Genomic DNA, 121,896 nt, shown 5'->3' with positions numbered 1-121,896 from the left:
ACACTCCAGCCAGAGCCTGCACCCCCTCCCACACCTGGGGGAGCGCCAGCGAGAGAGGGGCTGGAGTGAGTGGGGGCGGGGCCTTGGAGAAGGGGCGGGGCAGGACCAGAGCTTTGGGTTGGCTCAATTAGACCGTTGCCCGCTCGACGGGGTGGGCACGTGGAAGTCCTGTCCAGGCACCTGCAGCACCAGCTCGCTGGGCACCCGCCAACACTGGCACAGTGCCCCCCCAAAGTCAGCAGCTCCGGCTTGTGGGCAGAACGGGCAAAGGGCCCACAAGGGCCCGGGATTGCTGCCAGCCGGCCTCCCCCCCCCCGATGCTGACAGCCTTGCGTGCAGCCCTGGGACAGCAAAGCAAGGTGGCTCTGTGTGTGAATGGGACCCCCCCATGCACATCCCCAGAGATGGGCAGTGGCTGTCCTGCTCCCTGGCCCGTAAGGCTCTCCACGCTGACCCCGCTCCCACCCAGCACTGGCTTACCCACGGCCGGGCCGTTCCAAGAGGAGAAGCGGAGGCCGGGAGAGCTTACGGTGCCTGGTGGTGTGAGACGCCTCCATTTCGGTGCCACCTTCACCAGCCCCAATCTCCAGGAAGTGCCAAGGTCCCAGGCGGTGGGAATGGAGCCCAGGTCAGTCGTGTGTCTCTGGGCAGGGCCCCCCAGATCCCTTCTGAAAAGCTCTGGCCCCATGCCAGAGGCTGGGACGGGGGTGGCACGATGGGGAGAACCCGTCTCCGGCACTAGGGAACTCTCTCTTTCCCCTCTCTGCCCTCAGAGGCGCTGGCCCCATTCGCGTGGCGGAGGCAGGCCAGCTCCCAGCCAGGAAGGTTCGTGATTGAGCCGGGCGACCCTCGGAACCTTCTGCCGCTTTGCAGGAATCAAGTGGCTGAGCCAATGGGGGTGGGAGTGGGGGGGGGGGGGGGGGCTCTCCAGACATCAGCGGCACGGCCCTGCAGCTCCATCCACTGCAAGCCGGCTGCAGTCACCACCCTGCTCCACAGACCGAGCTGCCGTCGCATGCGCCGCGCCAGCAAAATGCTTAATGAGGGAACGGGCAGGGGCTGACAAATGATGGTGCCAGGGCAGGTCTCGGGGAGGCAGCGGGCTGAGGGAATTCAGCTACAACGGCACTAGGCACAGGTACTGGGTTGGGGAGACAACCCCAAATGCCAAGTATTTTTTTTGGGGGGGGGATGATTTTAGGCATTAATAGGCAACAGGTTTAAGACAAATCAAAGGCAGTGTTTCTTCATGTAGCGCACTGTTAACCCGTGGAACTCCTTGCCAGGGGATGTTGTGAAGACCAGGACTTTAGTGGGCTTCTAAAAAGAGCGAGATAAGTTCATGGATGAGAGGTCCATCGATGGCTATTAGCCGGGATGGGCAGAGAGGGTGTCCCCAGCCTCTGTTTGTCAGAAGCTGGGGAATGGGTGACAGGGAAGGGATCACTGGATGGTTCCCTGTTCTGTTCACTCCCTCTGGGGCACCTGGTATTGGCCACTGTCAGCAGAGATGACACTGAGCTCGGACCCAGCCTGGCCATTCTGATGACGTACCATTGGCTTCGGGGAAGGCTCAGCAGCTTAGGCCGGGCGCAGTAACTAGCCTTGGGGACCCGCCGGGCATTCAGCACCACGGACAGTGACAGCAGGGCCTGGCCGGGCTCACAGGCTCAGCCGGGGACTCAGCCGCAGGGTGGATGCCACAGACCCGTTACCGCATGATGGCCTGGGCTGGGAGCATGGCAGCCACGTCGGGGCCAGGGCTAAAGCCGCCCGCCCCGCTCGCTTTCCCCGCCGGAGAACCCCACAGCAGGCAGAACCAGTGGCCCTTGCTTTCCAAGGGGCAGGTCTGGCAGAGCAGGGGTGTGTGGGTCTGGGTCTGTCTGTGCTGCACTGCAGGGGGATCTGTTCTCATGCTTCTTTCAGCTGGCGCAGGCCTGCCAAGCCGGCAGCGTTGGGCCTGCTGGTTTCTGAAGCGCTGTCCACCCCAAGGCCTGGGGGAACCCCCGCCCCTCCTCAGGAACAAGCCCCCATCCCTCGCGGAGATCCACCAGGCGGCCCCGCTGGGCCATTCACAGGCACCTTCCTCCCCAGCCACAGGGCTTCCAAGCCCACCCCAGCCCGGCTGCTCCACCCTGCCTAAGGAGTCCCCCCTCAGCTTACCCGTCACAAAGTATCAGCTGCCAGCCAGCCGCTTGGCGTTTCAAGACCCCGGCACTGGGGAGGCTGGGACCGGCCTCGCCAGCCAGAGCTCACCCGTGGCTCGCACGCCCCACTGGAGGCAGACGGCCACACGCAGCCCGAGCGGTTAAACCGGTGCAGGGCCTAGCAAGTGGGCTGCAGGAGCGGCCGGCTGTGAGACTGTCCCCAGCGAGACGGGCTCCCGGGACGGGGGAGTTTTGCTCACGCCGCTTGTGTCCCTAGAACGCGTGGGGGGTGCTGCTGGCCCCGTCGCAGCGCTGGGACTGGCTGCAGAGGGGGCGCCTGGCTCGCACAGTCACTTGTGTGCAATCGGCACACGTCTCCCTTCCCGGGCCCTGGCTTTCCCGGGGAAAATAAACGACCTGGACAGAACCAGCAGAATCTGGCAGCCCCGCCTGTGGGCCACAGGAAACAAACTGGCTGCCGGCCTGGCACAGAACCCCGATGGGCCGCACGTGGGCCCCGGGCCGCAGGCTGCCCACCCCGGCATTCAAGCACATACAGCCCGCGTCCCCTTGGAGAAAGGCGCGTCGCAGGTGGGCGCAGCCTGGGAACATCCAGTTCCAGCCCCCACTGCCTGCAGAGGGGAGCCTGCGCCGTGTCCGCACCGTCCTCCTCGCCATGTATGTACGGAAACCTCCCCTAGAAGCCTGGAGAAGGGAGTTGGGGGCAGCGCCCCGCCTGGCTCCCTCGTTCCCAACGGCTCCCACCGTGGGATCGCGCCCGCCTCTTTCCTGCAGCGGGCTCACGTGCACGGCCCTCGTGAGCTCCCATGCGCACGAGGACAAAAGGGCTCGCTCGAGGGGCTGTGCCTAGCAGTGCAGCCGTTTCTCCCAGGGCGGGACCGAGTCCTGCGCTGAGCGGTGTCTGCGTGGGAACGCCCAGCGCCGTGCCCTGCCCATCCACAGCCACCCACCGCAGAGTCTGGAGACGGCAGAAACCCCCGGACATTCTCCACCCAGGCGGTTGCGTGGGGGACCCGTTGGCTCCTGACCCTTACGAGCTGGGGGTGGCTCCGAGGAGGGCTCAGTCCCTTCCCAAACTCTTGGTTAGTTTTGCCCTCTCAGTAGTTACGGTCTCAAGTCGTTTTATCCCTCTCAATGCCCGGTCATCTTTGAACCCCGCAACGCTCCTGTGGCTACGGTATCACCAAGCTGGATCCCCCAGGCTCACGCGGCCTTGTATTTCCTTTGCACACCGAGCCATCCAGGCAGACCCATGAGCCGCGAAAGGGCCAGCTGGAAGGCCCAGCTCGGCTCCCAACTCGGCTCCACGCACCATGTGCCGACAGAGGGCGGCTAACACAACCGAACACGGCAGGGCCATGGGATCGCAAACAGCCCCCCTGCAGCACCCCTTCCTTTGGAGTTAGGAAACTTTAGTCCATTAGTAAATGGCTCCTTCTGTTCGGCACAGACTCCCTCCCCGTCTTATTTATAAACTCAACTTCAGCCAAGAAAACCCACCACGTCAGGACCAATCAGTCTCCGGGAGCTGTGAATGGTCCTTTACTGACCCAGAACTAATCATAACAGAGGAGAACATTTCCATTACGCTCTAAGTGCTCGTTTATTAAACATATTTATGCACTTTGACTAGTTTAGGGGCGAGAGAGAGAGAGGGAGGGAGGAAGAGGAGAGAGAGAGAGAGAGAGAGAGAGAGAGAGAGAGGAAAAGAGGTGCTGCTGCTTTTTCCTTTGCTAAGTTTCCTTCTCCCTTAGGGGGGGATTCTAAGCACGGCTTGGGGAGAGAGGCTGTCCCGTGGCGCTGAGCCACAAAATCCGCCCCCACGGCCTGCCAGGCCTTCTCCAGTTCTCATGGCCAGCTGCCCAGCGGGCTCTCAGGCCAAGATGTTGGAGTCGTTCATAAGAACGGCCGGACTGGGTCAGACCAAAGGTCCATCTAGCCCAGTATCCTGTCTGCCCACAGTGGCCAGCACCAGGTGCCCCAGAGAGGGTGGACCAAAGACAACGATCAAGCAATTTGTCTCCTGCCTCCTTTTCCAGCCTCTGACAAACAGAGGCCGGGGACACCATTTTATCCCCTGGCTAATAGCCTTTTATGGACCTAACCTCCAGGAAATTATCTAGCTTCTCTTTAAACTCTGCTATAGTCCTAGCCTTCACAGCCCCCTCTAGCAAGGAGTTCCACAGGTTGATTACATGCTGTGTGAAGAAGAACTTTTTTATTAGTTTTAAACCTGCTACCCATTCATTTCATTTAGTGTCCTCTAGTTCTTCTATTATGGGAACTAATAAATAACTTTTCTTTATCGGCCCTCTCCACACCACTCATGCTTTTAGAGACCTCTATCATATCCCCCCTCAGTCTCTTTTCTAAACTGAAGAGTCCCAGTTGCTTTAACCTCTCCTCATATGGGACCCGTTCGCAACACTGGGGGTCGATTGGAGACCCCTGAAAGAGACCTGGCCCCTAACAATAGCTGCGCCCTCAGCCTATGGCAGGGGTGGGCAAAAGGGCCTCTGTGGTCCGGATGCGGCCCGCCAAGTGGATGGATCCAGCCTGCAGAGGCCCTGCTGCTCCCCTGCCCCCAATCCAATCAGGGCCTGGGGGTGACGGAGCTGCGTGAAGTTTCCTTCGTCCTGCCCCAGCCCTGGGAGGAGCCCGTGGTACTTCAAAGTGCCACATGCTCCTTGCAGGGTGGGAGGCGGCTTCTCGCGCTCCCCCGCCCCCAAGCCCTGATTGGCCGGGGGGTGGGGGAGTGTTCCAAGCCTCTTCCAGGGCATGGGTGCCTAGTGGGAAGGGGGGGCATGATCTGGGGGTGGGGTAGCCCCGCCCCTTCTGGGGGGGCCCAGGGCTACTTCAAACATTTTTGAAGTGGCCCTCGGGCAAAAATTACTGCTCACCCATGGCCTACGGCATCTCCAGACACAGCCCAAAAATGAGGGCAAGGTGGAAGAGTCTTCTTGCCACCTGGGTAGCATCCCCACTGCGCCTGGCAGGTGGCCTCTGTCCCTGGCGGAGGGCACCACACACAGCTCCGGAAATGCCCGCCAGGTGGCAGCCCAACACGGTCAGCGTGTCCACTGCAAGCGGAGAATTGGTTTCCCTCATTCCGGTGTGGGCCAGAGGGATGAAAGGGTGGGGGCGGGGGGCCGAGAGGGAACCGTGTGTGTGTGGGGGGGGGGGAAGGCTTACACTTCTCAAAGAGGACTCGTCACTTCTCCACTCCTCCCTCCACCCACCCACCGTGCCTCACCCGTGGGGCCGTCCTTAGCCAGACGCAGAATGCTCGGCTGCGTGGGGCACCTGAAAATTTGGGGCACCGCTGGGTCTTAACGTCCCCCCTCCCGCCTCTTTCTCTCCCTGCTCTGTGGCTCCGCTTCCTCCGGAGAGCATCTCGCTACCTTACCAGTGGCAAAGCCGGCCGGAGCGCTTAGCCGAACACCCACCCTGGGAAAGAGCCATTGGGGGGGGGGGGGGGGGGCAGAGAAGCCATTCCACAGGCTGTTTCTGAATTGACTGTGATGTCGACAGGACCGGCGTTTAAAAGTTGCTTTATAAATCGCTCACCTCGCTACAAGTTCGGCAGCCCTCCCCTTCTCCCTGGGCTGCCTTCTGCAGGGGGCTGGGACACATTTGGGGAGCAGGGGTGCGGAGAAGCATTGATCCAAACTGTGAATTCTGGATAGCATGGAAACACTTCCAGCCAGCACCCCCCGCGCCCCTAATTCCAGCCTATATGGCCGTCGGGCACAGGGCGCCAGCTGAATAGTGCTGCCTCGGGCCCCATCAATCCCACGGACAGCCCTTAGCCTCACAGCCACAGCGGTGCCAGCTAGGACGCCGATCGCCGGCGACGCTTCTGCCTGAGCAGCGAGCTTTGAAAGACGCTTCCCTGCCCTGCCGGGCTCTCCGGTCCTGCTAGGGCCGACATGGAAACCAGGGGAAGGTGGGTTTGTTTTTACGGAAAGACGGAGCCCAGATCACTTGGCACCTCTGGCGGGTTCCGCCTGCTGGGCCGGTTGCACCAGGGAATACATAATTCATGGCAACCTGCTACCAGCACAAGCCACATGCGATAGATGGGGAGGGGCAGCATGCGGGGAGGTGGTAGGGGCTGCAGTTAGAAGCAGCCGCCTGTGGAGCTGGTGGACCCCATGACAATCTATAGCACCGATTCCCCACTCAACACACCTCTCGTCTATTCATAGAGTCATAGAACACTAGAGCTGGAAGGGATCTCGAGAGGGCGTCAAGTCCAGCCCCCTGCCCTCATGGCAGGACCAAGCACCATCAGGTGTGTCCAACCTGCTCTGAAATACCTCCAGGGATGGAGATTCCACAACCTCCCTGGGCAACTTATTCCAGGTGTTTCACCACCCGGACAGGTAGGAAGTTTGATAAACCCAACCTCAGCAGAAAGTGGGACCCTTCCCTCCACTTTCTGGCCTGCATATTTAGATCTGCCTCTGGAAATTTCCACTACATGCATCTGACGAAGTGGGTCTTTGCCCACGAAAGCTTAGGCTCCAATACATCTGTTAGTCTATAAGGTGCCACAGGATTCTGCTCATCCAGAAATATAACGTATGCCATCATGTGCCAACAATGTCCGTCTGCTAAGTATATCGGACAAACGTCTCAGACACTTCGCCAAAGAAGCAATGCACACAAAACAGACATCAGACAGTTTCACAAAGAAAAAACAGTTTCTTGCCATTTCACCAGACTGGGCATTGTCTCAACGACTGGATTACCTGCATCTTGCTTCAAAGAGATTTTAACACAAGACTTTAAAGAGAAGCCTCTGAACTGTCAATCATGCTTAAATTTGACACTTTATGAATGAGCTTTAACAAAGATGCTAATTATCTACCCATTACAAAGATAGCTTCCCCAATTATCACCTCTAATATCGTCTCAGACATTAACCTCCCCCCTCATCCCCCCTCTGTTCTAAAATCTGATTTGTCTATTTTATGTGTGTTCATTTTTTTGATTGTATCTCTTTGGTATATATGGTTGTGCCAATTTTCTTCCACTGTTTGATCTGAGGAAGTGGGTCTGGCCCACGAAAGCTCATCACCTAATAAACCAAGATGGTTTAGTCTTTAAAGTGCTACATAGACCTGTCTTTTGTTTCAACAGGACTCCTTGTTGCTTTTGCAGATCCAGACTAACAAGGCTACCCCTCTGATACTTGTCAAACGCTCTCAACACTCCCATTCTGTCTAGCCTCGACCCAGAGGGCCAAGCCCCCCATCTTGTATTAATGGTGCCCCCAGGAGGGAAGGTCGTGCTAGGAGCCTGTTCCAGGACCCCACAGAGAGCAAAGCCCCACCAGGCTGGCTCAGTCACAGAACAACTTCACAGCCCTGGCTGGCACTTGCCTGCCCTGCTCTCCTCTGGCAGGTCTCAGCTGGCAAGGCCCCTTTCAACCACTCCATGGTCTAAACTCCCTCAGTGTACACACCCCAGCCAACGGCATGGCCCCAGCCTGGCTCTACGTAACCACCGCCGGGCGGAACGGAACCTGGAACCTCCGGAGCTTAGTGCAGGAGCTGCTACGGCTTGAGCTATAAAGCCAGCTGGCTTGGGGCTTAGGCTGTAGAGCTCCCTCATTTGTATCTCACGCTGTACGTGGGCTACGTGCTGCTGCATGGGACAGTGACCCACGCCCAGTAGGCATGTGGGTTACATCTGCCCCCCACTCATCTCTCTGCCCCTCCATCACACCGTCGCCCCCTGGTGGCCAGGGCACCATCTCCCCCACCGTTCCTGCCCTCCAGGACAGCCCCATTGCAAAGCTTCGCTGACACCACCCCTTCCTTCCCTCAATTTCTGCCCCTTCGGCTGTGTATTTCCATGTGCCGCGGGAGGGTCTCAGGTCTCCCCCTGTGGGGGACACGGGCTGCTCCGAAACGACCGGCGATTGCCTGGGAGGGGAGGGAAGAAGCAGAGGCCTAGGTCCCAGCATGCCATGGCGCACACTGGCCCCAGCGGGCGGCTGCAAATAAGCCGGCACCTGCAGCTGAAGTGGCTCGTTTGCGGGGAGATTAATTGCCGTGTCATCAGCTATGCCAGGTGCCCGGGAGAAGGATCTGATGTATAAGGCGGAAATAACCAGCCGGCCCCTTCCCATTAGCACAGCCTTGGCCCCGGGAGCCTTCGCCCTGCCTGGGAAGGGGGGGGGGGGAGCCGGGGAGAGATCAGTGTTGAGTGACGGGCCAGTGTTAACCAGGTGTCAATGCAGCAGCTGCGGCCAGGACGGGCCAGAGTTCCCACTGGTGTCAATTTGCTCTCCTCAGAGGGTGGTGTCGGCCGAGCTGTGCCCTTGCCCCTGGCAGGGACTGCAGCCCATCCCGACACCGCGCTTATTAAAAAACCGAGCCCTCTTCCTCCGACTTCCCTGACTCCGGGAGTCGGAGTGTGAAGTCCTCCAGCACAACAGTATTTTGACCTTGCGTTGAAATAACTGCCTGCTGTGTAGACAAAGCCTGACAGATCTATAAAATCATCACAGGCGTGGGCAAAGCGAGTAAGGAAAAGTTATTTACTTGTTCCCATCACGTAAGTACTAGGGGTCACCCGATGAAATGAATAGGTAGCAGGTTTCAAATAAACCAAAGGAGGTTTTTCTTCACGCCGTGCACTGTCAACCTGTGGAACTCCTTGCCAGAGGATGTGGTGAAGGCCAGGACTTTAACAGGGTTCAAAAAAGCACTACATAAATTCATGGAGTGGTCCATCAATACTTATTAGCCAGGAAGGGTAGGAATGGTGTCCCTAGTCTGTTAGAAGCTGGTAATGGGTAACGTGATGATTCTGTTTTTATTTACTCCCTCTGGGGCACCTGGCACTGGCCACTGTCAGCAGACAGGAAACGGGGCTAGAGGGGCCTTTGGTCTGACTTTTCTGATGCTCTTACTCTGCTCTGTCAATTTCCTACTGTTCACTCTCATAGGCCACCTTCATGCCACAAGTGCCAGGAGGCCACGGCAAAGACGCTTCCTACCATGTGGGAAGGGGGTTCCCATCCAGCAGCCCTCCTCCCCCCCAGGATGATGACCAGTGGAGAGAGGCCTTCATCCATCGACCCAGCAGGCTCCACGCCCGGGCTGGGAGGGAGTGGCAGAGCTACCACGCTCACGTGGCGGAATTATCACACCCCCACGAAATGCAGCTATGCCAGCTTCACTCCTAGGTGCAGGCCCGCCCCACGATTTATGGGGCAGCCAAACGGGAGAGGCAGAAGGGCCTGTGGGGACATCACAGCAGAGGGACAAGGTCCTAGACAGCAGACTGGAGGGAAGGGCCCAGAGCGGATTGGGCAGAGCTCTGTGCCTAGCCTTCAACTGTCCACCACTCCCAGCCACGCTCCCGCTGGGTGCTTAGGAAACGCTCCGTACCTCCAGCAGCAATTAGAGACAGGGACCATACGAACCGGGCAGCACCTTTGTACCCAGACAGGGGGGTGCGGCCCTGTCCCCTATGCAAATCTCAGCTCTTACGTGTCAGCCCATTGGGTACCTTTGTGAGACAGCAACTACATACAGTGTGGGGTGCAACAGCAGGACCTGGTGGGAGGGTATCGATTTACGATGGGAGCCACTTGGGTTCCACGCCTTACTCTGCCACTTCCTGGTGGCCTTGGGCATGTCACTTAGCCTCTGCTCCCATGATGAGGTGCCCAGACACGACAGCGATGGGAGCTGACTACTGACACCTCTGCGGGGCAGCAGTTGTAGCATGAGGCAGACCTCAGAAGGCAGATCCTGTGCCCCACCCAAGCCCTGCTCCAGGTACTGAGAGGGGCAGTCCCAAGAGTCTTGGCCCAGGCCTGAACAAGGCAGCAGAGGCTGGCACCTCGCATTGGTGGCTGGGGCGCTGCAGCCAGCCAGGCTGGAACTGGCCTTGTAGCAGGCTGACCCCCCCTCCCCCTCAATCTCCTGCGGCTCTGAAGTAAAATCCCTCCGCGTTATTTAAAAGCAGCAGGCCTACAAAAGCGGCGGCAGCTCGGCCCCGGCTCCGGGCGGCTCACCCCTTTCTAGCCCCGCACCCTCTGAAATATTCAACAATGCGAGTGTGTCTCAAGGCGCAAAACGCACTTACCGTTCTGTAGCCAGGCGGCCGGGCCGGGCCCCCCCGGAGCCACCCTGTCCATTACGGCTGAGATGGAGCCGCGCGCGCCGCCGCCGTTTGAGAGGGGTCAGTGCATTCCCTGGGCAGTGACCTCCCGCTGCCTTTCCAGGCCCAGCCCTCGCACCCATCCCGGCAGGGCCCTGGGGCGAGTGGAGAAGGGGGCCAGAGATGGGAAGTTAAGTGCTGAGAGGAAAAGGAAGGGGGGGGGGGCGGGGAGCTTGCTTATGAGGAGAGGCTGAGGAACTTGGCCGTATTTAGTCTGCAGAAGAGAAGGATGAGGGGGGATTTGGGGGCAGCCTTCAGCTCCCTGAAGGGGGGTGCTAAGGAGGATGGAGAGCAGGGGCAGTGGGTAAAGGCAGGGCTGGGGGTGAAGTCCCCAGGCCCACTCCACAGGAGCCAAGCTGCCCCCCCCCCCCCCCCCCGCACCACAGGGAGAGAGGAAGGAGCAGACCCAGCCTCCCTGGCCCTGGAGCACGGCCCTCGGGGGGAAGCAACCGTCAGCCTTCTGGGATAGGAGAATGAGGGGGGGGGCTGGCGGTGGGGGAAGGCAATGCCTCCCCTTGTCTAGGATACCTGCAGCCCCTGAGGGAGAGAGGCTGTTCTCAGTGGGGGCAGGTGGCAGAACCAGGAGCAATGGTCTCACGTTGCAGTGGGGGAGGTCGAGGTTGGATATTAGGAAAAACTCTTTCCCTAGGAGGGTGGGGAAGCCCTGGGATGGTTCCCTGGGGACGGGGTGGAATCTCCATCCCTAGCGGTTTTAAGTCCTGGCTTGACAAAGCCCTGGCTGGGATGATTGAGTTGGGGTTGGTCCTGGTTTGGGCAGGGGGCTGGACTCGGTGGCTCCTGAGGTCTCTTCCCACCCTAGGATTCCGTGGCGCCTTGGGGAGGGGCTGGACACATTCAAGGCCGCCGGAACCGGGTCCGGCAGGGCATCAGGTCAGGACTTCGCCTCAGGCAGCAGCCCCACATAGTATTTGAGGCCTGTACTTAAGGGACCCCTCCCCCAGGACAGCCAGTTCTCAGGTTTCGCTGCTTGCTTGCCTACCTCGCTGAGGGGTAGCAAAGCATTTTGTCTCTGCGTGATCTGGTTGCCCTCACTCGGGACACCACAGCGCTCGGCAACATGGAGCCAGAGTGCGAGCCTGGCTGCACTTTCTGCAGGCTGCCATCTGGGAGGTCCATCGGGGGGCTGTCAGTATCCAGGAGGCCCTGCGGGAGAGCTTCCACCCTGAGGAGCACTAAGAGCCTCCCTGGTCCTCCCCACTGGGGGCTTGTGCCTCATTCCTCCCTCACGTCCTTCCACTTACCCCTCCCTAATGTTAAATATAATACATGTATTTTCATGAACACAACCTCTCTTTATTTAACAAAACTGGGGAGGGAATGAAACTCTGGTGAGACTGGGGAAAGGAGGCGGGAGAGGGGAGAAGAGAGGGTGGGAGAGGGGAGGGGGAAACCTGGAAGGAGGCAAGGGGAAGAAGGGGGAGGGGAAGCTCAAGGTCTTGCCGGACCAACTTAATTTTCATGAAAACCTGCTCCTGGGTTTGCATGTGGCCTTTGGTGGCCAGGCTGGCAGCCATCCTGCCATAGACAGCCGTGTTCCTCCGTCTAGTGTGCAGATCGTAGACGTTGGGGGCATCCCCCCCAAACCTGAATACACTTCATGATCTCCATCCTGAACCAGGAAGGCACCCGCCTTCTCCGGGCCCTGGCAGGCTCCTGGGGACTGGCAGACTGGTCCTGGGGAGCGGTGGAGGGCTGGCTGCCTGTGGCTTCCTGGCTCATGTTTTGGGGCCACTGGGTCAGGGGCAGCGACTGTTGGCTCTGGGCTGGCAGGCTTGGAGCTGGCACAGGCACTGTGGCCAAAGTCAGCCCCTTTCAGGGCTCCGGGGAAGGGGGGAGGGGGAGGAGTGTTCCTGGTTGAGGCTGGAGTGGCCACCAGGGCACCCTGGGAAGGCTGGAGGCCCCCTATTTCGATATAAGTGTCTACACAGCACGTATTTCGATTTCGCTATTTCGAATTTGGCGTTATTCCTCGTGGATCGAGGTTTACCGAATTCGAAATAAGCGCGCCGCTATTTCAAAATTTCAAATGATTTCGAATTTACTGGCCGTGTAGATGCTAGGAAAGTTATTTCGAAATAACTTCCCAGTCGCTAGCATGATGCCCTCGGCCAAGCCCCCGTGTTGCCATAGTCATCGGCGCGGCCTTGGCTCTTCGCCCCGCCTGGGTGACTCGCCTCAGGCAGCCACGTGCTAAAAAAAGGCCTTTGGGTCAGCACTTTCCAGCCCTAAGCAACCGGAGGGTTATTGCTTGGTCGGCATGGGGGCTGCAGCCACCCCATCCTGGGCCTCTCTCTCCAGCTCACGCCCCTGCCCCTGCTCCTGCCTGGGGGGTGGGGACCCCCACGGGGCAGCTGTTGAGCTGGGGGACCAACGAGCCGAGCAGCAGCGCAGCGGCAGGGCAGCGGGAAGGCCCGACATGTAGCCGAGCTGAGATTTTGCCGGCAATTGGCCAGCTGGGGCCGACCCAAGGCCTGGGCGGTTATGGGTCTAGCACCAGAGCGGAGCCCTGAGCTCACAGAGGACCCCCCCATCTGCCCCGGCACGGAGACCCCTTTGGGGACATAATCCCTCTTGCTCCGCCACCGAGGCCCAACCCCCGTCCTGCTGCCCCACCTGTACAGCAGCCCTGGGGGGGAGGGGAAGATTGTCCCCCCCAGCGTGCTCCATGTGACTCCCCCAAAGCGACTAAGGGCTGTTCTGCAAAGGATGCTGGGAGGAGAAGGGAAGCCGCTGGAGTCCCCGAGGGGCGGGAGGGGGCGCTCTGGAATAGGTGCTCACTAGGGTGGGGGTAGGTATCACCCCTCCCCCCATCTACGTCCAGGCCTGTGCAGAGCCACCCACGCCCCCTTCTCAAAGGGAGAGCGTTAGCAACTCTCCCGCCAGGGCATTGACTGTTTGGGGGTGCAGGCGGCTGGGGATCCGGGCCCCAAGATCTGGCACGCAGCACCATCCCTGCAATGTTCCCGCTAAACTTTGCCGTCCATGTGCGGAATACATTTTCTGGGCACCGAGGCACATGCAAGTGTGCACCGCTAGTAGCAACACACACCTAGCTGCGAGCACTCTGCACAAGCGCCCACCTTCTAGGAACAGAGCATCTCTGCCCCCCCCCCCCGACTGCCCTGGGGCTGTGTGGGTAGCACATGGCCCTTGGAAAGAGCTGGGGACCCTGGCCAGAGACAAGCTGGGAGCCCATGGCATTAGCCAACACCCAGCTGACACTGCCTGGCAGCCAGGGGGCCTCCCCATCGCACTAGGCAAGTAACTTCATGCACCAGCCCGTGCCTGCAGGGGTCACCCATATAACGTGCACGGTGGACCTCTCTCACGGAGGATAAAAGTCCTACTACTGCTAACAGCGGAGAGGAGCCTCCTTTAGCTGGAGTGACGAGGATGCAAGACTCCTGGGTTCTAGCCCGTTTTGCTGCGGCCTCACCTTGCAGTTTGGCTGCCCACTCCCCCCCACACAAAAAAAAAAACCTCGCACTGTGCCTCAGTTTCCCCATCTGCAAAATGGGAACCTTAAGGCTTGGTTTGCCCTGGAGGCACCAGACACATGGAGTTGGTGGTGAGCACTTGTGATTCATCAGCATTCGGAGGGCTCTGCTCCTGGCCCCGTGTGCCGGGAGGAGTGGAAGGAGGTAAAGGGCCTGGATTTCAGCCCTCCCGCCCCTTAAAAATGGCCCTGCACCACTGCTGCCAGTTGTCGGCCATCAGTAATGACTTCATGGGGCCAGCCAGCATGTACCAGACCGTGGCCTCTGCCCCAACCCGATCCGTAGGCATCTTAACTAGATGACGCTGGTGTGTGCAGCTGCCTTAACCCTCGCGCCCCCATGGCCGTCTGCTTCGCAGGCCAGCGAGCGGAGGCACCGTTGTGCTAGGATCAAGGGTGAGGTTTGGGAAGGGGGAAAGGTTGCTAATTAAGGAGAGGCAGCTGCATGGAGATCCTTGGCTATAAAGCACTAGAGACAGGGCAGGCGGGGGAGGGGTTTGATGGCAAGAAGGGCCCAGCCCCTGAGCCAGCGCCCCACTTGTGTCCCCGCCCCCCATCCAGCCCCTTGCAGACGTTGCCTCTCGCTCCCGCCCACCGGAAGGCAAGAGGGGGAACCACAAATGGCGCATCCCGAACGCTCCATTCCCCGCGAGACCGGCAAGGGGGGGGGCAGCGCAGCTGCGCTCTTCTAGCACTTCCCAGCTGGAACGAGCTTCCCTGCTCCGTGCCCAGCACACACACACGCCGCCCGCCCCCGAGCCGGGAAGCCCGGCGCGCTTTTGGCAGAGGGGGAAACTGAGGCAGGGGCACAGACGACGGCGACTGGCAGGACCCACCGGGGAGCCCAGACGGGTGGGCACAGAGCCTTGCTAGCCCTCCCATGCTTCGGCAGGCCTGGTCTTCGACACCGGTGCGGGATCACTTTGACTCCAGCCATTCTGAGCAAACAGGGGACTGGGGGGGACGGACGGGTCCATGCAGGTATTGGGATGAGTAGCAGCCCAAAGGGGCGTTCCCATGGGGGAAGGGGATACATGCTCACTGGCCGCCGAAGGAGGCAGCCCTGGTTTCAGGGAGGAAGGGGGGCTATGGTAGGGGCACACTGACTCTGCAGCATGGGGAGCTTTGGGGGCACATCTATGAAGGCCACAGGGGCTCCACATCCCACAGGCCCCCTGAAGAGGGAGCAACGGGGGAAGGGCAATTCACCACACCAGCTTCATTTCCAGCCATTCTCTGACTCACCTGCCACTTCCATGGGGAGCAAGCAGGCGCCATCCTCATCCCCTCTCACCTGCGGCTCATTTCAGAGACAACTGGCAGGGGGAGGAGTAATCTCTGCCCTTTTATAGCCACTGCTGCCTGTGGGGGTGGGGCTTGGAGCAGCCCATCCAATAGAAAATGAAAACTGGCAGATTCCTAGACCCTATTGGCTGGAAGGGGCAGGGAGGCCAGCCCGCCACATTTAAAAGATGTCGGTGAGGCGTCAGCGGGGGGCTGACCAGCTGTGATGGGGGGGAAGCTGCTGGGAGCCCAAGGTGGCTGGGAAAGTTGGGCCCAGGTTTCCAGCTGGGCAGAGCTGCCTTGAAGCCATCAGGTCTGATTGGCAGCAGCGCCCCTAAGATCAGACTTGGGGCCAGTCATGGGGCCTGGGTGGGGGGTGGCCTGGAGAACTAACTCAGCCCCTGGAAAGCACAGTCGTTCCGGTGCCACCCCCAGGAGCCTTCCCGGCCCAATTTCCATCTGACCCCACGGCCACACCAACGCTGCCCTGAACCGGTCCCGCTGCAAAGCCTGCTGGGTACCTCGCTCAGCCTTCCACACGCAGCGGCTGCAAGCAGGAGCAATTTGGCAAGGCTGCAAGGCATTCTGGGACAGCAGTGGAACCACTGCAGTGCATTCTGGGACATTTGGCACCGCTGCCGCTGCACCGCTGCCGACCTGTTGAAGGACAGTGCCTTCTGGGAGACGTGGCACAGCCGCCAACAATGTTCCCTCTATTTTTTCCATCTGGGTGCAGAATAAATTTTTTTCTGTGCACCCAGGGATGTGCACCGCCAGGAGAAACACAAGCTGCTGATGGTGGGCATGCTGCTTACAGGGAACACTGGCGACCACTGCATTACGGGCCGGACTAATTGAAGGGTTCCAGTGCATTCGGGGAGATGTGGTGAGGTTTGCTGTCACGCTGGGGCAGTGGCAGGACGAGTTGAGTCGGGGCGGCCCATCCCCGGGCGCGCTGGCAGAGCTGGCGGAATGGGACCATCTGAACCCAGGGAGGGGCCATCGTGTGTGGACACAAACGCTCCCTTTCCACTGAGACGGCCCCAAAAGCCTCTGCCCTGCCCCCGGGGGAGGCGTCCCATTGAGAGAGCCCTTCCCTCCCCAGAGCCAGCCGCCTCCGGGAAAACCCACTTGTGGTGTCACAGGCCCGCACCTCCCCCCCAGCGTGTTCCCATCCAACCCCTTTCTCTCATCGGCCCCCCCAGGCCCAACCGGCCGAGTGGGGGCAGCCTCGCAGGTTGAGCTCTGGGCCCCGCTTCCGGCAGACTCCTCGCCGGGCGGGCACCGGGCAGCCCTTGTGGGCACCTCGCTGGGCTCCAGAGGGCAAGGCAGCAGCATGATCTCAGTGGGATAAGAGGCACAGTGTGTGTGTGGGGGGGTGTCGCACCTCCAGGATCTGGGTCCAGACGCTCCTGCTGCCTGAGCCCGTGCCCACCAGGTTGTGTGGTGCGTTGCCCCTGCTCCTGCTCCCCACCAACGGCCAGCGGAGGGGGCTGGCTGGAGCAATCCCCCAGGGACCCACGAGCAATGCAAACCTCCAGGGTCTTCGTGCAACTAGCTCCCGGGCCGCAGGGAAGCATGAAAAGGAGCCAGGAGTTCCGTCCAGGGCTTATGGGGCTTGGCGGGCGCATGGTGTGACGCCGCGGGGGGCTGTCTGCTCTGTGACCCAGTGCCCTCCCGCGCTGTGAGGTGCGATTCCCACGGGCTCACCCACACGTGTATTAGCCCCACACCTCGGCCCAGCCTGGGCACATAACAAGGCTCTTTCCCCAGGGGAGAGACACAGGGAGGGGGGCGGAGGCGAACTCCTGGTTTGGGGGCAGGGTCTGGGAGCGAGGAGTCCTGGGCTGGAACCCTGAAGGAAACAGACTAAGGAGGGGCTGGAATCGAGGGGCCCAGGGACCCATCTCAAGGGGGCTGAGGCAGCCTGGCCCAGACTCCTGTAGACACGTCACGTCTGTGCTGGGCTGTGTCCTGGAGGAGCAATAAACCCCCCTGCTCTACTGCCGGGCGGAGTCTGTTCTTGCTGCTACGGGGGTGCAGGGTCGGGGGAACCCGACTCGCCGCCACACACGGCCTGTGTTCTGCCACCAGGGATGGTGCCGGAGGCGCGGGGCAGAGCGAACAACCGCCCAGCTTGGGGCCTGGCCTCACTGCAAGCCCCCAACCCGGCCAAGACCTAGGATCCCCCTGGCCACGGCCCTCGCCTGGCTCTCAAACGGCGTGGTCCTCTGTGGGCACCCCTCCCGAGCCCCGCCACTGCAGGGCCGAACCCCTCGGCCTGAGCCCCACATCCCTCGGCCTGGCTGAGCCCATCCGCTTCCAGTTCACACCATCCCACCGGGCCCGTGGCCCCAGGCCCGTGCGTGTGCTCCCTGGGGTGGCGGTGCCCCAAGGCCATGGCAGCAGGGGTGGCAGGGCAGCGTGTCGCCCGGCCTGGCCCACAGAGGCACTTCACAGCAGGGCTCAGAAACCCCACAAGGGCTGCCTGGGGGCTTGGGCTGCCTGCCCTGCACCGTACACACCAGTGGCTCCCTGGCACCCACTCTGGCTGCTGCACCCTGCCCAGAAACCAGCAAGGGGACAGGCGGGGGGTGTGGAGGGCACACAGACCCCTAGTGACAGAGGGGAGGAGGGAGCACGGCAGGAAAGGGGCAGCCCCCCCCCCCCCCGGCCTCGCCCAACACCAGCGCGGCCGGGCGTTTGCGACGTTCCTCGCACGCTCACCCGACATTTCCACCCACCCGCCTTTGGGCATCTCCTCGCACTGCACCCCCACCCAGCGCTAGCAGCAGCGGGCGGGAGCCGACGGGGAGGGGCCACCCCCCCACGATGCACCCCCAGCTGGACCCCAGGCCGGGAGCCCGAGCAGGCCTCCCTTGCAGCAGGAGCTGGCCGGCAGGGGCTCTGCTTGCCCCCTGCCCTGCCTGGCACAGCCGGCTCATGCCCTCCACCCCCCAGCGCAGCCCACGCCACCCCTCCCCCGCAAAGGAGGCCCGCGCCCTCGGCGGCAGCGATCCACAGCGTGAACTTTTATTTTCAACAAAGACAGCGCCTGCCCCGCGGGATCGGAAGGGGGGAGGGGGAGGGGAGGGCCCCCTCCCGCCGGGGGGAGAGGAGGCGTGGAGGTCTGGAGGAAGAACGGTGGCAGGAGAGGCGTGTGGCGCGGCGGGGCGGCTTCGCTGGGCTGGGCCGTGGCTCCCAGGTGCACACGGTGCCCTGCGTGACGCGATGCCCGGGTACAAAAGAGTTCAGAGCCGGCTCCCCGGCGTCCCCGCAGGCCGCGCCGCCCGGCCAGTGTGCGTGCGCGGGTCCCTGTGCGCGTGTGAGCGGGTCTCCGGGGGGCGCGCGGCCCGGCAGGGACCTCGGCGGGAGGGAGGAGAAGAAACGAAAGCCCACAACGAAAGGCGAAAGGCGGCCGGGGACGCCCGGGCCCACCGGGCGGGAGGAGCAGACTCCAGTGGCCGGACGCGAGAAACCAACCCCCCCCCCCAAAGGAAAACAAAATGCGATTGTCCAGTTTGTGTGTCCGTCCCGCCGGGCGGGGCGCCCCCGGCTCACACCTCCGTCTGGAAATCCCCTTCGGACACCTCCAGGCTCCCGCGGGGGCGCTCCCAGCTGGCGCAGTGCAGCTCCAGCTTCTCCCGCCGCTTGGGGGGCAGCGAGTTCAGCGTCATGGCCTTGAAGGTGCTCCAGCTCCTCTGCTGCGGCTCCTCCGGGCGGGGGGCCTCCTGCGAGGGGCAGAGGAGGAGACGAGGCTGGGGGGTGACCGGGCCAAAGCGCCGGGAGAGCTCCGTGCGCCCCCTCTCAGCCTGCTCTCCGGAGGCCGCTCGTGGGGGGCTGGGGCTGCTGGCTCCCTGGCGCTCCGGTGACACGGCCAGTACTAGCCAGGGTCTGGCTACTCAGCCTGGTAGCACAGAGCCAGGGAGGGGCAGCCCCTAGCCAGCCTGGCAGTGTCACGGGGCTTCAGACTGGGTAGGAGCCCACAGGGTGTCCGGGGCAGGCCACGGCCGGCGTAAGGGCCCTGCCACCAGAGTGCCCCGCATGCCTGCCAGAGGGGCCCGTGGCCTGAGCAGAACGTGGCACCCGCTTTGCACTGCTGTGACGGGCCCCGGGAGCAGAGGGCAGCGGGGAGTCAGGGCCGGGCAAGAAGGGGCTGGAAAGGCCCCCGCTTCCCACAGCACTCCTGTTCCCTGTGTAGGGACGGCCAGCAGGCTCTGGACCAGAGCAGATGGCTGGGGCAGAAGGGGCATGCCCAAGGGCGGGCAGGACGGGACATGTGCCGGAGGGTGGACAGGCAGGACAGGGTGCATGCCCAAGGGCGGGCAGGACAAGGCACATGCCCAAGGGAGGGTGGACAGGGTGCATGCCCATGGGTGGGCTGGCAGGACGGGGCACGTGTCTGAGGGTGGGCGGGTAGGACAGGGTGGGTGCCCGAGGGCGGGCGGGCAGGAGGGGCGCAAAGCGTGGGATGACACGCATGAGATGGCGGGAGCCGGGGCAGGGCACCCGGAGAGCCGCAGGCGGCAGGACAGCATGCAGAGATGGGGCACACGACACTTACGAGGGGGTGGAGACGGGGTGGGGGGGTGATGAGGATGGACAGACAAGCTGGGAGGCTTTGCATGAGCTACGGGGTCACGACCGGCATGGCGGGAGGCCTTCCTCCTGCAAGGGACAGAGCGAGGATGAGGATGGGGACTGCAGAGGGAACCGGGCGGGGGGCGGCCTGGCACTTACGCTGGGCATGCTCTTCTCTCCGCAGCCCGAAGAAACGCTCCACCGCTTCTCTCTCTGGGGGGGAAGCACAGCTGGGGTCAGGTCCCTAAATCACAGACCCCCCTCCCTGCGGCTCGGCCCCCGGCACCGGCTACAGGACGCCACCCCCCCAGGCTGTGAAACACGACACCCTGCTCTCGACTCGACCATCTGCCGAAGCCCAGTGCGCCGGGTCCCTCCAGCTGGGGAGACCACGGGAAGGTGGCCCAGCGGCCCCAAAGCAGAATGGCCTGACAGTGCTGGGGCGGGGTGGCGCCAGCAGGGGGCGCTGCTCTACGCACACTGGGTGCCCAGAGGGCTTGCAGATGGACCAGCCCAGTGGCTCTCAAAGCCTCCCCTCCCCCAGGGCTGAAGCCTTTGGGCTTCCACTTTGGCCCCCTCAGCCTGGGGCTTGGGTGGGCTGAGGCGTCAGTGCCCTCTTGGGGTGTGGCAGGAGTTTCTGTTGTCAGAAGGGGGTCGCGGGGCAACGAAGTTTGAGACTCCCAGAACTAGCCTCAACAAGCAACGCTGGGGGCGGGAGGTGGGATGTTTTAAATGCACTGGCTGCAATGCCAGCCCCCGCCTCCCCAGCAGGGGGCGCTGCAGAGAGAGAGAGATGGAAGCACGGGCCGTGGGGAGTCCCCAGCGGTGCCGGTCCCAGCCTCCCCCAGCAGGAGGCGCTGCAGAGAGAGAGAGATGGAAGCACAGGCCGTGGGGAGTCCCCAGCGGTGCCGGTCCCAGCCTCCCCCAGCAGGAGGTGCTGCAGAGCGAGATGGAAGCACAGGCGGTGGGGAGTCCCCAGTGGTGCCGGTCCCAGCCTCCCCCAGCAGGAGGCGCTGCAGAGCGAGATGGAAGCACCGGCCGTGGGGAGTCCCCAGCGGTGCCGGTCCCAGCCTCCCCCAGCAGGAGGCGCTGCAGAGCGAGATGGAAGCACGGGCCGTGGGGAGTCCCCAGAGGTGCCGGTCCCAGCCTCCCCCAGCAGGAGGCGCTGCAGAGCGAGATGGAAGCACCGGCCGTGGGGAGTCCCCAGCGGTGCCGGTCCCAGCCTCCCCCAGCAGGAGGTGCTGCAGAGCGAGATGGAAGCACAGGCGGTGGGGAGTCCCCAGTGGTGCCGGTCCCAGCCTCCCCCAGCAGGAGGCGCTGCAGAGCGAGATGGAAGCACGGGCCGTGGGGAGTCCCCAGTGGTGCCGGTCCCAGCCTCCCCCAGCAGGAGGCGCTGCAGAGCGAGATGGAAGCACCGGCCGTGGGGAGTCCCCAGCGGTGCCGGTCCCAGCCTCCCCCAGCAGGAGGTGCTGCAGAGCGAGATGGAAGCACGGGCCGTGGGGAGTCCCCAGTGGTGCCGGTCCCAGCCTCCCCCAGCAGGAGGCGCTGCAGAGCGAGATGGAAGCACCGGCCGTGGGGAGTCCCCAGCGGTGCCGGTCCCAGCCTCCCCCAGCAGGAGGTGCTGCAGAGCGAGATGGAAGCACAGGCGGTGGGGAGTCCCCAGTGGTGCCGGTCCCAGCCTCCCCCAGCAGGAGGCGCTGCAGAGCGAGATGGAAGCACCGGCCGTGGGGAGTCCCCAGCGGTGCCGGTCCCAGCCTCCCCCAGCAGGAGGCGCTGCAGAGCGAGATGGAAGCACGGGCCGTGGGGAGTCCCCAGTGGTGCCGGTCCCAGCCTCCCCCAGCAGGAGGCGCTGCAGAGCGAGATGGAAGCACGGGCCGTGGGGAGTCCCCAGTGGTGCCGGTCCCAGCCTCCCCCAGCAGGAGGCGCTGCAGAGCGAGATGGAAGCACAGGCGGTGGGGAGTCCCCAGCGGTGCCGGTCCCAGCCTCCCCCAGCAGGAGGCGCTGCAGAGCGAGATGGAAGCACGGGCCGTGGGGAGTCCCCAGCGGTGCCGGTCCCAGCCTCCCCCAGCAGGAGGCGCTGCAGAGCGAGATGGAAGCACAGGCGGTGGGGAGTCCCCAGCGGTGCCGGTCCCAGCCTCCCCCAGCAGGAGGCGCTGTACCACCCGGCTCTCTGGGCGATGGAGGGGCGGACGGTTCCAGGAGGAGCACGGTGCGGTCTGTACGAGACAGTAGACCCCAACCGGGGGTGACAGCCAAGGACTCCCCCCACGGACAGTGACCGGCCGCTGCCCAGGACTGCAGCGCAGCCCTGTGCCCTCCCCGCCCGCTGCTGTGGGCGGCCGTAGGACCAGAGCAGGCCGGCCCGGCAGCCTTACCTTGGAAGCATTGGTGGCCGGCGCCCGGTACCGATCCATCGTGTGGAATTTCTGGTGCAGCTCGTGATAGAGCTCCGAGTGGCGCTTCCGCGTGTGCATGACTTTCTGCAAAGGCAGCGGGGGGCGGGGGGACAGTCCAGTGAGCCCCGTGTCACGGCGCCGCCTCTCCCCCCGGCCCGCTCCTCTGCTATGGGAATACTGGCTGTTACTTTGCTCGCCACAGCAGGGGCAGCTCGCACACTGGATTTCTGTAGGACCCCCAAGAACCAGGAGCGGGCACCGGTTTGTGTCTGACATTTCTTGGCAACAGAGTGGCGGGAGGGACTCTGCCCCTCCCCCCAGGACTCCCTACCCCCCCACCTCTACATTTCCAAGTCCAAATGTAGGGGTTCCTCGGCAGCTCCCCCTTCCCACCAGACATTTCCCAAGAGGAGGCGTTAGCTCCCCTCACGAACCTGGCTGAACTGTTCCCAGCCCCCCCCCCCCCCCCACGTGGCTTTTTAATCAACCGTGAGTGCTCATTATGGCCTGCTATAAAACTCCTCCGAGCTCAGCTTCTCCCTCATCAGCGTCTGCTTAAATTGGGTGCAGGAGGGAAATAAATAAAAGGAGATTTTACTTCCCAGCCCCAGACGTGCTCCTAGCGGGGCCCCCGTCTCTCCGCCGAGCCCGAGCGCCGTCCGCTCTCGGGCCCTCTGCTTGGGGCAGGATGGCGCTCGCCGGGCCGGAGGCCCCGAAGCCCAGAAGGGAGCTCCGGCCTTGCGCTGGGGCCCAGGCACCGGCAAACGCCGCCCTGATGGGGGAAGCGGGGCAGGTGTCGGCGGCGCTTACCTCGAAATCCAGATCTGAGTATCGTAACCTCTTCCTCTGGGGGGGGTGAAATATACGCGCCGGCCAAACCGAACCGAGAAGGGGGAGGGGGGAAAAAGAAAGATCTTTACTGGTCTAGCCGGCAAAGAGGGGGATGAGCACGTGCTGGGGCGCGGCGGCCGGGAGAAGGACGCTAGTTTAGACCGGACTGAAGTGGGCGCCATTCTTATGGATTCCTGGCCGGGAAGATCTCGGTCCCAGGAGCAGAGGGCTGCAAAGTTCCCCCTTGCGGCTGGATTTCCCCTAGCGGCTCCCTCTGCAGGGATGGCCCCACCCCACTGTGCTTTCCAGGCTACTCCTTGCCCTCATCTGCATATAGTCATTAACCACAGACTCCTGACAAGCCAGCTGACAGGCCAGCAGTGCCCAAAGTCTTAAAGGGCTGGGTACCACTGCCATGGCAACTGTTACTATAGCACCCAACCATCTTTCAAGGCAGGTCGCCCTGACGTGGGTAGGTGGGGAGCGGCCCGACCCCCGTTATAGGGCTGGGCACTCAGTGACTCGCCCCCCGTCATGCCCCCAGGCTGGCAGAGCTGGGAGTTAAAGCCAGATCCCGCACAATCCGGGCCCTGGGCTTTGCGGTTCCTCGGGACTAGCTGGGACTGGGAGGGACACTTGGTACCTGGGCAGGCCCCCAGTTGGATCTGCTTTCAAAGAGCATCCAGCAGGGGGATCGTCCTCTGGCTTTGCGGCCCCCGTCTCTCGTGGCCACGTCCCTCTGTCACCAAGAAGCCGAAAGTGACACGCACACGTGGCTCGCCCAGCGCCTTGCACTGGAGGAGTGCCACACCCCAGCCATGCTACGAATTAAACCTCCCCAGCCAGGCCAGAAGCATGACCCCCATTTTGCAGCTGGGTAAACTGAGGCACGGCACAGTGCCGTGAACGGCAGAGAGCCAGGAGTCTTGATTCCCACGCCCCACACCCCCAACGGCAAACCCCAGCCCCCCTTCCTACATGTCACACAGAAAAGGGATGTGCAAGCGCCCCCGGGTGCTTTGCAGCCAGCAGGTAATTAACACGCACTATTCCCAGAGCAGCTGCTGTTCAAGGGGTGACACCAGCCGGGGGGGTGGGGCTCAGCCAGGGGAAAGCACTGGGGGGCACTATTGCAGGGACAAAGGGATCCCAGCCGGAGCCAGAACAACACCCCCCTGTGACTCACAGACTATCAGCCCCAAGACGCAGCTTCCCACACCTTGCAGGAGACAGCCCTGTGCACACTCCGGCTCTCGCACGCACCTTTGCATGTGTCCTCTCACACACTCGTGCAAGCGGTTGGTCACGTGCTCGTGCAAACATCCACTGTCTTTCTCATATACTCACTGCTGTCTTGCATGCTGGTGCACTCTCACACACCCATGTCTGCACACGTGCATTCTCTTGCACGTACACACATACCTGCACACACACACTTTCTCGAACACACACACTTGTGCGGTCCCTTGCATACACACAGACACCCTCCTTCCGCCGCACGTTCACCAGTCCCACCCCCGCCCGCGCCCCCTCTTGTCCGGGGCGGGGGGCGAGCTCACCTCGAGCGACCCCACTTTCATGGCGGAGCCCGGCACCGTGCGCGGCATGGTGCGGCTGCGCTCCGTGAGCTCGGAGGCCAGGATCTGCCGGACCGTGGGGTGCTGCTTGAACTGAAGGCCGTACGGGTGCTTCACCGTCCCGTAGGGCTGGTTCAAGTTCACATTGATGTGGTCCACCGAGACAAAGCCAGGGTAGGCCTCCGCCTCAGCCGCCCGGCGCCCCTGGCCCATGTGCGGCGCCTCCTGCACCTGGATGTTGAGCTTCCCCTCCTCCCGGCCAAAGGGCTTGAGGCTGACCGTCCGGCGGGGCAGCACCATGTAGTCGCTCTCCAGCGCCGGCTCGGGCGCCCGCATCCAGCCGTACTCCGCCGGCCGCAGGTTGCTGTCCGTGCACAGGTAGAGGGGCCCCCGGCTGTCCAGGTTCACGTCCTTCTTGGGTGGGTCGTTCAGCTCGTTCAGCCCCTTGTGCGCCAGCGTGGGCACCTGCACCAGGATGCCGGCGGGAGAGATGTTCCCCGGGAGGCTGGAGAAGCCCAGGCCGCCCTCGGAGCCGGGGTGGAGCTTGGGGTCCTCGTCACCGTCCAGGGAGATGCGGGACAAGGTGCCCGTGATGGTGGCCGGGTTGCACGTGGACACCTCCTTGAAGAGGACTGGCAGGGGGGAAGAGGGAGGGCAGGTCAGACGGGGACAGGCAAGGAGCGGGGTGTCTCCCAGCTGTCAGGGATTTCGGAGGGGGGGGGGGCTGGGAAGGGGCCTGGGTCTGCCCTAAGTGGCATTGATACCCGGCTGCTACCGCACAGCACCCGGCTGGCGTTGCCCCACTTAGCCCCTCCCCCTTGCTGGTAAGCCCCTCCCCTTTTATTTTAAAGGGAGGCAGGATCTGTGGTGATTCGCGCCAGCTGGGGGAGGGCGCGCTGCACTGCCCTCCTGGCCTGCCCTCCCAAAGCAGGACCGGGCCTCACCTGTCTGACACGCCAGGTCGACGTCCTTTTCGAAGTCTGTCTATAAGAGCAGAGAAGAGGGAGAGAGGCAGGGGGAGACCGGGAGGGATGAATGTATCGCCGGCAGCGCGGGGCCGTCTGTGCTGCAGCTGGGAGGGGCGACTCCCAGGGTGCCCGCTTGCTCGGCCCGGGCTGGCCACCGAGTCCAAGCCCAACTGGCCCACAGGTGTGAGCGCTGGGGGGCCAGTCTGAGCTCCCGCCAGGTCCACCATGCTCATGCTGAGCCAGCCCGGTCTCTGTGCATGGGCCCTGTGCTGCCCGACCATCCCTCCCGCCAGGCTCCGGGCTGCCAGCTCGCCCCATGCTGCTCGGCTGCCCTTAGCATGATCCTGTGCTGCCCCGTGCCCTCTGCTCCCCCCGTGCTGCCTGGCACACCAGCCCAGGCCCCGTGCCGCCTGCCCCCTCACCATGATCTGCACCTGTCCGTTCTTGCAGGAGTCGGGCGAGTTCTCGTTCTCACTGCTCTTGCACACCCCCATCTGGCACTTGACCACGTCCTGCACCTTGGGAGGAGGGGGGGGCAGAGGCTGTGGTTACCACCCTGGGGGCTGGCAGCGAGAGGGGGCCCTGCTGCCGCGCCCCTCGCCCCAACAAGCACCAGGGTCCAGAAGCCAGCCAGATCCAGCCAGCCAGACCCGCCCTGCCCCCCATCCAACCCCTGCCTGGATCTGCCCATCTGATCCCCAGCACCTCCCCCCGCAGCTGTGACCGAGGCGAGGGGAGGCCGGGCTCCATGGGGCCGTGGACCCTGGGCTGGGCCTGACAGCTCCAAGCCAGCTGGAGATCAAGGGGCACATGGCCCTCCTGGCACCTGGGCAGTGACAGCATGTGGGCCCCGCCCTACGGGGGATCCGCCACCAGCCACAACCTCTCCCTCCTGAGCGCCGGGCCCATCCGCAGACGCTCTGGCCAGCTCCCGCGGCCGGCTGAGCTGTTCCCGTGATATTTACAGACTGGCCCCGTCTCTCCAGAGACTTCTCCATCCTGACTCTATCAATCCCCTGTCCCTGGGCTGCGCTCCGGCCCCTCCAAGGGGAGGCGATCGCAGGGATCGCAGTCCACGCTCCCTGCTCTGCGACGGGATGGGCTAGGAGCTTGGAAGGAGAGAGCTGGGTTCACCGCGCGCCGTGCTGGGATGAATGGGCACCCAAGGGAGCTCGGGAACGCAGAGGGACGGGCTCGGAAGGAGGCGGGACTCTCCAGACGGAGGGATGATGGGCAGACGGACAGCCCCTCCCTCTCTCCGGAGCGGGGCGACTCCGTTAAGGGGCAGGGTTCCATTTGGAGCACAAAGCCCGGGGGCGGCGGGGGCGCTAGGCAAGGGGAGGCGTTGCCTTCCCCCACCGCCAGCCTGGCTCCGCCCAGACTCCGCCCCCAGAGCGCCTGCTGTCGGCGTACTGGGGGCGGAGCGTTGCGGCCCCCGAGTCCCCGCCCTCTCTGTGCTCCGGGGCTGGAGAGGCTGAGAGCTGTGCACCCCCCTCCCAGCCCTCCCCCTGCTCCAGGATCAGGGAGGCGTGGCCTGGGCAGAAGGGGCGGGGCTGGGAGTTACCTTCATCAGCCGCCCATGGCAAAGCCGTGATCTGGCCTGGTCTGTTATAGCCGCCTGCAGCCTGGTCTGGCTTGGCGCACACGATGCATTTGCTTTGCCGGTGGCCTCCCTCAGAGCCTGCCGTGCGCACACACCAAGGGCGGCCTTTCCCTGGGGGGCCCATCCCACCCCAGAGCCCCCCTCCCCCTGCTGTTTTGCACAGGCCCTGGCAGCGGCGCACACGAAGCGCACTGGACCGGGGGGGTGGGGGCAGATCCACGGCGGCCCCTTTGGCTGCACCAGGGGCAGCAGCCTCCCCCCTGCATGCACCAGGCCAGGGGCGTGCACGTGCGAATCTGCGTGTGCAAATCCAGAGGCAGGCTCAGCCCCCGCTGGAGGAAGGCGCCCGGCCCGTGGCGCAGCCCCTGCCCGCCGGGCCCCACCTCGCGGCGCAGGAAGCAGTGCACGGTGATGATGACGAAGCCCTGCACCGAGTTGAAGACGGCGAAGAGGACCTGGAAGAGGATGGAGCGCCGGTCGGTCATGGCGAGCACGGCCGACATCCAGGTGAGCGCCAGCAGGGGCAGGACCACGCAGGAGCTCCACAGCGACGCCCTGGGCGGGGAGAGGGCGGGACCAGGGTGAGACGGGCAAACGCCGGAGCCAGTCACAGCGGAGGCTGCTGTGTGCAAGGAACCGCGGCCGTTCCCACGGGAGCTCCGGGGCGCTGAGCCAGAGCCCAAGGGGTCAGGGAGGCGACGGAGCCTTTCCGCCTGGCCTCAGAGAGCTGAGAGATGCCACCCGCGGGTTACAGCCCGGGCACCCTCCAACCCATCCCCTGCTGGCCCCCGGGCCTGTGCCACAGGAACACCCTGTGGGCCAGCGTCTCTGGCGGACGAGACACCCCGCGATGGAGGCCAACGCCACCGCTCCCAGACTGGCCTGGTTTCGACCCGGGCGCTGGCCCCCTCCCTCCCCTGAGCTGTTCAGGGTTAGCTGCCTTCCAAACGGCAGTAAGGCCCAGAGCGCTCATGGAACGTGGGCCTAAATCCTACGGACCGTCAAGGGGCCTCCTGCTCCTAAGGAGGGGGGGGGAAATCCAGTTTACGCTGTTAACCAGCTACCGTTACGTTTCACTGGTCAACCGCCTGCACGGGGTGGGTGAGCCCGGCCGGGCTGGAGAAGCACAGGGTCATGGGTTCTAGTCCCAGGGGTGGGTGAGCCCGGCCGGGCTGGAGAAGCACGGGGTCATGGGTTCTAGTCCCAGGGGCGGGTGAGCCCGGCCGGGCTGGAGAAGCACGGGGTCATGGGTTCTAGTCCCAGGGGCGGGTGAGCCCGGCCGGGCTGGAGAAGCACGGGGTCATGGGTTCTAGTCCCAAGGGCGGGTGAGCCCGGCCGGGCTGGAGAAGCACGGGGTATGTATTCTAGTCCCAGGGGTGGGTGAGCCCGGCCGGGCTGGATGCCTTCTGCCTGTGGGGCCACAACCTGCCCCAGCATCCGGTGGGCACCTGGCCCTCGGCGACCAGGAACCCTGCAAGCAATTGGCTGGGCAGCGGGAGGGGCCAGACTGCCCCCGTGTGGTGGCTCCTGCCGGGCCGCAGGTGCCTAAATCCCTTCCGAAAAGGAACCTGAGGCGCCTAAAGCAGTGAGCTCTTGCGGTGCCGAGCGCGGCCATGCTGAAATGCCTCGCAACAGCGGGGCCGATGAGCCTCTCCAATGCCGCCCCGCTTGGGCGACGGCTGACGGCTGGAAAGTCCTTTCTCCCCCACCTGAGGGGGACGCGGAGGGAGCAGGAGGCTGGAAGCTGAGGGGCAGGTTTGATCTCCCCTGCGCTGGGCCGCACTCCCGAATTGCCCCGCGCCTTGAGCCAGACGTGCGGTGAAGGCTTCGGTGAGCTCATGGTTTGTACCAGCGCCAAAGGGGCGCACGCGTGCCTTTTGCACTAGTGCAATCGTCTGTGCGAGGTGCGGGGGGGGGGGGGGGGGAGGACCCGCTGCGTTTACACTGGCGCGGCTACTGGGGGGAGTGTCATCGCTCCTGATCTGCGCCGGCACGAGAGAGAATCGGCTCCCCCGGGGATACCCAAAGGAGGGCTCCCTCCCCATTTCTGGGGCCCTATTCGCCTTTCTCCCGCTGAGCCCTGGACGCCCGAGACAGCCTGCCAGGCGGGAAGCTGACGCCAGAGGCTGTGAGCAAAGAGATGCGCCCCCCCCCCCACACACACACTTCTCTCTCCCTCCCGCCATGAACAGCAGCAGCGCAACGAGAACCGGTTCTGCGGGGGATGCGGGGGAACGAGACGACACAGCGCAGACGGAGAGCCCGGAGAGCAGCGTCCAGCTTGGAGAGGCGCCCAGCAGCTCCCCTGCCCGCGGACCCCTAGTGCACCCCGGGGGTTGGCTCCAGGCCTCTCCATGGGGCCACAGGAAGGTTCCTAGCTCTGTGGGAGCCCAGCGTGGGAGGGCGACACGTGGGCTGAGAGGCGTGTGTGTGGGGGGAGCGAGGCCTGGAGCAGTGGGGGGCGGGGGTGGTGGTGCATGGCGGGGTATGGGGGGTCTATGGGTGGGTGCAGTGTAGCCTGACTCCCCCCTCCTTGCAGCCTCTGAACAAGCACAAGGCTTGAGGGCTGTAAAAAGGATTTTTAAAATTGCGGTTCGGGAAGGGGGGGCGATTTCCCAACAACGTGAGGCGCGTTCGGCAGGGCTCGCCCTCCCTCCCACCCTGGGGCACGGCCACCGGCGTCCCGGTCTGAGGGGTGGCCAGAGCCGGCCCGGGAGACGGGACCCCGCTGCCCTGGTTCGCCCCACGCTGCCCTCCCGCAGAGGGATGTGCCCTCCGCCACCTCTCTTGCCAAGGAAGGGGTTGTACCACCTCTGCAGAAGGAACCGCTCCGCCCCAGGCACGGCCCCCCCAGCCCCCTAGGCCCATGCCCCACAGAAGGGAGCATCTCTTGCTGGGGAACGGCCAACAGACCCCGTTCCCCCCACCCCGCAGATGCCCTGCAAGGCCCCAATCTAGAAAACAGCCTTAGGAGCTGGCTGCTAACGACTCTGAGCCGGTCCCCCCACCCCCGGGGACCTGCGCCAGGTGAGGGATGACTGGATGAGCGGGGGCGACATGCAGGCGAGACAGCCCCCCCCCCACCGGGCCGAGGCAGCGAGCGCAGCAGACGGGCAGCTCCGAGCAGGCCGCGTTCTCCAGCCCCGGGGACGGAGTGAAGCCCCCGGGCGCCCGTCAGGCCAGGCCCCCCCTCCCCGTGCCCGGCGGGGGGAGGCGGCGTGCTCGGGGTGCCCCAGGCGACGGCGCGAGAGCAGAGATGGAGACTAACATGGCGCTGCTGGCAGCGGCGGAGGCCGGGGCCGCGCTGGACACCACGCCGCACTGGGTGCATTTCAGGAGCAGGCGGCCGCAGGCGGGCGGCTTCCAACTGGGCGCCCCACCCCCCGCGGGGAAGCCACGCGCCGGCCGGGGGCGGGAGGGGGCGGGAAGCGAGGCAGGCGGGAGGCAGGAGGGGACGGAGACACACACAAAGCAAATGAGAAACAGAGAGAGAGAGAGAGAGAGGGTTAGTGGCAGGCCGGCACCGGGGGTTAGCGACGGGCACGGGGCTGGCAGCTCTCGCCGGGAGTTGGCCGGGGCTCTGCAGTCGGATCCCCCTTTCCCCGGCATCACAGGCAGCTCCCCCAGCCCTTCCCCCCAACCCCCGTCCGGGTGCAGCTCTGAGGCCAGGGCTGTCCCGCGAGGGCTGCGGGCCTGGGGCCACATCCCCGCAGTGCCCCAGGTGTGGGCCTGGGGCAACCCCAACCCGCTGCCAGGCGCCCCTGCTCCACCCCTTAGCCCTGCCCCTGAGCAACGTGGCCGAGCGGATAACGGGGGGCAGCAGCAGGGGGCGCCCTCCCACCCTCACCATGCGGGTGGCGGGAGCAGCCCAGGCCTGCTCCCGGCTGCCCCGCCATCCCCCTGGCTCCGTGGCGGCGGCGGGACCCGGAGCGCCCTGGGGCGGAGCACGCTGCTTCCTGCAGCTGGCCGGGAGAGGGCAGAGGGGCTCCTGCCACCCTGGTGAGTGCGGGGGGGGGGGGGGCATCCTGCTGCCACCCTGCCTGGCACCCTCCTAATCCTCCAGGTCCCCCCCGCCCATAGGCGGCCGCCCCAAACCGTCCTGTGGCTCTGTCTGAGGCAATGGTAACCCCAGGGGAGAGGCTCCGCAGCTGGCTGCCCCCGTGGGCACTTCTGAGTAACAGCCAGTGGGCCCCCCCCCGTGTGCCGTCCGCTCAGCGCCAGCCCAGCCTCCAGCTAAGCCTGCGGGGCGCCGACAGGTGGCTGAGGCGGGGGGGCTCGTCTGCAGGGAGCGTGGCCCGTCACTGGAGCCCGGGGCGAGGGGCACCTCCTGGAAAGCGGCTCTCTGCCCCCTGCCTTGCCATGCGCACAGGGAGCCTGCTGAGGCCTGGGCAGACCTCACTTCACTTGTGAGGGGCTGGAACCGAGCCCACGGGCCGCCTGCAGAGGCAGGGACACGGCCACGGCTCCTCACCCCGTGGCCCTGGGGCTCCTTCGAGCACGTGGGACACGGCCCGCCTGGCACTGCCCCATCGGGGCTAGGGAGCAGCCCCTGCCCGCTCGCGCCCCCCCGCCGCCCAGGGGCACTCACCCGGCGCGCTGCTTTTTGGACTTATCGGAAATGCCGTCCCGGGCCATGAGCTTGTTGAAGACGATGATGCCGATGAGCATGTTGACCTGCGCCGGGAGGAGGAGACAGAGCCGTGGGGTGAAGGGCGGGGCACTGACCCTCGGGACACCCAGCCCGGGGCCACACCCTCCCCTGGGCTCTGCCCCCGCCCCAGGGCAGGGAGGGGCCGGCGTGGTGGGGAGCAGAGGAAGCTCAGCAGCGGGGGCGGGGCTCGGAGCGGGGAAACTGGCTAGTGGGGTCCGAGGGGAGGGGCTCCCTGGGCTCGGGGGGCACCAAGGCCCAAGGGGGAGACGGCGGGAGACGGGACTCGGCTCCGGAAGGATACCTACCAGCACGATGACGGCGGCGGGGCCCACGAAGGCGTAGAGCAGCCCGCCTTCCAGGGAGAGCCAGCAGCTGCGGGGGACACGGCGCCATTAGGGGGGACGGGCAGACGGACTCGCCCCAACCCCGCCCCGCCCCCCACACTGAGTGCCACCTTGTTGGATCTCAGTAGGAACAGGTAGAGCAGAGTGGCGCCCGCCGGGTGGGTTTGCCCCAAATTCTGGGCATTGGGCCAAGAGGGGTGCCTCGTGAAAGCTGATGCTGTCTAGTAAAGTAATGTAAAGTAACGCACATTGGAAAAAATAATCCCAGCTATACCTACAATATCACGGGGACTCATTTATCTACAACTACTGGAGAGAGAGAGCTTGGAGTCATTGTGAAGAGTTCTCCGAAAACATCCACTCCGAGTGCAGCGGCAGTGAAAAAAGCAAAGAGGATGTTAGGGACCATTAAAAAAGGATTGAGAATAAGACAGAGACCATCTTACTGCCTCTATACAAAACCATGGTGTGCCCACATCTGGAATCCTGCATACAGATGTGGGCACCTCATCTCAAAAAAGATCTCTTGGCATTGGAAAAGGTGCAGAAAAGGGAAACAAAAAGGCTGAGGGGTTTGGAACGGGTCCCATATGAAGAGGGATTCAAAAGATTTGGACTTTTCAGCTCAGAAAAGAGAAGACAAAGGGGGGATAGGATAGAGGTCTATACAATCATGACTGGTGTGGGAAAAGTGAATATGGAAAAGTGATTTACTTATTCCCACAACATAAGAACTAGGGGGTCACCAAATGAAATGAACAGGCAGCAGGTTTAAAACAAACTAAAGGAAGGTTTTCTTCACTCAGTGCACAGTCAACCTGTGGAACTCCTCGCCAGAGGATGTGGTGAAGGCTAGAACTTCAACAGGGATCGATTCATGGAGGTTCGGTCCATCAGTGGCTATTAGCCAGGATGGGTAGGAACGGTGTCCCAAGCCTCTGTTTGTCTGGAGGTGGGTGACGGGAGGAATCACGTGAGGATTCCCTGTTGAACTTGTTCCCTCCCGCTGGGGCACCTGGCATTGGCCACTGTCAGCAGACAGGACACTGGGTTGGGTGGACTGTTGGTCTGACCCCGTCTGGCCGCTCTTATGTTCTTATGTCTGTGCTGCTCGTGCGCCGGGGGTTTGTGTGTGTGAAGTTGTGCATGTGGGCTCTGCGCTCGTGTTGTAAGTGTCCGAGTGCGGGGAATGGCAGCAGGGTGGCCCAGCCCGGGGAGGGGCAGTGACTACCTAGATCATACATGGGCCCCCCAGGGTTCCTCTATTTGCCTTCAATCCCGCTCTTGCTTCAGAATCAGCTTTGCTCTGAAGAGAGGGCCGGGAAGGATCGGCTGACCCATCTGGTCGTGCTCCAGACACTTTTAAGCCGGCAATTTGTTCCATCTCTGCTAAGAGCCTGCCACAGGAACTTAGTGATGGGAGTAGGTCATGTGATTCCTTTAACAAGTCTATCAACTTTTTTTTTTTTCCTTTTTATTAACCCTTTGGCTGCGTCTAGACTGGCATGATTTTCCGGAAATGCTTTTAACAGAAAAGTTTTCCGTTAAAAGCATTTTCAGAAAAAAGCATCTAGATTGGCACGGACGCTTTTCCGCAAAAGCACTTTTTGTGGAAAAGCGTCCATGGCCAATCTAGACGCGCTTTTCCACAAAAAAGCCCCAATCGCCATTTTCGCCATCGGGGCTTTTTTGTGGAAAACAAATCTGAGCTGTCTACACTGGCCCATTTGCACAAAAGGGACTTTTGCCCGAACGGGAGCAGCATAGTATTTCCGCAAGAAGCACTGATTTCTTACAGTAGGAAGTCAGTGCTTTTGTGGAAATGCAAGTGGCCAGTGTAGGCAGCTGGCAAGTTTTTCCGGATAAGTGGCTGATTTTCTGGAAAAACTGGCCAGTCTAGACACAGCCTTTGAGTTCCGATTCGAAGGGACTGGCCCAGCGTGCTCTTTTGGGTACGATCAAAGGTACAAATTGTCGTGGGCAGGTGGCCGGTCTTTTGGGACCAGGAGAACCTGTTGGAGCTGGTGAGGCTGGGTGGCAGAACCCCGCACCTGTGCAAGGAGCAGAGCTGGAGTGTCCCAGGGGTTGTTTGGGAGGCTTCTTGCCGGCTAAGGTGGCAGCTGAAGTGCTCTTTGTGGCTGGTTTGCTGCCTGGCAGAGGAGAACCTCCAGGCTTGGGCTGTAAGCAGCCCTGGTTCTGAGCCATTCTGATCTCTCAGCGGTGCCCCCAGATTACACTGCTCCTAGGCCCGCAGCTGCCTCCGGGTCACAGCGTGGAGAGGGGGAGCCCCTGGGTCCCAACCCCCCCGATACCCCCTCCCAGATCCATTAGCTCACTCACTAGCTCGCTGTTCCGTAGCCTTTGGTCCGAGTAAAGCCGACAGAGACTGCGACCACCAGGGCCGGCAAACCTGCGGGGGAGAGGAGATAGTGGCCAGGATCTGCAGAGGGATTCAGTGCCCCCCTTTCTCCATGGCAGCCCCCCTCCACGGCCTCCCCATGGACACTGGTGCTGCATCCCGCCCCCGTAGCGAACAAGAGCATCCCCACCTGCCCCGACCGGTGTGGCTGGGAGCCGAACTGGGGGAAGAGTTGCCCCCAGGTGTCCGCAGGGACCAGGCAGATCCGGGCCAGCAGCGTGGAGCGGGTCCGTCTCTGCTGCATCCGCCGGGGACCCCCAAGCACCCCGCAGCAAGGGGGCCAGGGCATCTAGCACCCCCACTAGACGTGCAACAGCGCAGCAACCCTGCGGCTGCGCTGCCCGAGGACAGCGGGGACAGCTCGGGGCAGGGATCAGAGCGGGCAGCGAGAGAGAGTTCGTGGGCAGGGGGCTGGTGGGGTGGCTGGGTCCAGCCAGCAGGGGGCAACGCTGCAGGGCAGGGCTGGGCTGCAGCTGGGGGGGCCGATGCTGCGCACCCCCTTGCCAAGGGAGCTCCTGGAGTCAGATCTGTATCACGCCCCAGCCTAGAACTGGGCACCAGTGTGGAGTCAGGTCTGGGACTAAGCTCTGCTCTGCAGCACACGGGTCAAACCCCCGCCCCCAACACACACATACACTAGGGAACGCTGCCTGGACACAGCTTGTTCTTTAGCCCCAGAGCCGCTCTCAGACGGAGGGATGGCCGGGGACACCTGGCTTCTATTCCTAGCTCTGGGAGGCATATAGGGTGATGCCTGCTGACTGCTCACCCCAGCTCTGCCACTGATGAGCTGTATGGCCATGGGCATGTCACTTCCCAGCCCAGGGCCTCAGTTTCCCCCGCTGTGACGTGGGGAGGGGGAGACGCTCTCGCTCACACAGAGGGGGAGTCTGAGTGTGACCACCATTAACTCAGGCTTGCCCGGTGCTTCCGCCTGTGCTGGCCACGAGACCCCGCCCCTGCCTGGCGTGGGGGAAAGCGGGCGAGGCCTCTTACCCCATCCCAGGCACAGGAAGCGTTTCCTGACCAGGCGCGTCCGGATCCTGCCGATCACGGCCAGGTAGGACTGCCAGGCCTCGGTCAGCACCCAGCAGAAGGACGAGAGGAAGAAGAAATGCAGAAACGCGGCCGTCATGGTGCACACGCCCTGCAAGGAGAGAGAGAGGGCAGTCACTGCGCAGAGCCGGGGGGTGGTCGTTAATAATGGGCCGGATTCTCCCCCGCTTACGGGGCGTAAATCAGGAACAAGGCCACTCCGCCCAACAGGTGGGGGCGGTGTAAGGCAGAGGGGAGCCCAGCGCGGTGCTCGCCTGGCATTCAAACCGCTGCTAACAGGTGTGACGCTGGCCAGCCAGATGCCAGGTCCGGGCAGGGCTCCTGCACTAAACACTGACAACTACCCAGCCGGGCTCACTCTGCTCACCTGTGTGTAAACACGGTCCCCGGGGACTGGGCGGCAAGGACGCCCGCGACTCATTGCCTGAATTAATCCCCCCATCGTAATTGCTCAGTGCTGGTTTTATGAGCCTCCGAGCTTGGGGAATTCAGCAGACAGGAGAGAGACGGCAATGAGTCGAGCCCTGCAAATCCGTGGAGACCCGCTTTACAGCCACGGATGTGGATGGCTGCCGATCGCTTTTGCGGAGGTAGATGCGGATACGAATGGGCTATCTAGGGGTGTAACAGGGTAGTCGATGAACCGGTAAGGAAAAGCGCCTTGGTTAATGCTTTAGACCACTGTGATGTGGGGGGGGCTGTCTGCTCTGAAACCCAGGTTCCCCTGCGCTGTGATGTGTGGTTCCCACGTGTGGATTGGCCCAGACACCTAGGCCTAGCCTGGGCAGTTAGCAAGGCTCTTCCCAGGAGGAGAGACAAAGGGAGGGAGGCGGAGACGGCCACCTGGCTGGGGGGCAGGGCCTGGGAGCTGGGAAGTTGCTGGCTGGGAAAGATGAAGGGAACAGACTAAGCCGAGTGCTGAGGGTTGAGGGGGCGATGGACCCCCTAACCCAAGGGGTCTGAGGCAGCCTGGCCCTGACTCCTGGAACCACATCCCGTCTGTGCTGGGCTGTGTCCTGGAGGAGCAATAAACCCCCCTCTGTTCTACTGGCTGGCGGAGTCTATTCTTGCCGCTACAGGGGTGCAGGATCGGGGGGGGGGTCCCTGACATGCCACCACAATTACACACATTCCCCCCCCCCCCAATAAATTTTTAGCAGACTGGCCAGCAGCCCAGTCCAGTCCTGGCTTGCAGTGTGTCTGGGACCTACCCCCGCTGCGGCTCTGCATTTAAAGAGTATTAGGAGCCAGGTGTGGCAGGCAGCCTGGTTCAGTTCCGGCTCACACCGGGTCCAGGAACTCAGACTCCCCCCCCAGGCAGGGGCTGCTACCACCCCACGCTGCTGCCTCTGTATTAGAGGCAGCAGCGTGAGGTGACAGGCAGCCGGTCCGTGAGGGGAGCTGGTTTTGAAATTGGCTCTCGTCGCGGACCAGCTCCCGCCTGGCGCCCCGCGCTGATTCAGAGGTAGCAGTGCAGAATGGCAGGGGCTCCTCGCGAGTGGGGCTGGGGCGCACTGGCTGCTGGCCCCACCCCCGGGGACTATAGACTAGTCAAGTAACCAATAAGAATTCATGATGCGCCTCGACTAGTCAATTAACTGAGATTTAACATCCCTCGTTCTATCTAGAACCCGCCAATTCCGCGCACACCTGCAGCTCATTTTTGCAGACACAGATACAAAGTTTGCTTCCCCGCAGGGCTCTAGGAATTCGTGTGACATTAATCAGGCTGATCTCCCTGGAAGGAAAGACCCATCGGTACCAGCCGGGGGACAGTGCACCTGGAATTTCCCCACCCACCCTCCACAGGAGGACAAGAGATGCCTGTAGCCCTGCCCTCCTCCTGCCGGAGACACGAGGGAATTCCTCCCAGCTGCTGAGTTTGCAGCTGGGGCCATGTGAGAGGAGAGGGATGAAAACCCCAGACCACAGGACCATGGGGTGTCTCTGTGCTGCTTGGCCTCTGGGGGACCCAAATGTTTCTAGGCACAAGCGCGGGATCCCCAGCTGCTTAGCTTGGTTCAGCCTATAGAAGCGGTTGTTGCCTTTTGAAATGTAAGACTGTAACTCACCTGTGTGCCTGTTTGACCTTGTAAATGCCTCCCTGGTTTCCTTCCCGTAGCTCATAAATCTTTCTCTAGTTTGTGATGGGACTGGCTACAGGCACTGTCTTTGGGGTGACGGGGTGGTGCTGAAGCTAGATTCCGGTGCCGGAAGAGCATTGCTTGTAGCAGGGAAGCGGGGGGGGGGGGGGGGGAGGAACCTCTCCTGTGATACATGCTGTAAACACACAGCAGAGCATCTGGCCACAAGGGAGTGCTGTGCTCCATCACAGCTCTGAGCTAGGAGTGGCTCTCTGGCCCCCACCGCAGCCCTGTCTGAGCCTGATGGATTTATCCTCACATCCTTTGTGCAGGGAAGGATCGGTCCCCCTGGGGAAACTGAGGCACAAAGGTTCGGCCAAGGTCTCGCAGCAAACCAATGGCTGAGCTGGGGACAAAAGCCAGTTCCGTGGCGTCCCAAATCATACTCACGCCCCACAAACCCATCCCGTCCTGAGAGCCACAAACTCAGCAGTCGAGGGGTTAATCCCCTAGCACCTGGGCAGGGTTTGCCTGGTGTGAAATCCACCAGACTCAATCGCAGGCTGACTTCATCCAGGTCCCATCTGCCTCTCCAGCCAGTGAGCCGTATGGGAAGAGGCCAAGCCACGCCACAGGGAAAGTATCTTGCCGTGCCCACCGGCACACAAATGCTCCAGCACACAGTCCTACCCTACCACGCAACACACACACACACTGCTTGGATGCAGGCAGCACCCCCTGCCATGCAACACACACACACACACACACACACACACACACACTGCTTGGATGCAGGCAGCACCCCCTGCCATGCAACACACACACACACACACACACACACACACACACACACACACTGCTTGGATGCAGGCAGCACCCCCTGCCATGCAACACACACACACACACACACACACACACACACACACACACACACACACACACACTGCTTGGATGCAGGCAGCACCCCCTGCCATGCAACACACACACACACACACACACACACACACACACACACTGCTTGGATGCAGGCAGCACCCCCTGCCATGCAACACACACACACACACACACACACACACACACACACACACACTGCTTGGATGCAGGCAGCACCCCCTGCTATGCAACACACACACACACACACACACAGTGCTTGGATGCAGGCAGCACCCCGTCATGCAACACACACACACACACACACACACACACACACACACACACACACAGTGCTTGGATGCAGGCAGCACCCCCTGCTATGCAACACACACACACACACACACACACACACACTGCTTGGATGCAGGCAGCACCCCCTGCTATGCAACACACACACACACACACACACACACAGTGCTTGGATGCAGGCAGCACCCCCTGTCATGCAACACACACACACACACACACACACACACAGTGCTTGGATGCAGGCAGCACCCCCTACAACCAAAGCCTCACCAGGCAGCCACCAAGCCGACCAGCGCTGGGCGCTCTGCCTCCTGCCTTTGCTGTCTTGGCTTCCGCCAAGAAGGGCTGCCCGCTGCAGACGCCTCTCGGGCAGAGGGAACCGCAGCTGGCGACTGTGTCAGTGGCAGCAGCGGGCGCTCTCTGCTCCGGGACAAGACGGGGACGGGACCTTTCTCCCCCTTCTCTGCTGCACGGTCTCCCTCCATCCCTCTCTCTGTCCACCAGCAGCTGCTGCAGACGGTGCCTCCGGGGGCGAGTCAATAGCGCCCCCCGCCCACACAAACACGCACCCGGGATGACTCATCCCCCCCCCCACGGCCGCATGCTGCATCATTCTCAGCAGCTTGTCTCCGAGGCCCCAGAACGGCCCTGCCCACCAAAGGTCGCAACACCTGGCGGCCCCCGCACCCAGTCCTGCCCATCTGGCACAGCCCGCCGAGCCGGCTCACCCCTGCTGCAGGGATTCAGGGTGGGGGGCAGCCCGTTGAGGGCTTCTCTGCCCTTCTCTCGACATTTATACAGCAGGAATTCACTGCTGCTAATTCAGCTGGGGTGACCAAGCAAGCTACTGCGTCCTCTGGTCCCACCGCAACAGAGTGAGCTGCATCAAGAGCCCAGGGGATCACAGAGGACTTCACTAGCTCTACTGGTACTGGAGAGTTGCCAGTTGGGCCTGAGATGCAGCCACCTCTGGGGCAGAGCACAGCAGTGGTGCTAACAGCGCACAGCAACATTGCAAAGCAAATTAGAACAGGGGACGATTCTGCCGCAGCAGCAGGACGCAGCGACTTCAAGGCCACATCCTGCCATTCCTATCTGCTCTGCCCACAGCTCTCTGGCTGTAATGCCGCAGGGACACGTCCATCCTGTGCCTGTCTCTCTCCTACTTGGCTTGTCCTCACTAGGTGCCCAGCCAGGCAGCGCCCCGTGGCAGCTGGCCAGGGCCCAGGAAGCCCCAGGCTGGCCTCTCACCTTACTGAGCATATGGGACTGGCCCACCAGGATCAGCACGTTGGAGGCCAGGATGGAGACGCAGAAATTCAGCAGGATGATGGAGCGCTCCGACTTGATGAACCTGCAGGGAGGGCAGAGGGAGGCAGTTTGAAAAGGTCCGGGGGCTGGGCCCTTGGCAGCAGGGCCGGACTAAGGGGTGGGTGAGCTGGGCAGGTGCCTGGGGCGCCAACCAATGGGGGGCGCCTGATGGCAGCTGGAAGGGGCGCGCGGCATCCCTTACAGCTGCCATCAGGCCCCGCGCACCCGGCTCCCGTAGCGCCGGCCCCCCACATCCCTGCGGTGCTGACCAGCAGCGCCCTTCCCTGCACGGCCGCGGGGCCCTGCACGGCCAGGCGTGGCCCGCCCTGGGCTGTGCGCCAGCAGCGGTGGCCAGGTCGGACTGGGCAGGGCATGCGCCATGTGCCCCAAGGGCGGGCCTGGACATGTGCCATGCGCCCAGGGGCGGTGCCACATGCCTGGGCCCAGGGTGCCAAAATGGCTCGGGACAGCCCTGCCTGGCAGACCTCCTGGCCTGGTTCCTCTCCAGACCAAAGGTGCACAAAGCAGGAGCCATCGTGACACGATAGTCTAGTGGCCCAGTCACGGCGGTAGCCCACCTCCAGCAGTGGCACTGGGGATACGGGCGAGGGAGCACAGTGCAGAATGTGTTAGCGGGCAGGCGTTCGTTCCAGCTCTTTGACTCAATAGGATCCAGCTGCAGTGAGTCCCACAGGTGAACGATCCCTCGCGAGGGGAAGCAGCAAGCTCCTTTGTCATCCCATTTCAGAGGAGTTGAGGCCTGGTTTTCCCATTCCAGGGCAGAGCAACGAGCCCCACAGATCTCTGCGCTGGGCACTGTTTGCTGATAAACCTCGACCCAAACCATCTCTCCCTCTCCTCCTCCGCAGACCGAGGTGCTCTTGCTGCAGACACTGCCGCACGCCCTTCCGGAGGAACCCCGGGGGCCCCATTGCATGCCCTGGGGGGGGAGGGAGGAGGCGTGCGGGGGAGGCACTATGGGATCCAGAGCTGCCTTGCCCTCGGTGACAAAGGGATTCTGACTCCCGGTTCCTGTTGCAGTGACCGGCCGCTGCATGGAAAGCCTCACGCCTGGGCAGCTCCTCGCACAATGGGGCCCCGAGCCCTGCCCTTGTCCAGTAACGGCCCTGACTCGCTCCTCGGCTGGGCCCTCCCCCGCTTCCCTGATGCCTCTAGCCAGCAGATCTGAGACCGTTTCCCACCTTGGCATGGAGGGGAGGCCTGATTCGGCCGTCCCTCTTGCAGGTGGAGGGCTAACCTGATGCACGACAGACAGGCTCAGGCCTCGCAGAGCCCCGCCCTCTCCCCCCTCCCCCTGCCACGTGTGTGCGGCAACCCCAGAATAGCTGCCCCAGCAGGGCACGGCCCCGCCCACCATTGTCTTGAATGCGCGAAGAGCTTTGTTCTTTTCCCGGAACAATACGCTCAATCAGGCGGCAAAGCTTGTTTCCTTCCTCCCACCCCTTCCCTTCCTCCCTCCGCTGTCAGCACTGCCCAGGCCTCTCCTCTCCCCCTCCGGCTGCGCACGCTCTCCCGCCAACGGGCCTTTCTCCTGATACAGAGGCAGCAGCCTGGAGGGTGACGAGGGCAGGCTGGGGCTAACACGTGCGGGGAGCCGGCTTTCCACTAGACTCCCGGCGCCTGCTGGCTCCGCGGACCTGCCTGCCACCTTCCCCACGCTGCTTCCGACAGGCAGTGGGGTGGGGAGAGCAGGCAGGAGCTGGTGCTGGGGGGGGGTCGGCTTAAAAGCTGGTTCTCCCCTGCACCAGCGCTGCGGCGAGCCCCAACTCCGCGAGGACAGAGGCTGCTCCATCGCCTGCCCTGCTACGTCTGTTAAACTGTTAAACCGGCTCCTCCTGCCACCCCATGCTGCTGCCTCTGATAGGAGTGGGGCTGGGAGCGCACTGGCTGCCGGCCCCGCCCCCGGGGACTATCGACTAGTCGACTAACCGCTAAGATTTCACACGCTTCCTCGACTGTTCAGTCACCCGGCGTCGAACACCCCTGGCCCTGATTCACAGGGCGCTGGTACAGTCTCGCTCCCATCGCCCATCCCCTCCCGCCCCCGCCCTGCCCCCAGCCGATCTGACCTTCCCGGGACAGGCGCCTCCCCCAGGATACCCGCAGAGATGCCCGTCCACGCCCTAGCTCAGCCACTAGAAAACCTGACACAAGTGACCTTGCTCCCTCAAACACCCAGCTGTCAGCTGTGCCCCCCGGCCGCTGCCCCCCGCCCCAGCCCCCGAAGACCGGGGAAGGCGGCAGGTGCGGGGCCAGGGCTGACCTACCTCCAGAAGGTGGCGTAGATCACCAGCAGGGTCAGCAGGGCCATGCAGGAGACGGCACAGCCGATCAGGAGCGGGACGGAGGGCGTGCGGGAGGGGTCCATGGCCTGCCGGGGGGAGAGAGGGGCTGAAAACGGGGAGGGGCGGCCCGCGGGAGCTGCGGGGGGTGGAAGGAGGGAGCTCCCCCGAGCGACGGTGGAGGGGGGGACCTGGGCAGTGGGGGTGGGTGGATCTGCCCATGTGCTGCCCCAGGGCGCTGTCACACCCAGCAGCTCTGCAGCCCCGGAGGCTGCCCCCCCCCCCACCAGTCCTTGGACAGCCCTGTGTGCCCCATCACGGGTCCCTAAAGCTCCCCCCTCCATGCCCAGGCCTCCCTTCCTCTAACCCCCCCCCCCCCACAGGCCCCCTGGCCTGCCGTGCACTGGGGCTTTGGGGCGGGGGCTTGGCTGCAGCCAGGCGCCTTCCTGGGGGCGCCTCTCCGCTCCCACAATTGCACTGGCCTGGCGCTCGGCTCCGGGGGGAGGGAGAAGCCCCGTCTGTGAGCGCTGGCGGGGGGGAAGGGGGGGGCAAGGCTCTCCCGGCTCAAGATGGCTGCTTTCGCTGCCCCTGGCAGGCCTGCTCATGAGCCATGGGAAGCCCCCCCGGCAGACGGCCGGCCTGCCAGAGCTGCAGCAGGGATCTCCCCACACCCTGCAGTGGGGCGGCTCCAAGGGGAGACGAGAGGCGCGGGGGCTGGGAAGAGTGGGGCATTTCCCCTCTCGCTGCACAGCCCCTCGCCGGCCGGGGGGGGGGTCTATTCATGTGGGGAGGGGCTGGGCATTGTCCGGAGGGAAATCTCCAGGCAACCGGGCGTGGGGCCCCCTTTGCTGTAGCTGGCTTGTCTCTCGCTAGGCCCCTCAGGGCCGCCAGCCCCTCGGCCTCTCCATAGCCACAGGGCAAGGCCTCTGGTTTGCTGCCCACTGCCCCAGTGGCCTGTCTGGCCCCCGAGGGAAAGGAGAGAGGCCAGTGTTGGGGGCCTCGGCTCTAGGGCTGGCTAACCCCTCGGGGCAGGAGCACAACCCTAGGTGGGTCAAGCCAGGCCCCCACTACCACAGACCCTGGACCCCTAAAACCCAGGCCCCGGGGAGGACAGGGCCAAAAGGCCCTAGCACCGCATTCCCCCATTCCTCTGGGAGAAGACAGGGCCAGAGTGCACCTCCCTGGCTCCGGTACCCATATCCCTGGGGGGAGGCTGTGTAGCCGCAGACTTTATTGGTACCCCCCCCGGTGGGTTCCTGGGTGCCCCACAGCTTGGCCCATCGCGCTCAGCGCGGGATAAAGCGCCATGGGCGGGGGACAGGCGGCAGCCTACGGAGAGCCCTGAGCCCCTGCCGGGCTCCACGCCAGCACCTGGCCAGCGGAGCCCCCGCAGAGAGCGGGCAGGGGGAGGAGAGACACGGGGAGAGCGGGGGGCATCGTGGGGCCCAGCCCACCCAGCTGCTGCCCCCTTCCCAAGCTCTCCCCTCAGGCCTGCCGTGAGGAACGGGGGACCCCCCATCTCACCCCATCTCCACCCCCACGCCCTGCCAGACCCCGCTCCTCCCACCGGGGGGGGGGGAATGCCTGGCGGAGTCTGTGCCCGTCCCAGCTGCGCTCTCTAAACAGGGGGGTGGGGCAGTTACAGCAGCCCAGAGATGAGCGCCGGGTGGCGGGACCGTGCTTCGGATCAGTCCCCCCACCGTGCACACCCCCAGCAGCGCTCCCCGCCCGGCCAGTGCCTCCTACCAGGTCCTTGGGCAGCTGGGCGAGCACGGCGTAGGTGGAGAGAGGGCGACACAGGCATTTGGTGTGAGCCGGGAGGGTCTCCAGCGTTTGGCAGCTCTCCGTGTCCCAGTTTCCCGAGCCAGAATCCCTGGGGAATGGAACGGGAGAGCAGGAGAGAGAGGGATTTCCAACAAGCCCCCAGCCGCCGGGGCCGGCTTAACCCTTTGCCTGCCCCACAGCTGCCCTGGGGCCATGGAGCTGAGCTGCATTAGCTCCTGACCCAGATGCTGGGGCAAAGTCCTGCCCTTCCCCCCTCCTTGCCCCGGGCTGTGCTGACGAAAGGCAGCTCAGCTCCATCCCGCCCCCCCCCCCCACACACACACTGCTCCCCACCCTCCGGGATGCTGCACACAGGCCTGATTTCATCGGAAGGCTCTGGGGTCGGGAGTCCAGCTCCAGCGAGGGAGGAAGCGGAGCCAGGCCCCAGGGAGGGTGGAGGGAGGCCAGTGGGGGGTCAGAGCCAGCTCTCACCCCTCTGGGCTTTGGGCTCTTTTCTGTTCAGCTCTCATGGACTGAACGCTAACGAGAACAGAGGGGAATTCAACCCACCAGCCCAGCGCCAGGCCGATACAGCCCAGGAGGGGAGCACCCATACAACCAGGCATTACAGTGTGTGTGGGGGGGGAGAGCGGGGCTCACACAACAGCACACCTGTGGGGCTGTGCACACCTGCGGGGCACAATTCCCAGCACACACGGCCTCGCGGCCACGTCGCCGACCACGTGCAAGGCCCGAGGCGTTCGCACAAGAGTGTGCAAAGCCACAGGCAGGCAGGCAACCGTGCAAGGCCAGAAACAGGTGAGAATGGAGCCTGATGGCCCACGGGCCTAGGGCTCTGATGCCAGGGGCACGTGGCCCTGGGTTGCTGCAGCAGGCTGCAGGGGAGGCCCTGCCCCGCCGACAGCGCCGCTGCTTGTGCTAGCGCAGTGGGTGCGGGGAACCTCCGCCACACCGGAAAACTCACCTCCACGGGGCGGGGGAGGGGGGAAAGACACAGGCCCCCCGGCAAAACGTGGCTTCCCGTCCGGCCAGGACCATGGCAGGGGCTGCTGCTGCCCCTCCCCCGCCAAACCAAGGGGTGGCAACTGCCTGCCCCGGGCATTAGAGAGCTCTTCCTGGGGGCTGATTAGCCCAGGTCCCGGCCAGGTCAGAGGCGCCGGCAGCAGCTGTTTGCAGCTCCCTGGCCCCGGCACTGGCTGAGCCTTGCCACGTGCGCCGCACAGAGCATGCTGCCCCCAAGCTGCCCGGCTCCAGATGCTGGCCCAGTCCAGCCTCAGGCCCATCTTGAGACCCCCCCCCCCCAGCAGGGTTGCACTGGAACCAGTAGCCCAGGCGGGGGAGGGCTGCGTCCCCTGTCCCCAAGACGCTCGGTGCCTGGCAGTGGCCGGGGGAGGGAGGGTCCCTTTGCGGGGGGAGCGGGAGCGTGGCAGCCGACACGGCCTGTCCACGGGAGGCGGCTGGACTGGGACTGTCCATCGGGGGGGGGGGGGGGAAGCCGGCTGCCAGTCACAGCGAGGTTGCTGCGGCAACCTGAAGGGAGGATGCACTTGGCCAGATGGAGAGTGTGAGGCTCTCCCCCCTCCCGGATCGTCCTGCCCCACGGGCCACCAGCTCCCCACAGCCACTGCCACGAACACACCCCTCTGGGCACGGCCGTCAGGGTGCCCAGCCACAGCCGCCGGAGGTCACTGGCGCCCCGCCCCTGCGCCGTGGCGCTCTGCCCTCGTGGAATCCCTCTCCCTCCCGTGCGCCGCACGGCCCCGGCGCTCTGCCCTCGTGGAATCCCTCTCCCTCCCGTGCGCCGCACGGCCCCGGCGCTCTGCCCTCGTGGAATCCCTCTCCCTCCCGTGCGCCGCACGGCCCCGGCGCTCTGCCCTCGTGGAATCCCTCTCCCTCCCGTGCGCCGCACGGCCCCGGCGCTCTGCCCTCGTGGAATCCCTCTCCTTCCCGTGCGCCGCACGGCCCCGGCGCTCTGCCCTCGTGGAATCCCTCTCCCTCCCGTGCGCCGCACGGCCCCGGCACTCTGCTCCAGCCTCTCGCTAATGCGCCGCATCTGGCGAGCTGCAGGCACCCCTCCCCCGCCCCGCGCGGGCGCTAATCGATACCGTATTAGTGCCATTAACCCATATTAGTGCCATTCCGTCCACTCCCCTCATCCTCACCGGGATGGGCGGGGAGCCTGTTAGATCCCTCCCGGCTGTGGAATAAGCCCTGTGCCAAGGCTCACGCGCGGGGGGCTCTCCCTGGGGTACTGGGAGCTTTGGGATTAGGGGTGCGGGCAGCGCCACACAGAGCCCCCATCTGGCTCGCTGGCGCCTTCCAGCCAACGTACCCCATTACCCACCCAAGAACGGGGGCAAGGGGTCCCCTTCTCATCCCCTTCTCCCCCTGCGAAGAAACCACGACCCCCCAGCCCAGCCCCGGTCCCTCCCAGTCACCCCGCTTCTCCGCTTGGGGCGCGGCAGCCAGGCTGGGTGGGCGGTGCTGGGGGGAGGCTGGGGGGCTCAGGCAGGGCGGGGAGGGGGCGTTGAGGAGGGTTGGTAGCCGCAGGGAGCCTGCCCTCTCCGTGTGCCCAGCCGTGTGCTGTCAACAGCGCCTTGCGAGGACGGGGGGCCGGCTGGCTCCCCCCAGCCTGGCCCTGCGTCCATCTCCCACGGCAGGAGGGCAGCGCGGAGCTAACGCCCTGCAGGGACCCAGCATCCAGCACAGAGCTGGCAGCTCCCTAGACAGGGCCCGGTGACGGGACAGCTGGGTGCTAGCTCCAGACCCCACAGCGGACCAGGCCCTGGTGTAAGTGCCTGCGGGGGGCGAGTGAGCAGAGGCTGCGCCATCCATGGGGCAGGCGGGGTTAGGGAGGGTGTCCCACAGGCCCCACATCTGGCTCCAGCGCACAGAGCCAGCCCCCCCACCCATGGGGCCCCAGCACCAAGCCCCCCGAGTGGCAGGCCGGGCCCAGGGCGGCACTCACGCTTTGGAGGGGTCCCAGGTGACGCACTGTGGGTGCAAGGTGCCCTGCGGAGAGACGGAGCCGGGTTAGCAGAGACGGGGGCGTCTTCTCCCCCCGCCCCCCTGCGTCTCCAGCCATGGCGGGGGGCGGGGGCTCCGCTGCCCCCACTAGCCTCGTGCCCCTCAGCCCGCCGCAGCACGGGCCCCCAGAGGGAAGGCACCCGCAGAGGCCGGGGTGCCTGGTACCACCGTAGCATCCACGCCGGGCAGGCTGGTAACAGGTGGCCATGGAAACCTCCCCCCGCCTCCCGCTCAGGGAGCTGCCCCCGCTGCGCCCCACAGAGCGAGCCCCATGCGGCCCCGGGGCCCCGTCCCAAGGGTGATACGTGGCAGAGGAGTCGGGCAGCCCCCAAACAGAGCGGAAGGGGGAGGGGCAGCAGGGCACCCACGTGCCTGCAGGAGGACGTGGGCTCAGCAGTGGGGCGGGCTCAGTCCAGCCCAAGGACCGTGAGAGGGGGCTGAGGGGCAGCGGGGCTGGGACGGCAGGGCCGGGACGGCTGTGGGGAAGGGCGGGCCCGGGGCTGAAACAAGGCTGTGGGGAGAGCCGGGCCCACCATTCGTGTGTGGGTGACGAGCAGACGACGGGGTTTGGGGGACCCCCCCCGCCCGAGGCCCCCAGCACTTACATTGAGCACGTGGGACAGTTCCACGGAGATGAGGGGCTCCGTGGGCTTGGTCAGCGGGCGCACGCTCACCGTGAGCACTCTGGAGGTGATGGCCAGGGGGCTCCTGTGGGCACGAGGGAACGGGCTGGAGTCAGGACGCACGGCGGGGGCGGGGCGTGCAAGCCGGTGTGCACGCAGCGTTACACGCCTGTCTTTGCACGTGCACCTGATCGCGCTGTGCCCCTCCTTACTCGTGGCACAGGGAGAGGAGGGAGCGCTGGGAGCCAACCTCTGGCGCAGGCCAGGCCGTGGGCCGTTCCTCCCTGCTTGGTGTCGAACATCCCTGTTAGACGCCACCCGCCCTGTCGAGTCCTCCCGGCTAGATTTCCACCTCCCCGTGGGGGTTTGTCTGGCTTCAACTTCCAGCCACGGGGCCTAGTTAGAGTTTAGTTTCCAGGGCCCGTTATTACCTGTGGGTCCCTCCTGCGCTAACCTGTGCTCCTGGAATCTAGCGGCGTAAAGCAGGCCTGCCGACCCTCCCGCCGCGTCTCAGCACGGACACAGCTGGGTTTGACGTGGCGTGTGCGTCCGCAGTTGTGTGGGAACGGTGGCTCCTTACCTTTGTGCGCGCACGTGTGTGTGTGGCTACACACACATACACCCCCCTGCTCGTGCGTGGATGGAGAGTGGGCCTGGGCGCAGTCGTGTTTGTGCCCGGGTGCAGTGTGCGTGTGGATACACACACGCGTGGGCCCATCCGTGCCTACGGGCCGCTCGGCTGTCTCACGCTCCAGCCCTGCATTTTCCCCTCCCACACAAACCTGCTGCTTCTCTCTCGCGCTCGGTCCAGGCTACAGCTCTTGGCGGCTGATGTAGGTGGGTGAGCGGCCCTGATGTATGTGGGGCCGAGAGCCGCCAACCCGACCCTGCATCCCACCCCCTTCGCCTGCCCGTGCTTGTCAAGGGGCAGGATTGGACCCGGGCCGCTGGGAGGCGCTGCTCGTAATCCCGGCCACCCCCTCGCTCCTCCAGTGCCGCCCCCCAAAGCCCACGCCAGGAACCAGAGCCTCTGCCCGCCTCCAGTGCCATCTGTGAGGCCTGGGGCCTGGAGGGCGCCCCCCCCCTTACCCACGCTCAGACCCAGGAACCAGGGCTGCTCCTCGCTCGATTCTTCCCCGTCCCCCCGTCCCCACCCGCAGCGGTAACGTCAGTGGGGTCACAGATCAGGGCCAGTCTGGGCCAAACCCCTGCAGGGCCCAGCCTTGTTCAACCTCCGCCCCCGCCCGGCTGCGTGTCAGAGTGATGAGCGACAAGGGACATTATCAGCCACCCCTGGGCTCCCCGCCCTGCTCCGTCCGGAAGCCCAGGTTCCTGTCCCGGTGCCCCAGCTGCCACCCACCTGGGAGGAGGTAAGATGAGGCCCAGCGTGCGATACAGGATGGCCCCGATCACGAAGTACGTCGACTCGTCCGTTTCTGCAGCGAGGGGAAGGGGACAGAACAGCAGTGAATGGAGATGGCAGTCATCCCGGGGACCTGGCTCCCCCCACGTGCACACACGCTCCATGTGAGCTTGCACACGCGTACACACAAATGCACACACCCCTCCATCGCCAGTGAACAAGCGGGCACGTGCACACGAGGGCAGGTAGACACGTGCATGTGCTCACCTGAGAACTTGGTGAACGTGCCTTCCCAGAGTCACACACGAGGTGGCACACCCACATTCATCACACGTCCACGGGGATGCAGACACACGGGCATTTGCACACCTGCACACCAACACACACCTCACGCACGGGCATACACACGCCTCGTCACACGTGAGTATGCACGCACGCATTGGCCCGCGTATGTGCAAACACCTTGCACAAGTGCACACACAAACACTTGTGAACAAGCACGCGCCCGCACACACAGCTGTTCCCCCGGCAGCCTGCAGGTCCCGCGCCCCATGGCCAGGCCCCACCGTACCAGAGGAGGAGAGGCTGAGCACCAACTTGGGGATGAAGAGCTTGTCCTCCGAGTGGCGGGCCCAGTCCTTCATGCCCCGGCGCCCCTTCATGGGGAAGTTGATGTCGCTGGAGACGGCCGAGACGGGCTCTCTCTGGATGCTGATCACTGCCGGGCGGGGAAGGGAGACAGGGTCACTTCCAGCTTGGCCACGGGCCGCCTGACACCCCCCCCTCGGCCAGGCTCCCAGCCTCGCCGCCACCCATCTCTGCGCTGCCCCTGCCCAGGACAAACCAGCTCGCGCCCGGCCCGGCCACTCACCCAGGTTGTCGGTGACCACGAGGGAGCTCTGGAAGGCCTTCAGCGCATCCCCCACCAGGTGGATGAAATCCTCCACCACCCTCATGAGGTGCACGGTGCCGGGGGACACCTGCGGGCACAGCAAGGGGGAGAGCCCATCATGGGGCCCAGGTACAGCAGGGGGGGCACGGGGGCTACCACAGGGGCCCAGGTACCATGGGGGAGGGGATGAGGGCTACCAGGGGGATCCAGGTATGGTGGGGAAGGGGATAGGGATGCCACAGGGACCCAGGTACAGTGGGGGGAGGGGATGGGATGGGGCTACCCTGGGAACCTAAGTAGGGTGTGTAGGGGGGATAACAGGGGGACCCAGGTATGGAGGGGAAGGGGACAGGGATGCCACAGGGACCCAGGTACAGCGGGGGGAAGGAATGGGAGCTACCAGGGAGGCCAGGCAGGGCGGGGGGAGGGGATGGGAGCTACCGGGGGGCCCAGACATGGCAGGGGGAGGGGATAGGAGCTACCGGGGGGCCCAGGCATGGCGGGGGGAGAGGATGGGAGCTACCGGGGGGCCCAGACATGGCGGGGGAGGGGATAGGAGCTACCGGGGGGCCCAGGCATGGCGGGGGGAGGGGATGGGAGCTACCGGGGGGCCCAGACATGGCAGGGGGAGGGGATAGGAGCTACCGGGGGGCCCAGGCATGGCGGGGGGAGGGGATGGGAGCTACCGGGGGGCCCAGACATGGCGGGGGAGGGGATGGGAGCTACCGGGGGGCCCAGGCATGGCGGGGGGAAGGGGATGGGAGCTACCGGGAGGCCCAGGCATGGCGGGGGAGGGGATGGGAGCTACCAGGGGGCCCAGGCATGGCGGGGGGAGGGGATGGGAGCTACCGGGGGGCCCAGACATGGCAGGGGGAGGAGATAGGAGCTACCGGGGGGCCCAGGCATGGCGGGGGAGGGGATAGGAGCTACCGGGGGGCCCAGGCATGGCGGGGGGAGGGGATGGGAGCTACCGGGGGGCCCAGGCATGGCGGGGGAGGGGATGGGAGCTACCGGGGGGCCCAGGCATGGCGGGGGAGGGGATGGGAGCTACCGGGGGGCCCAGGCATGGCGGGGGAGGGGATGGGAGCTACCGGGTGGCCCAGGCATGGCGGGGGGAGGGGATGGGAGCTACCGGGAGGCCCAGGCATGGCGGGGGAGGGGATGGGAGCTACCGGGGGGCCCAGGCATGGCGGGGGAGGGGATGGGAGCTACCGGGGGGCCCAGGCATGGCGGGGGAGGGGATGGGAGCTACCGGGTGGCCCAGGCATGGCGGGGGGAGGGGATGGGAGCTACCGGGGGGCCCAGGCATGGCGGGGGGAGGGGATGGGAGCTACCGGGAGGCCCAGGCATGGCGGGGGAGGGGATGGGAGCTACCGGGGGGGCCCAGGCATGGCGGGGGGAAGGGGATGGGAGCTACCGGGAGGCCCAGGCATGGCGGGGGAGGGGATGGGAGCTACCGGGGGGGCCCAGGCATGGCGGGGGAGGGGATGGGAGCTACCGGGGGGGCCCAGGCATGGCGGGGGGAGGGGATGGGAGCTACCGGGGGGCCCAGGCATGGCGGGGGGAAGGGGATGGGAGCTACCGGGGGGCCCAGGCATGGCGGGGGGAGGGGATGGGAGCTACCGGGGGGCCCAGGCATGGCGGGGGGAGGGGATGGGAGCTACCGGGGGGCCCAGACATGGCGGGGGAGGGGATGGGAGCTACCGGGGGGCCCAGGCATGGCGGGGGAGGGGATGGGAGCTACCGGGGGGCCCAGGCATAGCGGGGGGAGGGGATGGGAGCTACCGGGGGGCCCAGGCATGGCGGGGGAGGGGATGGGAGCTACCGGGGGGCCCAGGCATGGCGGGGGAGGGGATGGGAGCTACCGGGGGGCCCAGGCATGGTGGGGGGAGGGGATGGGAGCTACCGGGGGGCCCAGGCATGGTGGGGGGAGGGGATGGGAGCTACCGGGGGGCCCAGGCATGGCGGGGGGAGGGGATGGGAGCTACCGGGGGGCCCAGGCATGGCGGGGGGAGGGGATGGGAGCTACCGGGGGGCCCAGGCATGGCGGGGGGAGGGGATGGGAGCTACCGGGAGGCCCAGGCATGGCGGGGGGAGGGGATGGGAGCTACCGGGGGGCCCAGGCATGGCGGGGGGAAGGGGATGGGAGCTACCGGGGGGCCCAGGCATAGCGGGGGGAGGGGATGGGAGCTACCGGGGGGCCCAGGCATGGCGGGGGGAGGGCAGCGCTTTGCCACATGCCCCCACTCATAGGGAAGGGGGCAGGAAGGACCTGGGTGGCTCCAAAGGTCTCTGTGGGGCGGAGTCGGGGGGGGACAGGAGCTAGTGCTGATCCAGGCCATGCTGAGCCCTAGGGGAGGGGTCTCCCTTGCCCAAACCTCAGCTCTCTCCCACGCAGCCGCGCCAGACCTGCCCCCCCGGTTCCCGGCTCGCCCCAGGCTCGCTGACCGTCCAGCCGCCCGCAGGCAGGGAGCTGGGCTCCCCCAATTCCATGGGGCCGCAGAGCCCCCTCCCCAATTCCTCTCCCCCCATGCAGCTAGCCAGAGACTCTGCCCCGCCGGCTCCCCCTCTCCGCTGGCTCCCCTGCCCGACTGGCCAGGCTCCTGCCGGCCACACAGCTCCCCCACAGCCTGCCCCACCTCCCCAGAGCCACCCAATCAGAGACCCCTCCCCACAGGCCCCCCCCAGCCTGGTATGTCTCGCAGCACCCACTGAGGGACAGGAAAAGCTCCCAGACCGGGGGCCCTCTAGACAAGGCTAGAGCCAAGGGGGCATCTGACGGGGGCCCCACTGGAAGGGCCGGCCCCATTCGCCCTGCCCCCTTCCGCTGTCACAGCCGCGCTAAGCGCCCGCCCCCCTGGCGGCTGCTGCCCGTCCCCGAGCGGCCGGCTCACCTGCTGGGCATCCTCCCACTTGTCCCGGTTCTCCGAGTCCACCATGTAGCTCACCACCTGGAAGAAACGCTGCCGGGAGAGGGGGAGAGGGGCGTGAGGGGGCAGCTCCGGGAGGCCCAGGGGCGAGGGCCAGGCGAGGCTTGATCCCGGAGCCTCGAAATTCCACTGCCCCCCAGAGGGCCCGTGCGTGCACACCCTGGCACAGCACGCCCCCCGGCTGGGGTTCTTCCTGGCCCGCGGCTCACCGGCCCCCCCCCCCCACGCTCCCGCCGGCAGCCTGGCATCCGCGCCAGCTCCCCCCGCCCCACCCGCTCGGACCCAGGCCAGGTGCGGCCGCTGGGCTGGGGGCAGCGGGACCCCGATGCACAAGGGGCCGGAGGCGGCAGGGACACGACCCCGCCAGACCCAGCCGGGCTCCCGCCAAAGCGCGAGGGGTGAGCCCCCAAAGCAACGCCCGAGGGAAGGCAGGCAGGCAGCGAAGGGAGTGTCCTGGCCCCCCCCCGAGAACCATGCAAGGCCCCCCCTTTGAGGGGCTGGCCGGGCCGAACCTGCACGTCCTCGGGGGAGGGGATGTAGGTGGCCCGCTTGAAGGTGTCGGTGACGTTGCGCAGGATCTCCACAGAGAAGAGCAGGTCCCCGCTGTAATACGTCCGGCGGGACATCAGCTCCAGCAGGCTGCGCACCACCTGCGACATGCCCTCGCCCGCCAGCATGCGCTGCCCCTTGGCCAGGTGCTCCCGCAGCTTTGGGCGGAGGGAGAGAGGGGGGAGGGGAAGGCAGAGATTATCCTGCAGCAGGGAGTTCCCCAGGTCCCTTTCCCCAGCAGCCAGACAGGTTTCTGGCTGGCAATTGCACAGACAACCATGGGAGAACCTGGGGCCATTCTTCATTCCTCCCCTCCCCAGTGTGGGCCCCCTCCAATGGCCCTTTCCCATGCCTCAGTCCCCCTGCATGGCCCCTGTGATGCCCCGAAGGGGCAGCTCTTCATGCCCCACCCCATGGGGGGCAGCTAACCCTCCACAACACACCCACACAGGAGATGGCATCCGGCCACGTTGCCAGGCTGTGAGTGTCCCAATGGGCTACGGAGCTCCAGACAGAGGCTGGTTCTTACCCCCGCCCCTTCTCGCCCCTTGTCACTCCTGCCCCCAGCCCCTTCCACACGGCAGGGCACTTGGGTGGCCACCCAGGAGAGATTCAGGGGCTACCCTGCTGATTAGGAGAGCGCCCACAGCCGGCAGCATGTGGAGCTACCGGTGGTGCACATCCATGCATGCCTCTGTGCACATACTAAAATTTATTCCACACACGGATGGAAAGAATTAGAGTGCTGGTCACAGGGACCTCTTAACCCAGCAAGGGCACCGTGGGGGAGGAGGCTGGCTTGTGGGGCTGGCCAAGGGGTAGGGCTGGCCCTAGGGAGGAGGCGTGAGGCACCTTTCCCTGCAGCAATCCCTGCCCCACGACCCCCACCCCCCACTTTCTGGAGAACGTTGGGTCAAAGCCCCGCACCCGGCACTTGAAACCATGACCCAGACCCCCCACCCGCTATGGGATGAGCCGCTCTGCAAACCCGGGGAGCCTCTGGCGGGGACCATGAGCCCCCCAGGAAATGGCCCCTGCCCAGAGCACGCAGGGCAAGTGGGGGGGGTGTGGCCCACCCCCTCCCGCACGGGGCCCAGAGCTGGCAGGGGGGTCTGGCCCCGCCCAGCGCCGGGGGGCTCAAGGCAGCGCGGGCGCCGGGGGCGGGTGGCCTGCCCGCCGGGTGTGCACCTACTGAGAGATGTAAGTAGCGGTACTCGTGGGAGATGCACCGGGCGAAGCTGGGCAGGCCCCAGTAGGCCACCCCCTGGGCATCCAGCAGGCACCGGCGGCTGGCGGAGCCTGCACCAGAGGGGAAAAGGAGAAGGGAGCATATGGCCTGCCCGGCCCCACGGCCTGCCCGCTCCACCCCCCACCCCGGGCAAACAGCCCTGCCCCCTACCCACAGCCCCACGGCCTGCCCGCTCCACCCCCCGCCCCGGGCAAACAGCCCTGCCCCCTACCCACGGCCCCACGGCCTGCCCGCTCCACCCCCCACCCCGGGCAACCAGCCCAGCCCCCTACCCACGGCCCCACGGCCTGCCTGCTCCACCCCCCGCCCTGGGCAACCAGCCCTGCCCCCTACCCACGGCCCCACGGCCTGCCCGCTCCACCCCCCGCCCCGGGCAACCAGCCCAGCCCCCTACCCACGGCCCCACGGCCTGCCTGCTCCACCCCCCGCCCCGGGCAACCAGCCCTGCCCCCTACCCACGGCCCCACGGCCTGCCTGCTCCACCCCCCGCCCCGGGCAACCAGCCCAGCCCCCTACCCACGGCCCCACGGCCTGCCTGCTCCACCCCCCGCCCTGGGCAACCAGCCCTGCCCCCTACCCACAGCCCCACGGCCTGCCCGCTCCACCCCCCGCCCCGGGCAACCAGCCCAGCCCCCTACCCACGGCCCCACGGCCTGCCCGCTCCACCCCCCGCCCTGGGCAAACAGCCCTGCCCCTACCCACAGCCCCACGGCCTGCCCGCTGCACCCCCCGCCCCGGGCAAACAGCCCTGCCCCCTACCCACGGCCCCACGGCCTGCCCGCTCCACCCCCCGCCCTGGGCAAACAGCCCTGCCCCTACCCACAGCCCCACGGCCTGCCCGCTCCACCCCCCGCCCCGGGCAACCAGCCCAGCCCCCTACCCACGGCCCCACGGCCTGCCTGCTCCACCCCCCGCCCTGGGCAAACAGCCCTGCCCCTACCCACAGCCCCACGGCCTGCCCGCTGCACCCCCCGCCCCGGGCAAACAGCCCTGCCCCTACCCACAGCCCCACGGCCTGCCTGCTCCACCCCCCGCCCCGGGCAAACAGCCCTGCCCCCTACCCACAGCCCCACGGCCTGCCCGCTCCATCCCCCGCCCCGGGCAAACAGCCCTGCCCCCTACCCACGGCCCCACGGCCTGCCCGCTGCACCCCCCGCCCCGGGCAAACAGCCCTGCCCCTACCCACAGCCCCACGGCCTGCCCGCTGCACCCCCCGCCCCGGGCAAACAGCCCTGCCCCCTACCCACGGCCCCACGGCCTGCCTGCTCCACCCCCCGCCCCAGGCAAACAGCCCTGCCCCTACCCACAGCCCCACGGCCTGCCCGCTGCACCCCCCGCCCCGGGCAAACAGCCCTGCCCCTACCCACAGCCCCACGGCCTGCCTGCTCCACCCCCCGCCCCGGGCAAACAGCCCTGCCCCCTACCCACAGCCCCACGGCCTGCCCGCTCCATCCCCCGCCCCGGGCAAACAGCCCTGCCCCCTACCCACGGCCCCACGGCCTGCCCGCTGCACCCCCCGCCCCGGGCAAACAGCCCTGCCCCTACCCACAGCCCCACGGCCTGCCCGCTGCACCCCCCGCCCCAGGCAAACAGCCCTGCCCCCTACCCACAGCCCCACGGCCTGCCTGCTCCACCCCCCGCCCCGGGCAAACAGCCCTGCCCCCTACCCACAGCCCCACGGCCTGCCCGCTGCACCCCCCGCCCCGGGCAAACAGCCCTGCCCCTACCCACAGCCCCACGGCCTGCCCGCTGCACCCCCCGCCCCAGGCAAACAGCCCTGCCCCCTACCCACAGCCCCACGGCCTGCCTGCTCCACCCCCCGCCCCGGGCAAACAGCCCTGCCCCCTACCCACAGCCCCACGGCCTGCCCGCTCCACCCCCTGCCCCGGGCAAACAGCCCTGCCCCTACCCCTACCCACAGCTGCTTGCAGCCAGTCCCCCCCTCCCAGAGGTGCCCTGGGGCTGTGGGGCCCGAGGGGAAGCAGGGCTCCTGGAAGGCAGCAGGAATACGGGGGGGCCGAGCAGCTCCAGCGCGGCTCGTCCCCAGGGCCAGGCTGCTGGGGGACAGGCTGGGACATGGCAGGAAACGACTGTCGTAGCCCCCCCACCGCTCTCCGCCGGGGGGTGTGGGGGGACGGCCCCTTGGCCGCTCACCGGTGGCGTTGGACGGGCATTTGTTGTAGATGGTCTCGCCAGCGGCCGTCTTCTTCCAGGTCATCAGCATGACGGACTCGTCCTTGCACATCTCGTGGTAGGCTGCCGAGGGAAGGTGGGGGGAGACGGGACCCGGGGCTGTGAGGAGACGCCTGCCCAGCGCAGCCGGGCCCCTTGGCCTGGGGGCAGGCAGTGGGGTCGGGGGGAACATGCGTCAGGCGGGTTGGAGGGGGGCGGGATGGACAGACGGTGGGTGCAAGGACAGATGGACAAGCCAACAACAGTGGGTGAGAGAACAGATGGACGGACAGACAGACGGAGACACAGGGAGTGGGTGGGAGGACAGACGGACAAATGGAGGCACACCAGATGGATGGAAGGACAGACAGAATGTGGGCGGAAGGAGGGCAGGTGGGTGGAAGGATAGATGGACAGACAGATGGAGACACACCAGATGGATGGAAGGACGGACAGAATGTGGGAGGGAGGAAGGACAGACAGACAGATGAAGACACAGCAGGTGGGTGGGAGGAGGGATGGACAGACGGAGACACAGCGGTGGGTGGAAGGACAGACAGAAGGCGAGCAGAAGGAGGGACGGCTAGAGGAGGGCAGATGGGTGGAAGGAAGGAAGGACAGACAGACGGAGACACGGGCGGAAGGACAGACAGACAGAGACACGGGGCGGGCGGAAGGACAGACAGACGGAGACACGGGCAGAATGACAGACGGAGACACGGGCGGAAGGACAGACAGACGGAGACACGGGGCAGGCGGAAGGACAGACAGACAGAGACATGGGTGGAAGGACAGACAGACGGAGACACGGGCGGAGGGATAGACAGACGGAGACACAGGGAGGGCGGAAGGACAGACAGACGGAGACACGGGCGGAAGGACAAACGGAGACACGGGGCGGGCGGAAGGACAGACAGACGGAGACACGGGGCGGGCGGAGGAACAGACAGACGGAGACACGGGCGGAAGGACAAACGGAGACACGGGGCGGGCGGAAGGACAGACAGACGGAGACACGGGGCGGGCGGAGGAACAGACAGACGGAGACACGGGCGGAAGGACAAACGGAGACACGGGGCGGGCGGAAGGACAGACAGACGGAGACACGGGGCAGGCGGAAGGACAGACAGACAGAGACATGGGTGGAAGGACAGACAGACGGAGACACGGGCAGAGGGATAGACAGACGGAGACACAGGGAGGGCGGAAGGACAGACAGACGGAGACACGGGCGGAAGGACAAACGGAGACACGGGGCGGGCGGAAGGACAGACAGACGGAGACACGGGGCGGGCGGAGGAACAGACAGACGGAGACACGGGCGGAAGGACAAACGGAGACACGGGGCGGGCGGAAGGCCAGACAGACGGAGACACGGGGCGGGTGGAAGGCCAGACAGACGGAGACACGGGCGGAAGGCCAGACAGACGGAGACACGGGGCGGGCGGAAGGACAGACAGACGGAGACACGGGGCGGGTGGAAGGCCAGACAGACGGAGACACGGGCGGAAGGCCAGACAGACGGAGACACGGGCGGAAGGACAGACAGACGGAGACACGGGGCGGGCGGAAGGACAGACAGACGGAGACACGGGCGGAGGGACAGACAGACGGAGACACGGGGCGGGCGGAAGGACAGACAGACGGCGAGCGGGAGGAGGGCCGGCTAGAGGAGGGCAGGTGGCAGCCGGAGGAACGGCCGGCCGGCTGGGGCCAGTGGCTGGACAGCAGGAGGAGCTGCCGGCCGGCGGGGCAGACAGGCAGAGCCCTGGGTTGCCCCGAGGGGACGGGCCGAGGCAGGGTGAGCCGCGCTGGGCTGGAGGCCGACTCTCCGCCAAGTACCTGGGCACTTCTTCTCGTTGCACGTCTTGACCTCCTCGCCGGAGCCCTCGCACGGGTAGCCTTGCACGCCCGTGCCCTGGCACATCCTGAACCGCCTCTGCCAGCCCGTGTCGCACGTCTTGGAGCACAAGCTCCAGTGATTCCACGGGCCCCACTTGCCGTCGACTGCCAGGGGAGCAAGAGACGCGTGTGAGGGCCCCGCTGCGGGCGGCACAGGGACCCCCAGGGAGGGCCAGAGGCCGGCGGGCCCAGCTCTGGCGAGGGCGCGGCTGCACCAGCCCGTAACTGCTTTAATCAAACCTTCCGCGGTTTATTAAACCCATTCACCAGTCGCCTCCGCCTCGTTTCAACCAAACGAGACAAACGGCCCCTCGTGGCCAGGGTGTCCTCGGCTAATTGGCACCACCGCTCTCCCGGCCGTACCAACCCGCCAGCCAGCCCCACCCCCTCCCAGGAGCCACGCTCCTGCCCGCTACCGGCCAGTCCACGGGGCACCCAGACAGGGCCTGCCGGCCCCCTCCAGCCACTGCCCGGCCCCTGCACACAGGGCTCAGCCACCAACGCGGCTCCCTCCCCTCCCCCCCCCGCATTCCCCCCGATTCTCCCTTGTTCAGTCTTTTATACCCCTGCAGGGCTTGGGCAAGGGTCAGAGTCCGGCGCCACCCCAGGGAGACGCCACCGCGGTTCGAGACATCGGCCTCCCGGCACTGCACAGCGATGGGTCGGTATCCCTGCCCATCGTGTACAGATGGGGAAACTGAGGCACGGAGCAGGGACGCGACTCCCCCTGGGGCTCTCAGCAGGGTGGGGGATGGAAGCCGCGCACACCCAGAGCCAGGAGGCAGAGCCAGGGCCCAGACACAGGCAGGCTGGCCGCACTGCACGTGGGCTGTGGCCGCACAGCGGAGCTCAGACCCTCGGACGCACCGTGTGACCTGCCGGGAGCCGGCGCCCCCGACGTGGCAGCATCTGCCGTCGCGTCGCACTGGGCCTGGCGCTGGGTGCGCAGGGTCTGTCTGGACCCGCCCGAGGAGCCGGGACTGACGGGAGAAGGGGCCAAGCCAGGGGCGCCCTCAGGAGACCGTCCCGTCCCGTCCTGCTGCCCCCGCCACGGGATCAGCCTCTGCCAGCCGCATTCCAATCAGGCTAACCCTGCATTGGCCGGCCGGCAGGAAAGAACCACCCTCGGCACGGAAGGGCCGCCACGGTTTGGCAAAGGTCTTTGGCACCGCTGGGTGTGCCTGTGAGTCTCTGAGCCAGCTCCTCTCTCCGCGAGTGCACGCTTGTGCACACTCTCGTGCACTCACCCAGGCTGCATTTGCACGTATAGACTGCCCTGAAGCACACACACATGGCCCACGAGCATGGCAGCAGGAGAGACCCCGGGTCTTTGGCCCCGAAAGCACAGGCCCTGGCCTGCTGAACGAGCTGGAAAGCTCTGCTAGCTAGCGGCACGGCTACCTCTGGGTCCGCGCCCAGCAAGCAGCATGACGGCTCACGCTTCGCCAGCACAGTGTCTTCCTGGCCACGTGCTTGGTCTTGGCAGCAACTGACCAGCCTGCAGCCACTCGCCAGTGTAACCGCCCCTGCATGCACACACTAGTGGCTCTGGGCACTTGTGAAGGTTCATGTGTACGTGCGCAGCCCCCCAACACTACTGGGAGTACTCGTGCACGGACGCATTCCCAGATCTGCGCGCAGAGTGTGCACATGGGATTGCTAGTTCCCAGTGAATGCTCACACAGATGCTTGTGCGCCCCGTGTTTGTGGGAGCCACAAGCAGGGCACGACTGCGGTGCCAGGGGGCTAGCACTCCAGCGTAGCAGGGAGCCGCAACCGTCACCAAGTGAGCAGGCGACAACAGCAGCTTCGCAGAGCTCCTAGCCCAGGGACCTGCAGCATCCCAGCCTCCCTGCCGTCCTGGTGCACGGATCACGGACGTGCAGGTGCAGGGGGAGCGCATGTGAGCGTGCAACACCAGGGCAGCACGTGTGAGTGGAAATCGTCCGAGCAGGCAGCCCTAGGGCCCAGCTCTGGACGTACCCTGCCCCTCTGCTCCTCTACTGACAGATGGGGGGGAGCAGTTAGACCCACGTGTCACCGCTGCTGCCGGTTACTCGGGAGTCGCGTTCCCAGGGAGCGCAGCTGGTGCCCCAGACGGGATCACGGGCCTGTCTGCAGCTCGTTTAAAGTGTTGACACCAAGGGCCTGCCATGCAGCGGAGACGCCAGCTGGCTAGAAGGGACGGCCACAGCCCCGGGCGCCGAGATCCGGAGAGCGCAGCGGAGACCCAGGGCGAGCACCGCCACCCGGGCCGGGGAGCAGGAAGGGGCCCGCTCCACAGCGGACACCAAGCCAGTCTGGGTCCGGGAGGCAGGGCCCACGGCGTGGGAGGGTCAGGCAGCTGGGGCAGCGCCAGCTCAGCAGAGCACGAAGCCCTGCTCGCTGGGGAAGCCGTGCCAAGAGCCAGAGCACGGGAGTCCCCCACGCCGGCAGAGCACAGCGGCTCACACTCACCGCAATGCACGGGGACCCCCCACGCCGGCAGCACCACGGCTCACACTCACAGCAATGCACGGGGACCCCCCACGCCGGCAGAGCACCACGGCTCACACTCACAGGGACGCACGGGGACCCCCCACTCCGGCAGAACACCACGGCTCACACTCACAGGGACGCACGGGGACCCCCCACGCCGGCAGAGCACAGCGGCTCACACTCACAGGGACGTACGGGGACCCCCCACGCCAGCAGCACCACGGCTCACACTCACAGGGACGTACGGAGACCCCCCACTCCGGCAGAGCACCACGGCTCACACTCACAGGGACGCACGGGGACCCCCCACGCCGGCAGCACCACGGCTCACACTCACAGGGACGTACGGAGACCCCCCACTCCGGCAGAGCACCACGGCTCACACTCACAGGGACGTACGGAGACCCCCCACACCGGCAGAGCACAGCGGCTCACACTCACAGGGACGCACGGGGACCCCCCATGCCGGCAGAGCACCACGGCTCACACTCACAGGGACGCACGGGGACCCCCCACGCCGGCAGAGCACAGCGGCTCACATTCACCGCAATGCATGGGGACCCCCCACTCCGGCAGAGCACAGAGGCTCACACTCACAGAGACACATAGGGACCCCCCACACCGGCAGCACCACGGCTCACACTCACAGGGACGCACGGGGACCCCCCACGCCGGCAGAACACCACGGATCACGCTCACAGTAATGCACAGGGACCCCCCATGCCGGTAAAGCACCAAGGCTCACACTCACAGATACGCACGGGGACCCCCCCACTCTGGCAGAGCACCACAGCTCACACTCACAGCAACGCACAGGGACTCCCCATGCCGGCAGAGCACAGCGGCTCACGCTCACAGAGACGCACGGGGACCCCCCACACCGGCAGAGCACCAAGGCTCACACTCACAGAGACCCCCCCACTCCGGCAAAGAACCATGGCTCACACTCACAGCAATCCACAGGGATCTCCCACACCAGCAGAGCACCATGGCTCACGCTCACAGGGACGCACAGGGACCCCCCACGCCAACAGAACACCACGGCTCACACTCACAGCAATGCACGGGGATCTCCCATGCCAGCAGAGCACCACAGCTCATACTCACAGCAATGCACGGAGACCCTCCACTTTGGCAGAACACCACGGCTCACACTCACAGCAACGCATGGGAATCCCCCACGCCGGCAGAGCACCGCAGCTCACACCCACGGCAACACACCGGCTCACACCCACGGTAACACACAGGGATCCCCCCATGCTGGCACAGCATCTCCACTCACAATGACTGTGAAGCACGGGGATCCCCCACCCCAGCACGGCATCACCCTTCACACCCACACTGTCGCACGAGGATCCCGAATTGGCACCCCAGCTCACACCCATGGTGATGCAGGGGGCACCCACAGCACAGCACGGCCACTCAGACCGGAGCGGCGCACGGGGACGCTCCCCTTGACGTGGCCCCGCTGCTCACACCTAGTGTCTGGGAGTGGCATCCAGCCCTGCATGGAGCTGTTTCCCCCCCGCCCCGCCCCCCGAGTCCCGCCGCCACAGCAGGGCCCAGCGTGCCGGCCCGTGCCACGTGTGGCCTAGTCTGCCCAAAAGCAGCGCCCAGCACCCGAGGGGCTCTGCGAGCTCACGCTCCCCCTCGGCCCGGCCCCGCCTGAGCCCCCCGCCCCCATCCCCGAGCATGCGCCTTACCTGGGCATTCGGGGTTGGTGCACTCCCGGGCGTCGGCGTGCGCTCCTTTGCACTCCGCCCAGCCGTGGCCCGCCACGCTGCACTTGCGCGTGCGCTGCTGGGTCCCGTTGGAACACGACACCGAGCACCGGCTCCACGCACCCCACTCCAGCCACTGGCCTTCCACTGCCGGGGGGAGCACAAGGGAGAGGGGGGTTAGTGCAAACAGGAGCTCCGGGGGGCTCCAGAGCCAGGCACAAACCTCATGCTCCCCAATCCCCAGGGAGGGGCTTCGGCAACTCATCAGGCCTCATGCCCTCCTCCTGGCCGGCTTGGAAAGTAACAGCCTACTACTGCTGCCAGCTAGGCACTGCCCTTACAGCTGACACGCCGGCTGCCTGCACTCTGGGGCTCCAGGCCCTGAGTTCACATCCGGCCTCCCTGCCGGTACCAATGGCAGGGCCCCCCTGAAGTTGTCTCCAGCACGCGGCCTTCTCGAAAGGCCCGGGGGGGGGGGGGTGACTCCCGTTTCCCAGTTCCACTGGTGCTACAGCTCTGCAAAGCGCTGCCGGGGGGCCGGCGCTTACCGCGAGGGGGCCCCCGGAGCCGAGTGCCAGCTGCCCACGGGGAGGCATTGCCGGGGACAGGGGGATCTGCCTTGGCCAGGGGCGGTGCTGCTGCAGCGGCTCCGTGATGAGCCGGCCAGTCGCCAATGGCAGCCTGCTCCCGCCAGCCCCTTTCCAGGGGCACAGGCTGAACTGGAGGAGGGCTGCGGAGGGTCCCGGGGCTGAGCTCCGCCAACCTGAGAGTGGAAGGACCTTGCCTGACCAGACTCTTCCACAGGGACAACGGCTCCTCCCACGGGCCCTGAGCAGGGACCTGGCTGGGGGGCAGCACGGCCGCGCCTCTGCCCCTCCACAGGCCCCTGCGCCGGCCTCCGACCAGCACGGCTCCTGCAGGCCCCCGCCCCCCTCCTGGCTGATGTGAGCACCGAACCCCAAGCCCCGGCCCGCCCAGGGCCCTGAAACCGTCGCCGTGGAAACGCAGCGGGGTCCCAGGCAGGAACTAGCCACGTGGGGCGGAGGGATGGCCCGGTGGGCCGGGCAGGCCACTGGGGGTGGACGTGGGAGGCTGGCTCCCTTCCTGGGGCACGGCCAGCTCCCCGGCAGGCCAGGCCCTGTTGGGGTGACACAGCTTCTCACCCCTTCCCTCCCCAGGGCTGCCAGCGCCCGCCTGGCCCCTCCATCCCCCACAGGGCAGGAAATCAACAGCAGAGCGAGGCAGAGCCTTGGGCCGCGGCTGCTCCCCCCCCCCATCGCTGCCGGAGCCGCGCCCATTTGCCCAGCTGGGCAGTGACTCTGCCTCCCCCCACTCCTGTTTTCTGGCAGGCGCTGGGAGGGGCTTTTGGGCGGTTCTCACTCTGGCACCTCCTCCCCCGCCCTGGCACCTCCCCCTCCCCCGCCATTACCCCACCCTGGCTCATCCTCCCCCATCCCAGCACGCCACCTCTCCTCCCCCAGGCCATCCCCCGCCTTGGCTGGTCATTCCTCCCCCCACACCCCGGAGCATGCCCCCCCCTCAGCCCTGGGCCACGGCCCCGAACTGCTCTGCAGGAAATTGCTCATTAGCCCTGGACACAAAGTGACTTGCAAACGAGCAGCTCACAGCTACTCCTCAGCCCCCCCCCCCCCACAGAGGGGGCGACACCCACCCAGGTCTCCCTCCCCCGGAGCTTTCGCACCCCGATCTCTCAGGAGGGGGCGCCCCAAGGGTGGAGGTGGGGGGTTCCAACAGAGCTCCATGCCGCCCCAGCTTGAAAACAGCAGCTAGGGAGGGGGCAGCCACCAGCCCCCCCCCCCCCAGCGACCTCCCTCTGCAGCTCTGGCAGCAACTCCCCCCCCCCCCGGATGGGACAGTCCCAGCGCCTCCCCGCACCCAGCACTGCCCCCGGAGGGGTCTCCTTTCAACCGCCGCTGCCCCACGGCACACTCCCTTGGGGCCCTTTCTCTGGTACCCCGCCCCCCAGAGCGCCAGCCCCATGGCCTCTGCCAGACACTGCCCGCCAGCCTACCCCACAGCCGCTTTCTTCCCCACCTGACTTCAGGCCTCGCTGCGGCCCCGTCACCACACCCCTTTTCCCCGCCTACGCCCCAGGGACAGCCGCGAGGATCCTGGCGCCCAGGGCCGGGCGAGCTCGGGGCGCATCCCAGAGTCCTGTCTCGGGAAGGCCCTTCCCCACCCCAGGTTCCCTGCTCCCCGCCCCGGGGAGCGGCCACATCTGGGGAGACAGCAGCTTCTGCTCCTAGCCTCCGGCTCCCCGGCCCAGCCACCCGTCAGGAGCTGGACACAGGCCGTCCAGCCCTAGAGCGGAGGGACCTGGGGTTTAGGGCCTGTCTAAGCTGGAGCCACGTGCCCCCCATCACCCCAGCACCCCCCTTTGCTCTCACACCTCACTCCCTCCGGTCACACCCTGCCGGCCTCGCTCCATCGCCCTTCCGAGCCTCCTTCCACGGGGCGCTCGGGGTGGGAACGGATGGCACGCCGCCTCTGCTGCCTACATCGGCCCCTCCAGCATGGGCAGGGACTGCTGGAACATCTGTATGCCCTGCCGCCGCCTCCCGACACCCCCAGCCACGCCGCTCCCTGCACGCGGCCTCCCGACACCCCCAGCCACGCCGCTCCCTGCACGCGGCCTCCCGATGCCCCCAGCCACGCCGCTCCCTGCACGCGGCCTCCCGATGCCCCCAGCCACGCCGCTCCCTGCACGCGGCCTCCCGATGCCCCCAGCCACGCCGCTCCCTGCACGCGGGCCTCCCGATGCCCCCAGCCACGCCGCTCCCTGCACGCGGCCTCCCGATGCCCCCAGCCACGCCGCTCCCTGCACGCAGGCCTCCCGACGCCCCCAGCCACGCCGCTCCCTGCACGCGGCCTCCCGATGCCCCCCAGCCACGCCGCTCCCTGCACGTGGGCCTCCCGACGCCCCCAGCCACGCCGCTCCCTGCACGCGGCCTCCCAATGCCCCCCAGCCACGCCGCTCCCTGCACGCGGCCTCCCGACGCCCCCCAGCCAAGCCGCTCCCTGCATGCGGCCTCCCGACGCCCCCAGCCACGGCGCTCCCTGCACGTGGGCCTCCCGACGCCCCCAGCCACGCCGCTCCCTGCACGTGGGCCTCCCGATGCCCCCCAGCCACGCCGCTCCCTGCACGCAGCCTCCCGATGCCCCCCAGCCACGCCGCTCCCTGCACGCGACCTCCCGATGCCCCCAGCCACGCCGCTCCCTGCACGCGGCCTCCCGATGCCCCCAGCCACGCCGCTCCCTGCATGCGGCCTCCCGATGCCCCCCAGCCACGCCGCTCCCTGCACGTGGGCCTCCCGACGCCCCCAGCCACGCCGCTCCCTGCACGCGGCCTCCCGACGCCCCCCAGCCAAGCCGCTCCCTGCATGCGGCCTCCCGATGCCCCCAGCCACGGCGCTCCCTGCACGTGGGCCTCCCGACGCCCCCAGCCACGCCGCTCCCTGCACGTGGGCCTCCCGATGCCCCCCAGCCACGCCGCTCCCTGCACGCAGCCTCCCGATGCCCCCCAGCCACGCCGCTCCCTGCACGCAACCTCCCGACGCCCCCAGCCACGCCGCTCCCTGCACGCGGCTTCCCGACACCCCCCTGCCACGCCGCTCCCTGCACGTGGCCTCCCGATGCCCCCAGCCACGCCGCTCCCTGCACGTGGACCTCCCGACGCCCCCAGCCACGCCGCTCCCTGCACGCGGCTTCCCAACGCCCCCTGCCACGCCGCTCCCTGCACGTGGCCTCCCGACGCCCCCAGCCACGCCGCTCCCTGCACATCCGCCCAGCACAGCCATTTTCAAACTTTTTTTCTCGGGACCCAGCTGAAAAAGATCGTTGATGCGTCACCCGGTGGGTGGGCTGCGGGGGAGAGCTTTGGGGCGGCAGGCTGGGGGCAGGAGGGGCTGACCTGGAGCGGCTCCTGGGCAGCGGGGCAGCGGGGGGGCTAAGGCAGCTTCCTGCCTCTCCTGGCCCCGCAGACCACGCTGCCCCCAGAAGCAGCAGCAGCAGGTTCCCAGCCCATGGGAGTGCGGAGCTAGTGCTCGGAGCAGGGGCCGTGGACAAGCCCATGACGCTCCCCGCCCTGCAGGAGCTGGATCTGCTGCCGGCCGCTTCCGGGGCACAGCGCAGTCTGCGATGCCAGGCCAGGCAGGGAGCTGCCTTAGCGCCCCCGCCAGCCCCCGCTGCTCACCTGATCCCCCTGCAGCCATGAGCCCCGGCACCCGACCTTCCACCCCCCAGTGCTGGGGCACAACCCTATGTCTGAAACCGGGGCACCAGATGACCTCTGCAGTGGTTTCTAGGCTATTCCTAGATCCCCTGGAACCTCCGAGGGTTGATGTCAGTGATATTTAGGAGCCTAAATCCCTTTGAGAATCGGGCCCTACGTGTGCTAAGGGGAGAGGCCGTTCCTGAGCAGGGCGTGGGCGAGGCGACCCAAGGGCCGGACAAGGCAGGCAGGCAAGCGGGAGAGCGAGGCGGAGCAGGAGCGCCAAGGCGCGAGTTACTAACCAGGGCAGATTGCGATATTGCAGGGCTTAGTCTGCACCTCGGGGCCCTCGCAGGCCTTCCCGCCGTGCTGCGGAGCTACGCACAGCCGCGTTCTCGTCCGGGCCCCTCGCCCGCAGGTCACGGAGCACAGACTCCACGGGGACCACTCCTCCCACAGGCCGTGCACTGCAATACAGCACACAGCAATCATGCCTACGGCCTGGCCCACGCGGTGCGCAGCCTATGGCATGGCAGGGAGAGAGGTGGGGGTGCGGGCCTGCACCCAAGGCAGCTCCCCCATGGCGGAGGGAAGGGCTGAGCGTCTGCACAGAAGACCCCCAAGCACTTATGAGGCAAGGCTCATAGCCTGCCGCGGCCACGGTCCTGCGGAACCCTTGTTCTCCGGGAGGGGAAACTGAGGCACGGAGCAGCGCTGGGACTCCTCCAAGGCGACACGCTGGAAAGTGAACCCAGGAGTCCTGACTCCCACTCTGCTGCTCTGAGCACTGGAGCCCTCCACCCCCACAAGGCAGGTTTGGGGGCTTGGTGCCTAAATGCCCACGTCCCATCCCCCACCCACTCGGCAGGCCGATCAGAAGCCGCCGCCTACCATCAGGTCCCTTTTCCGACGGCCCAGCAGACGCGGGAGGGGGGTTATTCAGCTCTGCCCCTCCCAGCCGAGCGGCCTCGCTTCAGATCTGTGGGGTGGGGCCGAGGGGAGGCGGGAAGTCTCGAAGCCCACAAGAAATGCGAAGGAGGCAGGTGGGCGCAGGCGCGGCGGGGCAAGGGTCTGTCTCCCAGCCGCCCGGTCAGACTCGCCCAGCCCTCCCCTGCCGCAGCAGCCCCCCGTCTCACCCCCTGGCACCACCTCCTGGCTGGGCCCGGGGACTGACAGGCAGCCTTGGCCTCGGGGCTCCCGGCAGAGGGTACTGAGCTGGGGCCAACAGCGATGAAAAGATTTGCCCGACCAGGTGGGTTTTCCCCCCCAGGAGCCAACGGGAGATCAGCAGAACCCATCGCCCAGGGGGCGGCGGCCGCCCCACCGCCGGCTGAACCGGGCACCTGCTGAGCTAGCCACATGTGCTGCCACAGCTGGACTCAGGCTGCCAGGGTTCTATTCCCAGGCCTGGGAGAAGTCCCCTCACCTCTCCGTGGGCCTCAGTTTCTCTCGCGGGGGCTATAATAGACCTGCGTTCTCTGTGGATGCTGCATGGGGAGGTGCTGCGAAGTACCCAGCACTGAAGGATAAGGCGCAGCCAACGCCCGTCGGACGAGGGATGTTAAATATCGGTTAACTGAACAGTCAATTAACCTTGTGAATTCTTAGTGGTTACTCGACTATTCTAGAGTCCCCGGGGGTGAGGCCGGCAGCCAGTGCGCTCCGGCTCCACTCCTGAGGAGCCCCCTGCTACCCCACGCTGCTGCCTCTGATACAGAGGCAGCCACCCAGGGTGCCAGGAGAGAGCTGGTCCGCGACGGAAGCCATTTAAAAACCAGCTCCCCTCACGAACCGGCTGCCTTCGCCTAGTGCTGCTGCCTCGGATACAGAGGCAGCATCATGGGGTGGCAGCAGCCCCTGTCCAGGGTAGGGGGGCTGAGCTCCTGGAGCCGGAACTGAGCCAGGTTGCCTGCCCACTTGGCTCCTAATACACTTTAAATGCCGAGCCGCAGCGGGGGTAGGTCCCGGACCTGGTGTGAGCCAGGACTGAGCCGGGCTGCTGGCCAGCCTGGAGGGGACTGCGTGTGGTCTATAGCATTAACTGATAAGCTTTTGCTAATCGGTTAATTGACTACACTATTGCATCCCTACTTCAGACCTATCCACACAAGAAACTTCCCTGGTTTCACCTAAGGAGTGAACTGAAACTGATTTAGGGGAAGCCCCTGTGTAGACGCCCTTAGTTCAGTTTCACTTCGGATGGTGAGGATCAAGGTTTAGTTCCACCAAACTATCCTGAAATCAGCCCCTCTCCATGCAGTTTTGCGTCTGTTGAAACGAAACTGGCTGCAAAACCTATTTCGATGACGTCTCAGAGGGGGCGCCCGCCGCGTTCGTCTGGAACTAAAACAACGAATCGTCCTGCAGCACCTTGGAGACCAACACAAACACGGAGCTAGTCTCATGAGCGCTTGTGGGCCCGACCCACTTCTTCAGATGAATGGAGCAAAGGGCACAGCGGTACAAATATATAGCAGAAAAAGAGGGGAGGGGAAAAATCCCATCCATTAAGGTGTCCATGCTAAAAGAGATGAATACAATAATAAAAGAGGAATAGTTTAAGGCTAGAGGGGATCTCTGTGATCCTGTAGCCGGGCGTAGCAGCAACCAGAGGCCTTCCCTGACAGGAATCAAGCACCTCTCCCTGCAGAAAAGCTTTGTAATCTCCTGTCGGCTGTTCTGTCTTTAAAGAATAAAACTAGATCCCTCCACGTGCTGTGTGTGGCCAGACCCAAGGGACCCTGCTGGATACCCCCGAAGCCTGCCAAGCGGTGAGGGTCCCAGGACCAGACCCTAAGGGTACGTCCAGACTACACGCCTCGGGCGACAGAGGCATGTAGATTAGGCTGACCGGCAAAGGGAGATGAAGCCGCGATTTAAATAATCGCGGCTTCATTTCAATTGAAATGGCTGCCGCGCTCTGCCGACCAGCTGATGATCAGCTGTTTGTTGGCAGATCGGGGCAGTCTAGACGCCTTTGTTGACCGGCGCAGGTAAACCTGGTTTCATGGCCCCTTTGGGATCTTGAAAAACTGGCCCCTTTTCAAAATTCCAATTTCTGCCTTGTACAAATCAATTCCGATTTGCTCCTCATCAAATCTTCGATAAAGGGAATATTGCGGAGGGAGCAAGGCCCTGCCCCTTGGCTGACACCGAGCGGGGACTTGCCAGCCACCGTGAAACTGAAGCACCAGGGAAGGGAGAAACCATGGAACTGACGATCTGCAAAAGGCCAAATTTCCACCCATTCAGCCCCTGCGGGGGGGAAGCAGATTCTCAAAAGCCCTCAGCCCCATTGATCCTCTCCCCCCCATGTTACCTGCTCCCCAGTATGCCGGGGGGGGGGGGTAAAGGCAAGGATGGGGGGCACATGCCCCTCCCAGCAGGAGTCTGATGTTCAGACATGGGTGAAGGGGGAATTCCTCCCCCTCTGGAGCCAGGAGGGATTCCGGGGGCTGGTCCCTTTGGAACCCCTGACCGAAAGGGCACAGGTTACACACCTGGGCTAAAGAGCGAGCCGTGTCCCCGCCCAGCCAGTTCCGGCACTCTTGGGATCTGCAGGCTCGCACGGCCAGGCAGAACTGGGATTTTTCCCGGCAGACGCCGACCCTTCACCAAGCCCCCAGTGCGAACAGACACTCTCCGCGTCTTCCCCCTCCCCGCTCGGAGGAACCGAAAGGCCCAAGGGGGGCGGTGGGGAAACAGAGTCGCAGCGAAGCAGCACAACTTGCCCAAGGCTGTGGCGGGAGCCAGGGCCAGGGCTGCGCAAAGAACCCCCAAGTCCGGAGCAGGGTTCCCTGGGTGGCCGCCCAGCAGAGAGTCAGGTGCTGCCCAGCTGAGTGGCAGAGTGCCCCCTGCTGCTCAGAGCGGACAGCAGGCATTGTAATGGTGGTGCACATTGTCCATGCCTCAGTGCACTTAACAAAATTTATTCCACCGTGGGATGGAAACATTTAGCAGGAATAATGGCCCTGACGCCTGCTCCCAGCAGAGGGGGGAAGTGAGTGTAGCTCTCTCGCCTTGCCCCCCCTTCCCACTCTCCCTCCCCCCCTCCTCAAGCTCCAACTGCCAGGCAATGCTCTCCTATTTACGCGTGAGCCAAGACACGTGGTGTCATGCCGGGGGCGGAGGGACCGTGGCTTTACATTTCCATGGCTCTGCCTGCAATTTCAACATCGCCCCCACCCCCAAAGCCTTTGCGAACCGTCTCTAGTCCTCTGGGAAGCCCTGAGCTTTCGGAGACGCCGCGGGCGGCTCGGAGGGATGACCTGAAAGCTCTGGGAAGACGATGAAAAGACGGAGGCTCCCGAGCCATCGCGCAGAGAAAAGCCTTCAGCCTGGAGACAAACAAAATCTGCTCCTGTCTGGAGGGAGGGGACCCAGCCAGCCTCAGCCCGTGGCCGGAGAGGCGTGGGGGCAAAGGGGGGTTATGACACCTCGAGCAGTCTCTGCCCACGCTGTCAGTTAGCAACAGATGATCAGCTCCCAAAGGGGACCGGGGAGACCATCAGATTAGACACAGAGAGAGAGAATCTAGCTGTGTGGAAGGGATAGGCCCGGATGCTGTAATGACCTACATAAGCACCCCCCCGGGACAGACCAAAGGTCCTTCTAGCCAGTGTCCTGGCGGCCGACAGTGGCCAGTGCCAGGTGCCACAGAGGGACAGGAAATAAGCAAGTGATCCCTTCCCTGTTGCCTATACCCAGCCTCTGACAGAGGCTAGTGACACCATCCCTTCCCATCCTGGCTAATCGCCATTGATGGACCTAACCTCCATGAATTTATCTAGCTCTTTTTGGAATCCCGTTAAAGTCCTGGCCTTCACGACATCCTCTGGCGAGGAGTTCCACAGGTTGACTGAGTACTGCATGAAGAAAAACGTCCTTTTATTTGTTGTAAACCTGAGATCTATTACTTTCCTATGGTGGCCCCTAGTTCTTATGTTATGGGAATAAGTAAATAACTTTTCCTTATTCACTTTCTCCAGACCAGTCATGTTTTTATAGCCCTCTCTCCTACCCCCCCCAGTCTCCTCTTTTCTAAGCTGAACCGCCCCCCCATCTTTTGAATCTCTCTTCATACAGCACCTGTTCCAAACCCCTCATCATTTCTGTTGCCCTTTTCTGCACCTTTTCCAATGCCAAGAGATCTTCATTGAGATGAGGCGCCCACAGCTGTATGCAGGATTCCAGATGTGGGCGCACCAGGGCATTATACAGAGGCAATAAGATATTCTCAGTCTCGTGGTTAATGATCCCTCACCTTGCTGTTTGATTTTGACTGCCCCCGCCCCCGGAGTGGATGTTTTCAGAGATCTCTCCACAATGACGCCAAGATCTCTTCTCTCGAGCGGTTTTAGCTAAATTAGCCCGGAGTCTTCCTGGGACCGAAGCCTTGGCCATAGGAAGAGGCCCAGGGTTTTATCTCACTGGCCCAGAAAACCCTGCAGTGACATTCAGCCAGGAGACACTCCCTGTCTGGATGAGGATTCAAGGTGAGGGCTTAGCAAACACAGGCAGGGGCAGACATGCTCAATAACATCTAGCTCTAGCTCTCCAAGGGTCCACATCAGCAGCCCCATTGCATTGAGGGGGAAACTGAGGCACAAAGCCTCATGGCACAAAGCCATGACATGTTCACCCAGGAGCAGAGCTAGGAACAGAACTAAGGTCTCTGACAGCTCAGCTGAGGGCACTAACCACTAGGCCATACACACCTGACTGACTGAGTTGAACACCGCAGCTCCCCTGCCCCCGCCCCCAGGCAGTCACTGGACCAGTTTGGCACAAAGGCAGGGCCCCTTGTGTACAGCTAATACCGGCTAAGGCCCCCCCCCCACACACACACACGCTGGCCTGGACAAGGCCACTGGGCAGGCAGCTGGACAAGGAAAAGCAAACGCACCACATCGGCTACGGAGCTGCAGCGGGGGCCGGGGGCAGCTGGGTCTCACGCTGACCCTTCTGCTCGGCCCCGCCTCGGGGCCCCGACCAGCGACACGCCGGGCCCCGTCCTACTGGGCGCTGCGCATCCCCTGCTCTTGGCTGACGTCCACTCAGGGCCGCCCCTGGCGCTTTCAGGGGCTGCCCACGCGGCTGGCCAGAGCCCCAGCTAAGATGGAACAGGGACGGGGGGCTGGACCCCTCCTGAGAGTGCCCTGCCCCCCCACCTACCTAAGATAGGGGGGCACCAACCCCCCCCCCCCCCCGGCCTCTCCATTCCCCACACACACGCTCCGGGTGCGACCAATCCGCAGCTCCCCGGGATCACACCTCCCCACTCGTCCCCAGCCACCCGGGCAGGCCGCTTTAGCCTAGGGACCCGTGCCTGCCTGTCCCCCAGGGTAGCTCGGAGGGGCTCTCTCCTGCGGGGGGGGGGGGAGATGACGCGACTTTGCCCCCAGTTGGGCACGGGAGGAGCACAGACCTGCCTGCGGGTCGCCCTGTGCCCACGGGGCAGATGGGGGGAGAAGTTGCCTGTTTCTCTCTGAGCTGCAAAAGGGAACCAAACCTCAGGCAGCAGCTGGGCAAGTCCAGGATGCAGTGGGGGGGTCACGGGGGCCGCCACAGAGACAGCACTGGGTTTCGCACCCTGGTTTGAGCAGGGATCCCCCCTCCCGGCTGCCACATGGACGTGCCCTGAATGCAACAGAAGCCACAGCACCCAGATAACCACCCCCAGGCGGATTGGAACCGGGGACCCCTGGAGCTTAGTATAGGAGCCGCTGACTCTCTGCTCAGACCGTAGAGCGCCCGTGTTCTTATCTCGCGGTGCCACTGCATGGGGCAGCAACCCACGCCAGGTGGGGGGGTTACACCGGCAAAGAAGGAACGTCTCCCAATGGGCCGACCAAACGCATCCACGCTGCATGCGTTGGCTACCAGCTCCCTAAGGCTGCCGCCCTTCCATCCCACCGCAGGCACCACCTCTGCAGGATCCAGGCACGGGCTGTCCTCCCCCACCCTCTCTGACCTGCCTTGCACCCAGGCAAACTCTCACCCCTCCCGTCAAATGCCTGCCTCCCTGCGGGGCCTGTCTGGAGCATTTCACGGGGCGCTGAGACACAACCTGGCAGGGGACTGCTGAGCGCTGGGAACATCCAGTCGCCAAAGGGGGCCCCGTCGCCAGCCCTGGGAGGTGCCGTCCGTGCCCAGGTTCAGCAAGGGAGGCTCAGGGCCGGCTTGCCCCCTGCCCCGCTCGGGGGCTTGGGTCTGCCCTTCGGCCCTGCGTGGGCCAAGCGTCGCGAATGTTCTTGTGGGTGCCTGGTTCCCCCGGCGCTGGGCTGAGAACTGCCCCGCTCTGTGCTGCCCCAGGACAGAATCCCTGGGGGTCTGGTCTCACGCACGCCAGGCCAAGCAGCTGCGTTAGAGCCAGGGACTTTTCACTCCCCTCCCCCCCCAGCTGGGAGCCGGATCCAGTGGGTAGAGCCCAGAGAGGAAACCGGGCACAGAAAGGGCAGGAGTTTCCCACTTGGCCCTTAGGACGCCCTGCCCTTGCTCCCCCCGGCAGGACGGGAACATTCGTGGGACGACTGGGGACCCCCCAGGAGGGTGGGGGGGGGGGTTGGGAGGAGGGCAGAGAAGCCTGTGGCCACCCCATCCCTGTCGCCAAATGATCACCAGCCTCCTGAGCCCCACAGCTCACCCGCCCCACAAGCGAAGCAGCTGGGGAGCCCTGGGGTCCCCCTGCAGCCTGGGACGGGCGGCTGTGCCCCTCCTAGCCATGCAGCTTCTCTGCATGTCCACAGGGCCGGCGTGGGCCCGCGGGACAGACGGGCGTGGGTGAGGGCAGGGGACGGAACAAAGCACCCACCCACACACACACGGCCTGCCCCCCGTACCTGGGCAGGTGGCGGTGTTATTGCATATCCGCGTCTCCCGCAGCAACCCGCTGCACAGCGTCCCGTAGGGAGAGGAGACGCAGGAGCGTGTCCGCACCTGGGAGCCCTGCCCGCAGGTGAGGGAGCAGACGCTCCACTGGGACCATTCCTCCGCGGCGGGGTCTCCTGAGGGGAGAGAGGGAGAGACACAGGTTGGCCAAGCGGCCTCCTTCCAAACGCAGCACGCTCCCTGCCAGACACGCGCAGAATGCACCGTTGGCCTGCGGAACTCACTGCCACATGATGCCACTGAGCTGAGCAGGGGCCAAACATTGATCTGGATAGTGAGGGGAGACAGATGTATGTTGGCAAGGCTTGGGGAAGGGATCAAAGCCCTCCTGCCCCAGGCCTTGACCTCACTTCCACTGGTTCCTGGGGGTCAGGAGGGAATTTCCCAGGGGGGCAGGTGACCCCACAGTTGCAGGTTTTATTGCACCTTCCTCTGACGCAGCGGCTGGGCCTTTCGGAAGCAGGACACCAGGTGCCGATTGGATCCGCTCCGGTTCGTTCACAGGAGAGCTCCGTGGCGGGCAAGGGCGCCGTTTCGGGAGCAGGGAGGGGGGGCAGCCGCGAGTAGCGGGATGCGTCTGGCTCCTATGCCCGTTCCCAACTCTCAGGGAGTGAGGGCAAAGTGCGGGCATTCCGCGCCAGCCTCTCACTCCTGGCTGGGGAAGGGAGGGGGCAGAGGAGTGACTCACAGAATCCAAGCACTTTCCCCTCGCTCCCTGATAGCCCGGGGAGCAGGATGAAAAGCAAGCCGCATCCTGGGATGCACGGCTGCCACCCGCCCCCGGCGCCCCCCCGCCCCCCGGTGCGCTCCCCTCCCCCCCCCGGCGCCCTTGCTGGCAGGCCCCGCGGCCGCTTGGCTGTGCGGACCCAGAGCTCCCTCTCTCTTCCTCCCGGGAGCAGATGCGAGCGGGACGCTTACAGCCGCCCGGCTCTTCTGAAGCCAGGGCTGGTCGGAGCTCTCGGGCAGGCCAGCTGCCGGGAGATCGGTTTCAATGAAGAGGGCGGGTCCGCCAGGGGCAGTTATTCCCGGGAGACGGAGCGCGGCGATCGGCTGCACCGGGGCTCCCAGCGAGGCGCCCGCGCACTCGGCTGGGCTCGAGAGGGCGAGGCCGAGTCCGGGTTCTGCTCTTGGCGAGGCCGCTGTGAATCCGGAGCAGCGTCGCTGCCGCCAGCAGCCTCAGCGAGTGTAAACCAGCCTGGCAGCGGAGCGGTGCTGATTTACCCCCCGTGGGGATCTGGCCCAGCTGGTTTCAGTGGCGCTCAGCCCACGTACGCCAGCGGGGGGATCTGGGCCGCAGGATATAGGGCAGCCTGGCGCCCGGCCCGCAAGCAGGGTACGGACGCTGGGGGCTCAGCAGGGGGGCTTCATCAACGCAGGGCAGAGGGGAGCAATGGGTCTGTGCCTCCACCCCCTGGCAGAGACACAGCCGTTTTCACCCTGGCCTCCCAGGGCACTAGAGCCATCGGTCGGTTGTTATTGTAGGGTAGCGCCTCCGCACCCGTCTGCTGTGATGAAACACCTGGGCCTGAGAGCTGGGGCCACCCACATGGCCCCGGGAGCCGGAGGCAGCTTTGTTATCGTAGGGTGGCCAGGGCAGCACACACTGGTTCCAGTCCCAAGCCGGGAGTTTCACTTACCCCTCATCTGGTGCATGTTCACTCAGCACCAGGCTCGGCTCAGGTCTCCCAGCCAACGAGCCGCCCGGACGGTATAATAAGGGCCCGATCCTGCTCCCCAGAAACTCAGTGCAAGTTTGGCTGCTGCCTTCCATGGGGACAGGATCGAAAGGGGCAGGGAGGGGTCCGCAGCAGGGCTCTGCGGGGGGCCCTTGGCAGGCATTGGTCTCAGGAGTGGAGGAGGTGTGCGGGAAGGGGCCTGGAAGCAAGGCAGTTCAGCAGGAGCTGGGACAGAGGAAGTCCTGAGCCTGCCTCTCACCAACGCCACCCCGGGCAGAGCAGTAGCTGAGATCGGCAGCGCACTCCTGCCGGTCCAGGCTCCAGGCAGGGAGCAAGAGGTGCGCTCGTTACCCAGCTGAATTCGCCAAACAATAGACTTTTTTTATAGCCCTCTCCGGAGGGGGCCGAGAAAACACAGACCCGGAGCAAAGCAAGCGTGCCCACCGGCTGGGAACAAAGGAACTCGTCCATCTCCCTCGCCGGGGCTGCCACGAGGCCACGCTGGGCACTTGCAAACGGGAACCAGACAGTTGAAATTAAACGGTCAGGGGGGTTTCTTCTTAATTAAAATGCACAAAGCCGGGTGATTTATGGGAGAAGTGGCTTCCCGTCACACGTAGCCTGCTGCTAAGCGGGTACATTTGGCCTCTGCTCCGCCCCAGAGGTGGCTGCCTTGTAGCGCTTAGCATTCAGAGAGCACTTTGATGTTCACAGAGCTGTGCAGACATGAGCTAATTATACCTCACTGCATCCCTGAGAGGGCAGGGAACAGTATTACTCCTGGGCGATGGGGAGCTGAGGCAAATTGGCGGCAGCCCAGATCCTCAAACACACCGAGGGACATAACTGCCAGAGTGAAGTGACAAGGCCATAGAGTGGGTCAGTGGCAGAGGGGGATTAGAACTCAGGGCTTGCTGCTTTTACAGCACCGCTGTTGGGCTCCAATCAGCAACAAGGCCCCAGTGCTGTGCGGATTTCTGGGAGACGCACGTGCCTGTAAGTGCCAAGACATAGAACCCTAGAACTGGAAGGGACCTCGCGAGATCGTCAAGTCCAGTCCCTGGCCCTCACAGCGGGACCAAGCACCGTCTAGATCAGCCCTGATAGACTATCCAACCTGCTCTTAACTATCTCCAGGGATGGAGATTCCACAACCCCCCTAGGCAATTTCAAAACGGGGCTTTTTGCAAAAACCGGCAGTTTACAGAATCTTTTGAAACGGGGCCGTTCTGTCGAAAATGCCCCGTCTACATTGCCGGGTTTTTTGAAAAGCCCCATTTCGAAAAAAGCAGCGGCCGCCATTATGCAAATGAAGCATGGCATATTTAAATCCCGGCTTCATTTGCACTTTTGATACGTCGAATTTACATCCCTCTGCCGACAGGGGTGCAGTTTAGACGTAGCCTAAACCTCCCTGGCTGCAGTTTCAGCCCATTGCTTCTTGTCCCGTCCTCAGAGGCCAAGGAGAGCAATGTTTCTCCCTCCCTGGAACACCCTTTTAGGTACTGAAAGCTGCTCTCACGTCCCCTCTCGGTCTCCTCTTTTCCAGACTAAACAAGCCCGATTCTTTTGGGTTTCTAGACCTTGAATCGTCTTCGTTGCTCTTCTCTGGGCCCTCTCCAATTTCTCCACCTCTTTCCTGAAACGTGGTGCCCAGGACTGGACACAAGACTCGCGCGGAGGCCGAGTCAGCGCGGAGCAGAGCGGGAGAACGACGTCTCGTGTCTTGCTCACCGCACTCCTGATCATGCAGCCCAGAACGACGTTTGCTTTCTGGGTTTTTTGAAGACACGAAGCCCCAGGGGGTTGGCTACCAAGGGCTCTGCAGCCAGCATCGTGGGGCACGGCCCCAGGGGGCTCCCACCTGGCTCCAGGCTCTCGCTGAGACCCAACTCCAGGTTGAAACACCACCTCAGCCCCCGGGGCCCGCCAGCACCATTACCTGTCTGGGCCATATAAACCCCAGGCTCGTCCGCAGACCTCGGCCACTGAGTTTTCACCTTCTGATTCTCTTCTGCCTCATCGCCTGGAAGGAGAGGGAGACACGGGTGAGAAGGGACGTGGGGGCTGGGCCTGGCCAACGGGGCTCTGGGGCTGCGAGGGCCCCTCAAATTCCCTCCACCCCCCACGCCCACCATCATGAGTCCTGTATGCCTTGGGCCTGGGGACCAGAGCTGTATTGCTATCCCCATTTTTACAGGCGGGGGGAGATTTCCATCATTTGGCCACGGTCACGTAGTGAACTGCTGGGAGGAGCCCCCAGGAGCCCCGACTGCCGGCCTGTGCGCTCGCTACCGGACCAAAGTCCTACGTGGGTCTCTTCACTGCCCGCGCCCTCTGCCCCTCCCTTCTCGCTTCCTTTCCCTCACGCCCCCCCGGCTCCTCCCTCGCTCAGAACAGACCGCGCTGCATTTCCACCAATGAGCGCGTCTCTCTAGTGACAGAGCGCGCGGGCTGGGCCCGCAGAGGGGCAGGCTAAGCCCCCTCCAGGCAGCTCCTGAACTAGTCCTGTCCCCAGCCACACGGCTCTCTGCATTTACCATGGCAGTGGGGTGTAAGGCTCCAATTTACAGCATTACACCGCCCCCTGCTGCAGCGTCCCTGCACTCAGCTTCCAACCGCACTGCCCCCTGCTGCAGCGTCCCTGCGCTCAGCTTCCAACCGCACTGCCCCCTGCTGCAGTGTCCCTGCGCTCAGCTTCCAACCGCACTGCCCCCTGCTGCGGCGTCACTGCGCTCAGCTTCCAACCGCACTGCCCCCTGCTGCAGTGTCCCTGCGCTCAGCTTCCAACCGCACCGCCCCCTGCCGCGGCGTCCCTGCGCTCAGCTTCCAACCGCACTGCCCCCTGCTGCAGCGTCCCTGCGCTCAGCTTCCAACCGCACTGCCCCCTGCTGCAGCGTCCCTGCGCTCAGCTTCCAACCGCACCGCCCCCTGCTGCAGCGTCCCTGCGCTCAGCTTCCAACCGCACTGCCCCCTGCTGCAGCGTCCCTGCGCTCAGCTTCCAACCGCACTGCCCCCTGCTGCAGCGTCCCTGCGCTCAGCTTCCAACCGCACCGCCCCCTGCTGCAGTGTCCCTGCGCTCAGCTTCCAACCGCACTGCCCCCTGCTGCAGTGTCCCTGCGCTTAGCTTCCAACCGCACCGCCCCCTGCTGCAGTGTCCCTGCGCTCAGCTTCCAACTGCACTGCCCCCTGCTGCAGCGTCCCTGCGCTTAGCTTCCAACCGCACTGCCCCCTGCTGCAGCGTCCCTGCGCTCAGCTTCCAACCGCACTGCCCCCTGCTGCAGCGTCCCTGCGCTCAGCTTCCAAACGCACTGCCCCCTGCTGCGGCGTCCCTGCGCTCAGCTTCCAAACGCACTGCCCCCTGCTGCGGCGTCACTGCGCTCAGCTTCCAACCGCACTGCCCCCTGCTGCAGCGTCCCTGCGCTTAGCTTCCAACCGCACCGCCCCCTGCTGCAGTGTCCCTGCGCTCAGCTTCCAACTGCACTGCCCCCTGCTGCAGCGTCCCTGCGCTTAGCTTCCAAACGCACTGCCCCCTGCTGCGGCGTCACTGCGCTCAGCTTCCAACCGCACCGCCCCCTGCTGCAGCGTCCCTGCGCTCAGCTTCCAACCGCACCGCCCCCTGCTGCAGCGTCCCTGCGCTCAGCTTCCAACCGCACTGCCCCCTGCTGCAGTGTCCCTGCGCTCAGCTTCCAACTGCACTGCCCCCTGCCGCGGCGTCACTGCGCTCAGCTTCCAACTGCACTGCCCCACTGCAGGGCACTGCCCCCTGCTGTGGCATCACTTCCAACTGCACTGCCCCACTGCAGGGTACTGCCCCCTGCTGCAGCATCACTTCCAACTGCACTGCCCCACTGTAGATAACTGCCTCCTGCTGCGGCATCACTGCATTCAGCTTCCAACCGCACTGCCCCACTGCAGGGCACTGCCCCTGCTGCGGCATCACTGCACTCAGCTTTCAACAGCACTGCCCCACTGCAGGGCACTGCCCCCTGCTGCGGCATCACTGCACTCAGCTTCCACCTGCACTGCCCCACTGCAGGGCACTGCCCCACTGCAAGGAAATACCCCTCTGCTGCAGTGTCACTGCACTCAGCTTCCACCTGCACTGCCCCACTGCAGGGCACTGCCCCACTGCAAGGAAATACCCCTCTGCTGCAGTGTCACTGCACTCAGCTTCCAGCCACAGTGCCTGAGTGCAGGGCATCGCCCCCCACTGCAGTGTCATTGCATTCCACCTCAGACTACACTGCCCCACTGCAGGGCACTGCCCCCTGCTGCAGCATCACTGCACTCAGCTTCCAACCGCACTGCCCCACTAGCTCTTGCAGCTGCTGAGCAGCATCCACTGCCTCCCATTCCCTCACTCACTGCGGGGTTCTGCTGTGCACTGCCCGTGGCACCATCTCATTCCGCACAGCTCAGACCTGGCGCCCCGCGGTGGCTGGGCAGGAGTAGCCCGGTGCACAGGGGAGCCGTGGACCGGCAGGGAGGTGGCAGAGAATCGGCAGCAGAGCTGGGAGCGGGAGGGAGGACACAGCTTGGAACAGGAGGGGAAGCTGAGGGGTCAAGGTGATGCACTGGCAGAGCTGGGGGGGCCGCTGCCATAGGGCAGGTCGGAGATGCACTGACACAGCCACATGGGGGGGGGCACTTGCCCGGCCCCTGCACCCACTGAGCCAACAGCGTTGGTCCCCGACACCTGGCGGCCCCCCCTCCATCCACCCGCCAAGAGAAGGCCGCTCCTGCCCGCACCGAACGGGCCCCCGTCCCCCTCGGGGCGTTTCAACCCTTCGCGCCGGCTAGTTCTTTGCAAAATCCCGCTGCAGATCGATTCGACTTGCCCTGGCTCGCACGCTTCCCTGCGGAGGGCAGGCCTTTGTGGGCCAGGCAGCGCCACCGCGATCCACAGCCCCCTGCTCCGGGTGGGAGGCGCTTCCCGATGCACATCTGCTCCGGAGAGCCCGTGCACCAGCCCCGACACGGCCAGCCTGCTACCCGCGTGCCCAGACCCTGCTCCTGCGCTACCCTTCCACCCAGCCCCCCACGCCTGCACCCCACCATTCTCCCAGCCCCACCAAACCCAACCCACTCCTGCACCCTCCCTCCCTCCCGCACACACCCCAAGCCCACTTCGCAGCAGCTCCCTCGTTTTTGGCCCCACCCTAGAGCCCCGGGGGCCCACAAAAATCTGCTAGCCCAGCCCCCCTCCAGGTTCTGGGGTATGATGGGAATATGGGGGGGTCTTCCTGCTTCTCCATAAGGGGCAACATTGGCGAGGTGGGGCTCTTCCCCTTGCTTCTTGATTTTGAATGGCCCCCAACCCAAAAATGTTTCCCCACCCCCGGACTAACGGACGCGGAGATGGGGCGGGGCCCGACAGATCTGGCAGGGACGGGGGAAAGCTGGGGTCCCCAGGGCTGGCACCTCTAGCAGGGAGGAGGTGGTAGCAGCCAGGGAGCCGGAGACAGCAGGAAAAGCCTTGGCCAGACCCCCATGTTCTGCTTCCTCACATCCCGGTGCCTGGCTCCTCCCCGCACCAGCCCCCTGCGAGCGAGCGACGGGCTCCCAGCCTTGCAAGTGTCGTCCACCCCCTGTGCAGCCCGACCCCCGGGTCCTCCCCTGCCACCCCGGCTGCACCGCCCGCAGAGTCACAGAGCAGAACACTAGAGCTGGAAGAGACCTCATAGAATCCTAGAGCTGGAAGAGACCTCAGAAGGTCAAGTCCAGCCCCCTGCTCTAGGCAGGACCAAGTCCAACTAAATCAACCCAGCCAGGGCTTTGTCAAGCCGAGACTTAAACACCTCTAGGGATGGAGACTCCACTACTTCCCTAGGGAACCCCTCCCAGTGCTTCCCCACCCTCCTAGAGGTCATTGAGTCCAGTCCCCTGCCCTCCCGGCAGGACCCAGCCCCATCTCGATCAGGGGTTCCCAACCTGGGGTACGCAGACCCCCAGGGGGTACGAGACGCTTCTCAAGGGGGCACGGGGAATATTTGGTAAATAACTAGATTCTCCTAATTGAAATATTCCCAAAGAAGTCGTGTGAGTGAAAAAAGTTGTGGATTCTAGAGTCTAGAATTTCTTTCCTTTCCTGTTGACTAGGGGGTCCGGGAAGGTTTACTAAAATCCAAGGGGGTCCGGGGACCGGAAAAGGTTGGGAACCCCTGAGCTAGACCATCCCTGCACTGACACAGCCACATGGGGGGGACACTTGCCCGGCCCCTGCACCCACTGAGCCTGACTCTGGGTACCAGCATTGGTCCCCGACACCTGGCGAGCCCCTGCTCCATCCACCCGCCAGGAGAAGGCTGCTCCTGCCCGCGCCCGACTGGGCCCCGTCCCCCTTGGGGCGTTTCAACCCTTCGCGCCGGCTAGTTCTTTGCCGGTAGCTGCCGGCGAGTGGATGGGGGGTTCTCCGCTCCCACGGCACAGATCGCGGCGGGCAGGTGCCACGTGTGGATGGCTCGGCTCAGCTGAAATAACCAGAGATCCAGCCAGCATGCTAAGCATGAAACGAACAGGCGTGGGGATGTGCTCGTCAAAGAGACAGGCAGGCGGGCAGGCGGGGGGGGGACCTTTGACTCCTCGCCCCCCAGCTCTCCCATGTCCCCAACTCTCATCCCCTCCCCCATTCTCATTCCCGTAAGACGCCGCCGGTCATCGCGGGAGAAGAGCCAGAGCGGAGACTCCACCCGGCGGGGGGCCCCTGCGCCGGCCTAGGGAGGGGAGCAGCAGGCACGGCCGCATGCCCAGCCTAGGGCTCCCTCGCCCCACGCCTGCTCCTTCCACCCGCCGGGCCTCTGCTGAGCCGACTGCCGGAAGGGCCCACGCAGCAGCGCAGCCACCAGCAGGGCTGTGACCCGGCCTTGTGCCCCAGCCCACGCAGCAGGGCCTGGCCCTCAGCCAGCCTGGCTCTGTAGCTCATGTCGGAGCCCCCGAACGCCCCTAGCTCCCCCGGCTGTGCTCTGAGCAGGCGCTTCCCTCCGGGCTCTCACAGCAGGGAGGGGGGGGCGTTAAAAAAGGAACCTGCCATGAGCACACGCGGAGACACACCCGCATAAAGCACACCCTCAGGCACGGGCGCACACGCACATGGACACGCACTGGTGCATCACGCGTATATGAACACATCCATGTATGCACAAGCATGCACGGGTGCGCTCCCACAGGGGCACGCACACACTTGCACATGCATGCACAGGGGTGCTCTCCCGCAGATACGCACAAACGCAGACAGGCATGCACACACACGTGCGCACAAACGTGCACGGGGGTGCTCTCACACATAGATACGCACAAACGCACACAGGCATGCACACACTTACACGCACACAAACGTGCACGGGGGTGCTCTCACACATAGATACGCACAAACGCACACAGGCATGCACACACTTACACGCACACAAACATGCACGGGGGTGCTCTCACACATAGATACGCACAAACGCACACAGGCATGCACACACACACGTGCACACAAACGTGCTCGGGGGTGCTCTCACACATAGATACGCACAAACGCACACAGGCATGCACACACTCACACATGCGCGCGCAAACGTGCACAGGTGCACTCACACATGGACACACACACACACGCAGATGCAGGCACAAACACACTTGCACAAGCACTCCCCCTGGGCAAGCAGAAAGCTGCACAAGCACACACACACACACACACACAATCACAACTGGAAAGAGGAGGAAAAACGCCTCCCAGGCGGCCAGCGCCACCCCTGCTTCCGATGGCGAGAGCTTCCCCACAGCAGTGCCCCGGCCGGCGAGGCTGGCTGGGAGGGGAGGGGGGCACATGTCTCAGCAGCAATGCCCCGCAATGGCAGCCGCACTCAGGGCAACGTAAACTTCCTCCCAGCAGTGCCCCCGGGGTGGGGGGGGGAGGGGCAGGGCAGCGACGGAGGGTAGACTCGGGAGCGAATCCGTTTCAGAGCCCCCCTCCCCGCCCACACGGAACCCGCCGGACACTCACTCCGGCGCCTGCCTGATTCCCGCTCGGCGCCCCCCGGCCTGGCGCCCCGGCCGGATGCTGCTGCTAGCGGGCGAGGCACCTGGCAGTACGTGAAATGCTCCCTGACGCTTACGGGGGCCAGAGAAGGGCCCCGAATTTACTGACTGTTGCTTCCGACTCCATCGAAGCCAGGCCTGGCGCGGCCCCCCTGGAGGGCTCTTCGGAGCCACAGGGCGTGGGAGCAGAGACTCCGACAGGCCCCCCAACTCTGGGGACCTGGGAGCAGCCAATGGGGGACCAGAGGGCGGATAAAGCCGAGCCACCCCCCGCCCCGGCCCAGCGCTCAGGAAGTGCGCACAGACGGCGCGTGCCCAGAGCGAATCATAAATTCCCAGGATATACGAGGGCACTTTCCCCACAAAGAAACCAGATTCGATTTCCTTCGCAAAGCGCTAAATCCCAGGCTGTCCCTCGGCAGCGCCTCCCGCGCCAGGCTCCCCCGCCCCCCCGGGACCCTCCCCCCCACCTGCTGGCTCCACTCCCCCTAGCGCCTCCCGCGCCAGGCTCCCCCGCCCCCCCGGGACCCTCCCCCCCACCTGCTGGCTCCACTCCCCCTAGCGCCTCCCGCGCCAGGCTCCCCCGCCCCCCCGGGACCCTCCCTCCCACCTGCTGGCTCCACTCCCCCTAGCGCCTCCCGCGCCAGGCTCCCCCGCCACCCCGGGACCCTCCCCCCCACCTGCTGGCTCCGCTCCCCCTCGCGCCTCCCGCGCCAGGCTCCCCCGCCCCCCCGGGACCCTCCCCCCCACCTGCTGGCTCCGCTCCCCCTCGCGCCTCCCGCGCCAGGCTCCCCCGCCCCCCCCGGGACCCTCCCCCCCACCTGCTGGCTCCGCTCCCCCTCGCGCCTCCCACGCCAGGCTCCCCCGCCCCCCCAGGACCCTCTCCCCCACCTGCTGGCTCCACTCCCCCTTGCGCCTCCCGCGCCAGGCTCCCCCGCCCCCCCGGGACCCTTCCCCCCACCTGCTGGCTCCGCTCCCCCTCGCGCCTCCCGCGCCAGGCTCCCCCGCCCCCCCGGGACCCTTCCCCCCACCTGCTGGCTCCGCTCCCCCTCGCGCCTCCCGCGCCAGGCTTCCCCGCCCCCCCGGGACCCTCCCCCCCACCTGCTGGCTCCACTCCCCCTCGCGCCTCCCGCGCCAGGCTCCCCCGCCCTCCCGGGACCTTCCCCCCCACCTCCTGGCTCCGCTACCCCTCGCGCCTCCCACACCAGGCTTCCCTGCCCCCCCGGGACCCTTCCCCCCCACCTCCTGGCTCTGCTCCCCCCTCGCCTCCTGCGCCAGGCTCCCCCGCCCCCCTGGGCCCTCCCCCCCACCTCCTGGCTCCGCTCCCCCTTGCGCCTCCCGCGCCAGGCTCCCCCGCCCCCCCCGGGACCCTCCCCCCCACCTCCTGGCTCCGCTCCCCCTTGCGCCTCCCGCGCCAGGCTCCCCCGCCCCCCCCTGGGCCCTCCCCCCCACCTCCTGGCTCCGCTCCCCTTCACGCAGCCTCCTGCCAGCACAGCTCTGGGCCTCTGGTCTCAGGCTGCCTGGGAGCCGCCTCTCCCCGCTGCCGTGCGGCCCACAGACCGGTGGCATCGCAGCAGGGATCTGCCTAGGACAGCAGTGGCGAGGGAGGGAGGGAGAATGACCGAGCAAGAGGGGCCATTCCTAGAGTCCTCTCCTGCAGCCCCATCTCCTGCGCAGGGTGTGAGGAACAAGCAGAGGAAGCCGGAGGGATGTGACCCCAGGGCAGAGCCCTTCTCCGAGGCGAGGGGCAGAAGGGGCAGCGCCCCCCCCGGAGACGGTTTGCTCCCAAGTTAGGAAATGGCAGCAGGTTCCCTCCCCAAATCATGGCGGCCGTGAGCCAAAGGGTCCCCGCCAGGGCTGGCACCCGGAGCCACAACGCTGGCACCTTGGCGCGGAGACGCCGGCACCGCACCGATCGGCCACGGGAGCCGCTGCGCTCCCACGCCGGAGGAGCTACCGGGGGCCCCGCGGCGGCCAGGCTCCGCCATTCTGCTGTCCAAAATTGCAGGCGGAGGAAAAGCGTCCCCCCAGCGACCTGGGTTCAATTCATCCCTCTGCGCAAATCCCTCCCGCAGGTTCCGTGGACACGTGGGCTCCTCGAACGCAATGGGCCTGCGGGGCGATGCTGCGTCCTGCCCCAGCAGTGGCTGCATTCCAGTGGCGGGAGGAGCCGGCGGATGGGTCTGTAGATCAGAAGGGACACGCCGAGGGGCATGCGGGGTGCTGCCCTGCCCTGCGGGGGGACGTTTAAGGCGCGGTGAAAGGCCGGGCAGAAGCAGAGGAAGGTACAAGGGGGAGCGATTTCCTGGGACTCTCCAGCCCCTTCGCCCCGACCCAAGGAGCGGAACGAGCACCATGTGGCAGATCACCAGAACCGGCCCGGGCTGCCACGGGAGGCTCCTCCCGGCCTGCGTGAACCCCACAAGCCTCCTCAAAACTGTCCCACAGGGCCCTGGTGAACCCCCCCCGAGCTCCCCCACTTGCAGGGCGTGGGCCAAATGCCAAGCCCCCCACTCCGGCTCCCGCAGCAGGCCTGTTCCGGGGGCTCTCACAGAAGCCCCCCCCCCCCGCCATGAGATGCTGGTGCCGCGAGGGCTCTGCCAGTCCTGCCATTTATCTCCATCTGACCCCGCCTGGCTCGCGCCCCCGGGGCCTCCCCCCTCCCGCACTACGGGGCGAGGCGGCCGAACAGCCTGCTCCACCCTGCGTTTGGCTGTGAGGCTGGCAGGACCCAGCCGGCCAGCTCTGTGCGGTCTCTCTGCCCCCCCAGAAGGGAGCTCCATAAAGGATCTGCCCTCCCCCCTCGTCTCTGCTCAGATGAAGGCGGAGAAGGGGCAAGAGGCAAGAGGCAAGACAAACACACAGCTGGGCTCCCCCCGGTGTCCTGACCCCCGACGGTGCCCCCGAGAAGGGGGGCCGCTGAGGGATTGGAGCCGGGAAGGTGCCCAGCCACGAACGGCCTGTTCTCTTGGGCACCAGACTAGGCCCCACTGCCCCGATCCGGGGACACAGACCAGAGCGTTTCACCCCGCGACCCCTGCCCCTCCGCGGGGACAGACACGCTGGACAGAGCCACACGCTGCACCCAGCCTCGCTGGAGATCCGCCGTCGCCCACCCAGCGCCGCAGCTCTCCTCGCAGCCCCCCGGAGACAAGCCAGGGTCAGTCGACTCGCCTCTAGCTGACATATGGGGAAACTGAGGCAGACCCCGAGCCAGGAACTGAACGTAGGTCACGTGTGTCCCCGCCTTCCCCGCAAAGCCAGCCTGCCTCCACGAATACGGTGCCCAGGGACTGCGCCTAGCGCCCCCCCATTAGAGTCGGCCTCCCTTTGATCCCTTCCATCCCCCGGGCCCCGCGGCCCCCTGCCCAAATCCCGCTTCCCTTCTCGTTCCGCGCCTCCAAAGCCAATTCCCAGCGGCGCGGCAGTTGCCATGGCTACCCAACAGCTTGCAGCCACCTCGGGTTTCACCTGCGTGGCAGCCTTGCGGCCTCCCAGGCGGGCGAGAGGGCTGGGGGGGGGGGCAAGGCCGGCCTTTTCCAGCGAGCTGGGTGGGATTCGCATGTGGCACCCGAGACAAAGGGCTCCAGGTCCCACCCGTGAGCCGCCGCGGAGGGCAGGGGGCCTGGGCCGGCGGAGGAGGCAGCTGGGGGGTGGGCGAGGCCCCTTCTTGACCATTCACCCTCCGAGGGGCTGCAGTGTGGCGCCCGTTCGCCATCCTGCCCCTCTCCCCTCGCTGCCCCCCCCACGCCTCCGGACTGGCGCCTCCCGATTTCGGCAGCCAGGACCCCCCAAATGTGGAGGAAATCCCTGAGCTGAGCTGGCTGCAGCATGGGCCGGCCAGAAACACACGGGGCCCGGCGGCTGGGTGGCTAGACACTGGGGCAGGCTCGCTTAGTGGGGCCCTGGCCCGTGAGCCCCCCAGGGTCTGCCTGGGCTCCCTTCTGCACAGACAGTCCCCCCGGGACCTGAGGCACAGCCCCCACCGCAGCGGGACCGACCCCCGTCAGAGTCAGCAGGGGCTGCCTGTGCCGCTCGGGCCGCCGGAGAAGAGCGCTGCTGGATTTCAGCCTCCCTGGGGCCTTTCCCCGCAGCGGGGCTGCTCCACAGGGCCGGGCTGGGGTACCGTGGCAGCACACCCCCCCCCCCCCCCCCCCGTGTTGCTCCCTTCACAAGCACCAACGTTCACTCCGGAAAGAGCCGCGCACAGCTCCAGAGGGTGTCACAGCCGAGATGCCTCTTCCCCCTCCCCACACACACGGCTTCTCTGGCCCCCCCTTCCCCACCGCCTCCCTGCGGGCTCCTCGGGAGGCCAACGCACCCTGCAAAGAGGCGGGTGTGTGGAGGGGCATGTGCTCTCCCCGTGCAGGCAGGGTGCGACAGCAGAGGAAGAGAGGGAGGTGTGCACGCCCACGTGCAAGGCAGACAGGCCGAGGGCACGTGCACCAGTGCGAGTGTGTCTTTGTGCGTGCCCAGGCGATGAAGGCCTGCCGCAGATCCGCCACCCAGAGGCTTCTGCTCTAACCCCCCAGCCCAGACCTGTCCGGGGACGGGGCATAACCAAGTAACAGCGCGAAGGCGGCCGCACCGCCAGCTCCTCCCAGCCCAGATGCTTCCTCGCCCCCGCTGGCTGGCCGCCAGGGTGATGAGCCCCACCGCACTGAGAGCTGCTTGTGACCCCCTGCATGGAGCCCCAGGGGACAAGGCTGGCCCCATGGGGAGCGAGCCGGACGGGGGATGGTCCCTCCCCAGCCCCACGAGGAGCAGAAGCAGGCCAGAGGGAATGTGTGGTTCTAGCTCTCGGAGGAGTCCCGATGAGATCACAGCTGGGCCCCTGCCAATGCTGAATCAAAGGGCCAGCATTCAGACCCCGGCCCCGCCTGCCGCGGCGCCCCAAGGCACACAGGGGGCTATTCTTAGTGGTGTCTTCATGCAGCCGGGACTTGGGAGGATGCCAGGTGAGAGACCCGGCTGGGGAAGACCAACGGCTCCCCCCCGCCGCTCGCCACCGTCAGCTACAGCCCAGCGCTGGGGAACATGAACGGCTCTGTCCCCCCGGCTGCCGGCATGCCCGCTGCTTCTCCTGCATGCACCAGGCAGCGCAGCGGGCCCAGCCGTGGCCTCACAGGCACGTGCGTGCACACTCATGCACGCACCATTTTCACGCACTGGCCAGCACTCTAAAAACAAGCTGGAGGTTTTTCGTGCATGTCAGTAGCTGTTCTCCCCACCACATTACCCCTTGTCGCTGTCAGCGTGCTGCCCCTGCTCTAGGATTGTGCATGGAGGTGTGTGTCCAGATGGGTGCCCAAGTGCACAAACACACACGCAGCCACGAACGTCTGAGAGCACCGGCGACCATACGCAAGCAGACAGCCAGGAAAGGAACGTGCAGAAGGTGGAGGAGACTTGGCACAAGCACATGGGAATAAAAAGACACAGAAGCAAGCCGAAGAACACACTCTGGCAAGCTGGAAAGTGCGTGACCACATGCCCAAGCGTGCAGGCTGAAGAATGTGCATGACAGCGAGGGAGCCGTAGCACGCCCAAGTGTGCAAATGTGAAAAAATATGTATTGAGTGCAAGAGTGAAAGATGTGCATGCGCAAGGGTGCCATGCCAGGCACAGGCATGCAAACATGAAGGCGGGTCCGCGTGTGAGTGTGTGAAAACGAAGAGTGAATGTGCAAGAGTGTGAGTGTGAGATGCAGCGCACGGCAGAGGTGAAAGTGCAGGAATGTGCAGCACTCCTAGAACAGTGGAGTGCAAAGCTCCCCGTGAGCTCTGCACGGCAGAGAGGGTGCGGAGCGGCGTGAGATGGGAGCACAAGGTCACAAACCGGGGGCTCAGGACGGACGTGCGAGGGACTTGCTCCAGGGCAGTGGCACGACGTGCAATGCCCAGCACTTTGCCAGTCCAATCCTGAATCTGGCAGCCAATCCCATGTGCAAAGCGGATCGGGCCGGGCACAGCACACTAGCACCCCCAGCGGCTCGGCACAGGCTGTCGTGCGAGCCGTCAGTGCACTCCCGAGGCCCCGCCTGTCCCCCGCCATCCCTGCCAACCCTGCCCGTGACGGTCCTGCCAATGAAATAAATTACCCTGCGACTTCAGCGCTACAATAACATTTTACAGCCAGGTGCCTGGCGGGTTTCACTGAATGTCAAACCTCATTTGGCAAAGGTAACAGAGTTCGGGCAAGTGCCCTTCCAGAACAATCAGAGAGACGCAGGGCGCCTGCTCGGCGCTGCAGCCTGGGAGGCCGCCCTGGGGGACGATCACGCCACATGGCTCCACTGGGGCCCCCGCTCGCCCCTGCCCCAGGACAGCGCAGGCTGCTGGGGAGCTGATGTGCCGCGTTGAGGGGGCTCTGGACCCGTGGCCGTCCTGCAAAAGCCAGGGAGCAGCTCTTCATCTGCCATAGGTGGGGGCTGCTCCAGTCCCACAGGGGGCCTGCCGTGGGGGGCTGTTCTGGCATCTGGAGCCTGCACTGTGGGGTCCCCCGCTCCAGCCTGCCCGGGGGTCCAGAGCGTGGCGTGGCACCACGTGTAGGACAGCAGCAGGTACAGCCTCCGCACGGAGCACGGCCAGAGCCACCCCGGCCCTGCTCTCGTGATCTGCACGCACAAGGGGTGCGGGAAAGGCCATCGCTTCCCTCCTGAGATGCAGAAACTGGGCCCCGAGAGATTCAGCGACTCCCCGCCCCCTCCAGCGTGGACGCGCAGAACCTCAGCCGCGCCGGCCGTGAAGCCATGTCGGACCCCTGCCCCCAAGGACCGGGAACGTTCACGTCTAGACAGCCTTGCTTACACAGAAGCACACACAACCTCCACCCAAAGGACCCAGGCCCACGCCAGCTAGCAGGACAGCCCAGAGCACCTCCGCCACGCCCCCCAGAGAGCCGTAAGGTGCCTTTAACACAGGGGCAGGCAAGATACGGCCCGGGGCCAGATCCGACCCACCAAGTCTCTCAGCCCACCCCACAGCACCCAAGGGCAGGGAGCCCCCCCAGGGCTCTGAGCGGCTGCTCCATCTGCGCCGGAGGGGGGCGGGGGAGGAAGGTTTGCGCGCTGTGAGCCCCCTCCCTCCCCCACACTCTCAGCCCCACACCCGGGGCCCATCACTTAACCTTCACGGTTCCACACAGGTTCCCGGTATGTGCCGGGAGCCAGCTTAAAAGCTGGCTCCCCGCATGCACTAGTTCCCAGGGAGCCGCCGGCCCCCAACCCACGCTGCAGCCTCTGTATCAGGGGAGCCGACTGTCGCCCACACGGGACTGTGTAACTGCTCAACATTTCTGCAGGTACAGTTACTTAATTAAACATGTTTTAACATCCCTAGGGAACACCAGGGCTGGAAGAGTAGGGGGCTCTGTGGGTCCCAGCAGACACGCGGGCAGAGCTGAGGGAGGTGGCAAAGGGGGTGCTATGGGTCCAGGCAGACGTGCTGGTGGAGAGGAGGGAGGTGGCTCAGGGGCGCTGTGGATTAGGGATGTTAACTCTCGGTTATTTTACTAGGCGAGTAGTCGATGGAATTTCCATCAACTACTCGATTAGTCGACAAGCACTTCCGCATTCCTCCTTTGAAATGTACAAGAGCCCCTGGTAGGGCTCTTGTACATTTCAAAGGAGGAAGGCAGAACTCCGCGGGCAGCCCGGGGCCAGCGAGAAGTCCCGTTGACTCCGGGCTGTACGCGGGTGCCAGCTCTGAAATGTACAAGAGTCCCCAGCGAGAGCTCTTGTGCATTTCAAAGTGGAAGCGCATCATGGAGACCGGGGTCAGTGGAGGACTCTGAGACCCCCACTGGCCCCGGGCTCTATACTGTGCTGCTGATTCGAAATGCCACGCAGAACCTGGGGCCAGCTGGGGACGCCCCAGAACCCGGGGCCAGCTGGGGACGCCCCAGAACCCGGGGCCAGCTGGGGACGCCCCTGTGACGTAGTGGGGGTACTTGCTGGGCTGTGGTGACCCCTGCTGTCTGGAGCAAGACCCAGCAGGGAAAACCTCACTAGGCAGAGGTAAGGCCAAACTTGTTGAACCAGTGGCCAGACACCCCCCATGGAGAGGAACAAAGGAAGGTGGATGCTGCCCTGGCTGGGGGGCAGGGCTGGAAGTTGGTTAGTTGGTTGCTGGCTGTCTGGGAGCATGGAGGAGACAGCCTAGGGAGAGGGGCTGGAGTTTAGGGGCCCAGTCTCCCCCATCTCAAGGGGGCCTGAGGCATCCTAGCCCAGCTCTGTGACCAGATTACATCTGTGCTGTGCTGTATCCTGGAGAGGCAATAAACTTCCTCTATTCCACCGGCTGGTGCAGTCTGTTTGTGCCATTTCGGGGTGCAGGAGACGGGGGACCCCCAACGCACCGTCACAGCCCCAGAACCTGGGGCCAGCTGGGGACGCCCCCCCAGGCCTTAGGTTCCCCACCCCTGGCATAGACAGATTCCACAGGCAGAAGGGGCCAAGTTCCACCCCCTCCCAGCGCCCGCACGGAGCTGTCACCAGCCGTGGCTCCACCCCCCGCGCCCCTCTCCCGGCGCGGCGCCCGCTCACCGTATTTCAGCTCCGGCGCGTATAAATCATTCGCATTCCCAGAATGCAGCTCGGTCACGCAGCACTGGCTGCTGCTGGTGGCGGGCGGGGCGGGCGGCAGGGCGTTGGAGAGCGTCTGGTTGGGCCGGGGCGCCGGCGGGGCCTCGGCCTGGCAGCTGCAGCCGGCCTGGGTGAGGCCGCAGGGCCGGGCCCCCCGGGCCCCCAGCCGCAGGCACTCCTCGAACCAGCGGCACAGCACCCCGCAGGTGAACTGGCTGGAGTTGTTGTTGTTGATGAGCAGCACCTCCACGAAGCGGAACTCCAGGGCCTCGGGGGCCAGCAGGCGGGGGGCCGCCTCGGGCTCGGCCGCCAGGCACAGCTGCACGAAGTTCTTGTCGAAGTGCAGGAAGGTGACGGGGCCGGCGCCCTGGCACAGCTCCAGCCGGGCCTCCCCGTCCTCCTCCTCCGCCTCCTGGCCCGGCGGGGGCGGCCCCACCTGGCCCGGCGGGCCGCAGGTGTAGTTGGCCAGGTAGTGGTCGAGGGACAGCACCATGGGGGAGAAGTGGGTGCACACCTGCTCCTCCCGGCTGAACTTGAGGTACAGGGAGTACTTGGTGGGGTCGGGGTTCTCCAGGGTCCACGAGCAGCCGGTGGCGATGGTGGGGAAGAGGTCCTGGAGCGAGAAGGCGCCGTAGAGGACCCCGGAGGCCAGAGCTGAGCAGGCGCTGGGAGCCGGGTCGAAGCCCCGGGTGAGCCACAAGAGAGACGATATCACAGACAGTAAGAGGGGACCAGCAGGGGTCATCCTACGTCATTAGCCCTGCGGGAGAGAAAGCCACAGAGCGTTACCGGGCTGCGGCCGCGCGGGGGCCGTCCTGTCGGCGCTGCGGGCTCCCCAGGGCTGTGAAATGCACCCGCTAGCCCGCAAGGCCGTGGCATCCCGGGCACCGGGCGGGGGGGCAGGGGGAGTAGGCTCGTGAGCCGAATTGGGGTCATTGTGCAAGGGACGTGCGACACACAGCCCCTCCCCCCGCCCCTCCACAGAGGCGCTGCTGTAGCCCGGAGACGGGCCGGGGACAAAGGGGACCGGCCCAGGGCACCCAGGTCTGGAGGGCAGCGCCGGCAGGCAGGTGTGAGCCGAGCGCCTCTTCCCTGCCTCTATCGGCATCGCTGCACCAGAGGGACTTGAGACGTTAAGGGGCGGAGCTTTCTGGCCCTGGAGGGGGGTGGCCCCCCAAGTCCCTTCTGTCTCTGCCCCCCACCCAAGTCACACACCCTGCCACACCCAAGAATCCTGCAGCTTACACAGCAGCGGGGGGGCCCTCTGAGGGCGCCGGCCACGTTTCCTCAGCCCAACCCGCAAACCAAAGCCCCGCGGCTCGGCCGGGGGCCACTGCTGAAGGACCAGCCCCTCCCTGCAGAGCCCAGCCCAGCACGACCGGCTTAGCCTGTGGCCCCCAGCCTCCAGCGCCCCACTTTACCAGCCCTCCCGTCGGCGCCCCTGCCAAGACCCCGGGCACTTTCTCCTCCGCAGCACCAGCCCCTTGGAGGGGGGGCTGCCCCACGCCAGCTGCTCTCCCTGTCACCCTGGGCAGAGACGCAGGGACAATTTGCCCTTTACGCCCCAGGACGGACGCGCGTGGCGCTGTGACACCAGGGGCTGTGGCCACGCTGCCAGGGGGCGAGGAAGCAGAGAGATGCTCCATGCAGGGAGCCCCAGTGGCACCACTTCCCGGAGATACACAGCGGACCCAGCAGAACCCGGCGAGGGAGGGTCCGTCGTACCGATTCGCCCTGGGGCGTCCCATCTGCCCTGCTCTCCACAGCAGCCCCCTGGCACTGCTCTGAGGCTGTGGGTGCTGCCCGCAGGCCCAGGGGCAGCTGATGACGGTGACCAGCACCTCCGGGGGTGGGGTGGGGGCCGGTACCAGCCTGACAGCCCAGCAAAGAAAGCGGATGCTGGCAACTCGGGCTCCCAGTGGGCACCCCGGCTGCGGCTCACACCCCTTCCCAGGGAGAGAGGACCAGCACCCGCCCCCATGCGAGTGCCTGCTTGCACCCTGAGTGCCCAGGCCGGGGGGCAGGCGCCCCAGCCTTCTCCCAGCCCAATCACTTCCTGCCCACGTGCTGGTGTTCCTACCTGGCCCCCGCACCGGCCCAGGTAGGATCCCTCCCTGGTTGGATGAGCAGAGGAAAGCGGGGGGCAGCTGACTGGAACAACCCTCTCCGAGCACCCAAGAGCTTTACCAAGCCAGCATCGCCCCTCTGTCTGCCCCACCCCACCCCCGGCGTGCCGAAGTGAGGCACCGTGATGCACAGCGAGCGCTCCCTGCCCTCCCCCCCTCAGCAGGTGGATGGCGCGCCGAGGACTCAAGGCGCACGGATACCGCCTGGCAGCTCCCTCTGTGGGAGCCGGGCCCGGCACCAGGCTGCGGCCACGGAGCCGCCTTCACAAAGCTCTCACGGCGCTTTGCCAGCGTGTGAGCCCAGCCTCGACGGGGGGTCCTGAGCGCCATTCCACCGAGGGGGAAACTGAGGCACCGCTTGCCCACGGGCGCACAGGGAATGAGCCGTGGCACCAGGAGTCCCGGCTCCCAGATCCCTGCCATAACCAGTCGTAGCAGCCACTAGACCGCTCCTGTGCCGAGCCGGGAATAGAGCCCAGCTCCCTTGCTCTAACCACTAGACCTGTCTCTCTCGGAGACAATAGAACCTAGGAGTCCTGCCTCCCCACCTCTTCTGGGACCCGGCATGTCCCTTCCTTTAACATGAGCACAGGGACCAGATCCCTGGTGGCTAGCAACCCAACAGTGTTACCCTCAGACCCCTCGGCAGTCTCCGGCGCCCCTCGCGCTGGGTCTCGGCGCATTCAGAACAGCATCAGAGGGCAGCTAACGCGGGCCATCCCCACCCCACCAACCCAGCAGCCAAAGTTCGATCCTCACTGGGGCAGGCCCTGCTGTCTGAGCCAGGCACCGCACGGCCCCAAGGGGACGGGACGCTGCGTCCCGTGCAGGCTCGTCTCCCTGCGGGGAATCGTACCCGGGGCTCTCTGCTCTGCAGCCCAAAGAAGGGGCCGACCCAGTGGGATGTGCCCAGCCCTTTCCTGGCCCAGTGGCAGGACCGAATCGGAGGCTGCCCGGGGCTTGCCTTACGTGGGAACGCCCCAGCTCGCGCCAGAGATGCCGCCCTCCTTCCCGGCGGGGACCGGCGCCAGAAATCGCCCAGGTGGTCTCCACGATCACAGACAGCGGATCCTGATTGGCTGGCTTAAGATCTGCCAGCGGGCGCAACGGTGACAGCCCTGGACAGCCGGGAACTTTGGGGCCACACAGGCCACGACCGCGTCTCCCGCATCCCACTGCTGCTGGCATCTCTCGTGAGCCGTGGCCAGCTCTGGCCTGGGAACGGAGCGGGTCAGAGCCTCCGGAGCCCCCGAAGCATCTTCACCGGGGCTGCCTGGCACAGGGCAACGGCAGCACCAAGGCACAAGAGGGGACGCGCTGGCCCTGGGGAAAGGGATGGAGAGAGAGGGGCGGAGAACAGTCCCCCAACCTCAGAGACCAAAGGCATGCCCCCCTGCTAAAGGAGGCAGCGTCCGCTTGGCAGAGGTACCAGCCATGGTGTGGGATGCAGGGGCATGAAAACCTCCCCCCCGCCCCCCCCGGAACAACAGGGACTGGGCCAGCAAGACGGTTCTGGGTCCCATCATCCCTCGTGTCTGCGATCAGGGCCAGGTGCGCTGGCCCCTCACCCCCACGTGAGCGCACACTCCATCTGCGCGCACACGCACGCACACAGCCCCTGCCTGCAAACGCTGCGTGCTCACCACGCGCACACGCACGCACACAGCCCCTGCCTGCAAACGCTGCGTGTTCACCATGCGCACACGCACGCACGCAGCCCCTGCCTGCAAACGCTGCGTGCTCACCACGCGCACACGCACGCACACAGCCCCTGCCTGCAAACGCTGCGTGCTCACCACGCGCACACGCACGCACACAGCCCCTGCCTGCAAACGCTGCGTGCTCACCACGCGCACACGCACGCACACAGCCCCTGCCTGCAAACGCTGCGTGCTCACCACGCGCACACGCACGCACACAGCCCCTGCCTGCAAACGCTGCGTGCTCACCACGCGCACACGCACGCACACAGCCCCTGCCTGCAAACGCTGCGTGCTCACCACGCGCACACGCACGCACACAGCCCCTGCCTGCAAACGCTGCGTGTTCACCACGCGCACACGCACGCACACAGCCCCTGCCTGCAAACGCTGCGTGCTCACCACACGCACGCACACAGCCCCTGCCTGCAAAAGCTGCATGCTCACCACCCGCTCCTGTATACACCTCCCCCCCCCCGTTTGCACACACAGCCCGGGGAAAGGCCCCCTCTCCCCCAGCCCTGGGCGTGCTCGGATCCGCCGTGCACCGCCCAATAGCTGCAGCGATCACAGGGCACCATAAATATCGACGGCCTTCACCAGCATCTCGCTGTCGCACGCGCCCCGGGAGGACACTCACAATTCGTGTGACACACTGGCTGCGTCTCTCCGGCCCCGGGGCCCCTCCACCCCTTCCCGGCTCCTCGGCAAAGCCCCCGGGTGGCGGGTAATTTGGGGCGAGAAGCTAAGGAGCGAGTCCCCCCCACTCCCGCTCAGCAACGTAACCTCTTAATTAACAGCTGCCTTTTAACGCCGGGAGCTCTGACCTGAGCTGCTGCCCCAGAAGAGCAGGAGGAACCAGGGAGGCTCATCCCCCGGCCAGGCCAGTAGCCTTGCTGCGGTTAGGTCGCTGGTTCTAATCCGGCCCAGGGCTGCAGGGTTACTAGAGAGCAACTCACATGCAATGAGTCTGCTGGGTCTCCGTCCTGTTCTCATCACGATGAGGTGAACTCCCCACCCCACACACACCTTCATGGCAGGGCCAGCAGAGTTGGCCAAGGCCTGGGTGAGCTAGAGAGACCCAACCCCCTGCTAGATCCTGGCAGGAAGCAGGGGGAACGGGCTCGCAGGGGAGCCAGAGGGCCGTCCCCAGAGCCGAAGCCGCCTCCCCATGGGGGAGCAGAAAGGGGATTCCAAGTCCCCCCCACGGGGGTGCAGGAGAGGCCTGGGAGCTGGGGGGGGCGGGGGGTGGATCCAGCACTGAGCCGGTGGGAAGAGATTGAGTGCGACCGACTCTCCTGGGCTCCAATCCCAAGTGCAGGGAGTGACGGATCGGTGACTCACCGGAGACCTGGTGACGGAGTGGGGGGTGCTGTCTGCTCTATAACCCGGCGTGGTATGGGGGTGCCTTGCTGGTTGCTGGGCTTGGGCAGTGGGTGACTCCACTGGCGGCCCAGCAGGACAGCAGATGAGTCACTAGGCCAGGGGCTCCCAACCTGTCTGACAGGTCGCCTCCCAGGGAGAGAGACAAAGGGAGGAAGGGGGAGACCAACCCCCGTCTGGGGGGCAGGGCTAGAGGAGAGTCAGTTTCTGTCTGGGAAGCAGGGGAGAAGGGGCTGGGGAGGGGGCTGGAATTGTAGGGCCCAGCCACCCCCCATCTCAAGGGGGGGCCCTGAGGCCTCCTAGCCCCAGTTCCTGTAACCAGATTACACCTGTGCTGTGCTGTATCCTGGAGAAGCAATAAACTCCTGTGCGGTCACTGGGGGTGGGGGGCGTGTTCACCTAGCACAGGGGGACGCCAGGATGTTCCATCCCGTCACGCTGCACCACGTGGCCCCCGCGAGGTAACAGGCAGACCTCTGTGTCCCCCCCCCCCCCCCCCGCGGACGTGGCCTCATGCTCCCCCTACTGTGCAGCTGCCAGGCGTCATGCTGGGTGTCCCTGCAGTGCCGGACGGCGCGGTGACAGGCAGATCCGGCAACGCACGGTCTCTTCCCAGCTTCCCAAGGTCCCGCCAGGTCAGGCAGCCGGGTCAGGACACGAGGCCGCTCCCCAGTGCGGCGCCGCAAGCAGGCACAGCCACGGTGCCCCCGCCGAGAAGGCCAGGCCAGGCCCTGACGTGCCCCTCAGGCGTTTGCCCACCTGGCAGGCCCGTCACTGCTGTGAAGGGCGGGGGCACCAGGCGAGAACAGCTCGGGGCTCCGGGCTCAGGCCGGCAGAGGGAGCCGCGAGGCGAGAGCTAATGAGGCAGTGATGGAGCCGGCTCCTCGTCCATCAGGCAGGCCCCGCGTGCAGGGGAAAGTGCTCCCTCGGGGGAAGATGTGTCTCCTGCTTCCCGGCTCTTCGTTTTCATTAGTTCCAGCAGAGCGAGCCCTGACGCTCATTCTTCCTGACAGCTCCATGTTGGCACTGCCAGCGCCCATTCCACGGGCCCTCGCCATGGGGCAGGGTGGGGGAAAGGAGGGAGCCGGCCACACTAGAAGGACCCTGCTCAGGCGGGTCGATATGTGCCACCAGCAGCTGGAGAGCTACCAGGCGCTCCCCCTCCAGGGGACCATGTGCCCAAGTCATGGCCCCATGAACACTTTACTGCCCAGAGCAGGGAAGGGGGCAGCAGGGGGCGCTCTTTCCTCTGGTGGTGCAACCCTGGGGGTGCTATGGCGCAGGAAGCTCAGCAGGGGGCGCTCTCCCCCTCTGGCAGGGCAACCGTGGAGTGCTGTGGAGCAGGGAGCTCAGCAGGGGGCGCTCACCTTCTGGCAGTGCAACCATGGGGTGCTATGGCGCAGGGAGCTCAGCAGGGGGTGCTCACCCCCTCTGGTGGTGCAACCATGGGGTGCTATAGTGCAGGGAGCTCAGCAGGGGGCGCTCTTCCCTCTGGCAGTGCAACCATGGGGTGCTATGGCGCAGGGAGCTCAGCAGGGGGCGCTCTTCCCTCTGGCAGGGCAACCCTGGGGTGCTGTGGAGCAGGGAGCTCAGCAGGGGGCGCTCACCCCCTCTGGAGGTGCAACCATGGGGTGCTATGGCGCAGGGAGCTCAGCAGGGGGCGCTCTCCCCCTGGAGCGAGTGCTGCCAGGATACTCCAGAAGAGCAGCAGGGGGCGCTGTGCAGATGGAGGCGCCATCCATCCCGGGAACACACCCAAGCTCTGGGGTCTGGTGGGGCTGCTGGAACAGCACGAACAGCTGCCCCCAGGCTGCACGCCAGGGGAGACAGGCCGGGGGGCTGGGAGGACACTCAGCCTTCGCCTGCCCGGCGTTAGGAGCCGTCCCCCCACTGGCGCACAGGAGGCCAGGCAGCTATTAACGGCGCCTCTAAGCCAAGCCTGGTAGATGCCTGACTGGAGGGCTCTGCACGGAGAGCGGTGCGGCCGCCCCGCTGGTCCCACGTGGGGTCCGGGGCTGGGAGTCCCACCCCTTGGGGAGCAATTTCCTCGTCCACGTCTAGTGTCAGCTGGGAGAGCGGCACGAGGCGTCCACAGTGAGCTGGTGCCCCTCCTGGGCCAGTGGTCAGGCCCCACGCCCGCCCCTGCCTGCCCTCTGGCAGCGCAAGAGCCCGGCAGCAGCGCCTGGCTGATGGCCGCGGGAGCTGAGGGGGGGATCCTGCTGGCTGAGGCTCCGCCAGAGAAGACAGAGACAGGAGCGAGCAGCCCACAGGTCCGGGGGCAGGGAGCGAGGCCTTCAGGCAGGGGGCCCCTGCACTGGGTTTTATTTCTCTGGGGGCCCACGGAGAGCCCCGTATAGAGCTAAAAATAACCCGGCTCACAAGCAACGGAGCCTCGCTGGCATCAATCCTCGGTAACGGAGACGGGCCCACGGTTATCGGCACAGCCACCCTGCGAGGTGGCAGAGATTCTGCCCCGGACAAACAACAGCCTGAGGTCACGTCCCGCCTCCAGCGCAGGGATTCGAACCCGGGTCTCTCAAAGCCGAGGGGAGAGGCCCAGGGCCGCAGGTTTCCGGGCAGCGCTGCCGCCTCCTTCGCTTTGTGGCTCACGTCAGGGAGATTTTTCCTGGGCAGCACCAAAACGGTGCATTTGCAGAGTGCGGAAATCCACGCTTGTTTCATTTCGCCCGCAACCGCCGGCGGGAAATCAAGCGGAGTCCGTGAAATGACCCGGCTGGTCCCCGGGTGTGTTTTGCAGCAACACAAATCTTAAAAAGGTTTGGGCCCCAAAAACCTGTACCCGGCTCTCGTGAGGAGCGCAGCGTAAGAACCAGTGAAGAATACAACGCAACACACACAAATCCAACCACACACCCAACACACACACGCTAAAAACACTAGCGTAAAAGCCCCGTTCCACCCTCCCCGCACATAACCATCAGCACACGCCTGTGCACTTTCCAACATAGACACACGCTGCCGCACAATGTGCACAGCCCGCGCTACAACTGCTGCCAACACAAGCAAGCAGGAAGCACTGGGCCATGGCTTTTGGACTATCTGGACACCGCTGAGTTGGCCACAAAGGTTGTGGAATCCCCATCCGTGGAGATATTTAGGAGCAAGTTAGACCCTGATCAGGGATGATCTAAACGGTGCTTGGTCCTGCCGTGAGGGCAGGGGCCTGGACCTGAGGCCCTCGCCAGGTCCCTTCCAGCCCTTCCCAGCCCAGTCGGAATCAGACAGAATCCCGTCCTCGTTTGGAAGCACCCGTATCGGAGCCGGCCATGGGGAAGCCCCAGCCTCCTTTGTCAAATGCACAGCACTTACCGGCTACACCAGGCGTGCCGGGGCACCGAACCCACAACCTCTGTCCGAAAGGGGCCGGAAGGGCCGTGCCCCCAGACCACGCACAACGAAGGGCTTGGGCACAAGAGGACGCTGACTAGCCTGGCACTCGTGAAGTGAGCTAGTTCGGCGTAGCTGCCCATGGGGAGAGGGGAGGAGAACTCCTTTAGCATTCGATCTTGCTGCCGGGGCCAGCTCCTGCGCTATCTGGGGTGTTTCTTCAAGCCCCAGCTACGGGAGCCCCGGACCGCGTTGGACTCTCCGCTGGCATTTACACGGCGCGTGTTTCAAACTGGGTGACTCTCGGCCCCTGCAGCCGCCCGCCCAGGCTGATGGGGAGATAAGTGGGCAGGAAGCCGGCTGTAGATTCTTTGGGACATTGTCCGGGCCGCGTAGCGTACCCCTGGACAATGCAGCACCGCGGGACTGGAACCTAGAACCCGGGTTCCAGCCTGAGCCCAGACGTACCCGCAGTGAAACAGCCCCGCGAGCCCACGTCGGCTGGCACTGGCCGGCTGCGGGCGTCTCGCTGCTGTGCAGACATACCCCGAGCCAGCTGCAGCCTCCAGGCAGGCAGGAGAGGGCTCAATTGGGGTGGCACGTTTTTACCCCTGCCCCCTCCCCAGCACGGTACAGAGAGTTCAGCTGCAGAGAGGGAAACTTCGCGAGCTGCCCCCGCTCTTCAAGGGGGCGCAAAACCCTGCACGCGCGTCCTCTGCGGGATGCAGCCCCCTTGCAGCGGTGCCTCTGCAGTTCCCCCCCTCGACGGCGGCATCCCTCCCCCTCCCCCCCCCCGCTCTCCCTGGCTGGATCGGCCATTAGCGGCAGGCCAAGGAGCGGGCGGCCGGCCCGGCTAGGCAAGCGCCTGCTTTGTAGCGCTAATGGGAAGCTAACTCGCCGGCTGGAATGTGGGGCACAGGAGACTCATTTTCTGCTTATGGTTTCAAAGAATCCATTAAGGACCCCGGGCCCGCGGCAGGGCTTCCCAGCTCCACGCTGGAGCGGCAGAGCGCCTCCGGAGACGCAGGTCAGGTGGGGACAGGCTCCGTGCTTGGCCGAGGGCTCCCCGGGGCTGCAGAAGCGTTCCCGCACGCATCCCGATCTCTGGCAGGAGCGCACGATGCAGCCTCCTGCCCTTCCCCTTCCCCAGAATAACCCTGGGGTCCAGCGTGGAGCAGCCTGGAGCCACGCTCACCTTGATCCAGCTGCTCTCAGCCTTGCGAGTCTCGCACTCGCTCTGCCTGACACCGAAATGCAGCCACCTCTGGGGTGGGGTGGGGCGGGGCAGCCCTGACAGCTCACAGCAACGCAGCCCAGCCATTGAGCGGGAGGACAGCGGTATCTCTTTGGAACCAGGTTTGACAACCCCGGGGGCAGGGGTCCCGACCGGCCATGCTGGCTCACAGCTCCGGCGCCTGCGAAACGCACCATGGCCAGATAAATGGGGTTTAGGTCTCCCAAAACTCCAGCACACGCGCTCCAAGCAATAGGCTGGGTGGTTGGGGTGGACAATGACTCAGAGGTGAGCACCCCCTACTGACTGACCCATCCCACACCCCAGCAGCAGAGCGCCCCCTAGCGCCAAAACGGGGACTGGTGCTTAAGACTGACACAGAGGAGAGGGCGACCCTGGTCAAGTCACCCCCACCACCTTGGCTGCAGCTAGTTCTCCCTGAGCGAAACCCTCCGACTGCTCAGCTTCGCTTCTGAGCCAGAGGTGGAAAGGCAGCAGGTAAAGCACAAGAGTCAGAGGGCAGCGAGATCCGATGCCCAAGCCACAGGCAGGACCCTACAAGGCCTCAGGGGAAGCAGAGGGTCTCTGTACCCCCAAGTTGCTCCCTGTTTCAGGGGCCTGTTTCACCCCTGCCCTGGCCCTGCCCCGCTCCCTAAAGCAGCCAGCAAACTCCCTCCCTAGTCCTGTTGGGCCCCTCTCTGCTCTGAGGAAAAAGGATACAGGGTGGGAGAGGGGCCACTCTGACATCAGCACCTCTCTTTTCCCTCCCCTGCCCGGCACAGAAAAGAGGAGACTCCCAGAGGGAGGGGCAGCTCCAAGGCAAAGGGCAGGAGATGAGCAGCAGTGGCCCAGCCAATCAGGATCACCTGCCAGAGGCTCCAAGATCGACCAGTAGATCCCGATCAACAGGATGGTGACCACTGCTCTAAGGCACCGGCCGCCTTAGAGCATGGCAGGAGCTCAATGCCATTCAAAGTGGCTCCCCCCTGCCCCGAAAGCGCTGGTGAGCACCAAGCACAGAGGCTACACTACATGCTTCTTGCGCAAGGGCACGTCCACAGCTCAAAGCACATGGTAAAAGCAAGGTGCTTTTGCGTAAGAGAGCGTCCACACTGCACGGACGCTCCTGCGCAGGAAAGCTCTGATGGCCATTCACAGAAAGGAGACTAGAGCACCTGTGTTTTTTCCCATAGGGGGGTTTTGCACAAGAAACCCCTCTGGAGCGTCCACACTTGCTGTACTGCCCAGGAACTCTTGCCCAAAAGGGAATTATTCCTCGTAAAAGGACGTTTACCTTCGGCGGAAAACCCCCTCTGTTCTGCCATTTTACTCTCGATTTCCTTGTGCAAAAGCGCAGTTGAGGTGTGGACGCTCCATGGGTTTTTGTGCAAAAGCAGCTGGTTTTGCACAAAAATCTTGCAGTGTAGACGTAGCCGGAGGGAGGAAGGGCACGGCGAGGCACCTCCCTCTCCTCCCAGCCCTGGGTGCTCGGGGTGAAATTCCTCCTCTTGCTGGGGGCCAGACCCACCGCACGCTGCTCTAGCAGCCCTAGTACAGGTGCCGGGGTCTCATGCTGGTCCTGTGCCCGGTAGGGATGTAAATACTGATCAACAATATTAACCAATGAAGCGATTCAAATGATATCATTGAACCAGTTAACCACTGGTGGGGGCAAGGCACGGGGCTCTTATTATTGCTGCAAGAGCTGGATCCAGCGGGGCGTGGGAGCCGGGTGGCAGCGTGGCTGGGAGCCACGTCCGGGAGAGGGGCTTGGGGCCACTGCAGGAAGCTGGGGCCGCCCGGGCCGGGATCGCTGGCACCTCTGTGGGTGGATCCATGGCAGCATGGCCAGATCCCAGCTGCTCACCACGTGGCCCTCCTGCCACCCTGACCTCGTGAGGCTCCCGCCGGGCGGCTCCCCGGGGCTGGCAGTCTAGCTAAGTGGCTACTGAGGAAGCATTCCCGGAAGCCTAATGCTTACCAGGCAACCGGTTAGCCAATGAACCTTTTCCATCCCTCATGCCCGGGGCCAATCCTTCCCTTAGAGTCTGCGGCGCAGCCCGGCATGCTAAAGCCCCAGCGATTCTCCACGTGGGCCTCCCCAGAAGCCCAGCCAGGGTCCCGGCACATCCGGGCCGGCAGCAGTTACCGCCATGCGCCGCGATCCCACGCCAGTGCGCTGTGCGGAGCTGAACTGGGCGGATCCCCTCGCAGCTACAGCCCGGTGGAGCCGCTGGCCTTCGGTACAGTCACGGCTGTGCAGTCTAGTTAAGAACATCAGAATGGCCAGATGGGTCAGACCAAAGGTCCATCCAGCCCAGTATCCTGTCTGCCGACAGCGGCCAATTCCAGCTGCCCCAGAGGGAGTGAACCGAACAGGGAACGATCAAGCCATCTCTCTCCTGCCATCCATCTCCACCCTCTGACACACAGAGACTAGGGACACCATTCCTGAGTCCTTACCCATCCTGGCTAATAGCCATTTATGGATTTAACCTCCATGAATTTACCTAGTTCACTTTTAAACCTGTTCTAGTCCTAGCCTTCACAACCTCCTCAGGCAAGGAGTTCCACAGGTTGACTATGTGCCATGTGAAGAAGAACTTCCTTTTATTTGTCTTAAACCCACTGCCCATTAGTTTCATTTGGGGGCCCCTAGTTCTTATATTATGGGAACAAGTCAATAACTTTTCCTTATTCACTTTCTTCACACCACTCATGATTTTATAGACCTCTATCACATCCCCCCTTAGTCTCCTCTTTACCAAGCTGAAAAGTCCCAGTCTCTTTAATCTCTCCTCATCTGGGACCCATTCCAAACCCCTCATCATTTTAGTTGCCCTTCTCTGAACCTTTTCTAATGCCGGTAGATCTTTTCTGAGATGAGAAGACCAAATAAAGTTGGCTTTATTATATGCAGCAGCAATGCAAGGAGCCCGGGGCGTTAGCAGGTAACCTGAAGCTTAAGACCTGTAAACTTTGGCCAAGCTAAACTTAAGTAACTTGTTTACCAGCGGGGAGGGGGCCTCTCCACCCCAGGGAGCCACTGCTGACCCCCGTGCCCCACCAAGGGGTTCTCTATGGGACGGGAGGGAGCGGGACAGGTGATTTGTCATTAACCTTCACGGTTACACTCAGGCTTCCATCCTGCCTCTGTCTCCTTGCCAGAACTCTGCACTGGGCATGCACCCTGCCCTAGAGCCATAGAGAGAAACGCAGCCTTCCCTGGGAGTGAATTGGGAGGCAAGAGACTGACGGGAAACCTCAGCAGCAGGGTAAAAAGGATCAGGAGACACTTGTGTTTACACACAAGTCTCCTGAATAGCAGCCCTAATAGGAGACACCAGGGGATAGCTCAGTAGTCTACCACTGATCATAAGAGCCCCATATAAACAGAGAGAGATTAATAAGAATGGGACTTTTCAGATTGGAAAAGAGATGACTAAGGGGGGATAGGATAGAGGTCTATAAAATCATGACTGGTGTGGAGAAAGTGAATAAAGAGTTATTTATGCCTTCCTAGAACACAAAAACTAGGAGTCACCAAGTGAAATGAATAGGCAGCAGGTTTAAAATAAACCAAAGGAAGTATTTCTTCATTCAGCGCACAGTCAACCTGTGGAACTCCTCGCCAGAGGATGTTGTGAAAGCCAGGGCTCTAACAGGGTTCAGTGGCATTGGCCACTGTAAGACAGGACACTGGGCTAGACGGACCATTGATCTGACCTAGGGTGGCCGTTCTGATGTAGGAGATGCCATGGCACATTTTAGCAGTGTACACCAGTAACACGAGGCCCAGATTGCACTTACATTGGGATAAATCCAGAGTAACCCTATGGAGCTCGGCAGAGGTTCAGCAGCATAAGTCTGATCAGTATCTGGCCCTTGATCTTTTAATTACATAGTACAATTATCTTCAGGAACACAGTATCGTACATCCCAATGCCCTTTTCCAACTAAGAAATTTCATCACCTGCACCTGAAATGCAGCCAGCTCTGGGGTGGAACGCAACAGCTATCTTACAGCCACACACATGGATGCTAAACGAGGTTTTAGGACAGAAAGACTCTATTCCCCTGAAACTGGGCAGTGACTTCAGGGAGACATAATCTAATTACCTAGGAGGGCAAAAACCCCAACACCTGCAAAAAGTGTAGTGGGATCCTGTGTTCAGACAAGCCGTACAAATCTCTTCATTAAAAAGCCCCGCAGTTCCAGCCGCCTCACACTGGGCCCACTCAGACAGGAGAACGCATCAGCAAATTATCTGTCATGCAGGTGCATTAATTCTCCAGAGAGCTCCCTCCAGGAGGTGAGAAACCCAGCCCGTCTGAAACCAGTTAAAGTCTCTTGGGTTTCTCTCTCTCCAGGGAGGATGTTAAATACCTGCCTCACGCAGAATTGTTTCCAGCTGCCACACATGGAGCGCAGAAGACGGCTTGCACAGATTTCCCCTAACACTTCCCAGTAAAAGCAGATGCCTTTCTCTCAAGTCCGGGCGGTTGGGAATGTAGACACTTCAGCTGGGGTTTGTTATTCACCAGGTTGTTGGAAGGAAAAAAATGTAAAAATCCACAGGAAACCCAACGGTAACTCAGCTGCAATGAACTGTCGCTGTGTTGGGATTCCCTTGGGATTGGGAGCAGGCTGTACATGCACTGGGGTTATTTAAACTTTTCTAAACAGCTGGGGAAGGGAGGGGTTTGCACCTAGGACACATCCAGCACTTTGAGTGTCTCTGAAAAACCCAGGTGCACACCAGCAGATCCCTGTCACTGAAATCACATCACCAGAGCAAAGTGAATCAGCTGCCCCACTGTCATTCCCCAGCTCCGCCTGGCCCAGGAGGGGTCAGGAAGAAAAGGTGGATCATGCAGCACACCCGTCTGGCCAGCACACTCAAAATAGGAACCCAACGTGCTCGCCCTTTTCTGCTGCTCAGTGCAACCGGTAAGAGAGGCGAGCCCTGAGAATCCGTGCCCAGGGGATTCGGACAGTGCTCCGGACAAGTCCCACCTCACCACGACCGCTTACCCCACCACCGCCAGGCTGCTGTTTTTAGCTCCAAAGTTCAACTGGAACCGGCCCGGCTGTGTCGCCTAGAACTAGGAATCTCCCACCCAGCTCTGAGCGGACTAGGAGAGAAGGGGGCAGGTGGGAGGGGGTATCACTCTCGAAGTTTATTCCATGGCTGGATCCCCCCCACACACACACCCAGGGGTAACTGTGCCCAGCTCTCATGCCCCTCATCCCATGCTCTATATTTCTGACCCAAGCGAAGACTGACAGAAATGCATCCAGTGGGGACCACTGAAGGAGTCTATGTGGCAGTCTGGAAAGAGTCTGTGTGTCTGTCTGTTATCAGTGACTCCCGCGAGAGGGGAGAAATTGGAGAGGACAGAACTTTTTACATAGAATCATAGAACACTAGGACTGGAAGGGACCTCGAGAGGTCGTCAAATCCAGTCCCCTGCCCTCATGGCTGGACCAAGCACCATCTAGACCATCCCTGATAGACATTTATCTAACCTACTCTTAAATATCTCCAGAGATGGGGATTCCACAACCTCCCTGGGCAACTTATCCCAGTGTTTAACCACCCTGACAGTTAGGAACTTTTTCCTAAACCTCCCTTGCTGCAGTTTAAGCCCATTGCTTCTTGTTCTATCCTCAGAGGCCAAGATGAACAAGTTTTCTCCCTCCTCCTTATGACACCCTTTTAGATACCTGAAAACTGCTATCATGTCCCCCCTCAATCTTCTCTTTTCCAAACTAAACAAACCCAATTCTTTCAGTCTCCCTTCATAGCTCATGTTCTCTAGACCTTTCATCATTTCTGTTGCTCTTCTCTGGACCCTCTCCAATGTCTCCCCCTCTGTAATCCAGACTTCCCTAGTCCAGCAACACCCCTGGTCTGGCATCATCGGTGACCCCCGGGGTACTCCTGGACTGAAGCACTCATAGGGAAAAACCAGCAGGCTGGGGTCAAACGGAGCCCCTGGAACCTGGAAGCAGAGCCCTGGGGCTGGTGGATGGAACAGGAGAGACTTTTGGGGTTTCAACCAGAGCAGGGGAGCCCTGGCACCCTGGGGTCTGGAGCAGCAGAGCCCCAGGAGCCAGCGGCTAGGAGCAGAGGGACCAACAAGGACCTTTCCTAGTCCTGCAAATTCCCTGGTTCAGGACTAGTCAGGTCCTGAGGGTGCCGGATCAGGGAGGTTCAACCCGGGTCAGATTTGCTGCACAAGTCTGCAGACGCCTGAGTAACTTGACCTAAAGGAGCTGCCCCAATGGGCTAAGAACACAACTCAGATGCTTCAGCCCCACATGCTGGCCCCAGATGGACAATGAGCAGCACTTCATCCAACCATCTGTCCTGCCAAAGTCAAGGAGAGCATTCCAGGAAGATGCTATTTCTGGTGTCAGACACCCCCTGGGGAGTTGCAGGGTCACGGTTCGCTACAAAGGGAGACCTGGAGCAGTAAAAGAGCCCATCTAAACCTCTCCCCAGGGGAGCAGAAACACCCTGATTATAAAAATTTAAGGATTTTTTAAACATCAGGACTGTACTGAACAGTGTGAGTCAGCCACTTGGATTTTTTTTCTTAGATGAGTCAAAACCCAACATTTATTTCAACAGTGATCCTTGAAACCAAACATTGTCCTGCCGTCCCCGCAATCCACACACGGCATTATTCATCATGGATTATTATCATTAGCATTCACTATTATTAATTTAAACTGGGGGAGTGCCCCGGACCCCCCAGAATGGCCCAGGTTTCAGGTGTGCTAGGCGCTGTGCAAACACAGAATGCAAAGATGGTCTCTGCCCCAAAGAGCCCAATAACTCATCTGGGACCTTTCCAAAAACTTCAGCGGGAGACATGCTGGATCTTATACCAAGCAGAGGACAGACCGGCACATGAAACTGACGAGAAACAAACGTGAAACTGACCAGTCGGTTTTCATTGAGCAATAAACGTGAAACTGACCAGTCGGTTTTCATTGAGCAACAAACATGAAACTGACCAGTCGGTTTTCATTGAGCGTAGCAAAAAGCCTCCAACCTGCCAGTGTTCTTTTAAAAGTGCACATACAATATATGGGACGTGACAGCTCCTAACACAGAGGCCACCAAGGACAAGGGCATAAATTGCAGGAAACAATTAACAGTCCTTTTACATTTACACAGAGCCTTTCCTGCTGATGGATTCCAAAACCGCCTTGGCAGAAAGGGCTTCACCCTCTTCACTGAATGCAGCCAGCCCTGTAGGGTGGAGCACCCGGGCTGCCTTGAGCCACCCAACACCATCACATGATAGGAAGTGACTGTGATCTTTGAGGACAAGAAATGCAACTCCCTAGGTGTCCAGAAAGCACCTGGCACACTCCGAGCACAAATAATGCCACCGTTGTCCTGGCTGTCCGACGGTGATGGGAGAACATGCGGACCATACGCAGCAGCCTTCCCTACAGGGCTGTTTCCAAAGCCCTGACTTCCCCTCCCTCCTGCACAATTAAAAAAACCCACCTCCGCCCCAGGGTGTTAGTCCCGTTCGCTGCCCAGACCCGATGCGATGTGCAGTCACCACTGCTAACGCCTCGCCCCTGAAGACTGTCGATCAGGACCCCGCATGCTTGCTCCTTAAAGGTCAAGCCGGGAAACGGCCCGTGCACTGGATCCTTTAGTAGGATCGGGACCCTCGGCTGTGAGCGGTAGGTGCAGGGGGGCCACATCTCGCCACCACCGCCTGCCTGCAGTGCCTGGCCGGCTGCTGGCATCACACCAACAATCGTAAAGCCCCCTCTGTATGTAGTAACTACAGCTACCGGCCCCAATTCCATCTCTGGGGTGACGCCACGGAAACCAGCAGTGAACCTGGCCAGGGGCATCCCCCCTTCCGTGGGGAGACCGCAGGGGGGCATTCAGATACCTGCCGTGCGGGGTCCTGCGGGAACTCCGTGGTGCCGTAAGGCAAGTCCCTGCTTCCCCTTTCTCCCTCTCTCCTCCCTTGCACTCACTCCCCCACTCCCTCTGGCTTCCCAGGCATGTGGCCACCACCTTTCCTGAGCAACCGAGCCAGGCGGTAATTAATGGTGCAGTTTTGCCAATCACCGGATCAGGCTCGCTAGCACTGGCAAGCACAGGCCTTTGTATTTATTTTCCTTAATGGCTGTTGGTAAAACTCCACTCGGAGCGCGAGGCCTGGAGCCGGAGCCACGAAATCCCCTCCAGGCTTAAGGACTGCTCTCTACCAAAGACCACTGACCCTGGGTGATTTATAGGAGCTAGGCAGGGGACTCCATTCAACCAAGAGTCCCTATCAGGATACAGGCGAGAAGGCGCAGGATAAAATGTGGCCTCTTGTCTTTGCTACCTGTGACAGCGCGTTGGGGTTTTCCCATCTCCTGCACCCCAGTAGTGGCATGGACAGACTCCACCGCCAGTAGAATAGAGGGTGTTTATTGCTTCTCCAGGATACATCACAGCACAGATGTAATCTGGTTACAGGGCAGGCCTAGGATGCCTCAGCCCCCTTGAGATGGGAGAGACTGGGCCCCTAAATTCCAGCCCCTTTCCCTAAGCTGCTTCCTCCATGCTCCCAGACAGAAACTAACTCCCTCACTTCCAGCCCTGCCCCCAGCCAGGGCTCCACCCCCCTTCTTCCCATTGTTCCGCTCCCTGGGAGATAACTCGTCAGACAGGTTAGAAGCCCCCTTGCATAATGACTCATCCCCTGCCCTGCTGGGCCGTGCTGCAGCCAGCAGCCAGTGGAGGTCACTCACAGCCCACTGCCCAGCACAGCAACCAGCAAGGTACCCCCCACTACGTCACACAACCCAAGAGACTTCTACCCGGTAACCTCTTTCTTTCTGCCTCTCCCAGACTCCCCTCCCTTGGTTATCTTCCCAGCCTTCTTCCTAGAGACAGGAGCTTATAGACTCATAGACTTTAAGGTCAGAAGGGACCATTATGATCATCTAGTCTGACCCCCTGCACAGTGCAGGCCACAGAATCTCACCCACCCCTCTTAGAATAATCCTCTCACCTATGTCTCAGATATTGAAGCCTTCCAATACTTTGAAGGCCCCAACATGCAGAGTCCTTCAGCTGTGATCTGTGCCCAATGCTACAGAGGAAGGCGAAAAACCTTCAGGGCCTCTGCCAATCTACCCTGGAGGAAAATTCCTTCCTGACCCCAAATATGGCGATCAGCTAAACCCTGAGCATGTGGGCAAGACTCACCAGCCAGACACCCAGAAAGTTCCCTATAGCAACTCCTATCATCCCTTCATTGACCTATTTCCAACTGGAAATGAATGGTCAATTAGTTACCAAGATCATGTTATTTCATCCAACCATCCCCTTATGCCACGGTACTGGGGCCATGTCTAGCCTGCAGGCTTCTTTTGGAAGAAGCTTTTCCAGAAGAGATCTTCCAAAAAAACTTCTTCTGAAAGACAGCGTCCACACTGCAAAAGCGCATCGAAAAAGCCATCTGCTTTTTTGACAGAGCACGTCCACACTGAATGGACGCTCTCTGGCATGTACGCTGTGATTACTATGGGTGGAGTGGCCACCAGGGCACCTGTGCTTTTTCCTCTTTCCTCTTCTTGTGAAAGAACGCCCTCTTCCCCGTCCACACATGCCTTTTTCTGAAAGAGCTCTTTCGCAAAAAGGCTTCTTCCTCGTAGAAAGAGGTTTACCAATGTCGGAAAAACCCCTCTGTTCATTTGATTTTTTTTTCACAAGAATGCGACTGCCATGTGGTTGTTAAGTGAAGTTTTTTTTGGAAAAACAGTTGTTTTTCCGAAAAAACTCTGCAGTGTAGACATACCCCGAGGGATTGACCCACAGAAGTTGGTGGACAGACTCCCGCTGACTTTCGGCCCCAGGCTCAAAGCACCTACTTGCCGCATCATTCCTAAGCCACCTCTTGATTTCTGGACCCACCCTTCCCAGAGCTGGCTGACACCCACGTGGATCTGCAGAAGAGAGAGGCACCCCCAGCCCCCTTCAGATTTGGCCGATGTATGTTTTGTAGCAGGCTCCGCATTCTGCATCCCAGGTTGGTTGCAGTACTGACCAGAACCTCCTCCAAAGAGCGATTTGTGTGGCCAGCATGAAAACAAGCTACCCCCAGCTCGGGGAAGTTCTGACAGGATGTCCAAAAAAAAAAAATCCCGTAGTCTGCAGTGTAACCACAGACAAGTCCCTTTTCTGCACTGTGCCTCAGTTTCCCCACCTGTAAAATGACGACAGCCAGTGTTCCCTATAAGCTGGTTGCTTGGGTAGCCACTCAGGAGCAGTTCCGATGCCACCCAGCTGAATAGCAGAGTGCCCACCGCCAGAAGCATGTGTTCCTACAAGTTATGCACATCCATACATGCCTCTTTGCCCATAACAAAACTTAATCCACACATGGATAGGGAAAAATTGAGGGAACATCGATGTCAACCTTTTGTAACATGCTAGCGCTGCAAAGCACTCTGTAAGAGACAGGAATTGTTACTATTGTTAAGCTGAGAGCTCAGCTGCCGTCCTGTTCCCCATTCCATGTCTGCCTGGTGGCTGACATGAAATGAGTTTGCTAAGCCTCGACCCCCCCCAGAGAAGATCAAGGGCCAAACCAGACAAGGAGGCTGCACCACCCTCTCCCACTGAATGGGGTCCCCCGCAGGGAGTTAGGGGGAGGGTTGAGGTAGTAGAAGCTCCCCATTGCCTTGAGGAATGAACCCCTAAAGCCATCGGAGGGAGAGAGAGCCGGCCTGTCTCCCCTCCAGGACTAACACTCACCAGCACCTCCCTGGTCAATCTCCTCACCCCAAAATCGAACCATCGAGGTCTTGCCTTGCCAGGGGCTTGCAACCAGCCTTCCCTGTAAGCAGGGCGCGCGTGCAGCTGTTCAGGAGAGAGTCCGATGCCACTCAGCTGATTAGCAGAGTGCCCACCGCTAGGTTTGGGTTTTTCCTTGGGGTGCACATTCGAACGCCCCTCGGTGTACGTGACAAAGTTTATTCCGCACATGGGTGGAAAAGATGGGAGGGAACATGGTTTGCAACGCTCATTAGAACCTTCATTTTCTTTGCAGGTTTCTCCTGAGGCCAGACGCCAAGGCGATGGGCACATGCCCCGCCGGATACACAGGCGGATGTGGTGGGGGCAGGTATGGTATTCCACACACCTCAGGCCCAGAGCAGCTTAGGACAGCGCCACCCTGGGCTACCCGGGGAGCCAAATCTCAGAGATCGAGGTGCCTCCAGGCAAACCCACCTGGGACCAGCCAGCCAGGCTCCGGACGGGGCACGTTCTCCCCTGGCAGCAGGGCTACGAACCGCACCCTCGGGTAGAGAAGCCAGGTGGGATGCGAGCTGGATTCCGGCTGCCCTTGGGGTCCCTCCCCGCGCTCCGCCGGGTCGCCGCCGCCATCCCACCCTCGCCGTTCCGGAGCCACCCGGCGCAGATGGTGCGTTTCTGCCGAAGGTGTAGCGGCTCCTGTCAGGGCGGGCGGGGTGGGTTGGGAATGCGATTGTGTTCCACCTCCTTCCCCCCAGGGGAGCCTTTCCCACGCTCGGCCGCTGCGCTTCGGCTGGGCTGCGGGAGCTTCCCCGCGCCGCCTCGCCAGCCACAGCCCTCTCCCTGGGCCCATGACAGGCTGCAGGGGGCACCCAACGAGCCCACAGAGGGGAGCCAAGACCTGCCCTTGCCTATGGTAACGCCCCCTTTGGACCGACCCCCCTCCCCCCCGGGCGAGGGGAATCCTCTCCCAGAGCGACACACGCGTCCCAAGCCAGGCCAGGGACTCCGGGGAGCGCGCAGCGGCTGGGGAGCGTTGGCACCGAGCGCCCTCAGCCTAGAAACCCACGGGTCGCTCGGGGAAGCCGGTAGCGAGCGTCCCTTAGGGCCAGCGACCTCTCCCCGCCCTCAGCCTCGGACCTGGCTCGGGTGGGAGGGACTCAAACCATCCGACGTCTCAACAAGTTCCTGCCTCGGAAACCAGCAGCGCTCGCTCTGCGCGCCCACTGCTCCTGGAAAGAAAGCTCGCTCTCCGCTGCCCCCACGCGCCCGCGCTCCGACACACAGCCCACGCGTGCGCGCCTGACAGCATGCCCACGGGCCCAGGGACACCCACGCCCACGGGCCCAGGGACACCCACGCCCACGGGCCTAGGGACACCCATGGCCACGGTGCCCAGAGAGACGGATCCCTCTTGACAGACCCGGGGCTCACAAGCCCAGGAATACGCGAAGTGGCTCCCCCCACCCTCCCACACCCCCACACACCTGTACCGGCAAGACTTAGCCTGGCACTTGCGCCCTGATGCGAGTGCCAAGAGACCCGAGCACACCCGCCACCTGCACCAGCAGAAAGAGGCGCGTTCTACAACAGGCACAGGCGCAAACACCCCCACCCTAGTGCTAGTGCCAAGACCCCGCAGAGCACACGGGCACACGACGGCCGTGCAAAGCCAGCCCCAGCCACACACCTCCACGCTCTTGCTCGTGCAGAAAGGCCCGCGCCGCACACTACACCCGCCTGTCAATGCCCATACACCCCCGGGCACGAGAGCAGAACCCCCAAATGCCACAGACGCGCCTCCACGCGCCTAGTGCCCGCCGTGCAAATACCTTCCCTGCCCACCGAGAATTCCCTGCGTGCGCTAATTCGGCCCCCGAGGGGACACACGTGCCTTTCAGTCCCTCCCCCCCTCCGGGTGTGTCATCTCGGGCGAGTGCGCGAGGGCTGGGGCGCACCACACCGAAGCGCGCCTCGCCCATCGTGCAAATCCACGCGCTTGCACAAGTGCCCGGGGGATTCTCGCTCCAATCCGTGTCACAATTGTGATCTCTCTTATTCAGGTCCGATTCCCCCCACCCCCCTCCCCCACACACTCCCCCATATGTCTTGCTGTCCAAACGGAAATGTATCCGATTAATACTTGTAATGAGAGCCGTTCCAGACGGGCGAATATGGGCAGCGAGGAAAAAACAAATCGGCAGGCCAGCTCCTGGTGTCGGGGCGCCAGCTCTCGGCTCGCCGCTAGCAGGAGCCAGAGAACACTTGGCTAAAGCAAATCCGTCCAACACCCCCCCCCCCCCCCCCCCGCGTGTTGTTACTGCCTTTGAGCTTCTAATGCCCCGTCCATTCAATCTGTTCTCCCCCCCCCCCCTGCTCCCCAGCGGCTGGGAAGTTGGCCCCTCCGTGCTCTGCCCCATCGGAAACTGGAGGGGGGGGGGAATGAACCAAGCGCACGAAGGGGGAACCCATCGGATCGGTTGCACCGGCTCCTCCAGGGGAAAACGCCAACATGTCTATTTCAGCCTCCGGAGTGCGCCCATTCAAGTACCGCGGCTGCTTAATCCAATTAAAACTTAGCCAGCTAATGAGGCGGTCTCGGCCCTCAGTGGGGAAAGGGGAGGGGGGCGCTGTCGCTGAGCAACGCACTAAGCCACAAGCCTGGCCGGGCTCGCCGCTCCGCAGGAATGTCCCCCAAATTCGCCGACGAGGGAAGCGGGCTCTTAGCTCGAGCCTGCAACTCCTCGGAAATGCGCCCCCCCCCCCCCTCCCCGGGCGCGTTCCACGCCGCGATCTGCACGGACTTCGGCGGGCACCGACAGATCGATCCCCCCGCCCCACCGCCGCGCACCCCCAAAGCGATGGCAAAAGAAGAGCCGCTCCTGTGCGTATCGCAGCGCATTAAAGCGGGGAGGGGGGGGGGGGGGAGCGGCTGATGCGAAGAAACGAGAGAGCGGAGCACGGAGGCATCGCGCTGGTTCCAGGAAAACGCAGCGGAGGAAGACCCGTTGCAAGCTTCGCCTGCACAGACTGGGGGGGGGGGGCACACTCGAGGGGGGAACGTATTGCCCCCCCCCCCCGAGCCGATTGTCCCGTCCTGCGGGGAAGCAGCGCTGAAAACTTCCATCGCTCACTGGCCAGGCAGCCCATTTTTTAACGTGCAAAAAGGGCGGGGGGGGGGGGGGAGCTCGATCCGAGGCGAAGGGGATTTTTTGGAAGCCCGGAGGCCGCTCGGTGCTTTCCGTGCCCGGGGAAGGGGCCACGGGGCAGCTTCATTCCGCAATCAGCGCACCCGCTAATTGCGCTCATTACCAAGTTGAGTAGGAGGCGTGATGGCGGCCGCCGGCTGCCCGGGGGGGTTTGGCTGGGGGGGGGGAGGCCGCCGCCCGGATCGGGGCCCCGCGCTTACCTGGTCGCTGCTAGCAGTACTTGGAGCCCTGGCGAGACGCGGCGCCCGAGCAAGTGAAGTTTGCCATCCCGGAGAGCCGGCCGGTGGCTGGGGAAGGCGCAATGGGGGAGGGGCGGGGGGGCAGGTCCCCTCCGCTCTGCAGCCCCGATCGTGTGAAATGGGAGACGGGGGGGGGGGAAGCAATTTAAAAAACCCTTCTCCGGACGGGCCCCCCCGCCCCAGCTACTGGCTGCGCGTCCCCTCCGGCCAGGGGGCTCCGCGGCTGCAGGCGGCGCCCAGCGCCCGCGGGCGGCGGGGTTGCATCCTCGGGCGCGGGCAGGCTCCCGGCTCCCGGCCCCGCGGCGCCCCGGCTCCCTGCAGCAGGGCTGGGGGCGGCTCGCGCTCGCGGGCACTTGCGGCTGCTGGCAGCGCGCGCCGGGCTGAGTGACAGCGGCAGCGCCGGGCATGGGGCTGGGGAGCGTGCGCGGAGAGCAGCGGCGGGGGGGGGGGAGGGGGAGGCGAGTCCCAGGGTTTAAGGAGGCTCCGGGCTGCTCACGGCGGAGCTGGTGCGGGCCCGGGGCGCGGGGGGAGGCCGGGCCGGGGGGAGACGCCTGGGCCTGGCGGGTGCATCCTGGCTGGCTCGGCTCCTCCTCTTCCCTGCGCCCGGGCTGCAGCCCGCGCCCTGCCCCGCCGAGGGGGGAGCCGAAAGGGCAGCGGGATTTAAGGTGACCCTGGTATGTTCGCGGCAGGGGGGGGGGTCATTCCTCTCCCCTCCCCAGCCTGGCTCTGCTCCCGGATAAGCTTAGGGGTGGGGGTGGGTTGCGGGGTTGCGTAGGGCACCCCAGTGTTGTGTGCGCCCAAGTGTGTTGCATGGATGCCTGTACCCCTCGAGATGGTGTGCAAAGGTGTGTAGATGTGCCTAGGTGCGCCTGCCTGTGTGTAGCTGTGCCTGGGTGTGGAGGGTGTGTGTGTATCTGTGCCTAGGTGCGCCTGCCTGTGTGTAGCTGTGCCTGGGTGTGCAGGGTGTGTGTGTCTGTGCCTAGCTGTGGGTGGGTGTGTGTGTAGCTGTGCCTGAGTGTGGAGGGTGGGTGGGTAGGTGTGTGTCTGTGCCTAGGTGTGTGTGTAGCTGTGCCCAGATATGCAGAGGTTTGTGGGCACAAATGGGTTGTGAGTGGGCGTGCATGGTTGAAGTGTGTGCACATGTAACCCACACACCTAGCGTGGTTCACTGTCCCATGCAGTGGCACAGTGAGAGAGAAGAACAAGGGCTCTGGCTTTTAGCTCGCTGGAGAGGCTCCTATCCAGGTTTGAATCCGCCTCCAGGCTGTTACACCCATCCATGTGTCTAGGCATGTGCCTGTTTTGGTGAAGACGTGCAGGAGGGGTGAACATAAGCATGATCACACTGCCTGGGCACACGAGGTCTGGAGCACGTGGAGGGCGCATGGGGAGCAGTGGGGCACAGAGGTGCTGAGGGGGGAAAAGTGAAATGTGCAGTGTAGGTGCGGAAAGCCAGTGTGCAGAGTGCTTACATGAGGTGCAGGTGCCTGGCTCTGGTGAGTGCACGTGGCCAGAGATGTGTGCTCGTGCGCTGAGTGTGCACATCAGTGTGATGTCTAGGTGCTCATTGTGGTCATTCTAAATCCGCTCCCCTGCCAAAGACTCGGCCTACGGCCGGGGGTCACCACGCTCGGACTGTCTGCAGTTAGCCTGGAGTCGGGCCGCTTGTTTCTAGGAAGGGGCCAGGAACTGTCATGGACCAGCAGCGCAGACCACACAGAGCGACAGGGCCCAGGAGGGAGCTTCTCCTGTGTCACGCGTGGCCCAGGGGAGTGGCCTGGCTTTCAGCTGGACTCACGGCCAGTCCCTGTCCCCAGCCAGTCCCACGGCCATGGGTAACGGCGGCCAGGGAAGGCATTGCCCTCTCTCCAGCCAGCGGGGAAACCAGGGGCCACGGCGTGGCTGCTCAGCCAGAAGGACTGGGCCACTGCCCTGCTGACAGGCGCTCTGGCTGGCCGGCCGCGGGGGGGCACATCACCCTTTGGGAAGGGGAGGCTAAGGGCTCTGGGGATGTCAGGGGCTGGGAGCAGTGACTTGGGGGGGCGTGCTTAGCTCAGTAGGAAGGGGCAGGGCATGGGGCAGATAGGGAGGGGCTGCGGCTTGCCTTCCCTGGTGTGCATTCACCCACCGCCCATGCCCCCAGCATCTCCAGGGACTTCTTTAGCTGGCAGCTTCCCAGCACTCCCTCTCCTCCGCTGGGGTTGCTGCCCCTATCCAAGCCCTGCCGATTACTCCCAGGGCCCAGCTGGGTGGCTCTGCCGTGTGGGCAGCTGGAACCTCTCTCACTAGTGACCTGGGCCCACAGCGATGGGCCGCTCAGAGGGACGTGGAAAGGCACAATCGTTTCACAGGCGGGGTGGGGGATACCCAATCAAACCGCACAGCCTTGCTGGCCTGTCACACCCCATGCGCAGATATCAAGGCCTGGGGAGGGAGGGACACAGCTGGGATGTCTGTGCACGGCTGCCCTCTGCTGGCAAATCCCCAAAGTGAACAGTAGTGTCATGGCCCCTGTACTGTTTCCATTGAACGGCTCACCAGCTGACAGAGACAGGCTGGCTCAGTGGTTAGAGTGAGCCTAGCCAGGGACTCCTTCTTTTCTTTCTCCTCCTGCTTCCTGCCCATGAACTAGGTGGGCCAGCGTTCCCTGTAAGCAGCGTGCTTGTGCGCCCACACACAATAGATTCCAATGCTGCCCAGCTGATTAGCAGAGCACTCACCGCTACCTTTTTGGTTGCTATGGGTGGTGCACGTTCACACGCGCCTCAGTGCACCAAAAAATTATTCTGCACATGGATGGGAAAGATAAGAGGGAACATTGTGCTGCCAGCTCCAGTCCGCATTAAAGATCTGAATCCTTCAAACAGCATTTAGGGCAGGCAGAAGCCCCTCCCCAGCCTGCTGTCTGGCCACGTGGGTGGGTTTCTCTAACTTAATATTTTGACTCAGAAAGGTGGTATCAGTCCAGCCTGGTATCAGTCTAACCTGCCGCCACTGATAGATTTCGTGGGTGCAGGCGTGGGGCACAGAAGTGCTGAGATGTGCTGTGTGCAGGGGAGCAGGTGTGAAAGGTGCAGCGTAAGAGCTGAAAGCAGGCGTGCTGAGTACTTCGATGGCCATGCTGGTGTCTCCTGGGGGTAGGTGTGCACAGGTGAGATGAGTGCACCGATCTGGTGAGCGTGTGCATGCCCAGAGACAGGTGCTCATGCACTGGGCATCTCCATGTGCATCAGTGTGATGTCTAGGTTAGGGAGGTACAAGGCTAACCGGTTACCTGGTAAGCATGACCCTTACCGGCATGCTTACCTGGTAACCGTTTAACTGGACCTGTCCGGACCCCGGAGGAGGGCTGGGCCAGTCGGAATCGGCTCCCACCTGTGGTGTTTTGGGCCAGAACAGGTGTCCCCCCCTCGGAGTGGCCTGTCCAGGGGGACCCCAGCTGCAGCAGGCAGGGCCAGCAGGACCCCAGAGGCACCAGCCCCTGACTGGAGAAGCCCCCACCGCACCTGGCAGACAGAATCTCTGCCCCACAGAGACAGCAGGACCACAGCCCTGGTGGGACCACAGCCCCAGCTGCTCCGCACCATCCCTCCAAGGGTTAACTGGTGAAACAATCTATTTTTAATCGTTTCACTGGTTAGCTGTTTTAATGGGTAATTATTTCCCTAGCCTTGGAGCACGCGTGCACCAGAGGCCTGGCTACATCTGAGCCCTGCCCTTGGAGCCGTCAAGCTGATGTAATCCTACCAAGAGTCCAGGCTCTCTCAACATCTGTGCAACGTGCCCAATTATTTCATGGGTTGTCATCAGCCAGAGGGGCAGTCAGCGTTCCCTGTAAGTTGGGTGCTTGTGCAGGTGCTCAGAAGAGATTTCAATTCTGCCCAGCTGATTAGCCAATCACTCAGAGCTAGGGTTATGCTTCGGGTGGTGCACATCCACACCTGCCTTGGTTCACACAACAAAGTTTATTCTGCACATGGGTGGAAAAGATTGGAAGGAACATTGGCACTGGTAGCCCTCCATCAGAGGGATACATCCGTGGGTGCTCAGGAAGGATATGTGACCTATTCTGAAGCTTACTGCAGTCATTAAAAAAACCCCAATTAAAGTGATTGGCTGCGTACAGATGTGGTCACCTAATTTCAAAAAATATCTCTTGGCATTGGAAAAGGTTCAGAAAAGGGCAACAAAAAAGATGAGGAGAGATTAAAAAGACTGGGACTTTTCAGCTTAGAAAAGAGGAGACTAAGGCGGGGGGGGCGGTATGGTTGAGGGCTATACAATCATGACTGGTGTGGAAAAAGC

At 64.1% G+C, this 121,896-nt stretch overlaps 1 protein-coding gene across 11 annotated transcripts; it reads right to left on the bottom strand.

The window, feature by feature from the left end:
* Positions 1 to 18,170: 18,170 nt before the first annotated feature.
* ADGRB2 (adhesion G protein-coupled receptor B2) lies at positions 18,171 to 118,157 on the bottom strand. Of its 11 annotated transcripts, none has more exons than XM_075908513.1 (32): positions 117,553 to 118,157; positions 93,518 to 94,316; positions 78,890 to 78,973; positions 75,223 to 75,387; positions 67,684 to 67,848; positions 63,133 to 63,297; positions 58,892 to 59,056; positions 57,032 to 57,133; positions 54,821 to 54,927; positions 53,592 to 53,786; positions 53,044 to 53,112; positions 50,129 to 50,237; positions 49,829 to 49,975; positions 49,255 to 49,330; positions 47,877 to 47,979; positions 47,213 to 47,256; positions 44,206 to 44,332; positions 42,445 to 42,548; positions 40,097 to 40,199; positions 35,520 to 35,670; positions 34,445 to 34,514; positions 32,066 to 32,132; positions 31,698 to 31,783; positions 30,378 to 30,476; positions 27,493 to 27,664; positions 25,929 to 26,024; positions 25,483 to 25,522; positions 24,521 to 25,170; positions 22,941 to 22,976; positions 22,110 to 22,214; positions 19,894 to 19,947; positions 18,171 to 18,884 (listed from the first exon to the last, which is right to left on the bottom strand). In XM_075908513.1, the coding sequence occupies exons 2-32, from the start codon at positions 94,299 to 94,301 to the stop codon at positions 18,711 to 18,713; spliced, it is 4,614 nt and encodes a 1,537-aa protein (XP_075764628.1). In that variant the 5' UTR covers positions 94,302 to 94,316; positions 117,553 to 118,157; the 3' UTR covers positions 18,171 to 18,710. The 11 variants fall into 11 exon arrangements, 8 of the variants coding, with proteins under 8 accessions (XP_075764628.1, XP_075764622.1, XP_075764621.1 ...); XR_012897550.1 differs by lacking the exon at positions 30,378 to 30,476 and adding an exon at positions 19,718 to 19,821 and having other exon boundaries at positions 18,747 to 18,884; positions 117,553 to 118,154; XM_075908507.1 differs by lacking the exon at positions 30,378 to 30,476 and having other exon boundaries at positions 25,941 to 26,024; positions 117,553 to 118,155.
* Positions 118,158 to 121,896: the final 3,739 nt, after the last annotated feature.

This window comes from Pelodiscus sinensis, chromosome 25 (genome assembly GCF_049634645.1).
Source record: "Pelodiscus sinensis isolate JC-2024 chromosome 25, ASM4963464v1, whole genome shotgun sequence".
Taxonomy (NCBI): domain Eukaryota; kingdom Metazoa; phylum Chordata; order Testudines; family Trionychidae; genus Pelodiscus; species Pelodiscus sinensis.
This window is presented reverse-complemented; position numbering and strand designations above follow the sequence as displayed.

Excerpts from the sequence above, each read along its gene's own strand:
- ADGRB2 (XM_075908513.1), bottom strand. The coding sequence starts at position 94,301 with ATGACCCCTGCTGGTCCCCTCTTACTGTCTGTGATATCGTCTCTCTTG. Across the intron at positions 25,523-25,928 it reads ACGGACAGGTGCAGATCATG|ACAGACTTCGAAAAGGACGT; the intron begins GTGAGGGGGCAG and ends CTGCTCTTATAG. Across the intron at positions 22,977-24,520 it reads TGAAAGTGGGGTCGCTCGAG|AGGAAGAGGTTACGATACTC; the intron begins GTGAGCTCGCCC and ends CACCCCCCCCAG.